Source organism: Candoia aspera, chromosome 1, assembly GCF_035149785.1.
Source record: "Candoia aspera isolate rCanAsp1 chromosome 1, rCanAsp1.hap2, whole genome shotgun sequence".
Classification (NCBI taxonomy): Eukaryota; Metazoa; Chordata; class Lepidosauria; order Squamata; family Boidae; genus Candoia; species Candoia aspera.
The window spans coordinates 340968148-341086874 of NC_086153.1; the positions used below are offsets into that span (position 1 = coordinate 340968148).

Here is a 118727-nt window from a genome sequence, read left to right on the forward strand (position 1 = left end):
AGGAAGTGAGCTTATCTCCTTCACTGGAAGTCTTCAAGGAGAAAGGCTGGATGCTTTAGCAGATCTTGCCCTGAGCGGGGAGCTGGACTAGATGACCTAAGAGACTGCTTCCAACTCTTAGGAGTCTAGGACCCCAGTGGTGGCTGGACAGCTCTTTGCTGCAGCTGCCAGATCTGGGCTGCAAAACCTGGGATGGCCCCTAGATGGCAGCACAGAGTTGATTTTATCTCTTTTCGTTGCCCCCTAGTGAACCTCTGCATTTTTGCAGCCCAAGTCCGCTTTGCCCAGTTATGGAGGGCTTCCTGCACCGAGGTCTTTCCACTCTCCATCGCTCCCTGCCAAACTGAAGCAAATGCAAGCGCTTCAGGGGATATCAGCACATTATAAACAAGCCCACCACAGCAATCCCTCCCTTCCCCGATTAGGATGGATGGCCCTTTAAGAGCTCGATGGGAGGGGGACAGAAGACAGGAGGCTTGTGGGCGCGGCCACAGAGGCCAACGAATCCGGAGAGAGGGAGAGAGCCGGATCCTGGCGGGTTGATGCCAGCCTCCACGCGCATGCGTCGCGCTCCCTCGGAGCGACCCGCCGCCGTGTCCGTGCGCATGCCTCTCCTTTCCTCAGGGGACGACCGCCGGCTGCGACTCCCCCGCCTTCCCTAGGCGCATGCGCGTTCCTTCCAGCTCCGGCGGGGGAGGGAAGCGGGCAAGGTCCGGACGGGTAAGGCGCCGCCACAGCCATGCGCATGCGCCTGCAGCCGTTGCTAGCAGGGCTAAGCGCCGGCCGCGCCGCCGTCGCTGTGCGCACGCGCTCAGGGCTGGCGCTCTTCGGGATTGGCTGGCGGCGGCCGCCCGCGTCACGTGATCGTGGCGGCTCTTCTCCTCTCTTCCCCCCTCCCTCCACCTGTCCCCGGCGCGTTGGACGCTGGAAGCCAAGATGGCGGCGGAGCTGGTGGAGGCGAAAGTGAGTGAGTGAAAGAGACGGAGGGGACGGAGCGGAGGGCGGGGAGGGGGCTGAGAGGGCGCCCTTCCTTCGCCCCCGGGGATGGGGGAGGCTCGCCGCGTCTTCCTCTGAGAGCCCCCCGAGGGGAGGGTCGGGGGCGTGGCCAAAGGGGAGGGGCCCTCCCCGGGTCCCTGGAGGCTCCGCCCCCTGACCCCGAGGGAGGGAAGGCCCCTCCGGAGCCGCCCGGACCCTCCGCCGCCCCCCTCTCCCTCCCGGCCCCCCGTGGCTCTCCCCGTGGCCTCCCTGCCGTCCCGGCGCCCGGCTGCTCCGGGCACGGACCCCCGGCAGGAGCCTTGCCGCGCCGGCGGGGCCTGGCGGCCTTGGCGACACGCGGCCCCCCAGAGGGTGCTCGGGCGCCCGGGAAGCCCGGGCGTCGAGCGGGGACTGCCCCCCGGGCCATGCTGGCGGGCCAGTCCAGGGGCTGTGGCCCCGGCACGCGCGTCAGGGGGCACAGCCTCCCGCCCGGGCCTCCTCAAGGGTGAAGCAGGTGTTTCCCCGGCCCGGGCTTTGGGATGACTCGGCCGGCTCTGATGTGCATCTGCGCCTGTGTGTTTGTGTGTTTGTGTGGAGTCCCAGCGGCGTTGCTCACAAAGGCAGAAGAGAGAAGTAGTGCCCGGCCAGCCTGTGGTCCTTCACTTACTTACCCCTAATGGTCGGGATGAGGATGAAGAGCGGACAGCTTTGGTATTAAAACGCGTACCCGGAGCCTCTCTGCAAAAGCACCTGCCGTGTCCAATCCCTGGTATTTAAAGGATGCTTTTTACTGCCGCTGGAGGCTTTGCTGATGAATTAACACCTGCAAAAGCTAGTGGAGTGGAGTGACTTTGCGGTGTCTCTGGGAAGCCGCTGTCATTCCCCAATTTTTCCTGTTCGGTGTGCCCCAAAGTGACCTATTTGAAAATGTTCCTGGGAAAAGTGGGTGGTAGAGATGCCTTTGCCCATATTAACTGAATAGTTAATTTAGCACACATCTGCTCTTGCTTATTAATTTAGCAGAATTCTGCTGTCATCAGGGTACATCTGGGTGGAGTAATTGTGTCTCTGTAATACATAAAATAAAATATAGAGGCTCAGCTTCCTGTCCATATACTGAGGGCTAAATCTTCTCAGGAGGACTGGAGGTGAGAACAGTGTTTCATTATTCATAGTGCTTCAGACAGTATTTCTGTGTATGCCTATTTTGTTTAATTGGTTTTATTTTATTCTTGCTTTTGTGTATATTCATTTCCATGGAATTGCTTGCGCCTATATTAAGTGAGATTAAATTATAATAAAAGATACGAATGATTTCAAACTTTATGATATGTTCCTTGTCTTATGAACCTAACTCATAAGCTGCTAGCTGCTGCAGCAGCATATTTGTTTGGCTCAAAGCAGCTCACAGTGAAAATGCATCTCTATCAGTCACACAATAGCTTGGGTGGTCTTCTCTCCCCACCCCCCCACCCCCAGTTAGAGGGCATAAAGGTTCAACTAGAGCTAGAGGAAAGTGAGAGGATCCAGACATCACAACTCTGATCAATGTCACTGGTAATATTGATGATAAACAAGGTTTTAAAAGCATGGGAGGTAGAATATTTAGAAACAAGCAGCTTAGTGGTTTTAAAGTCAGTTAAAGGTGGTTTGAAATTGTTGGAAAGGCTGCCTTTGAATCTGTTCAGAAAGAGGCCGAAAATACAGACTGAGAGGTACTTCATGAAATCCTGAGGGTTGTGTGTTACACATTTATTAAGCAGCCCTACAGTTCAATCCTGTGTGTATTTCCTGGAATGTGAGTCTAATCTTGTTGAGTGGGACTTGTTCTATAGTATGATTAGGATTGCGATCTGGATTTGCTTCTCCCCACGTGTGCAGGTTAATATAGGGAAAGTAAAACTGGCTTATATTTTACCATTATAAGGATTGCAGTGCAGTGCTTTGAATTCTTCGGGATGTCCTGAAAGCCTTTATGAACATTGGGCATCATAGCAAAATCAGCCTCTGAATGGAGAGTGATCTAAACATTAGCAAACCTAAGAAAATTAGAGCAGATTCTGTCTTCCACCCACGTTCACCCTCTTTTTTCCTTCTCTCTCTTCCCAGTAAGTCTCTTTCTTATGGGCTGAGTGACAATGAATCAAAGAAGAGGAGAGGTAGATTAACACAGGGTGGAGAATAACAGGGAAGGTTAACTGGGAGACTGACAGTACACCCTGACATATACTACTCAGAAGTAAGTAGCATTGCATTCCATAGGACTTATTCCTGGGGAAACAGAGAGAGGTGTGTGAGACTCTTGGTATGTGTACTTATGCGCTTCCCAAGAGAAAAGCAGCAGAATGCTTTTCACCTTGGTCAGTTTCCCTCTCCCTGTTTCTGTGAAAAGGTGCTGGTGTTGTTCACCAGCTGGTGAAACTATTTCTTTGGGATGCGGTTTTCTACCTATTTCTTAAATCGGTTACTTCATAGACACTGAAGTTACGGAACAACAAGCCTGTGAGTCTCTTATTCAAGCGAGGTTTTCAAGGAAGCTATTTGATAATATCGATGTCGGTTTCGAAAGAAAAATGCTTAGTGTTGATGTCTGCGCTTTCCTCTTTGCAGGCCATAAAAAGCTTCACGTAATATTATACAGCTGATCTTCCTTCTTCCATAAAGGAAGCCACTGTTTTTTGATTCTCCACGCTGAAAGGCTGAAGCTGCTTTCTGGCTCTTGCAATTTCAACGAAGGTGTTTCAGAAGGGAATGTTTAGAGCCATGGCTGCAACAGAGCAAGCCGATGCCTTCTGGGCAGGAACCCGGAAGCATTTCTGAGAGTCGGGAATCATAATCTGGACTCCCTTGGCTGGTCTCCCAGTGATTCCTTCCTTCGGACAGAGCTGGACGAGGGTATGGCAGCTGAATCTCCCCCTGATACTCTTCAGGTCCCGCAGAGGGTTGAAGTCGCCATCCAAAAACGGCATGCCAATTAAGCACCGTGTTTGGGTGCTGTAGAGCAGTGTTGCTCAGTCTTGGCAACTTCAAGATATGTGGACTGGCTGGCTGGGGAATTCTGGGAGTTGAAGCCCACACATCTTAAGGTTGCCAAGGTTGAGGAACACTGATGTAGAGATTCGTCTTCCTTCCCGTAATACCTCTGTGTTCTTCTAATCTTGTGAAGTTAAAAGAAAAAAGACTTGTTATAAATAACTTTCTTCAGTGGAAACCGAAGTTTTCCACCCCATCACAAAAGAAAGATTAGCTCAGCAAAGGTAGGAAGCGTCTCCAATCACCAGCAATTGTCTTGCTTATGGTTAAATTCTGTGCTGTGATGTCGCGGGTTATTCTGTTCTTATTTCTCAACAAATTTCTCCCTCTGTCTAATCACGCTTACGTATATTGACCAAGGATAAATAGTTATACATTTGCCGTTCTTAAGGTTTAGCCGGAGTGTTGTTTTCAATGGCTCTTGCACGCTAGACTGTATCCTGGGAGCACAGATTCGAGGGGATTTGTAAAAGAAAAACAGCCTCACATACTTTTATCTGTATATAGAAGGACTCATCACCTTCTTTCCCTTCCCTGTTCATGCTGAGAGAGTGATTGTTTGCAAGGGTAGTGACAAAAATGAAGTCTGAATTGGAAATCTCGTGCTGGGCTGTCCCAGGCTTAACTCTCTTTCTGGATGAAGGGTGAGTTGTGGCTTTCCACATTATGTTGTCTGTCTGAGTGTTCTCCGAGAATACAGAACATTTCTCTCACCTGTGCTTTGAGTTTCAAGGTAGCAACTCCACATTTTTAGAAGGTAGCACCAAGGGTTTAGCTTCTGTAGCCTGCCCTGAGGGAGACAGAAAGGGTTGACGGTCTTCTCGCGCACTATTTTAGGGGCTGCCGGTGGTGGTGAAGCTGGATTTTTTGGTTAGAGCCGGGGGCTCTGCCAGACACAGACTCCAAAATAAGGGGCTGCTGAGGACCGGGCACATAGTTGGTGGACTGCATCGGATTGGCTGGGCCACAAACAGTGTTGAATGGCCAAAGATAAAGGAAAATGGAGGACTGGGGGTAGATGGTAATTTCAGTTTTTGCCTTACTTGCTACTCTCCTACTTCAGAAATATGGCTGTAGAGCAGGGTTTCTCAGCCAGGGTTCCGTAAGAGGTCACTACGGGGTCCCTGGGAGATCACGATTTACTTAAAAAATTATTTCTAATGCGGGCAACTTCATATTAAAGAGATATGTTTCATTCTTAAACTAAAAATAGTTTAAGAACACTGTTAGTGCATATGTATAGGCTTACCCATGAAACGAATATAATAATTTTGTAACCTCTGGCCTATATTTGAGCCTGAATGGGCAAGGGTTCCCCAAGGCCTGAAAAATATTTCAAGGGTTCCTCCAGGGTCAGAAGGTTGAGAAAGGCTGCTCTGGAGGGTCAGTTGACAGAGATGGGGAAGGCTATCCCCTTTGCTGTTCTTGAGAAAGTCTTCAATAATAATAATAATAAAAAGATCTGAAGTAGCTGTGATGCAAAACCATTAGTGGCTTTCTGGGCACTCAGAATCTCCCATCTTTAATCCCAGGCATTTCTAGGTAGAGCTGGGAAAGAGCTTTGTCAGAAACTTCACAATTGCTGCAAGTCAGAACATGGACTGTTGAGTTAGGTAGCTCTACTCCTACCAAGGCCACTTTCTGTGTTCCTGATTAATTTTTCAGCCACAACCAGGCTTTGGCTCAACCCTGGCAAGACTGAGTGGCTGTGGGTTTTAAGCCCCTGCCCCCCACCGCAGCTCTGGAGTTTTCCATCTTTAACTCTGCCTGGGGGTGCACTTCCCCAGTCAGACTGGACTCTCAGATGCTGCTTGAACAGCAGGTGATGGCATTGGCAGGGGGGGCCTTTGCATAGGTTCGTCTTCTGCGCCGACTGTGCCCATTCCCGGATGGTGAGGCCTTGCTTACAATGACTCATGCCTGAGTCACCTCCGTTTGGATAGCTGTAACACCCTCTATGTCAGTGTTTCTCAACCTCGGCAACTTTAAGATGGGTGGACTTCAACTCCCAGAATTCCCCAGCCAGCAAGGCTGGCTGGGGAATTCTGGGAGTTGAAGTCCACTCATCTTAAAGTTGCCGAGGTTGAGAAACACTGCTCTAAATGGTGCTACTCGGGAACTGCAGCTGGTCCAGTTTTGGCGCTCTTGTTACGGTCATGTAACACCATTGCTCCATGGGCTGCATGGGCTCACAGTGGATTTCCGTGTGCAATTTAAGGTGCTGGTCATCACCCATAAAGCTCTTCATGGCATAGGGCCAGGCTGTTTGCTTGTCTCTCACAGTTTCTGCCCACCCCACCCCACCCAGTCGAGCAGGGAGGGCATGCTTTGGGTCCCTTCCATCAAACAAAGCCACGTGTTGGGCCCCGGAGTCGTGCCTTCTCTGTGACTGCACCCGCCCTGTGGAACAGCATCTCCCAGAGATCTGGACGGCCCTGATCCTGTTAGCCTTTTGCAAGACGTTGGACACCTGTCTGTTCTCCCAGGCATTTGGGCCAGGAGATGGAGCAAGCTCTGTTGATGATGCAAATTTTGTTTTGGTGCTTCTTGTTTCAACTGGTGGGGTCATGGGTTATATACTGTTATGGGGGTTTTAATCTTTGTACGCTGTCCAGAGGCAGTTCTGTGAGATGGGCAGCTCTATGAATCATTTAAACAAATTACATAAATAAGGAGTAGGACCATAGTTTTTGAATATAGCACTGCTGTGTGTCTAAAAAGTTCTAGATTTAATCTCTGCCATTTCTAGGTGTAAGAATCTTTGGGATAAATATAAATAAATTCCCTTCTCACCCCTATGGGTAGTATGTGTCTTCCTCGGGTCCTCCACCAGAAGCCTGGGAGTTTGAGCGTTCTGCGCAGGATCTCAGCCATTCCTGGCACTGCACTCTTCTGGACAGAGAGCTCTGATGTTGTTCCTGGGATCTGTTGGAGCCCCTCTCCCCGCTTGGGGGTCACAGCCCCAAGTGCCCCTCCCACCACCGGGACCCCTTTGGCCTTCCCTTTCCACATCCGCTCCAGTTCCTCCTCCAGGCCCTGGGACCTCTCCAGCTTCTCAACTCCTCCTTCCTGAAGCTGCTGTCTCTTGGCTCCGCCACATCAATCACCACCACCGTCTTCTGGTCCTTGTCTACCACCACAATGTCCAGTTGATTGGCCAGGACCTGCCTGTCTGTCTGGATCTGGAAGTCCCACAGGATCTCAGCCCTGTGATTCTCCACGACCTTCTGTGGAGTCTCCCATCTGGACTTGGGAGGGTGCAGCCCATACACTGTGCAGATGTTCCTGTACACAATGCCAGCCACTTGGTTGTGCCGTTCAGCGTCTGCTGTTCCTGGCTGCATCTTACGCCCTGCCACTGTGTGTTGCATTGTCTCTGAGGCCTCTCTGCACAGCCTGCACCTCTGGTCCTGTCTAGTGTGGTAGACCCCCATTTCTGTGGACCTGGTGCTTAGTGCCCGTTCTTGTGCTGCTATGATCAGTGCCTCAGTGCTGTTGTTTAGTCCAGCCCTTTCCAGCCACTGGTAGGATTTCCCAGTGTCAGCCACCTCAGCTATCTGTCGATGGTACATCCCATGCAGGGTCCTGTCTTGCCATGGCACTTCCTCCGCTTGATCTTCCTTCCAAGTCTGCTGCTGCCTCAGGCATTCTCTCAGCAGTCATCTTTAGGGGCCATCTTACTGATGCGCTCCTGGATGCTCTGGGTCTCATCCAGGACAGCGGCTTGGACACTCACCAGACCCCGCCCGCCCTCTTTCTGGCTGGTGTAGTCTCTGGGTGCTGGACTTGGGGTGGAAGCCTCCGTACATTGTGAGGAGCTTCCAGGTCTTCACATCAGCAGCCTCCGTGTCCTCCTTTGGCCAACTCAGTATACCGGCAGGGTATCTGACGACTGGCAGGGCTTACATGTTGATGATATATCTATACATCTATATCTGTATCTCGGGGTTTCCGCTAAAAATAGGTAAATCATCTGACCTGCAGTAAAGCAGTTTTTACATTCCTCCAAACTGGATGCTCTAGTAGTTGCTTTGGACTAGGAAGGCAGTGCAGAGCAGAATGATGGTTGGAAAGATGCTTCGCGTTTTGAGAGTGGAAAGGAAAGGTTTTATCAGTTTTGAAGCTGCCTCCAAATATTTCCCTCTTGGGATCTCTACTGGTAAGGAAAGCCTGTCACAAGATGCTCTAAAAGAGAGGGTGGAGGGAGAGGCAGTGGGTTAGTGGAACCTCCATGTTCAGAGGCAGAGTTCTGCTGAATCCCAGATGGTGATGAGCAATCCAGAACGAGGCTTTTGGCATTGTGCCCTATTCAGAATTGGTTACTGCAGAACAGAGTCGATTCTGGAGCAGAATCCTTTGCTGTGGTCCAGCAATACCTTATTTATTTATTTAGCTAAGGCTTCAGCTGCTCTTGGAGATTTTTTGAATAGCGGGAGGGGGAAATGAGCCACAGCAATGTTGGCTTCCAGGGCTGTTTTTAAAAGCTGTAGTTGCCCAGGAAACTGGTACGGTACAGCCAAGTTTTGACTTTGGCCAGCAACGATCAGCACTCCTCCCACTCGGCAATTCTGTCTTTTCTTCTCTCATCCCTTCTCCATTCCCATCCAGTTCCATGCTCTCACCTCTCTAGATTCAGGTGACCGCCAAATTCATGTCTGGAGCTAAGCTTGGGCAATTACAGTGTCCTGTCCCAGCTGCCTGTAAGGAAGGCTAAATCTTCTGATCGAAAATCATCGCGTCGGGGGGACACGAGAGCTGCTGAATGCTACAGCACAGATTTTCATGGCTGGTGAACGCGGGGGCAAAATTAGACGCTTGTGGCCCTTCTGGAGACGAAGGTCTCTCATCCTTCTTGAATCCTCTCTCATCCCTGAGCAGGATTGCTCTGCTTTTCTTTAGGCCTTTCTGAGGAGCCCTCTGATGAGGAATCCAGTGGATTACCTAGTTTTTTAAGGAAGACAGTGCTAGGGTCAATGTTTCCAGGTTATTCTGGTCCATTGGAGCCCCTCTTACATTTCCAAAGTCACGTTAAGATGTGGAGGAAGCAAAGAGAATATTCTCTGCGAGCCAGAAACTTGTGAAAATGAGGACAGTAGATTTGAGATGGAAGAATGGCAGTTGCCTTGCTCATGAATTAAATATTAGAGCTGTGTCGTGGTTTGGATTCAGTGGCGGAAAGATGTTTCAGAGTGTTCAGGGGCATGAGTGTGACACTTGGCTGCAACCTAAACCAAATGTGTCCTCTACGGTAGCTGGAAGGCAACTGTGCCATCTCAGAAAAAAACATCATTTCTTTAAGGAGCTGCAGGCGGGTGGCGTGTGAGCATCAAAACATTACCTGTGTGAGTGCCAGGTGACCATTGTTTTATAAAGATGACATTTACTGGGTATTCATTTCTAGAATACTTGCCAGTCCCAGTGTTAGCTGGAAGCCATAACACATGAAGATGGATTTATGACCTAGAGTGCTTGACCTCAGAAATGGAACACATACAGAATAATAATAGTAATAGTAATAATAAGTTTATATGCCTCCTGACTCCCAGCGATCTTCCATTCCATTGGATGATTATATCATGATCATTTATTAAATTGGGTGTTTCATTTGAATGAGAAATCTGACTTAATTTTTTTATTGGTGGCTTTCCACTGGGGTTTCCTGATAGGGTATCATGGGGAACTGTAGATGGACAGTGATTCTACCAAGCAGCCTTTACGAACGTATTGTTATCTCAGCATAACTGTATAACCCAATTTCTTTCAGAGGTGACTCTAGCGAGGCGGTTGTATTAGTCAACTAAATTTGGCTGTCATGAAATGCCAGCAAATTTTAATTGTAGAATGTAATAGTTGGGGAGCACCTTAAAAATTGTCCAGTCCAAACCCCTGCCCAGTGTAAGAATCCACTCCTAGAGCATTTCTAGCCTCTGTTTAGATCTCTCCAGCGAAAAAAGTCCACCATCTCCGAAGGCTGTCTCTTCCCTTGGGGAACGGCTCTTCCAGTTGGGACATTTTTCTGACGTCTGTCCAGGATGTTTTTTCTTGGGATTTAAACCCCATGTCTTCTGGCACAACCCTGAGCAATTCTGACCCCATCTTATTCCTCATCACCCTTCAGATACTTGAAGACATTGTACTGTGTCCTCCCTGCAGTCTTCTCTTCCCCAGGCATGCTCAGTCCCTTAAATTGCTTTTCCTGGTGTTTTCCTTTCCATCCCCTGAACATCTTGGTCGCTCTTCTTTGGACACTTTCCAGATTGTCAGTGTCCTTCCTAAAATAGTTGTTTTATGTCTTTCTGTATGTTTATTGCTAAGGAGAGGGATTGAAGGGATTCTCTCGCTGAAGCACCAAACTAAAAAATAGCTTGATCAGTCCTGAATTCTAGGCTCCATGGCTTTTCCAACAGACATCTTCTGGTGGTATGTATTCCTGATACACAGAATAAATTTCATAATTATTAAGAAGACACCCCGAAGGTGAGGTGGGTGCCAAAGGCTACTTCAGTGAGTCGATAACGTGTAGCCCAAATTTTGTGGTGGGGGGAATTTGCTGGTGGTCGTAGATACTTGGGCTAGATCAATCCACCTCCGATTGACTTTTGACATCAGGGTTTGTCTGTCTGTCTGTCTGTCTGTCCTCCCATCTCATTTGCAGAATATGGTGATGAGCTTCCGCGTCTCAGACCTGCAGATGTTGCTAGGATTTGTTGGCCGGAGCAAGAGTGGTCTAAAACACGAACTGGTAACTCGGGCCTTGCAGCTGGTCCAGTTTGACTGTAGCCCAGAACTGTTCAAGAAGATAAAGGAGATCTATGAGACTCGTTACTCCAAAATCTCTGACCCAGGACAGCCGCCCCAGCAGCCGCCACCACCGCAGCACCGGCCTCCTTCCGAAGCGCTTTCCATCCATTCTTCCTTTGACCGCAACAGCACAGTAGCCAGGACTGCCCTCTCTACTTCCAACATAGACTATCCCTCTCTCTATGGAAAGTATTTAAACGGACTTGGGCGGTTGCCTGTGAAACCGGTGAAGCCTGAGGTCCGGTTGGTGAAGCTTCCCTTCTACACGATCTTGGACGAACTGTTGAAGCCCACAGAGCTTGGTGAGTGGGGCCAGGGCAGTCGCTGGTCCTGGAGGCCACGCGCTCCAGGCTCGCGGATGGTGGTGGGAGCAGACCGCTGAGGCGGTGCCCCCTTGTCACACGTGCGGATGGGGCCTTGAGGACTAGTCCATCTGCCGGGCTTCCCTGCCTGAGCCTCAGAGCTCTTTTTCTTTCTTCGAAGCTGTGGGTAACACCTTGTGTGATCGGTTGACGTGTGGCTCGATCCAAGAACGGCTTGGGACAGCCGTGGGCCTTGGGGCCGGGAAATATCAAAGCCTCAAAGCTTTTGGTACTGCGTAGAATTTGCCAGTTCCGTGGCAGCTGCACTCCGTTTCAGTAGAAGTTGAGGTGGCCCCCACCCCTTTTTTCCCCAAATGGGGGGTCCCAAAAGTCCTCGTAGCTGGAATGGGGATGTCGGGTTTCTGCATTCGGGGATCAGTTTGGTCTCTGAGGAAGAGGTGAGGTCAGGCCTCTGGCAGGTCATCTCGGCATGATTTCCCTTCCGCAGAATCTTTCTTGCCGTCATCTTTTTCGCTTCCAACACTAGCAGTGCTTGCAAGTACAGATTCCTCATTAAACAGAAGTATAAAGGAAAATAGCACTTGTACTTTTTAAGTATCGTTTTTATACTTTTTTGCTGTCTGCTGCCCAGAGTCACTTCTTGTGAGATGGGTGGCCGTATATAAATCTGATAAATACGTGCATGCGTAGTGTGAACAAAGCTGGTGTCAGCTGCAGATGATGCACTAGTTACGAGAATCCCCCCCCCCCGCCCCAAATTCTTGGTGCTTGGAAGACATGTCTCTTATCCATGGCCACCACCACAAATGGGAAGCCGTCCTTTTCCCACTGTGATTGGTGCGCCCTGATTCCTTTTGCAGGCTGGATGGGCCAGGTTGCAGCAGATCGGACGTTTCAGAGGTTCTCGGGTCCAGCGCTAGCATCTTTCCGTCTCTGAAATGGTTTTGCTTCTTATTCCCCCTTTCCAAATCAAATCTGCCGCCCAGAGGCCATCTTGGCAATTGCTGTGTTGCATCTTTTATCTGCCAGCTGGAGGTGATGTCCGTGGGGCTGCCCCCTCTTTTATTTCCACAGTAACTTCTCTCTGAGGTGGGTTGGGCTGCAAAGAGGGACTGGCCAGAAATCACCCAGGGTGTTCTGTGGTCGAGTTGGACTTGGGCCCGTCTTCCTAGTTCGCTCTTTTGGCCCCTGCATTGCCGCCCTAGCCCTGGGTAATTGTACTTCTGTTCCCGAGGCTGCTAGCCTTACCGAAAGGGATGCTTTGGGTGAGCAGATTGGGACTAGGTGCCCGGCGGGTTTGGAACTGGGACTCCTGACTTCTGGATGGCTTCTCCTTGCATCCCAAGGGGTGGCAGGGAGGCGATCTGCGGTGTGCACACGGCTTGGTGGAATCTTTATAAAGATCCTTTGGCAAACTGGCTGAGGCAATCTCAGTGTTTTGATTGCAAGATAATTTAGAAGGCCTCGGTGTCCTCTGAGAGGTTCCTCGCTGCTCCGACTCCCAAAGTGTTTCTGTGCTGTGAGTTGTTTTAGGCCAAGGTGGGGGTGGGGATGAGGGCTTTTTATGAGCTGGTGCTGCTGCTTTGTATATGATCCAGTGAGCATGTTGGGTGTGCGTTTTCACAAATTCCTGCCACAGCTAAATGTTCCCCTTTTTTAAAGGGTGTATTAATAGAACTGTGATACATATTTCAAGTCATGGGGCCTGACCGTTAAGATGCACTTTTATTCTGCATTAGACAAACCTCACCTCCAGTGCCAGGTCCAGTTCTGGGTATCAGAGCTTCAGAATGAGGTAAACAAGGTGGGAAGGATAGCAAGCCTTATGCAGAGAAATTGAAAGAGGAAGCTGAGGTGGGACAGGATATGATGGTGTTCTCAAAAGCCGGAAGGGCCATCACAGATGGCAGGGGAAAGTCTCCTTCCATGCTGCAACAAGGGCTGGACTAAGTTGACAAAGCCCGAGAATATAACTTAGAGTCTTCTTCCATCAGACCAAAGGAAGACCCCATCTGCTACAGCTTTCTATTTCCACATTGATCAACATCTTTCTACTAATAATTTTTCCTAGCAACTGATATTCTGGTGCCTAGGATACTAGTGGTAGGATGTACAGGTAGTCCTTGTTTAGTGACCACAGTTGGGATCGGCAACTCAGTCGCTAAGCGAAGCAGCGACTGTGAAACCGCGACCATGCTTATGATCTTACTTCAGTTTTCCTTTCCTTTACAGACTTGCAAAGGTCTTAAATGTGAGGATTGGTCATATAGTTACTTTAGTCATCACTGTTATAACTGTGAACGGTCACTAAATGAGGCAATCGCTAAACAAGGACTGCCTGTAGTAGTTCTTGGGCGTAGTAGCTGTTGAAGGGCTTGCTTATTTATTCGATTTGTATAGCCGCCCATCTCATGTGTGTGACTCTGGGCAGTTCACAACAGTTAAAAACAACAACAATAAAAAATATAAATGAACTTGAGCATATAACCATAATAAAAAAGCACCATTAAAAGCTAAGTTAAATACAAAATATAATCACAGTCAGCAGGTGAATACAACCATCTATCCCATTCAGTTCAACCACTGAAAAGGTTCACCCCTACCACCAGACTCCCAGGCTTGGTGACACAGCCATGTTTTCAGCCCTTCCTAAGGCCGGAAGGCTAGGGCCAATCTAAGTTCTGGAGGGATGATGCTCCAAAGCGTGGCTACCACAGTCCCTCGGTATGTGTGAAAGGTGGAAGGTCCCCTGTGCCAGCACCAAGTCACGTCTGAGCCTCTGGGGGGACGCCGCTTCCGCGACGCTTTCTCGGCAGACTATAGAGCGAGGTGGTTGGCCACTGCCTTCCCCGGTTGTCACCTTCCCCAGCGAGCCTCGGAAGGGTGGAAGGCTGAGTCAACCCGAGCCGGCTGCCCGAGAGAGAATCCGGCTCCCGCTGGGGTCGAACCCGGGTCGCGGGGAAAGTTTCAGTTGCAATACTGCCGCCTACCACTCCGGGTGGCAGTGAAACCTCAGCTTGTTCTTGGGTTGTATGAAAAAGTGATCCACCCGTAATTGTCCAGCATGTCCTTGTGTTATGAGAGCTGGAGAGAATCTCCCATTTGTGCCCCAGGGTTTAAGTTACAGAGAGCAACTTTGAGCATTGAGAGAGAAGGACTGCTCCTGGCTAGAACTGGACAGTCACCTCTTCAGGATGTTCTAGCCCTCGTTTTCTAGCCTCAAACAAAGCTCTGTGGCCTGGTTTACCCATCACATTCAGCAGCGCATGGTTTGTTTTGGCTTCATGCCCTGTGCAAACTGAACTCTTGCAGCATTCAAACTGTGGTTTACAGCTTAGTAGCTGGGCAGCAGTTGGGTGTCAGCTGTGGCTTACTCAGGAAAAAGGAGTAAGGTTTGAACTCAGCCTGTGTCTGCTAGTAAGATCAGGTTGTCTTTACTGCACCATCAGGCCAGGCAGATCCCTGTTAGCCCATCACCCATCATCTTCCCTGCAGCACCGATCTCTAGGTAGCTCATCACTTGCTCCACCATGACTCCTGAGCGTTTTCCCTGCTCTGCTGTCCTCCAGAAAAGCTTGTGATTTGGGCTGGCAAATGTTTCCACTGTCCTGGGCAGACAATCTCTTAGTCAGCTCCGAGATACCCCTCTTTCTAGAGCTGCTCAGGTTAACATCTCCAGTCCAACAGTGGAAGTCTTGGCAAGCTCTGCTGTGAATTGACACCTCATAATTAACATAATTAAATATAGCAAATGCCAGGACAGCAGTAGTGATGTGGGGGAAGCAAGCAGGGTGCTTGTGTTCCTGCAATCTTCCCTAGCAAAAAAGGCGTTGACTTTTTCCTTGCCATCTGAAGTCTCTGGATTTAAACTCTTTTTGGGTTGGGTGGGGGAGTTGTGTTGAACTTCCTCCCCTCAAGGTCGTTGGTCCGACCGATCACGGAGGTGGGTCCATTTGTTCTGGCCACGTTCACACACTGCACTTCCAATATCTGATGGATTTATTTTGGGGAGAGAATCCAGTGCTTGTAAAGCAGGATTTGTGGCTGGGCGTGTGGTGGAAACCCAGGAGACTGTGGTTTCATCAATGTGCCATTCTAATTATTCTAATCTCACTGTTCCTTAAAACACGAAAAGCTTTTGAAAACAACAAGTAAAATAACAGTAAAAGACAGGAAGTTAACAGCGTGGTAAGAATGTCGAATATGTAAATCCACTATTCAGCGTAGGACAGATGATAAAACTTCTAAACTGAAGGAGCCAGCCACAGCTTAATGCTGTGTGTGAACCTGACCTTGAGCATCCCACACCTCCATTTCTCTCCTTATTTAAGCCACGTTGTATTTCTCCTGAAAGCTGTACGTGTCCAATCATGGATCTTCATAGTGTTCAAAATTCTGTGGCCTCCCGTCTTCACTTACCTCTTCTTTCTTTTCTACCCCAGCATGTGCTTTTCTGCTGCCCTCTCCTTACCCCTCTGATGACTGCTGATTCCTGAAGGGATTCTGCCCCACTCCTTGTGTACATTCATAATATTACTCCATGTGTAGAGGAGTGCAGAGATGGCCTCAAAGGAAATACGCATCAGCCATTAGTAAACCATGAGCTTAGGCTGGGAAAGCCAGAAAGCCCGAGAAAGAAACGCAAGGTCGCCACGCCTCGACTCCCTTTGGTGTAGGAGGGAGGGAGGGAGGGAGGGGGAAATGCCATCGGGCTTTCAAAAATCTGTTGTTGCAGCCTATATCAATAAAGAAGAGTTCTGGGATTTCTTGTGGAGTCTGGCCTACCTTGAAGGGCTGGCAGTGCAATGAATCATGCACTGAGGGACAACAGGTAATGACGAATCCCTCTGAGGGGTGGCAAGATTAGTTTCTGGTGCTGTTCACTTCCCTTCTTGTCCAGCTTTTAATCAGTGCCTCAAGACATTTGAAGAAGCGTTGGGCCCGGACTTAATCTGGAAATGGCCCCGACTGAACTGAACGGAAGGGCTGGACCTGCTCACAACTCTTGAACTCTTACCTGTTTTATGAAAGAATTTGGATGATTTGCTGAAATGTTTTTTTCTAAGAAGGAGGAGGAGGAGGAGGAGGAGAAGAAGATGACGGAGAGTGCCTGCTTAGCCACAGTTTCACTGTGATGGGTAGTGAGAGACTAGGAACCATCTCTGCTTTTACCACCATTTGAGAAGTATTTTTAATCCCTTCTGTGCCTCCCTCGCACCTTACCTGCCACCGCACACCCCTTTAGAAAGTGTGGCAGTGTTGTTGTGTGACTTCACTTTGGCAAGCTAACCTGGCACGCTTCAAAAGCACACAGTGTGACCATTTTGCAAAAAAGGAGGCGGATCGCTTTGCGGGGACTGTTGCCCGGAGACCCCTGTCTGTGCTGGTTTGAAAGCTGAGGACGAACCTAAGAAACACTAATTCCTTCCTCCATGTCTTAGCTTTAAGATTAGGAGTCACAGCAAGGCTCCTTGAAGGGCAAAATGGCCTTTGAAGTCTCCCAAAGTAGGAAACAAAGAATCAGTGCTGGAGGTTTTGAGGGTGGGGGGGCAAGAGGGGCAGCCACATAAATGAAAATAATAATAATTTTTAAAAAGGTTAGCGTGTCCGTGGCCACCTTTAGCATTAGCACCTAGCCGGGCTGGGCACTGCGAAAGGGGATTTCCGCCCATCACCTTTGTTTTCTGCTAGGCTCAGAGGAAAAGGGGGAGTCCTCCATTTCACAGTCTTGCTCACCCACCTCCATGCCAGGTGCCTGAAAAAAAAACAAAACGGCTGGGATAAGCATCTTCGTTTCTCTCTCAGTTTCCCTTCTCATTTTTCATTCTCGGCTGCACCAGCCCACAGTGGACTTCTCCGCAGAGGGAGCCGGTGAGAGAAAGCCTCTTGCGGCTTCTTAGCTCAGACAGGTCTGCTACCGAGACCATAAGTATCTCCTCCCCTGTTAAATCGGTTAACCTTGTAAGGAACTGCAAGATTTTGTGGTGGTTTTTCTGGGTCGCAAGTGGTAGACTTGTCTGGCAACGTAACTTACGATGGGACGACGAAGGGAAGCATGCAGGACAGGTAATCCGTCGACTGTCTTAGTCAGTGGCAGCGTGTGGCCAGTTTTGCCTGGACTTGGAAGCGAAGCAGGTTTCAGCCTGGTTAGTCCAGGGGACACAGGGCTATAGGCTAGACTGGAAGTTGAGAACCCATTCCAGAAGAAAGCAACGGCAATCCTCCGTAGTGCTATGTTGCTGCCGAAGGAACTGCCCGGGGCGGTCTCTGATCGTGAGCTGAGCTTGACGCAAAGGAAACATTACTTTTTTATTGGTTCAGGCATGGGAGGCCTGACCGCTGCTTCGTGGTAAAGGATGCAATATATATATGAATGAATGAAGAGTGGCTTGAGGCTTACAGCAGGCCACTTGTTAGTCTTCTGCGCTATTTGCAGTGCTTCTACCGCCTAATCGAATTAGCTGGTCAAGGAGCTGTGCCTTTGAACCTCTCCGCCTTCTAGGTCGGGTCTGGGTCAAGAGGAAGGCTCACAGGTGGCCAGGAATGTCCCAAGCCGTCACATCTTAGGGCGACTCGGAGCCGAAAGAAAGAGTGTGCCGGCTTTGGAGTGCGCAGAGCAAGATGGGACGTAAAGCAGGAAAAAGGGGGGTGCGTGGGATGGCTGTGGATTGAGGCAGGAGTCTGCATTTAGTCAGAGCCTAGGGAATTGCAGGACTAAATAGACATTTAAGTCTCTTTCTTACCAGACACTGTGATGGTCACAGGTTGCACCAGTATTCTCCAAAGGACTTACGAAACAAAGGACATTTTGGAAAATATAAAACCTAATGGCAGTTGAATGCACAGATTTGTAGATGAGAAACCGGTCACCTTCTTGGCACTCTGGGTGCCGTAAGTTCTCTTCCCTTTTACTGCAGATAGTTCTCACTTAACAACCATTCAGTGAGTCATGGTTCAGACTTAAAAAGGTGCCGGAAAAAATGACTTGTGACTGGTCCTCACAACTGTTGCAGCATTTCCCCCCCAAGTCACGCGATCATGGTTTGGGTGCATGGCTACCGGTTCGGATTTACGACCGTTGCAGCATCTTGTGGTCATGTGATCGCCCTTTTCAACCTTCCTACCCAGTTTCTGGCAAGCAAAATCAATGGGGAACCATGTGATTTGCTTAATGACTACATGGTTCACTTAATGCACGTGGTGATTTGCTTAACAACCACTGCAAATAAAGGTGGTAAAATCAGGTTGGATTCGCTTAATGGCTGCTTCGCTTAGCAACAAAAATTCCGGTCTCAATTATGGTTGTTAAACGAGGACTACCTGTAGTCTACCCGAAGGAGGGGAATTAGGCCGCTGTGGTGGAAAGGAAGACCTATTAAAAAATAAAAAGGTGTTGGCCTCCTTTAAATGGCTGATTCATCCGGCTGCTTCTCTTCTATTGCAGTTTTCTGGTAGCATTTGTACTCAGCGTTATTGATTCTCTTCTTGCTTCCCAAACCTCTCCAGCCACTTAGGGAGGCTGTGTGCTTGGAAACAGCCAGAGAAAGGCTGGCGGGAAATAACGCGCAGCACCTTCTGTGCCCCAACTAGGAAAAAAAGCCGCCTTGCGTGCTGAAAATAGCAGAACGGGGTAGTAGTTTTTACCTAGAGTTCTGTTTTCTATTTGCTTTACGGATACCCTTTTCACTTAACTGGGTTTCAGATTTTGATGCTTGTATCTTGCGCCTTTGCTTAGCTGTCTAGAAAATCAGGATGTAGGTTGGACAAGGTCAGCAGTTCCCTCACCTCCAGTTTGAACGGTCTCAGTTGCCGTTTGAGGATAATTTCCTCTGTTTGCGAAGTCCCTCTGAGGGGCACATGGTTGTATGGAAGCCAGCAGAGGCACGTGTAGCCCGTTTGCCAGCCTCCAGTTGCCAGTGGGACTTCCACCCAGATGCCCTTTGTGGCCTTGGGCCTGGTTTTGTCAACGGAGGCGGCTTTTTGACGGCGGTAGATTTCTCAGCTGTGTTCCTCCTTGAGATTGGTCCCCTGACAATCTTTTTGCCCCCCCCCCAATGTCCAGTCCCACAGAACAACGAGAAGCTTCAAGAAAGTCCGTGCGTGTTTGCCCTGACGCCACGACAAGTCGAGCTGATCAGAAATTCCAGGTACTCTCCTTGTTTCCTTGCAGCTCCTGGGCCAAATAGGAGACTTCTTGGGTTGATGAATGCTTAAAAAAAAAATCTGAACAGGGTCTTTGAGTGTCTTGTGGGAGGCTGGCAAGCCAAACCACAGAAAGTCAACCTTGTTTTAAAACTGTTGTCCCTGCTACAGGCTAAATGCATCTCTCTCAACCTCAGTACTGCTCGGCGGGGAAACGGGAGCATTAATGGTTCCCCGTTGACTGGTGTTTGGGCATCTCTGCTGGGCCAGTTCCTAAGGGCTGGGTCAGGGTCCCTCAGCAATAATAAGCGAAATGTACATTTCTCACTGAGTCTGCAGCTTGTGAGTTGCAGGACAATATCTCCTCTCCTACCCTCCCGCTGTTTTGCATTTGGCTGTGGCTGATGGGCCTTGGAGTCCAGTAAGAACAACAACCACAACAGCAGAAATATTCTGTAGATACCACAGTGCAGTCCCTCCTGATCGAGGGGTTTGGGGTCCCCTTTGGCTCTCCCTGTTGGTCAGCCTACATTTTGACTTGTGAAACTGCTTTGGGGCAAGTGCAGTTCTTTGTCCAAACAGCCTCCAAATCACACAGCATCGGCCGGTGGGTCATCTCTCCTTGGGAGGGGAAGTCCTGTGATTTGGGAATGAGGGAGCAGTCTTGAAGAGTTGTCAGCCTGAGAGAACCCAAGCCAAAGCTGCTTGGGTTACTTTTTTTCCCCTCCTGCTGCCTAAATTGTGTGTGGGGTTTCCCCCCCCCCCCTGATTTGTCTGTGTTTGTACTTTGGCAGGGAATTGCAGCCGGGCGTGAGATCAGTCCAGGTTGTCCTCAGGTAAGCCTGGATGCTGTGGTGCTAATTCTTTCTTCCCCAGAGACAGCGATGGGGTGGAGGGAAGGGAAGGGAAGGAATGAGAACAAGGCAGTGATGTGGGTTGAGATCCTTTGCAAACAGCCTCAAAAGCTTTGCAGAAGAGGGTGTGAGGTGTGTGTGTGTGTGTTTTTTTTTCAAACAGTTTGCCCTTGGGATCAAATGGATTTGGAGGGATTCCTGATAGCTTTTGGGGGACAGGGAGAGTTGCTGGGCATCTCGACTTGCAATTTGGCCAAAGTTCTGAGGTTTTGGGGGCATGCAGGAACGAGCTGGAGTGTAGATTTTATGGTTCTGCCTGTGTGATATGCAGCAAAAATCAGTTTTTATCACACTGCCTCCAGTCACTCGCCAACACGCCCAAGAAAGGGAATGCAAGTGCTGATTCCCATTAAATCTGCTCTGTTCCACCTTATCTGAACTGGTGAAGAGGAAGAGGAAGAGTCAGGCACTCCTTGCTTTCTTCCAGAAGTAAAGTTTGGTTTGGAGGAACTGAAAGCGAAACCGCGGCTCACAGCAGCAGGCTAGGCCTGGTGTTTTGCTCAAGGCTGTGGCTACCACGATCGGTGACAGAGTAGAGGGTGGGGTGACTCGTACTGCTCCTCCCCCGTATGCATCTCCAAGTTAACGATCCTTAACTCTACCCCAATCTGGCTCTAGGGATAATCTTACACGGCCCTCCGGCTAATTTTGAAACCAGTTCAGTCCATAGAGGTTTGGGCAAATAGGAGAAGCCGTTTTTCTCTGGCATCTTTGCCCAGGGATTCCGGCTTGCAGGCTCTGAAGATCCTGCCAGGTGCTGCAGTGAATACTGTGGGTGCAGGAGGGCTGGTTGATGGAAATGGGCCCAATGGCGGGTCAGCAAAACGGAAGTATTGGCAGCCTGGTACACCTGGAGGACCGGACCTCCAGGAGATCAGGTGAGCTGATGCTTGCCGCCCTCTCCGTCTGGATTCTTGACCTGTGCTTCCTTTCTCAGGATCTGCTACACAGATACCAGCTGCCCTCAGGAAGATCAATATCCCCCAAATATCGCTGTCAAAGTGAACCACAGTTACTGTTCTGTTCCGGTAAGTCATTCCAATTGCCCGGGCATGGGTGGTCCTTCCCCTGCCCCCAGCAGAATCAGCAGGGAGCCTCCTTTTCAGCCACGCGTAGCTCCTCCAGGCCGTCTTCGCTTGCACGCCCTGCTCCTTCGGCCCACAGAGCCTGTCCTCAGCACTGCAGGGTGTGTCGGAGGGAGGGTCCCCTGGCACCAGAAGGTGTCCATTCCAGTGGCATCTAACGTCAGTCATCCTAGGCGGTCTGGGTTGTGGCTGCTGCCCTGTTCTCAGGAAGCGCCTCGTTCTCCTCCTGCCAGTTGAAGGCAGATTTGTTGATGCTCTTCCGGGTCGCCTGCAGACAGCCCCTTTCTCTTTCCAGGGCTATTACCCTTCCAACAAGCCTGGGGTGGAGCCAAAGAGGCCTTGTCGTCCCATCAACCTTACTCATCTCATGTACCTGTCTTCCGCCACCAACCGCATCACCGTCGTCTGGGGCAATTACGGGAAGGTGAGGATCCTGCAGAAGGGAGGGAGAAGGATCGCGTGGGATTTCTCTTGATTTTTGCCTGCTTCCTGCACCAGCGGGCCTTGCCTGCATTTCAGGGTCAGAGCAGCCGGCCCGGGGCAGGGGGGACACTCTCTTTTCCAGATGCGTGGCTCTGCCTCGGACCGGGAGAGATGAACTTGGCTGGCTTTCTGCCATCTGTGATGATCAGCGGGGCTTTGCGGCTGTTACAAGGGGCTTCGGAGTGGCTTTAGAGTTATAAAAGAAATATTTCTAATAAAATGGGGAAAGGCACCCCATTAATTTTCATCATGCTGCGGGGGTTTAAAAAATAGACCCAAACATGCGTGAGCCGTTTTGCTATACAGTTAAGAGAGGGTTCACGCTAGGCTGGAACTCGGTGGTTTTTCTCAAAGCATCGTTTCTGCAGCAGGAGGCTGAGCCGTTTCGGCAAAGTGTCTATTTGCAAATTGACAGGTGAAATATTCAGTGTCATAGCTGAAATATTCAGTTCTTGTAAAAAAGTGCTTCATCTGTTTGTTATTCCACCTAATGCGCCAATAACTCTAGGGGTTAATTTTTTTCAAGGTCCTTTCTATAATCGACCTATTTTGATCATTAGGTCTGTAGCATTTTTTCCCCCCCCGAGGGATTGCCACATCTACAGAAATTACTCTTTCCAGTGATTGTTCTATCTGGTGTGTTGTATTCTAAATGGCAATCAGTTTGCATGTTAAAATCCCATACATTTTTAACATCTTAATTTTTGTGAGCATATTACATTCAGGAAACTTAGAAATTATAGTTTTGCACAGATGCCAGTGGATCATAGTGGCTGCTCTGTCATCACATTGCTTACGGCTAGTCTGAGCAGTTTTTGTTGCATTCACTAATTCCTTGAGCCATCTTTTTTCTTCCCCACAAAGCCTGCATTTGCTGCTGTTTGTTACATGCTGAAGCCTTGATTTCATTGCATTTCTTTGTAATGATTGTTCTTGAGCTGCAGATATTAATCCTTCCATTTCCTTCGTGATGGTGCCAGCTTGTATCTATTGCCAATTCCTGGTTTTGTCCGCTTTTTTTCCCAGTTTCTTTTATCTACTGGCTATTATTATTATTCATTAGATTTATAAGGCCGCCACATCAAAAGACTCCGGGTGGCAGACAGAGGTAAAAACATTCTCAGAACTTCCAACCAAATACAGAAATACTGGCGCATGGGGGAAATATACAGGCAAGAGTATCTGTCCCAATCAAGTAAGATCACAAATTGTCTTAGCCCCGGGCCTGTCTGAGAACCCTGTGGAGTCCTTGGTGTTCTCTGAGCTTGGTTGTTTTCTTGCAGAGATTTCATTACCTGGCTAGGTACAGTAGCTTGCCCTGTCAAGTGTTGGTGGGTGTGTGGTTTCCTCCTGGGTAGTTCCTTGATTGGGGTGTTGTTTGTCTGCTTGATTGTTTGTCTGGTGTTAATCCCTGCTTATCTGGGTGTTGATTGCTGGCGAAGAGGTGTTCTGGTCTTTTTGCTTCCCTCCTAGCTTTTTTATTGACTCTTTTGAATGGGGTGTAAATGTGGTTTACCTCTGTGTGCCTGTTGATAGATGACTTGTCTGAGTGCCAAGCTTCCAGGAATTCCCTCACATTTTTGGATTTGGCTTGGTCTAGGATGCTGACGGTTCCCCAGTTGAAACTATGGTTGAGTCTGTCCTTGTGTTGCAAGATTAAGGAGTTTTCACTGTGTCTTCTGACTGCTGGTTGGGTGTTCGTGGATGCGCTCGGCTGGTCTTCTGCTTGCCTGTCCTACATAGTGGCTGTTAACAGTCCTTATACTGCATGTTGTAGGTGACTCCTGTATTTCTTCTTGGGCTGCAGGATCTTCTGGTTTGCTTAAGATGTTCTGGAGAGCATTAGTTGGTTTTTGTGCTATGGTGATGCTTATTACACCCTGCCAGCACCTTCTTAACTCAAATGCATATTTCCCGAGACTGTACATCTAGCATGAGAACCCAGAGAAAGGCAAGGCTTCTTTAAGGAGGGGCTGAGCGCATTTTTTCCATGCTTTCCCCAAAGCACCTTTTCCACTTCAGATCTGAAGAGCTGCATGCTGCAAATGAGGAGCCACTTAACTGCGAGCAATGGGATGGATAAGCCAGGGGAGGGAGAGAGGTCCAGGAGAAGCACTTCAGTAGCCTGTGGAGTTGGGTGTCAGGCCGAAAGTAAAAGGGTAGGGGTGGAAAGATGCTCCCTGGCCATCTTTCTGGGTCCTGGTTTTCGTGAAGATGTAGGCATCTTTGAGCCATCTAGATCGGTGTTTCTCAACCTCAGCAACTTGAAAACGTGTGGACTTCAACTCCCCGAATTCCCCAGCTAGCAAGTTGCCAGCCTTTAGCTAAAAAAAAAAAAAATCCTACATCACATTTTGTAATAATAAGAAAAAGTTTGTATTCAGCTCCAGACAACCATAAAAAAAAATGCTTTTAACCATGGTGTGGAAATGGAAGATGCATGTGGTATCCGTAAAGCCACTCAAGATAATCAGGGGCTGGAAACTCCTCTTTCAAGGAGAAACTGAAGGAACGGGGTTTAATTTTGAGAAAGGACAACTGAAGGGGTGCATGATAATATTTGTCAAGTACTCGAAGATGTCATGCGGAAAAAGACCAGGATCTTTTCTCTCATGCTCCAGAGTCCAGGGTGTGGAATAATGCATTTAAATTAGAAGGAGGACGTTTGAGACTGAATGTTAGGAAAAAACTTCACACCAGAAAGAGCCGTCTGATGCTGGCACACGTCGTCCTGTCTCCCCTTTGTTGGACGGGTTCAAATAAACTCTGGACAGCCTCATATTGAGGTTCTAATTTGGAATCCTGCACTGAGCAGGGAGATGGACTGGATGGCTTCAAGGATCCCAAGTCCATTATTCTACCCTTCGGTGAATACTTCAATACATGTGGGAACTTCAAGCTAACAAGATCCTTCAGGAATGCCTAGTTGGGCTGCTTAAATAATTAATTTTTTTTTTTTTTTTAAATTATGTTTAGAATGCCTCCTGACACTGCACGCTTTTTGTTCTCCCAATACTTTACAGAGTTACTCGGTGGGCCTCTTTCTCGTGCGACAGACAACATCGGCAGAGTTGCTGCAGCGGTTAAAAACCATCGGCATTAAACACCCAGAGCTGTGCAAGGCCCTTGGTGAGTTTGTGCAACTCTCATCCTCCTACAGGGGCCCCTTTCCTCCGGAACTGGATCTTCAGTTTAGCTGGTGGGGTATCTAGGAGTTGAGATCAGCAGAATTGGGGGTCAAGGAAGTGGAAGAAAGCATGAATACCAGTATCCTCTTAAGGAAGTTGGGGCGGGGGGCTCCTGGCTGCTGCAGAGATCACGTGGTGTCTCCCCAGCCGCATAAAACCTCTGTTCTAGTTTTGCTTTGTAGAATCACTGCTGTGAAGAAATGTACAGGTAGTCCTCGCTTAAAGACCATTCGTCTAGTGACAGTTTGGACTGATGATGGTGCTAAACCTGACTTACGACCAGTCCTCACACTTACGACCCACAGTGACATGATCGTTATTTGGGCGCTTGGCAACCGGTTCACACTGTTGCAGCGTCCCGTGGTCGTGTGGTCACCATTTTCAACCTTCCTAACTGGCTTCTGGCAAGCAAAATCAATAGGAAACTGTGTGATTTGCTTAACGACCATCACAGAAATGGTGGTCAGATCGGGTTGATTCATTTAACAACCGCATTGCTTAGCAGCCGAAATTCCGGTCCCAGTTGTCGTCGTTAAGCGAGGACTACCTATAATCTCTAGGCTGTTTTAAGACAGTGGTCTCAAGGGGTAATTGAAAAAAGAAGCACCCTTGCTCCTTCAGATGAAAATGTTGGTTCAGTGTATAGGGCTTCCCATCTCTTAGCCCCAAAATCTGTGGCTCTTGACTTTGGTGTGTGCAAGGCCAGCCCATTAAGGCTCCGGGTTGTGGAAAGCTGGCGTGGAGAGTCCTTCTGATGTGATAGTGGAGCCTGCTAGATGGTTATACCGACTGATCCATGACTTGTGCTTGCCTGCTTTTTATGGTTTTTGGTTTTAATTTCGGTTTCAGTTAGGTTTTTCATTTGTTTTGAAGAGTTACTGTGGTTTTACCATTTTCCTTAATTTTGGTTATTGGGTGCTTTTTAACCAAACCTGTGAGCCGCTGGGAGTCACAAATGTGAGACAGAGCTACACAAGTGGAATAATTTCATATTGCATTGAATTGTATTGAATAACAAGGAGAGTCACTTCTTGTGAGATGGGCGGCCATATTAATTTGATAAACAAACAAATAAGATAACAGAAGTTGGCTGAAGGGACGGGCTCTGGGTTTTCTGCCTCAGATACCAACCTGTCAGGTTAACCTTGCAAGGGGCATAAACCCGGGGCTGTCCGGATGTGACACCTGGGAAGGAAACTCATCTTTTCTCTGATCTTCTGAAGGGAGTTGGGGTAACCCAAGCGCAGCACTCCCCACTTCCAGGTTCTAATTCTGCCTTCTCTCCCACCCCCCCAACCCCCTTCCCAACCAAGTCAAAGAGAAGTTGCGACTGGATCCCGAAAGTGAGATTGCCACCACTGGCGTCAGAGTATCTTTAATATGCCCGGTAAGCATTTTGCTGCAAAGAAGGGTTCTAACATAAGGGCGGCTCTGGGCAGAGGAGCCAGAGGGCAGATCTGGTAGCCAACAGGCATCGGTGGCTGGTCAGCGGGAACCAATTTTGGTGGGTGTCAAATGTACCCGAGAAATGTTGAGCCTCTGAATCCAGCCTCCAAGTTTCTTAGCCGCTTTTTAAACTTCTGCCCCAGCCTACCAGTTGGAGGGCCGAGTACCCCCTTCACCCCCTCGCGGAAACAGTTTTATTTGATCAGGAGCTATTCTAGATCTTCTTTCTTTTTCTTTTTTTGCCTGTGGCTCTCATGCGGTTTTTCTCTTCCGAAGCTGGTAAAGATGCGCTTGTCGGTGCCGTGTCGGGCTGAAACCTGTGCCCACCTGCAGTGCTTCGATGCGGTTTTCTATCTGCAGATGAACGAGAAGAAACCCACATGGATGTGTCCGGTCTGTGACAAACCAGCCACGTACGACCAGCTGATGATTGATGGGTCAGTTGAGTCGGTTACTTGCCAACCCAAAGCAGGTCATTTCGTCACAGGAACCCCAGGAGTGCCAAGACAGCAGGGGATGAAAAAATGGGCTCTGGGAGCCTCACATCATTTACAATTCGGCCCATAGCAGATGAATTGATTTAAATAATATGATGGATGAATTGATGGTGAATTGGTTTAAGTAATACACTGATTGCTGTTGTAGGTATTTTTGCAGGAGCCGGTCTGAAGTAGTGGTTAAAGGCAGCAGGCTAGAGACCGGGAGTTTGAGTCCTGTCTTTGGCGCAAAGCGCCTGGGTGACTTTGGGCCGGTCCCCCTCTCTCAGCCCTGGGAAGAAGAAGGCCAGGCCCAACTGCTTCCAAAAATTTTGCCTAGAAAACTGCAGGGACTGGTCCTGACAATTGTCAGGAATCGAAGACACGCACGTACCCATGCACAAAAGAGCCTCCTCTTCCTTTTTTCCCTGCCACTCTTGTACCCAAAAAGTTTTTGCTTTGTTCACTCCCCCCCGCAAAAAAAACTCTACAGAATTGCCACATCTCACAAAACGTTGGTGGTCTGTGCCTGACATTTTGCAAGGTCTTTAGTGTTCTGCAGGATTTTAAAAATCACGATTGTTATTAAAATGAATTTGGCTCCGGGTTTCGGTTGGCGCGGGAGTCAGAGGCTCTGGTATCTGTGAGCATTGGGTCGGTGATCTCTGCCTTCAGGTAGGGTCCTGACCATTTCCTGAAACCCCTCTGAGAGGGAAGCCATTCCTGCGAAGGCAGAACATGGACCTGTGGCTTCTGGAGTCTGGAACCACCAGCTGTGCTCTCTCTCCCCCTGTAGGCTTCTGTCAAAGATCTTAAAGGAATGTGAGGATGCAGATGAGATTGAGTACTTGGTGGATGGCTCCTGGCGCCCGATCAAAGCAGAGAAGGAGCGGAGTTACAGCCCTCAGTGTCCGATACTAGTCGTGGGTGGATCCACAGGTGGGTCTAGAAATCATGGTGGCAGCTGACTCTTTAAAAAAAACAAATAAAAACCCCGATAGTGCCAAAGGGCCATCAAAGTCACCTCCCCCAGCTGGTTCCAAACCCGCTTCCTCCTGGGTAGTTTGGACGTTTGCTCCCACCTTCTACCTGCAGAGGAAGGAGTGGGGAGGATTCATGGGGAGCCTGCTTTGAGCTTCATGCTGAGATGGGGAAGGGGACTAAGGAGTTCCTGGTTGTGATTCCGGTTGGGAGAACCTGGCAGAGATGGTTTGCCTGAGACCGTGGTGGGCCGAGGACTTCAGCTCCAGGGATACCTGCCGTTCTCAAGCCACTAACAGTGCTGATCTGAGGCTGTTTCTCCAAGCAGGTAGATCTGGGAGCTGCTCCCCATTTTAAACTTCACCCACGACACCTCTAATGAAGTCCCTGTTTTACTTCAGAAAACTTTGGAGTTCTTGGTGCTTTCTCCCGTTTTCCACTGGATCTCTGGAGGTCACTAAAAGAGGGGCTTCGCCAGGGGCACCGTAGGAGGCTAAACTAACAACAAGTGATTGAGTTGTGGTGTGCTTGTGTGAACGAATGGAAGGGTCCCTATCCTTAACCAGCGATCTTAGGAATCCAGGAGTGGGGGCTAATGGACCTTGAGATCCCGGGGGTTGTAGGGCGGGGCAGGTGATTGAGGTGGTGACAGGCAGGGGACGATATGACGGGAGCCAGAGGGCGGGTCATCATAGAGGAAGACGCCCCCGGTGCTTGTTACCTGTGGCGTGTTCCGGCCCTCTGTGCTCGAACCCGGGCCCTGGACAGCAGACTCGTGGTTGTCCTGACTTTCGGCCGCTGCTCTGTAACGCCAGGTCAATAAACAACAAGGCCCCCCTCATATGTGACTTGATCACAGAAGAGGGGGCAGACCTGGCGTGTGTTACTGAAACCTGGCTGGGCGTTGAAGGAGGCGTTGCTCTTTCGGAGATATGCCCGGCTGGGTTTCGAGTCTGGCATCAGCCAGAACCTCAGGGCAGGGGAGGAGGGGTGGCTGTTGTCATCCGAGAATCCCTAGTGGCCGCCAGGGCCCTGCTCCACAAGTGGCCGGGTGTGAGACCCTGTTCTTCAAGCTGGGTTCTCGAGAACAGTTGGGAGTTCTGCTACTGCGCCAGCCTCCCTGCTGCGTAGCGACCTCCCTGCCTGAGCTGCTGGAGGCCATCTCAGGTTTGGCAGTGGAGTTCCCCAGGCTTATGGTGTTGGGGGACTTCAATCTGCCGTCCCTGGGGCGGGCCTCGGAAGCAGCCCGGGAGTTCATGGCTACCATGGCAGCCATGGGCCTGGCTCAGATCATTCGCGACCCAACTCGAGACGGTGGCCTCACCCCGGACTTGGTTTTCTTGTCGGAGCAGTGGCAATGTGATCTGAGGGGAGAGCTGCATCTATCCCCATTGTCATGGTCAGATCACGCCCTGGTGGCCCTGAGATTCTCTTGTGCCGCCCCCCTCCGCAGGGAGGCAGGACCCATTCGATTGGTCTGCCCCCGGCGACTGATGGACCCGGCTGGGTTTCAGAGGGAGCTGGGGGTTATACCCGGGGATCTGCTGCACGGTCCAGCAGAGGCCTTGGCTGCTGCCTGGAAGAGGGAGGCAGCCGGAACCTTGGACAGGATTGCCCCTGTGCGGCCTCTCTTGCCCACTCAAACCCGGCACTCCCCGTGGTTTACGGAGGAGCCGAGGGTTTTGAAGAGGGTTAAGAGACGCCTAGAGCGCCGCTGGAGGAAGACAAAAGCCGAACCCGACCAAACACAAGCTAGAGCCGCGATTAAGGCCTACCTTGTGGCGGTAAGAGCGGCGAAGCGCCAGTACTTCTCCGCTCTTATTGCATCCGCAGATTGCCACCCGGTGGCCCTGTTCAAGATTACCCGATCCCTTTTAGGGAAAGGGGAGTCAGACTTCCATCTACAGGGCCGTGTGGAGGAATTTTCATGGCACCTGCAGGATAAAATCGCTCGGATCCGGACCGAGTTGGACTCCAAGCATGAGGCAGGGTCTGTGGAGATACCCAGGGAATGTACTTACCAGGTTATCTGGGATCAGTTTGATCCTGTTGAACCTGAGGAAGTGGACAGGATCCTTTGGACTATAAATGCCACCACGTGCCAATTAGATCCATGTCCCTCCTGGCTGGTGAAAGCAGCTTGGGAGGTGACACATGGATGGGTCCAGGCGATGGTTAATACATCCTTGAGGGAGGGGGTGTTTCCAGCTGCCTTTAAGGAGGTGCTGGTACAACCCCTCCTCAAGAAACCATCGCTGGACCCTACTGTATTGGACAATTTTTGTCCAGTCTCCCACCTCCCCTTTTTGGGGAAAGTGGTTGAGAAAGTGGTGGCATTACAGCTCCAGAGGATTCTGGAGGAAAAGGATTATCTAGACCCATTTCAGTCAGGTTTCAGGCCCGGTTATGGGACAGAAATGGCACTGGTCACACTTATGGATGATCTCTGGCAGGAGCGGGATGGGGGCAGTGCATCCATCCTCGCTCTCCTTGACCCCTCAGCGGCTTTCGATACCATCGACCGTGGTATCCTTTTGGGTCGGCTCAGGGAGTTGGGGGTGGGCGGCGCAGTTCTGAGCTGGTTCACCTCCTTCCTCCAGGGCCGGTCCCAGTCGGTGGTGATAGGAGAGGAGAGATCCAGCCCTCGACCCCTCCATTGTGGGGTGCCGCAGGGGTCGGTTCTCTCTCCTCTCTTCTTTAACATCTACATGAAACCGCTGGGCGAGATCATCTGTCACCACGGGTTGAGGTATCATCAATATTCAGATGATACCCAGTTATACATCTCCATTCCGGGTGAAGTAAGTGATGCTGTGGCCACCCTTTCCGAGTGCCTGGGGGCTGTGGGGGCCTGGATGGGGGACCACAGGTTGCGGCTGAACCCAGGGAAGACGGAGTGGCTGTGGATTAATGGCCCCTCGATTTCTGGGAAATTGTCATCTTTGGATCTGGATGGGGTTGCACTGCCCCAGACAGACCTGGTGCGTAACTTGGGGGTCCTCCTGGACGCACGGCTCCTGGTCAAAGAGCAGGTGGCAGCCGTGGCTGGGAGGGCCTTTGTGCAACTTGGTGTTGTGCGCCAGTTACGCCCCTTCCTGGAGCGAGAGTCCCTCCAAATGGTCACTCATGCCCTGGTTATCTCCCATATAGACTACTGCAATGCGCTCTACATGGGGCTACCCTTGAAGAGTATCCGGAAGCTACAGCTGGTGCAAAACGCAGCCACGCGGGCGATCTTGGGTCTCCCAAGATCAACACATGTCACTCCTTTGCTCCGCGAGCTGCATTGGTTGCCAGTATGCTTCCGGGTCCAATTCAAGGTGTTGGTTATCACCTTTAAAGCCCTGCATGGCACGGGTCCAGGCTACCTAAGGGACCGTCTCCTCCCCATCACATCAGCCCGTCCCACCCGGTCATGTAGAGAGGGCATGCTACGGACCCCGTCTGCAAGAGGATCCCATCTGGCGGGGTCCAGGAGGCGGGCCTTCTCTGCAATAGCACCCGCCCTTTGGAATATCCTTCCCCTGGAAGTGAGATTAGCTCCCTCCCTCCTGGACTTTAGGAAACAGCTAAAGCCCTGGTTTTGTAATTATGCCTGGGGTGGGAGGGAGAGTAGCCATTTCTGGGGATGGTTAGTTCCTTAGAAGGACCCAGTTCTGCCTGCAAATCATAAAGAACTTTTAACCATCGAGGTTTTTATTATATTTGTTGTATCTGTATTATAGGGTTTTATAGTTTTATATTTTTATCTATCTTTTATTGTAAACCGCCCAGAGTCCCTTTTGGGAGTTGGGCGGTGATAAATTTGATTAATAAATAAATAAAAATAAATAAATAAGTTCAAATTGTGATGCTGCGGTGGGCAAGTGGAGGCCAGTGAATCAGGAAGGGTCACTTTCCAGGATCCAGTCCGTAAGTTAGGCCCCCGGTCCTCTCTCTCACCGATCGTCTGAAAGGCCTTCGTGTGAGAAATGGAGATGGAGACTTCACAGAACTTTTGAAGCAATAGAAAAACAGCAACAGTGTTTTCCCATTTTTTAAAATTATTATTATTATTATTAGGAAGAAGCCTGAACAATTGGGGGAAGATTTAAATAATTCAGCACTTAGTTCTTTTTCTTTTTGCATCTCTTACAATAGGAGATCTGAAACTGGGTCAGGAGCTTTGGGGTGGGGGGTGCCAGGTCACAAATTTGGTTAAAGCTGAGATGGGTTGCGGGGGCATCTGGCGGAGGGGGACCTTAGCAGCAGGGTGGGCTGCCGTTGTGCATTTCCAGTCCTTCCTAAAAGGAGCCTTTGCACCAGGGGCCCCGAGAGAGCTTGAGATCCTGCAAGTCAGGAGTTCAGAACCCAGAGGAGTTCTGCTGGTCCACCACCGTCAACTCTCGTGAACAGTCCTGGAGCTTTCCTTCGTCACGTGAAATCCAGCATGGCATGCTTTGCCTCATGGAGGGGACCAGGGCTATGTGAGGACGACGCTGGGGGTGGGAAGAGGCTTTGGCTGGCGCCAGACAGCGTATTGTGTGAACTCATCCTCTGGGGTTGGTCCAGAAGCTAGTGTGTTTGCTCTAATCCTGCCTCGCTGAATCGTGTGTGAAGGGGACCGGTCTCTTACTTTTACACTGGCACGTGAGCGTTTGCTTTCTCCCCGCGTGTTTCCAGGGGGCACATCTGATGTCAACGGGGCGCCACCTCCTGCCCCCAGCGTGGAGAACGGCAAGGTCCCGGCCGACGTGGTGGATTTGACACTAGACAGCTCGTCCTCGGAAGACGAGGAGGAGGAGGAGGAGGAAGACAACGGCGGGGGGCCCAAAAGGAAAGTGCCCCGTCTGTTCAAGAACGGCCTGGCCTCTGCCTGCTGACCGCGGGCGGCAGCGCGTAAACTCCAAGTGGGAAAGCTTGAATTCCTTGGTGCTTATTCGGATACGGGATGGGGGGTGTCTTCCCCCCCAACCCCCTCATCTTGTCCTCCTCCAAAGCTTCCTCTGACTTCCCAATTCCAAGTTAAAGACTTTTTTTTTTTTTTAAACAAACAGACCCATCTGGATGGGGTGGCGCTGCTGCATGGCTGGAAGACCCCCCCTCGCAACCCACGTCTTTGTCTCTCTGCCTTCAGCTCAGCTTGAACTGCCTTTGGAAGGGGGGGGGGCGCCTCTCCTGCACGCAGCCCTTTGGGAATTGCCACTGACTCTGCGTTCCTCCCCCCCTGCGCCCGTCCACCCCCTCTCGCTTCGTGGTCAACCTGACACGGGCTGGTGAGAACGGATCCAAATGCCAGCCAGTCGCCAGAACGTTCCACGGGCCTCCAGAGTTGCTTTTGTCTTTCCGTTGGCCTTGTTCGACAACCATGCCCGGCTCTCTTGCTCTCGCAGAACACCTTGCTGAACATTGTTGAGGGGTGTTCTTTTTTCATCCTTAGCCAGGCGGAGAGGTTTTTGAAACCCAGCGAGAGGCCCAGGTTTCCTTGTTCCCATCAGGATGGAAGGTAAAGGGGGGGTGGGAACCGAAACGGGACGGAACGGCCGGGGCGGGGGGGCCTGTCCCCCTCCTGGAGAGAACCTCATGTAAAGAAAAGGTTGGGACTCTTTTTAGACACTTCTGAAAATAATGTAGAATTCTAGCATAGCGATGAGCCCCCTCTTTTTTTTTTTTTTTTTTAAGTTGAACAGAAGCCATTGGGGGGACACGGAGGGAGAGTGGAAACCGGGGGGTGGGCGGGTGTTGCAGAGTGAGGGAAGGGCTTGAACCACAAATCTGTTGTTGTTTTTTTTGAAGTGCAATAACTTGGTGTGTTTTGGAAGATGGAGAGGGTGGCCCATTCCTCTCCGTCAGCCGAGCCCTCTTGAGCTGAGCATGGGGAGAGGGGGACGCCGCCACTTTGGGGTGGGGTGGGGACGGACGAGCAAAGGGAGGTGGGCCTTCCAGAACAAAAATACCAGGTGGAGGAACTCTTTTGGTTTCTAGCCAACTACCTCGGTGTAAAAAAAAAAATAAAAAAAATTCAGGTGTAGGTCAGTCACGAAACAGTGCGGAGCCAAGCTGGGGTGGGGCGGCATGCGAGTGACTGTCTTGTTTTTAAAATTGCCTCTGGACTTCCAGCTGCTTTGATACTTCTTGTCTCATTGTGTGTTTACCCTCGTGTATTGGTGGACCCTGGAAAATATTTCCCCTCTTCCTTCTCCTGCTCCGCCTGGCCTCGTCGCCTGCCCGGGTCTCCTCCAGACTCTTCTCGCTGGCGAGGGAGGGAAGCCTCACCCGTTGATCCCCCTCCTCAAGCAAGTGGTGCCCCGACGGTAGATGGCCAGGCAGAGGGGCGTGGAAGATGGCTGAGATGGGGCCAGTGGGGCTGAGCTGCACCCTCTGCAAAATGGAACTGGGCAAAGGTCTCTCCTCTGTCCTCCTCTTTCATTTTGGATTTCCTTTTGTGCAGTTTTTTGTTTTACAGCAGTACTTCTTAACCTTGGCAACCTTAAGATGGGTGGACTTCGACTCCCAGAATTCCCCAGCCAGCAAAGCTGGCTGGGGAATTCTGGGAGTCGAAGTCCACCCATCTTAAAGTTGCCAAGGTTGAAAAACACTGTTTTTACAGGATATCATACCTTCTCCCTCTCCTGTCCAGCTGCAGCGGGCTTGGAACCTGGGTCTGGATCAGGGCTTAGTTTTTATCCGGTGTTGGTATTCTCCTGCTCCTTTGTTTGGGGGTGCCGCCGCCTCTTCCTCCTGAAACCGGGGAAAGTGCATTTTTTGAATTTCTTTTAATCCACTCTAGAGATGCATTTTCATGGGAGAAATGCACTGTTGTTTTTTAAAGCAGGCTCTAATGAGGTGGAGCTGAGAAAAGAAAGGCGCCTCTCGCAACGCCCACAGGTTTGTGGCAAGTGCCCCTGTTGCTTGCTTGGCCCTGCCTTCTGTTACCCTCCTTCTCCCCACCTCAGTAAACTTTAGTTGAGCCTCCCGAGGAGCCCCCCAGGATACGCAGCACCAAGCAGAAAGACGCAGGGCCAGCCCTTCCTTTCTCCTGAAGTCATGACAAGGAAGATTGATGAAGGAAGAAAACGGTCATTCCTTGGACCTTCCTGCTTCTTTCCATTGTGCCACTGTTCTCCCCACACACAGCCCCTCCCCGGCTCCCACCAACTAATATTTTTACAGTCAAACATCTCAAAAGTTAAGCAATATGTTTGCTATGTTTTAAACACATTTCACACACTGTCTTTTGGACCCAGCAAAGCCACGTTTTTCAACCTTGGGGACTTTAAGATGCGTGGACTTCAACTCCCAGAATTCTCCAGCCAGTGTGAATTCTGGGAGTTGGAGTCCACGCATCTTAAAGTCGCCAAGGCTGAGGAACACTGCTGTAAAGGGTCTGGATTGAATTTTTCTTGTATAGATTGCAATCTGCTTCTACAGCCAGTAGAGTTATAGCTCTTCTCTCAGTATTTGTATTCTAATTTAATTGTGTGTTAAACTTCTTTGGCTTTTATCCCCACCAAGCCTGTCCCCACTGAGATTTTCCCTTCCTCTTTTATTTTTCTCTCTCCCTCCTTAGCTGGGCAAGTTTTCCAGTCTGTACATATGTTGTTGGTTTCTTTTCTTTTTCTTTTTTTTTAACTTACTCCCTCCTCTTCCATCAGCTTCTTGTTCTTTTCCCGTTTTTGTTTTGTAAAGCAGAGAACTTATTTTTTTCTTCCTTTCTTCCTTTCTTTCAATACACATTCTTCAGAACTCAAGATGATAGTGTTTGTTAAATAAATAAAAAGGAAATATTTCAATTTAGCTTCTCCGCTTGTTTTCCCTGGTGTGCAGATGCAAGAGTTGGTTTGGGGCTCACTCGGATCCGAGCACTGTTAGAGATCCCCGTTTCTGGAGGTGACAGCCAGATGCTTTGGGGGAATCGCAAGTGGGGCCAGGAGGGGGACCCCTCCTTGTTGCTTGACTCCACCACCTGGTGCTCAGGGATACACTGCTTCAGAACGTGCAGGTTCTGCTTGGCTATCCATTATCCGCAGCAATATAAAGATTTGTCTTGCCGCATTACAAGGGCTGTAATTGCTCATTAAGAGTCCAGTGAGTTTTGTCTCCCAGCATCTGAAAGGTCGAGGTGCCCTGCCCCATGGTATCTTGTGCTCAGCATGGCCCATTCTACTGCCTCTGAGAATACAGGATACGGATGTCCTGATTTTCTATTTGGCTGTTCCTCCTATGCAGTGATCTAAGCCAGTGTTTCTCCACCTCAACAACTTGAAGGTGTGTGGACTTCAACTCCCAGAACTCCCCAGTGGCTCCCCATGGCTGGCTAGGGAGTTCTGGAAGTTGAAGTCCTTCAGGTTGTTGAGGTGGAGAAACGCTGACCTTAGCCACAAAGAAGCCTTATACCCTTTTGGAAGCGACCTCTTTGCATCCTGGCTCTGCCTTTCTTACCTACACAATATTTCCACCCTTGTGGCAAACTCGCCATTCCAGTCTGGCAGAGAGAGCAGCGTCAGGCAGTTGCCAGAACGGCCCTTCCTGCCCTTGGGTGGCGGAGTTGGCACCGGGAGCTGTTCCAGAGCAGCTGGGCCGCCTCTTCCTCATGCCCTCGGCTCCCTGTGCCTCAGATCAGAGGCCCAGAACCTCCTTGATCCGAGGGCGCAGATGCCACGCGAGCAGCGTGTTGTGACTGCTCCGACTAATTCTCTGTGTTAGCAGAGGGGGATGCAGGATCCTGCAGGACCCACCCCGTTCCGTGGATGGAGGCCAGAGGCTGCCTTCTTCACAGGCATTTGGCTGGAGCCGGGGGAGATGAGTGATTATGTGCAGGGAAATGAAAGAGCTCTCAGTCCACAGTAGCAGCCCCTTCCCCAAATAAAAGCATAGTCTGGAAAAAAAATGGCCGCTCCTCTCCCCGCGTAGAAGCACAACCAGCTTTTGCCAACGAGGCTGCACCAGCTGATAAAAACTTGCAAGCTTACCAAGGATTAAGCAAGAAGAAAATGGTGGGTTGGAAAAGGACTCCTGATTTCTTTTCACCACCACAGACTACCACGGCTCTCCTACAGTGATCTAGTTGTGCAATTCTGAACAGACACCATTTTGCTGGGGTTTTCCGTCAGAAGCTGCTTTTTAATCTTTTTTTAAGCGCTTGATTGTGTCCCCAGAGCATCTTTCTGTTATTCCCCACATTGCCAGTGGGGGCTCAGCAGGAATAGGGAGGGCAAGATAATACCTACAATACTTTGTGGATTCATGCCAAGGATAAACTCCAAAAAAGAGGCTAAGATGCAATCCCATGCAAAGGCTGTTCAGAAGAAAAGAAGGTAGCTCGCTAGCCAGTATTCTCTGCTCTCATTAGTTGTGACTTTGTGGCTGAGCAAAAACCTTCCTCCCTAAAGATGGGACTAAATCTTGGATTTTCTCTATGCATAGCAACATATGTTCTTTGACGGAAACCTACATCCCCTTTCCAAACACACGAAGCTACTTTATGGGTCTCTTCCAGGATTTAGTTTACATTTTGAAGCGCTACAGAATTGTAAGAGACTTGATAAGAGGTTAAATCCTCCTGTAATATGACAAAGTTACTTGTCGAAATCAGTATGTTGACTTACAAAGTCACACGGAGTCAGCATGGAGTTGGGTGACCTGATACGTTTAATAAATAAAATATTCTGCAGTTCTTTGTTTCATAGGATCCAGCAAGAAACAACTTCTACATAAGGAGCAGCAGAATGTGCCCAGGCCTTATCTCTGGATAACTGAGTACATAAAACTCTACATAGTGAAAAAACTCAGTAAAATCCTTACACGTTTCTTAGAGTACACACAAGCCCAATTCCCACACCCTAATTTTTTTAAAAAAATAACCCAATTAACTATCTGTGGTAAGCTGTTAGGACCTCAGGAGGAGCTGGCGTACAAACTTAATTCATAATAATAAAGCATGTTGGCACGTCTGTTTCATCCTGAGTCACAGAGGTCCTTAAAATGCAGCTGCGGGAGGGCTTCTTCTCTTGCACCTGCAGATGGCAGCACCCCAGTCTCATTATAACTGGGGCTACCGTCTTGTGAGAATCTGACCTGATGAAGTTACCTAGGTGGGAAATGAAGCATCTGCAAGCAAACCACCACGCTCAGGGAGCATCAAGAAAGCCACAGTGCAATCCTGTTCTGTTAGAATCTAACTTGCCTGACGCTGAACTTTGGGCTACCTGAGTCCTTGGTCTGATCCAGCTTCAGGACTTTTACACTGTAATCTTACAGTCCTGATGGAGCCCATGGTTCAAAAGATGTTTACATCTACAGCAATGATTGCTGAAAGGTGGGGAGCCTCCTAGGTGGGGTGGGCATTGAAGGAGACGTGGCTTCTATCCTGGGATTTATTTGAGACAGTTTTTTTCAAACTTGGCCACTTTGAGGTGGGTGGGCTTCAACTCCCAGGATTCCCCAGCCAGCAAGTTGAAGCCCACCCACCTCAAAGTGGCCAAGTTTGAAAAAAACTGATTTAAGTTTAATAAACTGCACTTGTTTCCTGGGGGGCTCCTATAGATGGGACAGGACATATTAAAAATATCCATGTGTAATAATATATTTGGAATGATGCAAAATAATATCAAAGGCATGTTGTACGATGACACCACTTTTTCTCTCCACGGCTGCCCATTCGGGCGTCAGCCACGTGGTTGAAAAACCCACAGATGCTTCCGGGTTAATTGCATTTAAAAAAGGGGAAGAAACTGCGCAGGCGTAAGAACCCAAAGCCCGCCCCCACCGTCCTTCCGTCCTTCCGTCCTTCCTTCCCCGCGTTCTGACCATAGAAAGAGCCTTTGGCATGCGGTGCATGCGCCCCGGGTTCCTCGTTTGGCCCCGCCTCCTCCCTCTCGCTCCCCCGCCCACTCCGGCGTCCGCCAGATAAAAGGCGGCTCGTTGACGTCAGCGTCCTCTTCCGCCCGCTCGGCCCCTGCCAACGAGACAGGGCAGCCCGAGCCGCCGCCATTGTTGCCGGTCTTTTTTTCCCTTCTTCCCCCGCGCCCCTGCGGAGAATCCGACGCCATCCGCCAACATGGTGAGCCGGCTGAGGCCGGGGGCGGCTGGGGGAGAAGCCGGGGGCCGCGGGCCGAAGGGGGCACTCGATATGGCCGGGTTTGGGGCGAAGGGGTAGGCCCGGGTTGGAGGCCTGCGGGGCGGGAGGAGGAAGGGCCGGGTCTGGAAGAGCCCCGGAGGGGGGAGCCGCCGGACCCTCCGACGCAGGAAGACGCCCGAGGCGGCGGGCTGTGCGAACGTGCGCGCGGCCAACCCGGCGGCTCCCGAGTCAGCGTGGACCAGAGCTCCCATCATCCCCAGCAGAGGCTGTGGATCCTATGGCGAGTCGTCCGGATGGGCCGCCTTCCCCAGCTCGGAAGCTTCGCCGGCTGGGCTGTGGTTCCCCACGGCTGGGGATGACGGGTGCTGTAGTCCAGCGCCGGTCAAAAACGCCTGCGGAGGCCGGTGGAGCACCTGGAGAGCGGATGGGTCCCGAAAAGGTCCTTTCGCGTATAGGGGGCTGTTTGGGGGGGGGGCAGCGAGTAGTAGACGGCCCTGGTTCTTATTTTCCTGTATTTTGAAGCAGGAAGGCGGCTTTCTGCCGCCACCCCCCCCCTTTTTTCCCCCTTCCTGACGTTACTGACTTTTTGAAGGCGCCTCCTGCAGACGCTTTGCCTCTGCCAACTTCTGTCCTTTTATTTCTGCGCAGGGGGCGGTGGTAATAAAGACGCCTGACCTCATTCTGGGATGACTCACTTGAATTTTCCCCCCTCCTCCCCCAGTCCGAGGCAGAAAGAGGGGTGATGTAACTCTCCTCCTTGGGAGCGTGGGGGTCCCCGATCCCATTTTTTAGTGGGGGGGGGATGAAAAGCTTTGGGGTGGCCAGCGTCCTTGGGGACCGGCAGATTCCATTCCTGTGGTTTTTGTTCCACTTCAAGTGGTTTTCGGTCCAGACGCGAGCCTTGTTCACGTGGATCTCTGGGGTGGTTAAGAGTTGCTGGTTTAAAGGGCTAAAATAAGCCTCGGGAGGTTAACTTAAGATGTCTGCTGGGGGAGCGGGAAGGGATGTGATGTGGCAAAACAAACGGGTGGCAAGGAGGAATTTGGGTGAACTCCAGGGTGCTCTGTCTGCCAAAGGGAGGGGCTGCATTGGTGGAACAGAGTTGTCTTCCCCCATCTCTTGTAACCTTGCCATATTTGGTGAGAAGTGACTGGGTGAGGTGGTAGGGAGACACAGGGAGCAGGTGGCACCTGTACCGCTGGCCCTGCACTGGCAACCTCCTGCTTTCGGGTGCCATTTAAAGTGCCAGGGTTAGCCTAGAAGACGCTCTATGGCTTGGCTCCAGTTTCTTACAAGGCTGCTGCATCTCCCCACTGGGATCGGTCCTGCTGTTGGGGTCACATCAGGATAGCCAGCTGTTTCTTGGGGGGGCACAGCATCAGCCCTCTGGAATGGCTTCCTACTTGAGATACATTAACTCCTTCCATGCCACCTTTGGAAGAGGCTGAAGACTGCTCTTCTGGAGGGCATTTAGGTTGTGATGCCAGCTTGTTTTACCCTACGTGTTTGGGGATTTATTTGGCTGTTCTTTTTGATGTGTTTTATCTTACTTACGAAGTGCCAAGACTCGGATTAGGTTAGGTCGTGGCGGGGTAAAAATCTATTAAATCCTTCGTTCTGATAACTTGCGATTCAGTGTAATACGCTACCAATTCAAAAAAACTAAAAGCATAATGAGAGATGCTGTTGGCACGTTGCCTTCCAGATTATTATTATTTATTTATTTTGAAAATCATTGCGTGCTTTCTGTGATTGTGTCATCATGTTTCCATGCCACTGCTTTAAAGCATCTCTGGCCAGCCCAGACTGCTTGCCTCTCCAGCTCAGGATTTTCTGCTCTGCTGCTGACTGTGCTCCTCCATGCTTGATAGCCTTCTGAATTCTGTTCATAGGGTAGCCTTTTAGGCTGTGTGAACAGTCAGTGGAGCTGGTCTTAGTCACAGGGACTAAGACCATGTTAGGCAGACAGTGTAAATCAGCCTTCCTTAACCTTTGACCCTGGAGGAACCCTTGAAATGCTTTTCAGGCCTTGGGGACCCCCTGCACATTGAGGCTCAGATAAAGGCCAGAAGACAAAATCATCATATTCGTTTCACGGGTAGGCCTGTCCTAACAACCAGGAAACACACTGAGACAATGAACTGGTCTCTAATATTTATTGCGAGTACTTAACAGGAATTCCTCAGTGCTACGCATGCGCTTGACAGTCTGGATGGGAGCCCCCTGCTCGCCATCCTTACTCATGACAAGGCCTTTCTGTATGCATTAACAGTGTTCTTAACCTAAAAGAATGAAACTTACCTCTTTAGTGTGAAGTTGCCTGAATTTGAAACAATTTTTTAAATAAATTGTGATTTCCAAGGGAACCCCTTGTGACCTCTCGTGGAACCCTTGGTTGAGAAACCCTGGCGTAAATAATAACCACTGCCTCTCCAGATGGGAATAGGACTGTTTCAGAAGGAAGCAGTTGGCCTGGCGACTTGCTTGTCCAAAACAGTCACCTTTCCCCTCCCGTTTCCAGGTGAACTTCACAGTAGACCAGATCCGGGCCATCATGGACAAGAAGGCCAATATCCGGAACATGTCAGTGATTGCCCACGTGGACCATGGGAAATCCACCCTGACTGACTCGCTGGTATGCAAAGCTGGAATTATCGCCTCGGCCCGGGCCGGTGAGACTCGCTTCACTGACACCAGGAAAGACGAACAGGAGAGGTGCATCACCATCAAGTCGACGTAAGTCGTTCCTTGGTGCTTGTGCCGTGGTGGGTGGGAGGGGGCAGGGAGCTCACTGGGTTGCCTTTGTCCCAAGAAGCAGCCCAGTGTGTCGATGGGGGGGGGGGGATGAACGATTTGAGTATTTCGCCTTCATGCGTCTCCCCCCAGGGCCATTTCCCTCTTCTACGAGCTTTCAGAGAACGACTTGGCCTTCATCAAACAAAGCAAAGATGGCTGTGGGTTCCTGATCAACTTGATTGATTCCCCTGGCCACGTGGATTTTTCTTCAGAAGTTACAGCTGCCCTGCGTGTCACCGATGGTGCCTTGGTTGTTGTGGATTGTGTTTCTGGTGAGAGGCTGGCTCCCCCCCCCCCCATAGATCCTGAGCTTTGCGGGCAGTGTGTCCAGCGGGCAGTGCTATGGCTGTAGAGGCGCTCCTGTTCTCTGAAGGACGGCCAGAGCTGTTGGAAGAGGCAGCAGCACCGATGGACGACCGGCTGAGCTTCCTCCTCTTCTCCCTCTCCAGGGGTGTGCGTCCAGACAGAGACCGTTCTGCGCCAGGCCATCGCCGAGAGGATCAAGCCGGTCCTGATGATGAACAAGATGGACCGGGCTCTGCTGGAGCTGCAGCTGAAGCCTGAGGAGCTGTACCAGACTTTCCAGCGCATCGTGGAGAACGTCAACGTGATCATCTCCACGTACGGGGAGGGTGAGAGTGGCCCTATGGGCAATATCATGGTAAGGGGGACAAAGGGGCAGCGATCTTTTGCTGGCTTAGGGAGATGTGAATAACGTGATGGTCTTGGAAGGCAGCATAGGCGTTTTATTTACCAGGCGGGTGCTGTTAAATTAGAGCACTTCCGAGGGACACGATCTGTGCTGAGCCCGCCGAGTTATGGCTTGCTTTGCAAGTGCTGGCCAAAGGGACGTTTGGCTCTGTGCGTCTTTATGCAGACCTGCGGGGAGTCCTGACCCCAGAGGTCTGAGGGGTGTCAGGGTGGAAATGGGAGAAGATACCCCTGCCCTGTTTTGCTGAACTTAAGCTGCCTCACGTTTCGCATGGCCTGTTCTGTCTGTTCACGGATGGAGCCTTTTGCCAGTGAAGAGGGACAGAGGGCAGCGTAATGGCTCCGTGCAATTGGAAAAGGAGAACGAAAACCCAGAGGCTTTGCTGGTTCAGAAAGCTCCCTGTGGAACACGGGTGCATAGTCTGCAGATGCCGTTCCTCTTTGAGGATAGCAAGGAAACTGTGGCCTTGTAGGGGACACACCGCAGAGTCTCGGGGGGACCAAATTCGGTTGCGTGTGCTTGCCCTCCTAGATCGATCCAGTCCTTGGCACTGTTGGGTTTGGTTCCGGCTTGCATGGCTGGGCTTTCACACTGAAGCAGTTTGCTGAGATGTACGTGGCCAAGTTTGCAGCCAAAGGTGAAGGGCAGCTGAACTCCACTGAACGTGCCAAAAAGGTGGAGGACATGATGAAGAAGCTCTGGGGTGACAGGTGCGTAACTTGGGTTCTGAGGATCGGGGTCTCCGCGTAATCTGGCCAGAAGACTGCTAATGGCTTTGCTGGCCGGCCACCTCCAGCTGCGCTCGTGCAGGAGGATGGAGCGCACATTTGACCTCAGGGCTTTCTTGGCGTTTTGAGGAACTGGAGGAGGGAAGGTATCTTCCCACTGTAAAGATGCCTGTATTGAAAATGCACCATTGAAAAACAGTGGGTTATCCCTCTAGCGCAATGTTTCTCGACTGTGGCAACTTTGAGATGCGTGGACTTCAACTCCCAGAATTCCCCAGCCGGGGAGTTGAAGTCCACCCATCTCAAAGTTGCCAAGGTCGAGAAACACTGCTCTGGTGTGACACGTAATTCATTGTTACTGAGAAATTACAAGTTTAACCCAAAAGTGGCAACAGTAATCTTTGGGGAGAGTCTGTCCCCTTCACGAAACTGAAGCTTGTGTGTCCTTCTCCCCTTTCCCACAGATACTTTGACCCAGCGACCGGCAAGTTCAGCAAATCTTCCACCAGCCCAGATGGAAAGAAACTGCCCAGGACGTTCTGCCAGCTGATTCTAGACCCCATCTTCAAGGTAGAGCCCCCCACTTAGTTTTCTTGCCCAGCCCCCCCCCCCCCCAATATATCCACCGAGGTGCTCCAGGTGCAACAGCCTGTGCATGATGATGAAAAAATTTCTTCACTTTGACCTGACGGCTTACGCTTGAAGAAATTTTGAAAGCTCTGACGCAAAGTGGACCGGATCCACAGACTCGCCTGGGGAATCTCCCTGGGCTGAAGTAGCCCTGTGGGCTCCAAGGTGTGCGTGAGGTGCTTGCAGTTACTCCTTTAAAATTTTGTTTATTTACTCCCAAGATTGGCACCTCCTGGCTCCAAACAGTCGCACGGTGCTCCAGTCCCTTCGATCCAAGATCTCTTGTCTTTCATATGTGCGGCTAGCTGGGCCTTCTCCAGTTTGCTGCCATCTGAGTATGGCGGACTACAACTCCCATTATTTCTGCCAGAGGAGCCTCCACTTGGGTTGGCTGACAGGGTTGGGTTTGGTGGCACCTCTGAGGGGAGCATCTGATTTGAGACCTCGATGAAGTTGGAGCAGTGTTCCTCAACCTCGGCAACTTTTAAGCGGGGTGGACGTCAACTCCCAGAGTTCCCCAGCCAGCCATGCTGTCTGGGGAATTCTGGGAGTTGAAGTCCACCATCGTGAAGTTGTTCAAGTTGAGAAACGCTTGAGTTAGAGGAAGGTGGACTGCCAGCTGGTTTGCTCAGTGTCCCTGCCTGAGGACCGACCTTTCTGTGGCTCGGCCTTGTTTTCAAAGGTATTTGACGCAATCATGAACTTCAAGAAGGAGGAAACGGCCAAACTGATCGAGAAACTGGACATTAAGCTGGACAGCGAGGACAAGGGCAAAGAAGGCAAGCCTCTGCTGAAGGTGAGGCTAACGGGCAGCTTGTGCCGGGATGTAAGGTGGTTTCGGGTGAGGGGAGATTCTCGCCTGCTGTCGCTGGACAGCAGCGAGGTGGGCATGAACAGAAGGAAGCTTTTCCTTCGAGTCCGAAACAAACCGGTCTCGATCTGCCACTTCTGCCACGTGGTTCAGGACTGGCCGCGCTTTGGAAGAAAATGTGCAGGGATCCCAGAGTGATTTTGAGATGAATAGGTCAAGGTGGAGGCGTGCCACCCTGTCTCCCTTTCAGAAAGAAGGATATGTAGTTCCTCCCCTGCCCTGCCAGTGTGTTCCTCTACGGCCTCTGCCACTCCCAGTGCTGCGCATCAATCCAGACCAAAAATATGTGCCTGGACTCGGCTGCAAGCTGCCCCAAACCAGTTGTGTGTGCAAGCGGGTCGGCACACCCCTAGTCGGAAGCTTCCAAAGGCTGCCTGGTTCGCTTTGAGGATGCCCCGGAGACCGGGCCGTGGGCCACCTGGATGTAGGCAGCTGAGGCGGCTGGGCCTTGTGGCTTTTCCTCCGGCGGACTCACCGCTTCTGCTCCAATCGTTTCTCCTGGCAGGCTGTGATGAGGCGCTGGCTCCCTGCTGGGGAAGCCTTGCTGCAGATGATCACCATCCACCTGCCTTCTCCCGTCACTGCTCAGAAGTACCGCTGTGAACTGCTCTATGAAGGGCCCCCTGATGATGAGGCTGCCATGGGTAGGTGCTCCTCCTCCAGTCCTCTCCCCCCACTCCCTCCCCCCGGAGGAGCAGTCCGCAGGAGCACGAGCGTCTTCTCTCCCCCCTTCTCCAGGCATTAAGAATTGTGACCCGAAGGGTCCCCTGATGATGTACATCTCCAAGATGGTACCGACCTCTGACAAAGGCCGCTTCTACGCCTTTGGCCGGGTGTTCTCCGGGGTTGTGTCCACCGGCCTCAAATGCAGAATCATGGGACCAAACTACACACCAGGCAAGAAGGAAGACCTCTACCTGAAGCCAATCCAGAGGTCAGCCCTGTGGTGGGGAGAAATCTTTATTCCTACTTGCCATGCTTCTTTGTGAAATCTGCATACTTGGGGGTCAGGAGAAATTGCCAATGCCTGGGAGCACACAGGGGTCCCAACTTCAGATGGCTCAGAAAGTATTTGGGATGATCTTGGATGAGCCACCTCGGCAAGGTAATGGCTCCTCCACTGATACAGGTCTGTCTTCCTCCAGAGCATCAGGAAACTAATTTAACATGGTAAATACGGAACTGGCCAGTATTTAGAAGCAAGGGGGAAACTATCATTTTAGTAAACCCCAACTTCCAGCGCCTGCTACCAGAAACTGCTGGTCGCTCGCTCTCCCCAGCAGTGGCAAGTGGCGCCAGGATACCAGTGTCCCAATAGGCTCCTTTCCCCAGCTCCTGGGGTGTGTACGTGGCTCACGCTGGGCTCGCCTGCAATTCTCTCCACTCAGAACCATTCTCATGATGGGCCGCTACGTGGAACCCATTGAAGATGTGCCTTGTGGGAATATTGTGGGGCTGGTTGGTGTGGACCAGTTCCTGGTCAAGACAGGAACCATCACCACCTTTGAACATGCCCACAACATGCGTATCATGAAGTTCAGCGTCAGCCCTGTCGTGCGTGTCGCCGTGGAAGCCAAGAACCCAGCGGATCTGCCCAAACTCGTTGAGGGCCTGAAGAGGCTGGCCAAGTCTGACCCCATGGTGCAGGTGAGTCGGGTCGATCAGCTGGAGCAGAGGCTGCAAAGCCTTGTTAGTGTTCGCTCGTTTGAAACAAGGGAGTTTGTTAAATCATCTCCAAGGGCCATGCTTTTTAAGTCTGAAGGGAATGAGAAAAATTTTTTCGTAACTGGAGAGCGAGGCAGCCTTAGGATGCAGAAAGGAACACCAACCCAGCAGGATGGATCCCTCTTCCTGGCCTGGGGTGGGGGGGGTGAGTGTCTTAGGAAGGGTGCTGCCGGATCTCAATTTTCTGCCTGCTTTCTCTGGTCGAAGTGCATCATTGAGGAATCTGGAGAGCACATCATAGCTGGAGCTGGAGAACTGCACTTGGAGATCTGCCTGAAGGATCTGGAGGAGGACCATGCCTGCATTCCCATTAAGGTAGCCCTTTGCACCAGGCCTCTTCGTTTATTTGCTTATTAAATTGGTTTATACAGCTGACCGTCCTGTGAATAAAAAAAAGTATTAGTGAAGAATAAAAAACGAATCCCTCGGTGGGCCAACCCATATCCAGGTCTGTAGCACTTTACGAAAGGCCATCAGGGTTGGCGTCAATCTGATCGTGGGGGCAGGGTGTTAATGGAGGGCAGGTGCTGGGACAGAAGGCACCCTCCCAAGGTCCCGTAAGATGACATTCTTTAGTTGAAGGGACCCAGAGCGTGTGTCTCCTCTTGGACCTAGTGGGACAGGTAGAAACAACTGGGAAAAGATGGTTCTGCAAATTGCACGGCCCCTTGCGTCTTTGGCATAAGTTGGCGTTGGTTGCCTGCTGGGTGTTGGGAATGAGGTACCCTTTTTCAAAATGTCTGTTCCCTAATGCTTGATTGCTCTCGGCAGAAATCCGACCCAGTCGTGTCTTACCGGGAGACTGTTAGCGAGGAGTCAGGGGTGTTGTGCCTTTCTAAGTCGCCCAACAAACACAACCGCCTGTACATGAAAGCCCGCCCCTTCCCAGACGGCCTGGCTGAAGACATTGACAAGGGTGAGGTCTCAGCCCGCCAGGAGCTGAAGCAGCGGGCCCGTTACCTGGCAGAGAAGTACGAGTGGGACGTGGCTGAAGCCCGCAAGATCTGGTGCTTCGGCCCGGATGGAACCGGCCCCAACATCCTGACAGATATCACCAAGGGGGTACAGTACCTCAACGAGATCAAGGACAGCGTTGTGGCTGGCTTCCAGTGGGCCACAAAGGAGGTGAGCCTGGCCCTCCTGGCTGAGCCATAAGATGAGACAGGTGGTTTCGGTTTACGGTGCTCCATGAACCCCGCCTCCCACAGCTTCCTCACAGAGCGTGGCAGAGTTCAGTGTGTGAACTCGAGTCTTCAAAGCCCCGAGCGTTTAGGCTTTTGGAACGACAGACAGATCCCATGTCTCATGTTTTCGCAGCCCTTTGACTCTGCCTGTGAAATTGTTGGCAGTTTTCTGCCATGTTGAGATGAGCATAAAAGCTAGCTTAAGCCCTAAAAGGGCTGTGTTAGTCAGTTGGAAAGATTGATCCTGACGCAGCGGGCTGGGAAACGCCGTCCTGCTTGCGTTTCCTGGCAAGCTGCTGCTAGGCAGGGCCGAGACAGTTTGAGGCAACATCTGCCTCAGTGTCCACTGTTAGTTGAGGCTGCCCTTGTGGGGGTCTCCTCCCAGTAACTTGGCCTCCACGCAGCTCCAGTACAAGGGATTCCTCTCTGAGTCAAGCGCTCGTTCAGAAAAGATGAAAGGTGAGAGGGAGGCTCTGTCTAAATGGGCTCGTTGAGAACCCTAAACTCTTTTTTCTTTGCTGCAAATACGTAAGAACCTTGCTGTCTTGCCTGTGAGCCTCGACACCCCTCTTCTGCTCTCTTCAGGGGGCCCTCTGCGAGGAGAACCTGCGGGGAGTCCGCTTTGATGTGCACGACGTCACCCTGCATGCTGACGCCATCCACCGTGGGGGCGGCCAAATCATTCCCACGGCCCGGCGGTGCCTCTATGCCTGCGTGCTGACGGCTCAGCCCCGCCTCATGGAGCCAATCTATCTGGTGGAGATCCAGGTGGGTGTGGAGGGAGGAGGCCATCTGCTGCGTTAGGAACTGCCCAAAGGTTTCTCCCCAGCCTCACCAGGTGCCTGTTTGCTTTCTCCCAGTGCCCTGAGCAAGTAGTGGGTGGCATTTACAGCGTGCTGAACAGGAAACGGGGTCACGTCTTCGAAGAGTCCCAGGTTGCTGGAACCCCCATGTTCGTGGTCAAGGCCTACCTGCCTGTGAATGAATCTTTTGGTAAGATGAGCATTTTTCCCTGGGTTCAGGAACAGCTCCTGCTCTTTAGCTAGGGTGCTTCAGGTAGAGGCAAATGTACTTAAAATAACTGGACTGATTCTTGAAAGAGATGCGCTTGGTGATGCAACAACGGGCAAAAAGAAAAGATGCTTTCCCAGTTAAGTTGTGGCAGACAAGGACTTGCTTCTGCAAATATGGCTGGAGGAAGAAATTCCTCGTCCGGTTTAAAAACAAAAGGAGATTGGTTGTAGTAGCTGAGAGGAATCCACTGGAAGCAAGGACTTCCTTCAGATTTTCAGATTAGCTCGAGTTTCCCAGGAAGAGTTAGCTCCAGTCTTGGCATCCCCAACAAGAATTGGTTGAAACGAGTTGAACTCTTTAACACGACCGCCTGCTTTCTTTGAATGAGATGTCGAAGTGATTTGTGTTGACGGAGCAGGTGCAAAATTAAGGTTTCATGGGGCAGTAGCGTAAGATCAGCTCTCCTGGACTGACTACTCTGAATATGCAAGGCAGTTCCTGATTGCCCTGGTTAAACAATTGATCACAGACTGTAGATTCCCCATTTAGCATATTAAGTGAATGGGGGAGGATTTAAATCAGTGTATTTCAAACTTGGCAACTTTTAAGATGAGTGGACTTCAACTCCCAGAATTCCCCAGCCAGCCATCATGCTGGCTGGGGAATTCTGGGAGTTGAAGTCCATCTTAAAGTTGCCAAGGTTGAGAAACACTGATTTAAATAATCAGACAGCGGTTTTGTCCCATTCTGTGAGTTGGAAACCACCAAACAGGGTTCTTGGGCTGAAGCCCCACCCCCCACCTTCCTAACATTTGAATTCTGGCTTGCTTTCATGCCATACCTGATGTCTTTCTGCCCTTAGGTTTCACAGCTGACTTGAGATCCAACACAGGGGGCCAAGCCTTCCCACAGTGCGTGTTCGACCACTGGCAGATTCTCCCCGGGGACCCCTTTGACAGCGCCACCCGGCCTTCTCAAGTCGTCAGCGAGACGCGCAAACGCAAAGGGCTGAAAGAGGGCATCCCCGCACTAGATAACTTCCTGGATAAATTGTAAACAAAACAAATGAAATATATAACACCAGATCTAAAAGAATAAATTTTAAAAATTGCTGTTGTGGGACTCGGAATGAAGTTTAACTAGTCTAACACTGCTGGTGGCTGAGGACAGTGGCTGTTTTCTGGTCCTCTTAGATCGCGAGAAAAGGGTCCTGCGCCCACTTGCAGCCTGAAGGGGTTTCTTTTTACATACGCGCCAGAGGGCTGTCTTGGCCATTGTAACTTGAGAAATACGCTTCCATTTAACGCACCGGAAACATGGCCCATCTCCATATTTATTTGACATACAGAGGCAAGTGAGAAAAATGATCAAGTTTTCCTTCCTTGGTGGGATTGTAAGCAATTTTTGGAAGGGAAGAGGGGTTGCGGGGGGTGGGGAGGAGTGTGTGAAATCCTGTTCTCTCAAAAGGTTGGGCGAGATGCGGAAGGATGGTCCGAGTGATTATCTGGGAATTGGGAGGGGAGGCTTTCTAGCTGGATAGCCTCTTTGCTAACAGGTGTCATTGTGCAAATCAATGTATTAGAACCACTGGAATAATAAATATAAGATGTTTGATCGGGCTTCCTGTTTATGTTGAGTGTCTCTAGAGCTGCGTTAGGAGGAAAAGTCAGTCGGGAAACACAACCGGAGTATTTCAGCTAGACAAGGTAGTACAAAACTAAGCACTGTATGCGTGCGTTATTGGGGGTTTTAACACCGCAGGATTGCAGCCTGTTTCAACTGCCGCTTGGTTCCCTCGGAGCTCAGAGTCCGAGTTCAATATTTTTGTAAGTAGCCGGTCCTAAAAGGCTTAAATGCTGGAGGAATGTTCAGATTTAGGATGCGCCCACTAAAAAGGGGCGTAGGGGAGGGCAGCTTTAGTTGGGTGTATCTATCTCTCTCCTGCTAATCCCAGTTGTTGTGTTCACCTCCTCAAGAGATTCCCCATTAAGGGTTGCAATCTGGGCTGTGTGAAGAAGAGACGCAGTAAAAGTAATGGAGTTACGCATCATGGGAAGCCATAATGTGATTTGGTTGGTCTTGACCTCACTTGGTAACGTTAAAGCACAGTTTATGGCTTCCCATGGTATGTGAACGCAGTCAGTCGTGGCTAATTCAGTGCAATGCAATGAATAGTTGAGAGATTTTGATCCTACCGTTATTAGGCTGATTGATGATTATGTGCCATCACGGTGTTGATTCTTAGGACCTTTAAGCTTTCCAAGGGTGCACCCATTGCCACTAATCAAGCCCCTGCTCCTTGATGCTGATCTTCTCCCTTTCCCAGCATTATAGATAATGGACTGGGGAGACTCTTCACCCCACCCTCCGACATGGAAGCCCTTCTGGTAACGTGGGGCCAACCAGTCTCCCTAGATCTGACTCCAGGGTGGTGGTGCAGAGAAAATAACTGAGTGGAGAGTCCCAGGTTGAAGTTCCTGTTCAAGCGTGAATATTGCTGGGTGCGTCTACCTCAACCCAGCCTACTTCAGCAGGTTTTTGGAGTATAAGTATCCCCCTAGGCCCTAACCCTAAGGCCTCTGGAGTGCCTGAAGGACAGGGCCATCAGTGGAGCAAAGAAAAAATCACCAATCCTGAGTAAAGGGTAGGGAAATAGCTCTAGATGTATGTTGTCTGCTCTGTTCAACCTTTTGGGCACAAACATTGCAAAGGGTGTTGGCAGAAGGACCTACGTATGTTTGTATGACCCTTGTTAGGCTAATGTCATCCAACCGTAGCAGACCGGATTGAGGTTGGGATAAATGTACCAGGCCACAGTAGCAAAGTTAAAACTGGAATAAAGAGTGCAAAACAGTGCATTAACCAATGTATGCGCAGAACATTTTGGGGGTGGTTTCTCTTGAATTAAGGCCACATGTGGAATAAAACCATTTCGTTTTTGAACCATTTCACATTAGTAGCTTAGGGGGAAGCGGGGGCGGGGAGGCAAAAAAAGCTAAGGACATCAGCCTGGGTGGGGGAGGGAAATTTTGGGGAGGGGTGGGCAGCCCTGAGAAATAGATCCGAGTATTGTGTTCTCCAAAGCGCAGAACAACCAAGAGATGCTGGCGTTTGCTTCTGCCAAATGGCGAACTTCATGAATGATGCTCAAGGTCTACAAAACAGTGTGTTCCGGAGATCAGATGGGTTAATCAGGTGGTGAAGATGAGAATATCTCTTGTATGTTAAGGAGCTAGTCCTCTTGTTCCAACAAGCTCTTCAAAGCTTGTGCCCGCTGGATGGGTTGGAGGTCCAGCGGAAGAGTGCCTGGAACAATGGCACATCCCCCTTCGTTGGGTAGTTTCAAACAGTGATTGGATGGCCACCTATTGGAGAAGGTTTCCTGGAATACCACACTGATCGTAGGTTGGACTAGAGCAAGGTTCCTCAACCTTGGCAGCTCTAAGCTGTGCGGACTTCAACTCCCAGAATTCCCCAGCCAGTGCTGGCTGGGGAATTCTGGGAGTTGAAGTCCGCACAGCTTAGAGCTGCCAAGGTTGAGGAACCCTGGACTAGAGGTACTTCTGACTCATACATTCTGTAATTTTATGACACTATCTTTTCTGGTTTGTGCACACAGCTAAAAGGTGATCAAATCAGTCCAGAATTTTCAATTAGCTGTATGATATCTGCTTGAATTGCTAATACCAGGTTTTCTGTTCCCTAATGAGGTCAAAATTAACTTTTGAGGTTCCTTCTTGTTCCACAATTTTTTATTTGGTTGGCCACTGCGAGAAGCAAAACAACGGGCCTTGATTAATCCAGCAAGGCTCCAATGAAGTAGCTTCAGAGACATAATGATAGCTAAACAAATTAAATAGAACTGTGATCAAAGGCAGTTCTACCTCTCATTACCCAACACAGACCCATCATGCTTTGCCCCACAGCTTGGAAAATTTAGGTTGTCAAAATGTGGCTTAAAATGAGTTGCAGGGTGTTGTCACAAGGTGAGAATTGAGAAGGGAGTGAAATTCATCCGTCATCAGCCATGAAAGCAGAATTGATTCCATTTCTGCCCGAAAAGGCCTTACCCCAGTGGTTAAGAACGAATCCTCCATAGCCCGAAGCACTGCTGGTGCTGGTGAAATAATGGGCAAACCACTCCTGATGAATTGTTCCTGGCTCAGAGCTGAACCGAGGTCAGTGTTGTCTGTCCCTGGTTGGAAAGAGAAAGCTGGTTATCCTGCACTGGGACCCAGAAGAATTTTCTTCCAAGTGGGATTTATCAAACACTGGGAAATCTCCAAAGGCAAGTCTAAGGAAATCTTTGATCCAAGTTGGTGTTGACTTAGCAATCACATAGGTAGGTTTTCCCCAGGAGGACCTGTCCCCAAGCTGGTCCTTCAGGTCTCCAAAGGGTGCCCCCATCGCCCCGTAACTGAGTCCCTCCACCTTGCTGATGGTCCTCCTCCTCTTTCCTTCCACCTTTCCCAGCATCAGAGCCTTTGCCAGGAACCAGGTCTTCATGTTGAGTATTTTTGATGAAGTTGGCGCCAACTCTTAGTGACCACATAGACAGACCTTCTCTGGGTCAACCTGTCTCCAACCTGGTCCTTAGGTCTTCCAACAGTGCACTCATAGTCACTGTAACTGAGCCCATCCCCCTTGTTGCTGGTCATCCTCTACTCCTTCCTTCCACCTTGCCCAGCATTATGGACTACTGTACTCAAAGTAGCTGAGTTTTTGCATTGATCGACTGATTATGTGCCATGATGTCAGCGCCGACTCTTAGCAACCACATAGAGAGAGCTTCCTGAGGATGATCTGTCCCCAGCCTGGTCCTTCAGGTCTTCCAAGGGTGCCCCATCGCCTCTGTAGCCGAGTCCATCCCCCTGGCTGCTGGTCATCCCCTTCTCTTTCCTCCCAACTTCAGGAAGCCTTTAGATCATGAAAAACTCTGCCCTTAATGGGACTCCACGATCGGAGAATCCTACGGAGACAATTTCTAGGCTGCTCGATTTCAGGAGACTCTGCGTGGCTTACAGTATTAATAACAGAAGATTAAAATACCAATTAATACAACATGGTCCATTGTTGGAAGGAAGGATCCCCGAAAAGGGCTTTCCCTCAATGGTGGGGCCCTCAGCCAGCCCTCTTTCTCAATTTTACTCCGGGCGGGTCGCTTCCTGCATCTGAGGGTCCGATTCCGCCGCAAGCAGAGCGCTGGACCCCCGCCGGAGCCTCCGCCAGGCTCTCATTGATAAAAAGTGGGCCCTGTGACGTCACGCGTTTGGCAGAGGAGGGGGGAAAGGTGGGACGCTGCGGCAGAGCCCGCCGGTGACGTCACCGCCGCGCTTCAGCCAATGGGAAGCGCGCTGCGCCGCCCTCGCAGGACGGGGCGGAAGATTGTCTGCTGGAATGCGAGGAGCGGCGGCGGCGGCGGCGGGCTGCGCTCTCGGGGACGCGCGTCGTTCCCCCCAGGCGCGCTCCCGCCTGCGAGGTGGGCGAGGGGCGCCGGTTCGTAAAGCGGCGGCGGGCGTAAAGGAGGGGGGCCGGGGAAAGGGGGGTCCTGCGCGGGGGGGCGTGAGCTGGGGAGGGGGTCGGGGAAGGGCGGCCGGGGGCCTCTGCCGGGCAGCAGCGGGGCTGGATTCGGGCGGGGGGCGAGGCACCGGCAGCTTCGGGGCTGGGGGCTGCGAGGGGGGAGGGGCGGGGCGGGGCGGGGAGGGCGAACGGAGGGCGCTCGGGCGGGGCCGGGGAAGGGGCGCCGGGCTGGCGTGTGGGGTCGCGAGCGGGACTGAGCTGGGGGGGCTCGGGGGAAAGGGCTCGGGCAGCTGCAGGCGGGTAGCGGGCCAGGGCCAGGGCCAGGGCGAGGCCAGGGTGGGGAAGGGGCCGGCCGGCCTCCGGGGCGGGTGGGGCTCTGGGGGAAGCGCGGCGCGGGGGAGGGAAGGAGGCCGGCCGGCCGGTGGGGGCCTCGGCAGCGCCCGGGGAGCGGGAGGGGCCGGGCGCAGGTTTGTCCCTTCCGAGGCTCGCGGCCGGCCTGCTGGGGGTGAAATGGGGGGGGCGTGGAGGGGCTCGGTAGTCCCAAAGTGGACGGCTGGGAGGGGAAGTGCTGCAACGTGGAAGGCGGGGATGGGGAATGTGGAGGGGCTTTGGAGCCGAAGGAAGGAGGGAGGGAGGGAGGGAAGGAAGGAAGGAAGGACAGCATTTGGGAATGATGAAGGAAAAGCGTTTGGGGGGGCGTCTTGGAGGAGGCGGTTGCTATTTGAGGAGGGGGAAATTTGCCAAAATCTGGAGAAACAGGCCGGATTCGGGGTTGCCATTGCAGATTGAACAGAAGGGGCGCAGGAGTGGTGGAGCCGATAAAAGATGACAGGAAATTGGGGGAGCGGGGGATCGCTTTGAGTGAAAAGGATCTTTGTCCTACGAAATGCAGTGGGGGCTCATCGAAAGAAGCTCTCAAGGACGAAAGAGAGAAGCTGCCAGGGTTGGCGCAGAAGAAGCTACGGGGCCAAGCATTTGGGATGTCACGAAGACGTTCGGGGTACCCCAGGAGGCCCAGGACAGTCTCAGCAGCCGAGGAGTGTCTGCCGAGTACGGGCAACAGAGTCAAGATGGCTGCCACAATGGTGTGATTGAAGCTCCTTCTGGACATAAAAAGCAGGCAGAGCTTTTGATCACACCGCTGAGGTCCCCATCTTGACTGGGTGGACCGTACCTTGTCTGGACAGCTACTGAGAACAGGTTGTGAAATGACAGCAGGGGACCTGAGTTGTCTACCCCACCCCTTTCCCAGGTCTGGCTGCTCTCGGCAGCAGGAACACCAGAAATTGAGGTGGGGGAGGCAGCTGTTCCCTTCTCGCAAGAATGTCCACCTTCCGCCAGGAGAGGGTTGAAGACCACTATGACATGGAGGAAGAGCTGGGCAGGTGAGCGGTGTGTTTATTGCGTGGGGTTCTCAGCTCTAGGCTAGATCAGAAGTTCAGTTTTTTTTAAAGCCACCACGGAAAGTGAAGCCAACCCCACTTCTCTGCTGGTGCCACAAGAACTACCCAGGCCTGTACGTGAGATCACCAGGAGTCAAGCTGGTGTCAGGAAGATTTGATCTTTGCCCATTAAGTGGCAGAACCTGGTTGACCTTGGCTAATTTCTGGAAACTAAGCAGGGTTACCTCTGGATATTCCTGGAGGGAGTATTACCTGGGACTCTGAGGATTGCAGGCCGAACTGGACATACCAGTCGGTGGCGGTGACAAAATCACACGTTGTTAAGCCAAGAACCCGCATATCTACGTAGTCATCAGAAATAATGCTCAACTCAAGAGGTGTGGGTATACAGTACATAGGTAGGTATGCATATAATCTCCTTTTCTCTGCGTTCAAACACAAGCTAAGCTTTGCATGCAATTAAGTTTGACTGCTGGGCCATAGAAATAGAGGGCAAATCTTTTTCAAAAAGTTGGGTGCTCCAGCCAACTTTTAAAAAAGAAGACCCAAGAAATTTCCTGGACCTCTTAATTCATCAGATGTTAAGAATAAGCTCTTGGTGGTGAGTTCCTTCCAGGTTGGGATGTGTTACAATTTTTTAAAACTGTTTTTCCCATCAGCAAAAGAATGTTTACAAACACTTTAACTTAAGTACGAGTAGCTCTCAACTTACGACCATTCGTTGAGCGGCTGTTCAAAGTTACAACAGTGCTGAAAAAAATGACTTGCGACCAGTCCTCACACTTATGACCGCTGCAGTTTCCCCACAGTCACGTGATCAAAATTCAGGTGCTTGGCAACTGGTATGTATTTATAACGGTTACAGCGTCTCAGGGTCACTGATCACCATTTGTGACCTTCCCAGCCAGCTTCCGACAAGCAAAGTCAATGGGGGCAGATGGATTCACTTAACAGCCATGTGATTCACTTAATGACTGGCGAAAAAGTGAAATTGGGTGTGGGTCACTTAACGACCGCCTCGCTTAGCAACGGAACTTCCAGTCCCAATTGTGGTTGTAAGTAGAGGACTACCTGTAACAGAAGCCAAAGTTTAACCTTCTTTGAAAGAGTTCTTGATACCAAGCTGAGGAACAGGCTGAATTATCCATGCGGGGGGTATGTGTGTCTCGCAAATCACAAAAGCTGCATGGTGCCGTTGCGAGAGTAGCTCCGACTGCTTTAGAGATGCGCTGTGACGTTGCGCACGCATAAAAAAAAGCCGGCTTTCCGATGGTGTGATGTTGATGGAAGTTTCCAATTCTGCCGACTCCTTTGGGAACTGGAGGCAGACTGGAAATCTGGGTGGTTTGTTCGATCTCTGGCTGTGACTTCATTTGTGCAGTTCAGCGCAACCTCAGCAAAGAAGTCTTCGCCGGCTACGATTTCCTAATGCGATTTCTTAAGTCAAGGTTACTTCACTGCGCTGACGGGAGTGTTTTAGCGCGTCGTTCTGGGTAGGCAGGACGGTTTGATGGACACATCCTGTCTGAGTAATTCTGTTTCGCCCGATGGGCGTGAGACAGTCTTTCCTGAGAATGTGGAAAGAGGGTTCGATGGGGCTGCAAATCAGATTTCGACCTTTTTCCTGCGCTTCGCACCCATGTGTGTTGTAACTTCAGTTTCAAGAGGATGTGAAATCTTTCTCCAGGTCAGGGGAAGTAAATGCTGTACTACTGAGGCATCCAAGCCTTGTATTAAAGCAGTGTTTCTCAACCTCAGCAACTTTAAGCTGCCTGGACTTCAACGCCCAGAATTCCCCAGCCAGCTGGCTGGGGAATTCTGGGCGTTGAAGTCCAGGCAGCTTAAAGTTGCTGAGGTTGAGAAACACTGCTTTACGGTGTTCCTGTTCACCTTTTTGATAGTTTGATCATCAGTTTTACTTGAAAATTGGTGCTAGGTTGCTCAGTGATGCTCGAAGCCTGAGATTCCAACCGCTTTTTTCAAAAACGAGTGGGAAAACTTCTATTCACAATATTGTGGACTTGGATTTTCAAGCGACAGTCAAACTCTTGGGAATCTGCAGCTTGCAGCTGAGAGTCCGTATTCAGGCTTGTTCACGGTGTCGTTCCTGGGTGTAAGCTGTCCAGAGTCATTTGGGAGTTAGGCGGCCTACCAATTAATGAAAGAAATACAGAAAGAAATGTTGGCTCTTGCCAAACTAACATTTCTTTATTTGTTTGCCTGTATTCTAAATTCTGAATGAAATAAAACATTCCTAACTTAGCAAATCGCTCTGCCCCTCCTCTTGTTTCTGTTCCAGCTTCAGTCATGATCTGATTCCTATTTTGAACCAGGGTCTTAAACCACTGCTTGATTCTGGCTTGGAAATCCTGCTTAGTAAGCCAGCATTCAGCTGCCCTTCCTAGTTTGGACTGTAAACTATGCAAGGCTAGATTTCTCCCTGACTTCCTAAATAGTGGCTGATTAAGCCAGATCCATCTGATAGAAACTAGGTTGCTGTATGTCTGTATGTTTAATGTTTCCTCCCAAAACTTCCAACCAAGGTTCTTTTCCTTAAGAATTAGGGAATTAAGAATTAGTGGCGTTGAGCTTCTTCTGTTTTCTGCTAGTTGCAGAGCTGAAAGGATCCAGGTGCTTCTGTTCAGAGGCTTTCTGTAGCTACAGCCTTACATGGAAAGCCTGCAGCCTGCCGGGATGATCTCACCTTTGAAAAATGTAAATAACTATCCCTACGGAGGCCGGGGGGGGGGGGGCTTTATGAAAGGCATGAAAAAGACTTGCCCATTTTACGCCTGTGTCCAGGGAGGGGCATGTCCCAGTTTTCCCCGCGTTGTCACAAAACCAGGAAGGGCTTTGGCAAGAGCGTCAGGAATGCGATGAGCCTGCGCAGTGAGAGGATGGGGCTGAAAAGGGAATTAACTGAAAGGTTAATCAGGCCCTTGGAATCCCTGATGGGAAAATATATCAAACAGCTTGCAAATGTCCCAGATATTCTTTAGCTGCCCTGTTCCTGGCCACAAATGGTTGGCATTCAAGGTTGCTTCTTCAATTGCTGTTCCAAAACCCCTGGATCTGTGGTTGATCCGTTCCAGTTGTCCTCTGGGCTCATTTGCTCTCCAAGCTCTTCCTTCCTGTGTTTTTGATTCCAGACTGCAGCACTCTTCTCTCCTTCCTTCTTGCTACAGGTAGTCCTCACTTAACAACCACAATTGGGACTGGAATTTCAGTTCCTAAGTGAAACAGTCATTAAGTAAATCTGACCCAATTTCACGACCTTTTTTGCAGCAGTCATTAAGTGAATCACTGCGGTTGTTAAGGGAATCATGCGGTTCCCCATTGATTTGGGTTGCCAGAAGCTGGCCGGGAAAGTCGAAAATGATGATCACATGACTGTGGGATGCTGTGACGGTCATAAATGTGAACTGGTTGCCAAGTGCCCAAATTGCGATCATGGGACCGGGGGACGCTGCAACGGTCATGAGGACCAGTCGCAAGTTGGTTTTTCCAGCACTGTTGTAAGTCTGAACCATCACTAAACAAATGGTTGTTATCCGACGACTACCTGGACATCATGGCAGCAAAGACCAGCATGCTCTCTACCTGAACAAATTGGGGTAGTCTGAGCTATGATCCCTGAGCGACTCCCAGCTGCATGAGATTGATGCAGTTTGTTTCTTTAATCTGTTCAGTTCAGTCATGTCTGATTCTCGGAGACTGCCTGGACATGACTCTGCAGTTTTCTTGGCAAGGTTTTTCAGAAGTGGTTTGCCATTGCCTCCTTCCCAGGGCTGAGAGAAAGTGGCTGGCCCAAGGTCGCTGGCTTTGTGCCCAAGGCAGGACTAGAACTCACGGTCTCCCGGTTTCTAGCCCGGTGCCTTCACCACCACACCAAACTGGCTTTCAATGTAGTTTAGCCTTCAACTAAATCTCATTTTCCTGTTTGTGGACCAGACAGAGGCAGAAGGCAAAATGAATGAAAATCCTGCTGCTCTTAGTTGACTGTTCATGTCCCGAGCGAGGTTGCTTGGTTTAGGATCAGGTTTAGAGCCTGCAGTGACATTCAAGTTCACGATAGGTAATCTGTTGGGCAATTCTTTCCCTTCAGAGTGAGCTGGAGAGTTTTTACTGAAGATTCACTTGGTCCTCAGATTTACTAATCTGAACCAGCCACAATGAACCAGATGTTTGGTTCATGCCGTATGGGAGAGGTGGGCTTGGTGTTCTGGGCATCATGTGCTGGCATATTACACTAGGCACCCTGTTCTTCAAGGCTGCTGTCACTTTTACTTAGATAATGTATGTTCGACGCCGTGAATGTTTAGACTCCATTGTATAAATGTCGTCACCACAATCCTGTAGGGTGAGTCTTGGATGCATCCTGAAGATGAAAGGACCAGGGCGGGCAGGAAGTGAATTGACAGAGGTCCTCTACTTATCTCAGAGCTGAGATCTTAATTACCATAGGTAGTACCCCTAGGCAGCTGTAAATATTTGTATTTTATTAACATACCTACTGTAGATGGGCTAACAGCTGCAGCTTCCTGAGAATGTCTGTTGCCATTATTTTGAGGAACAAGGTCCAGATGTGTCGGAGGGTGAGAAAAAGGGACAGGGACTTTCCAGACACACAGACACACACCACCCTGTTTTTCTCTCTTTACAGTGATATTTAATGCACACAGTGACCTTACATTAACAAACTGTACATCAGTGTTCCTCAATCTTGGCCGCTTTAAGACGTGTGGACTTCAACTCCCAGAATTCCCCAGCCAGCTCAATTCTCTACTGAACTCAATTCAAAACTCAATTCTCTACTGAACAATTTTAATTTCAAACAGGGCTTTTTACAGTGTCTTACCTGTGTCCCTCCCTCACGTGTCTTATTCCTGTATTTTTAACCCCTAGTTTGGGATTGAGACCATTGCATCACCCCAACCCCATCAGGGTAACTCAGCCTGCCGCCATGCGTGATTGCAAAAACTTGCTTTCTGCCAGAAATGTAAGGGAAATGAATATGGTTGGGGGTGGGCGCATGGATTTTGTAGTTTGGGGTCTTTTATCTCTTTCTGAGTAGATGAAAGGTCTGTGGAGGATTATGAGGAGTGAAGTCAGACATGCCTCTGCACCCCAGTTGGGGAGCTCCAGTATAAATGTCAGCCCTTTGAGGTAGGCCTGGTCAGGAAATAGACACCACAAGGATTCACGGAATGCTGGTTTATTGTAAAAGGATGTAATAGCAGAATTTTGAAAGCTGGCCAGCATTTCCCTCTGCTCTCTCAAATACCAAGCAGAATCAAATTGGGGTTGTTTGGAGTTTCTTTCTCATGCTTACCCCTTCCCCAGGACTAAGTTCCCGTTTCTCCTTCCTTAAGGGCTGGCTCCTGCATTCCTTGGTCAAGGTTATCTCCCCACTCCTCTGTAGGAAGGCAGGAAGTAGCATAAACGTCCCACGCCAGCCCCTCGAGGCTCAACATTTGTTTCTCCCTGGAGCAGCACCCTTTGGCCTTTTCAAGGCAGGAAATGGTGCCTTTTTTTCAGATGTCCTAACGGCTTTCAGGCGCTTTCACTCACGTGGGTTATAAGCCAGTCCTTGTTTCTCTTTCTTTGGCCTCCAGCGGCCAGTTCGCGATTGTGCGGAAGTGCCGGGAGAAGAAAACCGGTTTGGAGTACGCCGCCAAGTTCATCAAGAAGCGGCGTCTGTCCTCAAGCCGCCGCGGGGTGAGCCGCGAGGAGATCCAGCGGGAAGTGAACATCCTGCGGGAGATCCAGCACCCCAACATCATCACCCTTCACGACATTTTTGAGAACAAGACGGACGTGGTGCTGATTCTGGAATTGGTCTCGGGTGGCGAGCTGTTCGATTTCCTGGCTGAGAAGGAATCCTTGACGGAGGAAGAGGCTACCCAGTTCCTCAAGCAGATCCTGGATGGGGTCCATTATCTCCATTCCAAACACATTGCCCATTTCGATCTTAAGGTGAGATCGCTGGATTAGGATGTCCACCAAAATAATAATCATTAATTAAACTTCTAAAAAACAGGGGCTTTGTAGCAAAATCAACACGGTCGTCTGATCCGGAGACGTCTGTAGGACCTCAGTCTTTTTCTGGAAAGAGGTCAACAAAGGCACAAATCTAAATTCTGGGGAAGAGCTCTTCCATAGAACCGGGGCCATGCTGAGAATTGGCACTGGGAAATGGGGGAGAATGCGATTCCCATTTGTTTGCAACATGCTGGTCTACGCAGAGCCCACAAGTGTGTGCTGGAACAAGGTCAGAGCAAGCCTGGTGTTGCTTTTAGCTACTTATTTGGAAATTCCGTTGTTATTATTTTATTCTTGGAGGTAGGTCCTATCTGCCAAGAAAGTTGATGGTCGTAAAACATAGAAGGAATGGATGCAGAATACAGTAGAAGACAATCCGTTGTATAACTGTTTCAAATGTAAGATTTAAACAATAATGATATAATGAAAGCACAGGACAAGTCCTGGCTTCCTTTCCCAGATTTCCCTGTTAACATCTCCATTAAGTCCTTTCCGAGGTAAGATATACAGTCTGAAAAAACTAGGCTGTGTACCCTGGAAAATAGTTTAGCTGTTGCCCAAGATTGATGATTCGCTGAGAGTCACTCGCTGAGATGGGTGGCTATAGAGATCGATCAATCAATCAATCAATCAATCAATCAATCAAATTCATTCATTCATTCATTCATTCATTCATTCATTCATTCATTCATTCATTCATTCATTCATTCATTCATTCATTTTCATTCATTCATTCATGTTGCTCTAGTCTGGTTTGGTCCTCTTTTTATTTTGGGGCCTTTCACAGCTGTTGCTGGAACGTTTTCAGTTTTTATCTCCTAAGAAGAACTTCCAGAAATTTCTTAGGTTGTTTGAAGAAGGTTCGCAGTAGAGAATTGGTGCTTCAGCTAGCTCAGCTGCTCTGACACGTTGGGGACACTTTGGAACTTCTGAGAATTTATTTTAGAAAGGGCGAGAGAGGCCCAGTGTGGCTTGGAGCGGTTGGCATGGCTGGTTTTTGCAAAGCTGGCTGGAAAAGTTGTTGGCAAAAAGGGGTGGGTGTGCTGCCAATTTTGCCCAAGAATTCTCAAGTGGAATTTAACTTCAGATCTTCAGTTGCTGGATAGACTCATGCATTTCCTTCTTTTTTTTTTCCCCCCCTCCTTTTAGCCTGAAAATATCATGCTCCTTGACAAAAATGTCCCTAGTCCCCGAATCAAGCTGATTGATTTTGGCATCGCTCACAAGATTGAGACAGGAAATGAATTTAAAAACATCTTTGGCACTCCAGAATTTGTAGGTATGTGCAGGGAAGCGGGGGGGTGGGGTGGGGAGTTGCCAAAGGACAAGGGTTGGGGTGGAAAGCTCTGAATTCTCCACAGGAGAAAGATGTTCTTGCATATGGAGGATTGATAGAGCAACTTTTCCAGGTGAAAGAAAATTATTAATAAAAGACCTTCCTTCTTTCCTTCCTTCCTAGCTCCGGAAATAGTGAATTATGAACCTTTGGGCCTCGAGGCTGACATGTGGTGAGTGAAATAAATTTCTATTTCTTACTGGGCTTGTAAGTTGGAGAGCAAAGAAAGCAATACAGGTAGTCCTCACTTAACGACCACAACTGGGACTGAAATTTCAGTTGCTAAGTGAAGCGGTCATTAAATGAATCCGACCCGATTTTACTACCTTTTTTGTGGCAGTTGTTAAGCAAATCACTGCAGTTGTTAAGTGAACCATGTGATCATTAAGTGAATCACACGTTTCCCCATTGATTTTGCTTGCCAGAAACCGGCTGGGAAGGTCGAAAATGGGGATCATGTGACCATAGGATGCTGTGATGATCATAAATGTGAACTGGTTGCCAAGCACCCAAATTGTGGTCATGTGACTAGGGGGGGAAATGCGATAGTTGTAAGTGTGAGGACTGGTGGTAACTCGATTTTTTCCAGCACCGTCGTAAGTCTGAACCGTCACTAAATGAATGGTTGTTAAGTGAGGACTACCTGTATATAGGCCCCCAAAGCTTAAAGGCAGATGTTCTAACACTCTTCCTGGACATAATTTGTAGTTTTTGAAAACCACAGTGCAGTTTCAATTTAGTACTCTTAGCCAAAGTTGTGGCTCCTGAAGTCCAGATAGTGTTGGGTGCATGTTGGGAGTTGCTTGGATCAGTTCCAGTCCGGATTCGAATCTGATTTTGGAAGCCAACCTTGGTTGCCTTCTTGAGTGACATCTCTTGAGGAACAGATTGGGGACAAAGGGAGACTTACGGGGTTTGGTGGTCTTTTGAGTTGCATCTGAATCTGTTCAGAAGGATGTCCTTTCGTGGGGTTCACCTGTGTTCAGTTCATTTTGCATGGACAGTCACGAAAAACAGTCCTTGGGGACTTCTGCCCCATCCCTGGCCACGGTCCTGAGAGAGCCTGCCAACCTGCCCCTTACCCCTGGGGACCCACTGGGGGAACCTCTAACAACAGAGCAGCAAAGTGCCATATCATCCACTTGCTTCTTCTGAGAGGTTTAGATGCCGGAGAATCTCCATCGCTGTGAACAAGCAGCAGGAAATAAAACTTACCAGAAAGTCAGGCGTGGAAATGTATCACCTCTTTTGATGATCCTCCCCCACCTCATCAGGCTTTCACTTCTTGACAAAACTGGCAGGTGTGTGTGTGTGTGTCAAGAAGTGGCACTGGAGCAGAACAGGTTCAGAGGCAGAGCGGTGGGGGGGGTTGCCCCACTTGTAAAGAAGCAGTCAACGCAGCGTGCAGCCTTGAGGCTCGGAACTAAAACGGTATTGATGACTGTTGGCTTGAGAAGGGATGTATTCAGGGCCGATGAGGTCTGTCAAGAGCTCTTTACCTTGAAGACTCCATAATATGTCTGGACTGGTGGCAGCAGCCCTCCCAGTGCAAATCAACGAGGGGAGAACATTTTATGACCTCTGGCTGGGTGAAGTTGGCCCTTGGCTAAGTTCTCAGCAGAGAAGCTGCTGCTTCATCACTTTTGGCTAAGTTCAGCAAGGGGTCCTTCAGTCGCTTTGGTTTCCTCATCTGTATAAAGCAGTTATTTCTGGATTTCTGAAGTTTTATTTATTTGTTTGTTCGTTTGTTTATTGGCCATAACGTAAACGTTGCTCCAGTCCAAGCAGAGCTCGGAGCAGTTTCCATCCTTCAGTGTAATGCAAGTTTGCTTCTCTCTTCTGTTCTCCTGTAGGAGCATCGGAGTCATCACTTACATCCTGTGAGTATTTTCAAATCAATGGCTCGTTTGCCCTTTCTCAGGCCATGGGTTCCTTTACGTGCTCCAGGTTCTTCCCCGTTGCAGCAAACACAGGAGAAAAGCATGTGCTGGTCGGGGTGGTCCTAAGGCCTGGCGGTAGAGACGGAAGTTCTCACTTCAGCTCTTCAGACTGAAGGGCACTTCAGATATGGGGTGAGGCAGGCCTAGGGGGCAAAGGGGCCAGTCCAGAAGAGAAGGCTGTCTGTTGCCTAGATCTTTGCAAATCTTGGGTTGTAGAGAAAGCAGCAGGACTGCAGTGACCTTGTCTGATTACAGTTGAAATTTGAAACATTGCCCAACATACATGGCTTGGAGGAGAGATGGAGGAGAACCTTCTGTGCCTGAAGCCTTTTCTTTTCACCCCCTGCCCCCCACCCCCCGTGGACCACCATAGCTGAAAATTGGCAGTGTGGTTCCCCTCTTATTTTAAGACTGAAAACTCATGAAAACAGCAGCACAAGCTATGAAATAAACTTAATAAATAAGGTGGCAAGTGGCGGTCGTGACTAGGAGGGCCTTTGCTCAAGTATTTTTTTGTTGTACTTTTATAATGGTTTTTATGACTTTTATTTGTAAGCCGCCCAGAGTCACTTCCTTAGTGAGATGGGCAGTGTATAAATTGAAATGTGAACCGGTTGCCAAGTGCCCAAATCATGATCACATGACAGCAGGGATGCTATGATGGTTGTAAATGTGAGGACCGGTTTTGTAAGTCATTTTTTTCAGCACCGTCTTAAGTTCGAACCATCGCTAAATGAATGGTTGTTAAGGGAGGACTACCTGTACTGGGTTCTTGATGCTAAGTTTGCAGATGTTTTGTTACCGGTCTAGGGAGCATCGTCAGTGCGTGGGGGAGTTCACTGAGGGTGCTCCCTCGCCCAGTAGGAAACGTCTGCAGGAAAGCCAAGCTCGGAGAACCCCAACCATTCGACAGTTCAACCCTGAGCTGCAGATATTCTCCAGAATTGCAGTCGGGCAATTTTATTTGCCTTGATGGTTAAGGCTTCCAAACAGTACCGCTTGCGTTTAGCCCATCCACTTAATCATAGGAATGAAACCGGTGGACGTTGGCCAACGGTTCTGCCCTTCTTGGCTGCTCTGTGGCTTGCTCAAAGCGGCCTGGGGAGGTGGCTTCTTCGTCCTGAGACGCAAGAGGCCCTGGGTTGAAGAATGATGCGGGCACCTTCCTCCTTCAGCTTGAGCGGTGCCTCTCCATTCTTGGGGGAGACGAAGCAGGAGACCTTGACCAACATTTCTGCTGTGAATTATGACTTTGACGAGGAATACTTCAGCAACACCAGTGAACTGGCCAAGGACTTTATTCGGCGACTGCTCGTGAAGGACCCCAAGTAGGAAGCTGGGCGCGTTGTGGCGAGGGAGGGTGGGAGAGTTTTCCTTTTAGAAGGTTGAAGGGGATCTTCTCAGGATCAAGCAGAAGAACCCATGTCAAAATATAAATATGAATGAGGTTAGCAAAGCAGGACCAGAGATAGACCAGCAGTTTGGAACCCTCCTGGGGAAAATGTTTCAAGTTGAGAAAATGGTGGTGGAGGATTCACAGCCTGTTTATTCGTTGCTGTAACGCTTTGGGGATTGCGCCCCCTCTTTGCCAACCTGGTAGTTCAGGAAGAGCAAAAACAGGAGACCCAGAAGAACTGCTTCTTTCTGGTGGCCTACATTGGTTTGCGGCTTTGTCTGAACCTCCCTGGTCCTCCCAGTGGTTAGCAGAAAGCTGAATAAATCAGCAGTAGACACTCCCATGCGCCAAACCTGTTTAACCTGGAGCATTTTTGCACACCGCCCTAGTATGCTTTTATGCTGCAAAATTTATTCAATTTTTTTTAATGCGCATTATCTACCTCAGTGTTTCTCAACCTTGGCAGCTTGAAGATGTGTGGACTTCAACTCCCAGAATTTGTTACCGGTCTAGGGAGTTGAATTCTGGGAGTTGAAGTCCACACATCTCCAAGCTGCCAAGGTTGAGAAACATTGACTTACCCAGTCTTGGAAAAACTGCAAAGCAAAGGTCTTATTTTCTTCTCTAAAGCTGGGTGTATAATTTTGGAGCAGGACAGGGAAGCCGCACTGAAGTTGGGACTGAAGTTTTCTTCACTCCTCCTCCTGGGAAGGTGACTGCGCAGTCAGTGTTCTCCTCAAAGGGGTCCCGAGGGATGGTGGTCACCAGCCGGTGGTCCCCAAGGATGCTGAATTTTGGAAAGGTTCTCTACAACCAGTGGGAGTGGAATTTCAGTCTCCTTTCTTTCCATACATTTTGCATAGATCCTAGAATTGACTGTTGCTCCTTTTGATGATTGCAGGAAACGGATGACGATTGACCAAAGCCTGGAGCATCCATGGATCAAGGTAAAAACAAAGTCTTTCAGTAAGACTTTTTGCCCTGCTTTTTAGCGGAAAGGGCCAGCAACTCGGGCACCAGCCGTTAACGTTACACGGTGGGGATTCTCTTGAAATCAATATTCTCTGGTGTTTTCAGTGGTTTTTCCCTCTGTGATGGTAAACTGTCTGCCAGAGAGAGCTGGGTTGGCGGACAGAGGTGGAAGAAAGGTTCGGTGGCCTCTCCGGCCTAAATGTGAGGCAGTTGACAGATTTACTGAGCCATCCCCTTCCTCAGTAACCAGGCTTTGAGAAATTTCAAGCCAAAAGTTGGATAGTTGTTTGTCTGAGACGGGTGGAAGATTCCTGCCCTGGGCAGGGGCTTGGACCAGAAGACCTCCAAGGTCCCTTCTAACCTTACGAGTCTATGGTTATATGAACTCCATGGTCCTTTCTAACCTCATGAATCTATGATTCTCTAACCTCCAAGATCCCTTCTTACATTATGAGTCTATGATTCTGTGACCTCCAAGGTCTGTCCCAACCTTTCTCTTCCTTTGTTTTTGACCAGTGGTATCACAGAGGCTCTAGGGTAGAGGATGGATGGAGAAAAGTCTTTCAGAAGGGAGAATGAGGACTTAAATGTTTTCCCTCCATCCTGGCTCTGTCGGCACAATGTGTATAACACAGCTATTTAAAGTTCCAACAATTGTGGTCACGCCACATGCTAAGATAGGTTTAGCTTCTTTGGCAACTTAGCATGTTGTGCCAGCCTTCCCTGCTTATAGATCAATGCACTGTGTGAGCCCAGAAAATGGGTTAATTCAGCAACTAGGCTCAGCCTGTTGTCTGGATGGATTCAAGGTGTTGTCTGGCCTGTGTATGGGATGGCCATGTTTCCCCTGCTTCCCCACCTCTTTGCTGGGTGTGTGGTGCACTTAGCAAGCTAAGAGACAGCCTACGGGCATCTACCAAGCTTTCTCTGGGGAAAGAAGGAGCTGTGTCCTGCATCTGCAGCAAATTAAAATAATGGAGCTTCTCAGAAAACAGCTGAAAAGGCGCTGCTCTGGGAAAAAAGTGGGGGACTGGGAGGGAGAGATAAAGAGGTCCACCATTTCCTGAGGTTTGCCCCCTTTTTCATGTCCCCAAGGTGATCAAGAGGCGGAACGTCCGCAATGAGGACAACGGGAAGAAGCCAGAGCGACGGCGCCTGAAGACCACGCGGCTGAAGGAATATACCATCAAGTCGCACTCCAGCATGCCGCCCAACAACACCTACGTCAACTTTGAGCGCTTCTCCAAAGTCATGGAGGAGGTGGCGGTGGCCGAGGAGAGCCTGCGTGAGCTGCAGCAGAATAAGAGGTCCTTCCGGGAGGACATTGAGGCCCTGAGGTCCATCTATGAGGAGAAGGAGTTGTGGTACAAAGAAGAGAACGAGGCTATCAGCCAGGACCTCCGGCAAATCCAGCAGGAGATGCAAAAGACGGAGGCCCTGAAGCGGCAGGCTCAGGAGGAGGCCAAGAGTACCTCGTTGGCAGCCAACAGGCTGAAACGGCACCTTCGGAAGCTGGAGAACCGCTACGAGGCCCTCGCCAAGCAGATGGCCTCCGAGATGAAGTTTGTCCAGGAGCTGGTCCGTTCGGTGGAGCTGGAGAAGCTGCAGGGTGGAGAAGAAGACTGTGGAATTCGCTAATGGGTCCCTTCTGGGGAGGTGGGGGAAGGCCATGTCCTCGTCAGGGTCAGGTCTCCCCACTGTGTCTCCACTCACCCACCCTTCGGGAGGGCCAGAAAACCCACCGGCCTCTTCTCCCCACTGAATTGCTTGGCCTGCTTCCAGAGTCCCACGTTCCATCATGCAGCGCTTCTGCCTGGACCCCACAGGGAGGACGAGTTCGTGCACGTCGGGAACTTTTCGCGTTCCTGAAGATGGGACAGGACACTTAGGAAATGCACGCCCGGCATCTTCCCCTTTTCCCACTAGCTGACGCTTTGCATTTCTTGAGAATCCCAAACTTTTGAGGTGGCTCGGAAACCGTTACCCCAGAAAGAGATTTCCTGCTGCAGAGGGCGAGGTAGAAGATCGATCCCTGTGGATTTTGATTTTGGGCGAACGCGATCCACAGCCCACAGGGCGTGATCTCCTCTCTGAACTCAGCTGCTCTGGGACAGCCCATTCTCGGGAATTGGCCTGGGTTCCTGGGATCTAGGGGGCATTCCGGGCAGGTGGGCCTTCCAGAAGAATCTTGGTTTCCCAATTTTGCATGGGAGGGGGCGGCTCTCTGGAATTGTAGCTGCCCAAAGGGACGCCAGAGGGGCGAGGAATGGCAGACTTTCCCCCATTAAGCCGGGGTGGAATTGCAAAGAACCTTCAGAACAAATCCAGACAAATTTTGTCTTTCGCCGAGGGGTGTGTGGCAGACTTTTTCTGCCCTGTCGCTTTGGACTGCTGACTGCAGGAGTCAGTTTCCTTATATTTTGTATATTTTCATATATATATATTCTCCATTCATTCATTCATTCATTCATTCATTCATTCATTCATTCATTCATTCATTCATTCACGTATGTTCTCTGTGTCAGGGGAACAAGAGGCTTCTCTGTGATCCAGGAGTAAACTTTCTGTAAAAAAGAAACCCATCTCGCGGTCCTTCCTTGAATGAACTTGGCTTCATCTCCATCACCTTCCGGTTGGGGCTGAATCTAACTTGAGGTTCTCTTCTCCTGGCCTTGCTGGCAATGGCACTTGAGACGATCCTGGGGGGAGATATCTTCCCCACCCAGGTTTTAAGAGCGTGTTTGCAATTTGGCTGGCGGCGTCCCTTCCTTTTAACTATCCTGCTTTGGGAGGGCTTTGCTATAGATTCGAAATGGAGTGGGGTGTTAAGAAATCCTCACCGTTCCTTTGAACAAGGAAAAGTCCTTGTGTAGGATAGGATGTCGCTCCCTCGAGCAATAAATAAATCCCTACATCGGATTTCTTATTGGGAACTTTGCTTATCTTTTGGAAGTCAACTCCAGGCTTCTGTCAGCCAGGCTGAAGTTCCTTCTAACGCCACGTCTCATCCGGAGACCCATCTTTCCTCTCTCCTCTACAAATTTATTCTATTTCGATGCTCGTGCCCTGTGTTGACTGAGCACCTGCTTCATAGTCCTCTTTTAAGCAGGTAAAGATTTCCCACAGGGCGTGCCTCTGAATTGTTCAGCCGGGTTGCAATTTGGGTAGACTGTGCCAAACGTCATATAAAGACTCCCTTCAGTCGATAAACTTCCGGTGATCGCCAGAAATTGTCCATGTTCTTTTCTTGGCAACAATATACAACAGAGAGCTTTTTCTTCCTTTTCCCATTGTCGCTTCCACCGCTGGGTAAATTTCCTGGTGGCCTCCCATCCAACTATTAATCAAGTCTGACCCCACTTAGCTTTTACATCAGCCAAACCTTAGCTCGGTGCCGCCACCTGTTGCGGCTATGAATGTAATATGGGACACTCTGCATCCTTCTTTTCATGTTTATTTTTAAAGAACAGATGCACACTCTTCTTTTGAATGCTGAACAGCAGCTTCACAGTTACGTGGTAGCAACGTTCAAAGTTTTATGACGGATCAGCCGTTTTGGATGACTTCTAAACTCTTAAGAAAAAGTAGGGCCTGTCTATCGGAAATCCCAAATCTGAAAGAAGCCAGCTGTCCTATAAACCTTTTGGGGTGCCAGAGAGGAACTACTTCATTCCCAGATGACATAATAGTTGCAGAGTTTTTAGGACAGCCTGCAAACCGTTAATGCTCCCTGGGTGTCAGACTTGGGGTTCACCATCTTGACTTAAACATGCTAATTAAATTTCAGCAAAGAACAAGGGCCTCAGCTGTGTCCTGGAGAGGCATTTTCTCATTTGAAATGTGTTGCTTAAATTATTCTAGACTTTTTTACCTGTGCGTTAAAATGAAGGCCCCCATAGATTGCCAAAAAGATCCGCACATAATCATCTTCTCTGTGCAGAAGGGGGCATGAAAGAGTTGAATTAATTTAGCGATTTGAAATGGACCTCCTGTGCCCATCTTCTGGACTTTTGCCCTCCCCTCGGGGTATAGTTGAAGCCGCGGGTGTGGCCCTTGGCCTCAGAAGTGCTGTGCAACCGGTCTTGCACATCATTTCCTGTCCTTACTGAAAAACATCCTTTCTGATTAGGATTGCGCATTTCTCCTCTTGCGTAGCTTGGTCATCACAAGATCTCTTCTAGCATCCTTTCTTTGGGCAGCATCACAGTTAACTTGCTTATTTATTTTTTTACAGCAGTCACTGAATTCATGAAGAACCCACACCTTCATCCGTTTTCCATTCAATAGTGTGTTGTTTTCAGTTTGTTCCCAGCTCCAGAACCTAGTTTGTTTGTGTTACACATTTTCAGTTCCCTGAATTCACATTCATTCCAAGACTTTGTGTGTTACCTCGGAAAAAAACAAGCCAGCTTCTTCTCAGTAGCCATCAAAGCTACTTCCACCATTCTTTTTATGTTTGTGGCATTCTTCCCTTCCTTGCGGTCTCCAATTTTATTTTCTTTCAGCCTCTTTAGATTTCTCTGCAGCCTAATTTTCTAGCAAAAACCTGTGGCTACTTCTGATTTTTCTTCTTTTGTATTGCGATTCATTTCAGGATAAGTTGAAAACCTTCTATTTGTATTTATTTATTTATTTTTTATGCCACCTTTATTATTTTTATAAATAACTCAAGGCAGTGAACATACCTAATTCCTCCTCCTCTTTTCCCCACAACAACCATCCTGTGAGGTGGGCTGGGCTGAGAGAGAAGGACTGGCCCAAGGTCACCCAGCCGGCTTTCATGCCTAAGGCGGGACTAGAACTCTCCTACTGCGCCTGATTGGCTCTTGGGCTGAGAGAGAGGGACTGGCCCACGGTCACCCAGCCGGCTTTCATGCCTAAGGCGGGACTAGAACTCTCCTACTGCGCCTGATTGGCTCTTGGGCTGAGAGAGGGGGGCTGGCCCAAGGTCACCCAGCCGGCTTTCATGCCTAAGGCAGGACTAGAACTCTCCTACCGCGCCTGATTGGCTCTTGGCTGAGAGAGGGGCTGGCCCAAGGGCACCCAGCCAGCTTTCATGCCTAAGGTGGGACTAGAACTCTGTCGCCTGGTTTCTAGCCTGGTACCTTAACCACATCTTAAAGTTGTCAAGGCTGAGAAACACTGCCCTACAAAGAGCAGATTGACTTGTGGGCTTCATTCCTGTCTGCAGTAGATCTTCCAAATCCAGCCCAATTGGATCTGAAGGTTTTCTGCCAAGACTGACCTTGTGCCAAACAAGGGGGAAACATCTGGCTCCCAAGACTTACCACCAGCTCCAGATGTGAAGCCTGACCACACTGAATATGCTGAGTGTTCCTGTTGGCTTGCCTTCTTCCAACTGGTTCCCTCCAGATGGGTCAGACTCCCATAATCCCCAGCCAGGGCAGGCAGGTGATCTTTTGCAACCTTTTAGGGGTTGGCACCAGATGATGCTGATGAGCAGGACACCTTGTGGGTCTGGGTTTCAGAGGTGGGGCGTCTGTGGGACCAAATGTGGAACTGGGCTGGTTGTCCTAATCTGTCCCAAAATTGAGGTTTTCACGCTTAGGGAAAGCATCAGTAGAAGCAGCAAGGCTTGAATTGCATCCTATGTGGCCCCCCGTTGCCTCTCCACCCCCCCTCCCCAAACTGGGAAACCGCCAGACTTTCTTTTCAGGACTGGCCACCCTAAAGGGCACATCTACTGCTTCCAGGCTGTTGATAATTTGTTTTGCGATACTGTCTCTTGAGATGGGATGCTCACCAGCTATGCAGTGATCTCTGTAAAATAATAAAGACGTTTTGATGCTGTGTGCTTTGCCTCCTTTTCCCACTCTGCAGCGTATTTCATATCCCCAAATACATTTAGTAACCGGGTGAGCCTCTTGGCAAGCATCACATCCATTGTGAGCGTGTTTGTGCAAACACACACAGACGGGAATTCTAATGCATCTTCTGCACAGTGGTTTTTTGGTCCCAGCCAATTTCAAACTGCCGCTGTTCCTAAAACGTATTTTAGAGGTACGTTATATTTTATACTTTAGAAGTAGACCTAAAACTTATTTCAGAAATAAACCGCAAAGGATGGCTGAAAAAGTTATTTCTGTTGCCACCCCAACGCTCTTGAGGGACACGTTTCTGCAGGAAACAGGCGGCCAATAGGTAGATTGTGATGACTGCTGGCATGTGGAGAAGCTGTGGCCAACTTCTGCCCTCAGTGAAGTTAAAAATATCCCTAGTGGTTGCAATCATCTGTAGATGGTCTGACGTGAAAATTCCAGCTCAGCCATGAATATGGTTGGATCATCAGTGGAAACTGATGGATCATCGAACAAATCAGCCCAGAATTCTCGCTTGAGGCACCAATGACCAGGCTCAAATCATCACATTTTGGTCACATGATGCGCAGACCCAGCTCCCTGGAGGAGGCGCTGATGCTGGGAAAGGTGGAAGGAAAGAGGAGGAGGAGGACCAGCAGCCAAGGGGGTGGGCGCAGTTACAGGGGCGATGGTTGTGCTTTTGGAAGACCTGAAGGACCAGGTTAGGGGGAAGGTCATCATGGAGGACATCTATGTGGTCGCCTGGAGTCGAAAACAACTCGATCAGCACAGCTGGCTGGGGAATTCTGGGGGTTGAAGTCCCCACAGCTTAGAGCCGCCAAGGTTGAGGAAGCCTGCACCAGATGACCTCTGAGGCCCCGTTCAAATCTATGATTCTGTGATAGGCGGGAATTTCTCTTGCCCTGAACGCAGTTGTGACCCAGGCTCCTGGAGATGACGAGACAGGATGTCCTGTGGCTTTTGCATAGCTCTCCCACCTCCACCCACCGGGCAGCTTAGCTTTATTGCCAGAAGCTTGGAAAAAAAATGGAGATGCAGATTTATTTGATTAAGGTTAAAATATATATGTTGTTATTTCTGGTAGCTCTTAATGGACTTTTGCTGATTAGGGTGGAATGACGAGGCTTTATAATTCGTTTATTGGTAAGAGATAACTTATGGGGAGAAGAGATCTTTAGTTGAAATATCAGAGGTGGTGATAAGTTACTGAGGTTATTCGTCCTTGTCTTGATGGAGCAGGAAATTATTTCTTTATACAACAGGTCCTCGGTTTAGGAATGTCCCAGTTTACGGACGACTCCGAGTTAAGAACAGGCTGCCATAAAGACTATTATACTAAAAATTCGAGTTCAGTACAAGGTTTCGGGACAAATACACAATACCACTTTCTGTATTACGATGTTTACGATGTTTTAGTGTATTTGGTTAAGTGTTTTATATGCGTAGAAAGGTAAATATATATATATATATATTATATACTAAGACAAACATTTGACTAACATGCTAAGAAACTGTTCCAGCTTACATACAAATCTGGCTTAAGGACAGACTTAGGAACGTTCTTAAACTGGGGCCTACCTGTATATCTTTTTCCTTTATTATTATTTTTTCCTTTTTCTGTGCACTTCTCTTTATTTTTTATTTTTTCAATATTCTTCTTAGTTTGTATTCGTTTTTCATCTTGGCATTTGTAAACTTCAATAAAGATTGTTGTTTAAAAGGGGGAAAAAAACGGAGGTGCCACTCAGCTACAGATATACGAGGTACACATTTTAAAAAAGCAGGTGAATGCAGCCTTCCAAGTTTGTTCCCCACCCTTCAGCTTTCTAACAGAGCTTCAGCAAGGACATCTGCGCAATTTAGGAGTTGCTTTAATCGCACATAACCCTACTGCAGGACGGAAGGACTGGGACTACGAAAGAGAACACTTGCTTTTCTAGCAGGGCAGTTAAGCACTATGAGCATCGCACACCCACACACACACCCACACCCACACACCCCGCTATCTGGTTACACCACTATCAGCAACGTCCGTGCATGACTTTGTCCCTGTGAATCCTTCACCCGGGCTGTCTCACACCTATGCTAGAATTGGCCCAACATCCCTGAATTCCTGCTCTGCTCTCGGGGGGCCTTGGCTCAGTTGCGTGGGGGGCACCAGGTGCTGCTGGACAGGAGGGCCTCATTTGGGGCTAAAGAAGGCAAGTCTTGTGGAGGGAGGGGTTTAGGAAACGTCCCTCTAAAAGCCCAAGGAATTCAGTGGGCACGTAGACCTGTTCAGGATCTCACATAGCTGTTGAAAAACAGGCAAGGCTCCAAGCAGACACTTTTCAATTATCCATACCTTCCCCTTTGCCCATAAGCAACTTCTTGTGCAAATGGATCTCTTTGCCTGCAGTGTTTCGAAACCCACAACTGCTGTCTTGAACAGCTGGCTCACTAAGAGGCAAACTGCACGGAACTGGGCACTCCGAGGGTGCTGAGTGAGGAAGATGTCCTTGATGGGGGCCCGCAGGAACCACTTGGCTAGGCAAAAGGGGCTGAAATATTTTTTAAGTCTAGAGAAAGGAGATAACATTAGGAAGCGTCTCAGATGTCCCTGACCCAAGTCAAGATGGTGGCTGCGACCACATAATTGAAGCCCCACCCCTTTTTATATGCAGACCTTTTTGACATACCTGCCCCCCTCCATCGATGCCCCTGCAAGTGATCGTTCTTTGCTAGAACCAGCAACATTTATGGGGTCATTTCTGCAGCCTATTAACAGTAATACTGGGGGAGGGGTCCTCCAAAAGCAAAAAGGTGAGGGGGGTGTTCGTTTTCTCTTCAACAGGCTTTGAAGGCATTTGCTTCCTAAGGATGGGCAGAGAAGCAAGAATTCAGTTCTGCACCCCAGAAAGTGGGCACAGAGTCAGGCCAGGCAACTCCTCGGTCTCCATTCCCTCCTCCTCTCCTCCAGGAGAGACTTGGGGTCGAGGGGGATGTCTCGGGACCGAGGCACTGGGCCAAGAAAGAGGGTCCATTGAGGATTCTTGTTTCCTGGGTGGGGGATCTTCTTTCAGAAGCTGCAGGATGGAAAGGAAGAAGAAGGAAGGGAGGAAGAGAGAGAGAGACAGATGTGGGATGGATGGATGGATGGATGGATGGAAGGAAGAAGATAGAAAGAAGGGAGGGAGGAAGGAAGGAGAGAGAGGAAAAGGAAGGGAGGAAGGAGGGAAATTGCAAGTCACATTTCTGTGAGGTCATGGAAAAATGCACAATTCTGACATGGGCTTTTCCCCATGTAAAACCTTCTGTGTTTCCCTTTCCACCTTCTTGGGCAACTCCTTTCATAGGGATCCGAGTCCCACCCGTTTTGTAAACACATGTACGAAAAGGCGGGGCTTGGATCATAATGACACACCCACAATCTTGCCTGGTTTGACACCCCCCCCGGCAGACCACAATGGTACAACTGACCCATGCAGGTTGTGTTCCCCTTTATCCCCCCATGGATGCATTGTGCCCTGTTGTGGTACCTTGTAATTCTGCAGTTCTGCGTGTTGACATACATCCCCGTGTACACAATGTCACACTGGACGGCATTGTTTGTGAAGTCCGACTCGGCCACCAGGAAATCTGGGTTGACGGTCACCTCAAAAGCAGAACCACAGAATCCTCATGCATTCTGACCCCCCAGTGTTTCTCAACCTTGGCAACTTTAAAGTTGCCAAGGTTGAGAAACACTGTGTCCCCCAACTGATGATTGCTCAAACTTCGAACAAAATTGTGCTACCCTTTTATCAGAGGTGGGGGGAATGGCTGATTTACTTTCCCCTAGTCCTTAAAAAATAAAAATAAAACCAAGGAATTCCAAAATATGCACCCTAGCATTTGCTGATTTTTTAAGGCAGTTTGGAGAAAACCACCCTTGACTGGTGTTGTGCAAAAGGATCCTGTTTTCAAATGCTCAACTTGCTGGGAAAGAGAATCTGGGGAATCAGAACCAGACTGTTTCGTGTAATAGTTTCAATGAAAATGAATGAATGAACCCCACATTTTGCAACTCAGGGACAGGTACAACCACACCCTCCAAGCAACCCTCCCTTTTAGAATTCTGCTAGTCCAAATACTGGTGTACAGGTAATCCTCACTTAGTGACCACAATTGGGACCGGAATTTTGGTTGCTAAGTGAACTGGTCATTAAGCAAATCTGACTTGATTTTATGACCTTTTTTGTGGCAGTCGTTAAGCAAATCATGTGGTTTCCCCATTGATTCTGCTTGTCAGAAGCTGGCCAAGAAGGTCGAAAATTGCAGTCATGTGACCATGGGATGCTACAACGGCCATAAATGCGAATTGGTGGCCAAGTGCCAAAATCGTGATCACGTGACTGTGGAGACGCTGCAACGGTTGTAAGTGTGAGTACTGGTCGTAAGTCAGTTTTTCCAGCATCATTGTAAGTCCGAACCATCACTAAATGAATGGTTGTTAAGTGAGGACTACTTGTATAAATGCCAATTTGTAAACCTCCCAGAATCACTGGGAGATGGGCAGCATATAAATTTAATAAATTATTATTATTATTATTATTATTATTACCTTGAGGATATATTCTCCGGGAGGGACGTCTGTAATGTCAATCCACTGGCAGTCAATATTGGCATGGTACGTGTCGTAGCAGCCAGGGCTCAGACCCTGGAGGAAGGGAGGGGGAATGACATTTATTTATTTATTTAGGAAAGGTATGTGGCTGCCAATCTTACCCACAAACTCTAGGCGGCTCACAACTATCAACGGAAAGCAGAATTAAAATAATCCTAAGTTTGCACTAAGAGTGATGTTTCAGCAGCTGTACGATGCATGGACTTCACTTCCCAGAATCTCCCAGCCAGAAGGGCAGGGCTTCAGTCACAGGGTTGTGGCCACCATCTTGACTTTTTTGCCTTCCCCAATGCAGAGGGGCGTCGCTTAGGACTAGGATTCATTTACCCTATAACTTGAGAAGCCTTCCGAAGCACGGTCTTTAGTTTTTACTGCAGAAACATACTTAAAAACCAAGTGGGGGATTGGGGGCATCTGCTGGGGAGAGGGAGTCAAAAACGTCAAGATGGCAGATGACCACATGATTCAGTCTTGCCCCTGGTCTTGCTGAGGTAGGCAGATCAAGCTGAGAAAAAGCCGGCAATTGCGCACCTGAAGATGAGCCGTGCAGGCATAGCGGCGGCGGACACCCGCATCGCAGGTGGTGTCCTCCAGGCAGAAACTGGCTTTGTGTCCCTCGGCCACCTTCTTGTGGGAGACAGCATCCAGAAGGTCATAGTTGCTGAACGCCTCCATGCTATGAAAGTGCCTGAAAGAAAGAAGGCTTAGAAGATATCTCAGTTAGGCTCCAACACAGTGTTTCTCCACCTTGGCAGCTTTAAGACGGGTGGACTTCAACTCCCAGAATTCCCCAGCCAGCCATGCATGGCTGGCTGGGGAATTCTGGGAGTTGAAGTCCACCCGTCTTAAAGCTGCCAAGGTTGGGGAACACTGCTCCAACAGGTGGCAACAGTAATTTGCGGTGTCAGCCAGAAGTCCCTGCCCAGAGCAGAGATTTTGGGCTTTTCATGCACCTGGGCTTTTGGGACAACCTGTTTGTCCAGGCAGAACAGGGAAAATGTGAGCTTTTGAGTCAGCTGCTGTAATTGCATTAAGCTTCCTGGGCGTTAAACCTCTAATGAAGAACTTCTGTCAAACTTGATTTGCAGAGTGATATTTTACGGCTATTTCTCCCCCACCCCCCATTTTTGGGTATCTCTACCTATTTGCCTCGGATAAGAAGTCTGCACAGAGGTGGTGAGGGCAGCAGAGGGGATAACTGGGATTTCACCTCCTCCTGTTCAGGACACAGCGCAGACACGCTGCCCGGCCAGAGCCCGAACGATTGTCCGTGGCCCCTCCCGTCCTCACCGTGGCTTGTTCTCCTTGTCAGCCCCTGGGAAAAGGCTCCGCTGCATTCGATGCAGAACAGCGAGATCAGGCAACAGCTTTGTCCCCTGGGCTGTCAGGCTCCGGGACTCGTAACAACCCCCCCTTGCTTCATGGTGGCACATGTTGTGTGTCGGACCGTGATATTTACCAGGGATAAGGATTAGGGGAGTGGAATGGTTAAGAATATATAATATATATTATAGTAATTATTTTCTGAGAGCCAATTGCAGTGAAATTTCATTTTAATGTGCACTTTGGTGTATAGTGGAATGACAATAAAAGTTCCTGTTCCGATTCTATTCTATTCTATTCTATTCTATTCTATTCTATTCTATTCTATTCTATTCTATTCTATTCTATTCTATCCTATCCTATCCCATCCCATCCCATCCCATCCCATCCCATCCCATCCCATCCCATCCCATCCTATTCTTCTATCCTATTCTTCTCTTCTCTTCTCCTATTCTATTATTAGTCTAGTCTAGTCTAGTCTATTATAATTCTAGTCTATTCTATTATTATTAGTCTTCTATCCTATCCTATCCTATCCTATCCTTCTCTTCTCTTCTCTTCTCTTCTCTTCTTCTATTCTATTATTAGTCTAGTCTAGTCTAGTCTAGTCTATTATTATTAGTCTTGTCTTCTCTTCTCTTCTCTTCTCCTATTCTATTATTAGTCTAGTCTAGTCTAGTCTATTATAATTCTAGTCTATTCTATTATTATTAGTCTTCTATCCTATCCTATCCTATCCTATCCTATCCTTCTCTTCTCTTCTCTTCTCTTCTCTTCTTCTATTCTATTATTAGTCTAGTCTAGTCTAGTCTAGTCTATTATTATTAGTCTTCTCTTCTCTTCTCTTCTCTTCTCTTGTTCAGTAGGTCTCTGGGCACAAGGCTGTATTACACCAGCCCAATTCTAAGCAGAATTGTACAAGAGAGTTTAAGGTAGCGTCTGATGCCTCTTAACTAACAAAACCTTTGACATCATTTTAGTTAGATGATGATGAGCCCTGACTTGGTCTGTGCATGCACGTGAGTTAAGTAAGGAAGTAAGGAAGTGAGGAATTCTCTCTGTCCTTTTTCCACCCACATTCAGTAGGAATATCAGGCTATTTCTCCTTTTGGATTGCCTGAGTCTGGGGTGCAGGGGTGCCAAAAAAATTAAGAAGGCAGCCACAAGTGTGCGACTGTGGTTCTGCCTCTTGTTGACATGTGTCGCACACACACGGCTTGGATTGTCCTTGATGTGCCCCCGACTGTCCACTAAACTGGGTTAACTAACCCTCATTAGTTTTGTTTTTATGATGGCCTAGTTTATCGGATGCACCCAAGCCCTTTCATTAGCTTTCGCTTACGGTTGGATCTAACACACATCTAGAAAACAGGTCAGCCGATGTCCGCCTTCCCAGGCAGACCAGACAGGAATCACGACCAGAGGAGCTAATTCTACTTTATTGTAAAGTTACATTAAGAGAATCTTGCAAGTCTGAAAGGACAGTTCTCCCCCCACCCACCCCGTCTACTTTACAGCCTGAGAAACTAGGGAGGGTCCCTTCTGAGCCTCTTGCTCCACCCATTTTGCGGCTGCAGGCTCAGCTGCCTCTTATCTGACCGTTCCCTTGGCAGCGTCTCTTCGCCTGTCTCCCAAGGTCTTTCCCACATACCATCACATCCAAAGTAGAAATGAGCCTTGCACAATCATCCCTGTCCCGCTTGGCTCACTTACTGGTGACAGCTGTGCCACTCCCATTCGTGCCGTGGCTTCACGGGCAGAAAGTCTGCCATCCCTTGGTTCTTCACTCTTTGGGGGAAACGAAGCAGGACCCGGGAGCTGATTTTACTCACCCCCGGCTGGTAGGCAGATCTGCGGGAAAGAGTGACGCCAAAGGGATGGAACCAAGTTGCTGCCTCCTGTATGAATGACCAATTACCAATATTCCTGGCTTGTTTCAGCATTTGCTGAAAAGATAAGGCTAACCTGCACACGTATGGTTTGCTTCTGTTCTATTCTGCAATTAACATTTGGGTACTTCGAAGGAAAACATTTTCATTGGCCTCCCCCAGTTGCTGGTGCAAATGTAAGAAACCACACCCTCATATTCAACTTCAGCCCTGGGGGTTATGTGGACCCATTTATACAGTTTTCTGGTCAAAAAGTCCTATACAGAGATGATTTGCCTCATCTTTTTGCAAGATTCTTTTCAACTTCTCAATCTAACAGCCTGGGGTTTTGTGGTGGCCTCCTATCCAAGAGCTTATTGCTGCCTGAACCTCCTTTAGTGACCACAACTGGGATGGGCAACTCAGTCGTTAAGCAAAGCAGTTGCTAAGTGAAACCGCAACTGTGCTCACCATCTGACTTCAGCTTTGCTTTACGAAGGTTGTCAATGCAAGGACTGGTTGCAAAGTTACTTTTTCATCACCATCATAACTGCAGTCACTAAATGAGGCAGTTGCTAAATGAGGACAATCTGCATGGTAATTGGTTCACACTTGATAGAAATAGGTAATGAAGATTTTTTAAACATAAATTTTTATGTGCATATTAATGAAATATTACAGTAAAAGGTAAAAGAGAATATAATTTAAATTTATGGTTAACGAAGTCACAGAGTAGTGATAGAAAGCAAAATAAATGCAAAAAACTTCAAAATGTCATTCCTAAAGGCAAACTTACCCTGACAAAAAGACCTTTTTTAAAACCTGGACCGTTTTCCTCTGGTGGAATCTTCCTTTTCTCCATTTTGCACCCATGCAGATGAGCAGTGTCAAAAACTCCAGCCAGACTGGGGCCTGTGCTAGACTCAACTGCACACACACCAGCAGTCACTGGCTTTGGGGTTGCATTAAATGGTACCTGGTATTCACACTAAATCAAGTATCGCATTATTTGAACACGTACTAATTGTGACCTTCCTGTATCTACCCAAGGGTCTTTTTTGAGGCTGGATGCTGCTAGGGAACAAGGCCCTGGAATTTTTCCCAATGAAACTTTACAAGTTTGCACACACCCTGATGCCACCATGCAAAGATACCTTAAATGAGTCCAACAGCTTTCCTTCCAACATTTTGGAGGACAGACAGGTATACGTGTTCTAGCAAGATTATTATTTGGACAAAGACAGAAGAGTACTGAAATTCCCACAATGGAGGAATGGATCATAAAAACGTCAGAGTTAGTGGACCTGTTTGGCTGGGGAGAAAACAACAAGTGCTTTTTTCAAAGACTGGAAACCTTTTATGGACTTTTTGCTAAAAGAAGAAAGAAGTGAAATGATAATGATTGAAACAGAAGAGAAATCAGGGGTTGAAGGGATTTCTGGAAGAGTTAAGAGGGAGGGGAGACGATGCGTTAATATCTGTTGAAGAGAAGATTGGAAGTCATTATATTTCATAACTTCAGTCCTTTCCTTTCCTTTCTTCTTTTCTTGCCTCTCTCTCTTTTCTATCTTTTTCTTTAGATTTGTCTTTCACTTTGCATAAAATCCTCAATAAATATAAATTTAAGAAAGGTATACATGTTCTCTTTTAAGACCACTTTTTGCTTAACTGGACAGATCTCACTTTTACCCCAATGCCACATTTCTGCTTTGAGGGTGTTGCCGAACAGAGCTCAACAAAATGTGCCTCCAGAGAGAACACAGAGGGAATTTTTCCAGCCCTTGTGAATTCTGCACAGGTGGCTGAAGGCTCTCTTTCCAAGCTCCGAAAGAATTATGTGGGGAATGCTGGGGGTGGGGGCGGGAGAGAAAGAGCAGTGGGCAATTCACCGTCTGAGCAAACAAGCAAATGGTGGCGGGCAATGAGCGACCCTTCTATGCCACCCTGCCTGGCATCACTGCCTACTTGGTTGGAGTGTTTACAGGAAATGGCCCTTTCATTTCCACCCGAATTTTGGCATTTTCTAAGCTGGAATCAATAAAGTGACAGCAACACTTGCCTGCTTTAGACTGTCTTGAGACACAGCCAAAGTAAGCATGACACATTCCTTTCCCCTCCACCCCCAAATTTTGCAGGAAAATATTCCAGATTGTTCTTTCGAACCGTGATCTTCCTTGGTTGCAGCAAGAACAGACCTGGCTGGGAACTCTGAGTTTTGCAAACATCCCTTCACAAACTGGCGCTCCCGGATTGCTATTAAATATGCAAAAATCAATACCAGCAGCAGTGCTGGGGAGGTGGAAGGGAGGAATAAAAATGTGAAACTTCTGGGGAGGTAGTGGGGGCGGAGGGGGAGGGACAGAGATTGCTCAGAAGTAGAGCTGACTTTTCCTTGCTTGCTCCAATGGAAGGTCAAGAATAAATGGATGGAAACAACTCATCCTTAGCTAAAGATTAGGAGATATTTCCTAATGGCAATTGCTGCACAACAGTGGATGAATAAATGACATCCTGACGAGTCAGGGGCATTGTGGGTAGAGGGATCGCAGGATGAAGAAATGGCTGTTTGGGCTTTGAGGATGGACTGCCTGCCCCTGTAGTGCATTGCTCTGCTGGAGTTTGGTCCAGAGTTGCCCCCAGAAATCCAAGTCCCTTGGTCTCATAGAGCACTTCCTACCAGTTTTAGCTGGTTTACCTAGGGTTGTCCGTGGCAAAGAGGAACACGGTATGGAGAGCCCTGCCCCACTGTGACATCCCCCTGCAAGACGGTCCTTTAAGAGTCATGATACTGATGATGGGTGGGGCTTGGCACCAAAGGACATCTTTCTTGCTTGCTGGCAAAAAACAGGCCAGATAGCATAACTGGCCTGTTGTTTGCTGGCAAGGATTAAAAAAAAAATTCTGGGAATCAAGGATCTCTATCTGTCTACATCTTTCTCTCTCGCTTAGCATCTATCTTATCTGATTAAAAAAAAATTCCTGGAATCAAGGATCTCTGGAATATCCTCCCTCCAGAGGTACGGCAGGCTCCATCTCTTGCGGCCTTTCGGAAACAACCGAAGACCTCATTTTGCCAGGTTGCTTGAGACAGGAGGGGAAGTAGTCACTCCTGGGGATGGCTGGCACCCTAAGATGGCCTTAGATATACATGAGTGGCATTAAAACTGTCATCGCTATCTGGATTTGATTTGATTTTATCTTTTTCACTCTATATTTATATTTATATCTGATATTTATTTATGTATTACTATATTTTAATGTTTTATTTTTATTGTAAACCGCCCAGAGTCCCCCCTTGGGGGAGATGGGTGGTGGCAAAATTTGACAAGTAAATAAAACAATCTCTATCTACATCCCTCTTTCCCAATCTCTCTCTCTCTCTCTCTCAGCATCTATCTATCTAATTGAAAAAAAAATTCTGGGAATCAAGGATCTCTATCTGCATCTCCTCTCTCCCTCTCTCTCTCTGGGCACCAAGGGACATCATGTCAGGCACAGCCTGCCCCAGGGATCCAGAGCCTAGTCACCTCCTGGTGGATTGCGACCCTAGGCGAGGCACAGGGCTCCCCCTGAAAAGATGCAGGAGCTTCAAGCAGAACGTCCCAGCTAGATAAGGGAGAGGGGAACACACTTTAGCCCAAAGGCACCACTGAAAGAAGGATGAGAAAGGCGACATTCAGAAGAGGGGAAGAGAAAAAAGTTATTTTCGGAGGAAATGGTTCTTTTGGGGGCAGTGTTTTTCAATTTTGGCAAGTTTAGGAAGGGTGGCCTTCAACCCCCAGAATTCCCCAGCCAGGATGTGTGGACTTCAACTCCCAGAATTCCCCAGCCAGGATGTGTGGACTTCAACTCCCAGAATTCCCCAGCCAGGATGTGTGGACTTCAATTCCCAGAATTCCCCAGCCAGTGTGGGTCTTCTCTTCCCAAACTCAGACAGGTTAATTTAAGATGGGCTGTTTTGTTCAGAGTTCTTCAAGGTTTCATGCTTGATGGGCGAATTGAGCCTGTGTCTCCCCAGCTCTGGATTCAAAAGAGGGAGCATTTCTGATCCCTCCCATGGTTACTGAAAAGCACCCGCACCCGCCACCATGACCTACCACAGGACTTGGGGCTGCGGGAGTTTAATCCTTATCTGTCCTATTTCTCTCCCAAATATTGCATCTTGAAAGGCTGGTTTCTCAGGCTGCTTTTCCAAAGATGCAGAGCAATAAAACCAGCCAGGCGTGGCCACCTACCTCGCAAGGCAGTTTTCTTCAGCGGCACATTCCAAGGCATACATTTGGACTTTCTGGATGTAGGTGGATGCTTGTAGGAAATACGGATCAGGGATCAGGTCAGGCAGGCCTGAAAGGAGGGAGCGAAAGAGCAGGAGAGAGACAGACAGAGATCAGCTGCTGGACTTTAGTCACCTCCCTCCCCACCTGCCATCCAGTCAAACAGACTTTGTAGGCTGAAAATGAGCTTGTCTGCACATCAGGGAGGGCTGCATACCCGCCCAGCTGAGCACCATGGATATTGGGACCCCAGCAGACCATGAGTCAGTTTGGCTCTCCAGTTCCAATTGATGCATCAATGTGTTCGGTATGAAATATGAATTGCCACGCAATGGAATGAAAGAAACAATGTAATATCAACAGTAATGCCATGGAGGTGGGAAGGGACCCCAGAATTATACTATAAACAGAGAAAAACAAGGCTGTCCTGGGTAACAGCATGCAGGGAAAAAAAACCACAGAAATAAATAATGCTGATAGAACGGCAAGAAAATCAGAAGACTGAAAAAACAAAAAAAATAAGGGGAGAGGTGGCTGATGAATGGGGTGGGGGGGGGAAGTTGCTTGTCTGAATCAGCTAAGATGGGTTGTTGTGTTGGGGCTGTGAGAGGATGAGATGTCTTTCTTCTACTAAGATTAATAGGGGGTGGGGAATTTAGACACCACTAGATGATAAACAGCGAGGGGACGCGGTGGCGCTGCGGGTTAAAAACCACTGAACTGCTGAGCTTGCCGATCGGAAGGTCGGCGGTTCGAATCCCGTTGCTAGTCCCAGCTCCTGCCAACCTAGCAGTTCGAAAACATGTAAATGTGAGTAGATTAATAGGGACCGCTTCGGCAGGCAGGTAACGGCGTTCCGTGTAGTCATGACGGCCACATGACCACAGAGGAAGTGTCTTCGGACAAACGCCAGCTCTTCGGCTTTGAAACGGAGATGAGCACCGCCCCCTAGAGTCTGATGCGACTGGACTTAATGTCAAGGGAAACCTTTACCTTTACCTTAGAAGATAAACTACCTGAGTGATAAATCTGTGTGTGTTTGAGTGTGTGTGTGTGTGTGTGTAAATATCCCTGCAGAAACCCCCTCATTGCATGCACAACCTCTTTGCACAAGTCACACAGAAGCCTTGTCATCTGTTCCACACCAAAGCATTTTTTACATCACGATTGTATTGTTCCCAAAGGGGCCCATTTGAAGCGTAAATAGCATCCCCATTTTTACCCCCCCCTCAAAATTTGTGATATAGTTTAAAAAAAACTATTTAAGAAAACGCCCCTGAGTTTTACAGAAGGTCATCTTTCAGCACCAAGGACTCCCCCCCCCCCCGCAAAAAAAGGAATAAAGTTCTTGTAATGGTGGAATTTTTGCCTGATGAGGCTTTTCAGGTTTGAAAAAAAGGTGAGTGAAGGGGGATTTGCAGAAATCACGCATAATATGGGAGCAATCTTCCTGGTTGCTCTCTGTGCATTTCTGAATGACAGTCCTCCACAGAATGAAGAGAGAGCCCCAGAAGGTAGGGGTGGTGGTGGTCTTCTGATTGATAAAAGAAGGGCACCTTCTTCACAGGACACAGACTGAGATAATGGAAGTTGATTCCCCAGAGAAGCTCCAGTGGGCACTTACACAGATTACTTTAAAGGGAGATTTGGAGAGAAGAAATAATCTGTTGCTTGCCAGTGGAAGGTGTTCAGTATCCTTCCTTCCTTCCTTCCTTCCTTCCTTCCTTCCTTCCTTCCTTCCTTCCTTCCTTCCTTCCTTCCTTCCTTCCCTCCCTCCCTCCCTCCCTCCCTCCCTCCCTCCCTTTTGTCAACTATTCCTTCTTTCTTCTCTTTCTTTCCTTTCTCCCTCCCTCTTTTCCATCAGTTCCTTCTTCCCTTCTATTTTTCAGTCCCATTTTCCTTCCATCCTTCCTTTCTTTTGTCAACCTCCTGATTCTTTCTTCTCTCTGCCTTTCTCCCTCCCTCCCTCCCTCCCTCCCATCCCCTTCCTCCCTTCCCTCTGTTCATCTACTTGGCAACCCTTCCCTTCCCTTCCCTTCTCTCTTCCAATCTCCCTTCTTCCTCCCATTCATATCCCTGTTTTCTCAAGAATTCATGGGAGCTTACATGGGAATCTCCCCTCACTTCACCCCACCATCCTGTGCTGTAGGTCAGACAAAAGAAAGAGATCTAACCTGATAGCAGGAATAGGGCACAGCATCACCCACGTTTGTTTTTGGGTTTAGGTACCAAGTCTTTATTCCGGTCTTACCTTAACCACCCTGGCCAGGTAGAGTTATCCAAATCGCACTCTCCCCCTCCATCCCCACTATAGGTAGATAGTCCTGGCCTACCTAACAGGGTTGTTGTACATAAGTCCTCCCAGAAACAATCTTGAGCTACTGAAGAGGAAGTGGGAACACCGGTGGAATATAGGTCGGAGAGTCTTTCCCATACTTTAGGAAGAATCTGACTTTGTTATTTTTACTTCTTTGCGCAATTATTATCCCCCGTGGGGATCTGTAGCAACAACCCTGCGAGGTAGGCTGTTCTGAGATAGGCGAGGCTCTCCCTCCTCCCGGGAGCGCGACACCTACTTGCCCGCCGCCCGCCATCCCCGCGGCTCTCCGGCGTCGCGCTCACCGTGGGGGAAGCGGCGGGTCCCGTAGCCCGGCCTCTCCTGCGTTGCGCCGGGCCGGGCGGCGGGGCGGTCGAAGATGCTGTTGGGGGAGAGCAAGGGCGCCCGGGGATCCCCCCGCGCCGGGCCGCCGGGCCGCCGGGCCGCCACTCCTGCAGGGCGCGGGCGAGGCGAGGCGGCCGCCCCGTCGAGCAGCGGACCGCCGGACTCAGCCCCGCCGGCTGCCCAGATGCCCGGCCCGCTCCGCGGTGCAGCCGTCCCCGCACCCGCACCCGACCCCTCCCCCGCGCTCCCCGCGCCCCTTCCCGCGGCCGCCCCGTCGGCGCTCAGGTAGAGCGTCTGGGCGGCGGCGGCGGCGGCGCGCCGGGGCGGCAAGAACTGGGCGGCGCTGTTGAAGAGGCTGTAGTGGCGGCCCCGGTTCTCCCAGCGGATCTGCTGCCTCCAAGCCGGCGCCCGCTGCGCCCCGCGACCGTCGGGGCGCGTCGCCAGCAGCAGCAGCAGCGCCAGCAGCCAAGCCCGCGGCGGCGGGGGACTCCGCGCGCTCATGGCAGCCGCCGGCGAGCGGGCCAAGCCGGTGGAATGCGCAGCGGGGACGGGGCCGCGGGGTGGCCGGTCGGCAGGGGAAGGAGGAGCCCCGGACCGCCCCCTCCCCGCTCCCCCCTCCCCCCGTCTCCAGACCCCGCCGTGCTGGGCGCTTCCCCTGGCCTCAATTTCCCACTGTGCTCGTTGGAGACACCCAACCGGGAATGGCCCAATTGCCTTGTTTAATTAGAGAAAAGACACTGTCTACATTTATCGCTGACTGGAAACCCTTATGGACCCCCGTTTTGTGTTAAAAAGAAAAAAAATGTAGTTGTGATTTACGGTTTTGATGATGAGACAGGATAGATCATAGAAAGAAGAGTAATATGATGCAACCTTAGGGAGAGAGAGGTTAAAACATAAATGTACTTCTAACTGCTGCGAAAAGATCAGAAGCCCTATCTTTTTAATATCTTTTTTTCCCACTTTTCTTCTCCTTCTCCTTTTCCTTTGGCACTTTTGGCATTTTCTTTCATTTCTCCCGTTCTCTTTTTTCTTTCTCATTCTACTTTAATTCGTATTAGTTCCTACTACCATTGTTAAAACTTTTAATAAAGGAAGTTATATAGAGACATCTAACTGGGGAAGCTTCCCCTGGCCTGAAGCAGGCTCGGGCGGTGCGGGTGGGGTGGGGGGGCACTTTGGCTATAGTGCTTAAGCTGCCACAACTTTCGCCTGGACTGCTGCAAGCTGGACAACTGGAGAGGTAGATCGGTGTCAACGCAGCCCTGATTTTGTTCGGGAAACTTTTTCAGAAGTGCAGGGAAGAGCAGAGATTTGAACCCAGGACTTCACTGGTGGCGGCTATTCTCCTGGGCTGCTGGATGGGGAGAGTTTAAAGCCAAGCAGCTTTCCTTCCTTAGAAGCCAGCGTTCTTTCCTTCTTTAAAACAAGTGTGCATGTTAAAAACAAAAAGAAGGATTGCCCCCTTTCCGACTTTTATGACCCAGGAAAAACATCAGGGAAAGCTAACCAGCTAACCATTATAATGTGTTTAAAACAACAACAACCCACCATTGTATTTGTTGAGATCTTTTGGGATTGTCTGAGACATTTTGATGTATGAGTTCAGCGGTGTCTGAATTGATGATATTTGAAATCTGTCTCACGTCTAACTTGCACCTGCATAACACCCCCCTCTCCCCGCCCCCCAATTTAAATCCCCCATTACTCTAGCTCAGTGTTTCTCAGCCGTGGCCACTTTAAGACGTGTGGACTTCAACTCCCAGAATTCCCCAGCCAGCCATGGCTGGCTGGGGAATTCTGGGAGTTGAAGTCCACACGTCTTAAAGTGGCCACGGCTGAGAAACACTGATATGGAGGAATAACCACCATCTGAGCCTGTTCCTAGAGATCACCTGCTCCTGTAATTTCTTTGATTCTTTCTAGCCCCCTTAGTGATTGTTTTCCCCATCCATTTCCCCCAGCATTGGCTTCTTCCCAATACCCCTGGGGATGTCCTTTCTTCCCGTTCTTGAAAACAGGGTCCCTCACCCAAGGGTGGGGGGTGAAGGATCCTGTAGTTTTGCTGGGGGGAGGATGAGGACAGGAAAGGGGATCATCAGAGGGTTCCCGATCCTTACCTCCCCCTGGCCTGACTTTCACTCTTTCTTGACCACATGCTGAATGGGTGAAGCCCTCTAGTTTACATTAAATTTGGGGTTTTTAAATATATTTCACTTCCCAGTTATACTTGCATCAACAGTTCTTCTAAGTCTTCTTCCTTTATGATAATATGAAAGGAAAAAAAATTAAAAGCCTTCTTACTCTCCTCTATTCATTCCCTTAAGTGTAATATTTTAGTTAGACCTCTTATAAAGGAAAATGATTGGCCAACTCAAAGATCCTTTTAAGAAAAAACACACCCTTGCAAACTTTGAAGCTAACACTCTCGTTTATTTATTTTTGGAAAACGTGTCTCTCTGAACACAGGTAGAAGGTTTAAAGCCTCAGAATATGAAGGGGATCATACATACAATCATAAAATTGAAAGCTAAGAGGTACCCTGGAAATCATCTAGCCCAACCCCTGCTCAGGGTAGCAATCATAATTTTAAAATGTTGTAAGATTTGGATGGAATTGATATTTTTCCCAGTGCACAACTGTTAAAGTAAATTTTGCATACTCAGGTAATGTATCTAGAATGCCCCAAATATTTGTGCAATGCACAAGGGTAGGATCTGCAGCAAAACGTTGTAGCATCACCTCGCATCTTAGTTTTGGGATATCACTTCACTTCCTCCGGTTTATTTTTTCCTCTGTCATCCCACAATCCAGGAATATTGGATTCTTGGTGCCCCCAGGCTTTCTTTTCTTCTTGCAGACGTTTCATTACCAGGCTGGACAACATCATCAGCGCACAAAGGAGTAAAGTTTGCTGGCTGTTTATACGAATGACCACGAATGAGGTCACTTACCCTGATAATGAAACATCTGCAGGAAAACAACCAAGCACAGGGTACACCAAGAAGCCAACAGTCCAAATCTGAGCTACATTATTTCTCCCCAATTGCAGTCAAGAAATATTGCGTGGCTTTGGATGGGTTTGGGGTTAGCGATGTGGGGAACTTTTGAGGGTTTGTTTCAAAAGACCTTTCACCCTTCTCCAAAATGTGGGGTTCTGAGCAAGTCAGTATCTCTTTCCTGTCTTTCCAATAATTCTGTCCTGAAGCTCATTGCTTCGGCCTGCTGTTAAAAGGACTTCTTCTGGAGCGCTGCACTCTCTCAGGTGGGGGAGAAGAGATGGATGGTGTCTGTGCCCATCAGCCTGGCCTCCCACACCACCATCCCAAAGGGGGTGAACTGGCACATGCAGCCTTTCCCCATCCCCATGCAGTGACTCTAAGCTTTGTGAATCAGGCTTAGTTTAATGCTAGGAGTCCTGGGGAGCCTTTGACTTGAAACAGCCATAAACTCAGTACTGTAGGTGGCCACGGGGCAGCACTAAATCCATGGAGCCACGAAACTGATACACCTTACAAGACTGTCGTTACTAAAACCCACGTTGATAAGCGTTACAGGCGCACTAGACCAAGCGGAGCGCAAAGCACAGTGATGCTACTCAGCTCTGGCTGAAAGCAAGTCCTGCTTGGCGACCAGAAACTTCAAACAGGCTCACGGCTTTCTGAATCAGCTGCTAGTAAATTTCCTTTCTGCTCCTGGGTGCACTGGAATAATATTTGCAAATGCCACAAAGGAAGCCGAGTGGATGGCTGGTCTTCCAGCCTGCTAAATAAAGGTCCCAGTCAATATTTGGCTTTTCCTATCGGAATCCCTCAAGGGAAAAATGGGTCACTTGTTTGCAAGTCTGTGCTCAACCTGCCCCATCCACTTCCCCCAAACGGAGGAGATGGATGGTGTCATGTGCTGGAGCTGCGGGGGGTGGGGGGGAGTGGAGGAGGGACCCCCACTCTGCCCCTTGTGCTAATATTTGGTGTCATTGGGGGAATTGCATCTGAGGCCAGAAGTGGGGGAGAGGAAGACTTTTGTGGCTTGATATTATATCTAGAGGAAGATCAGTGCTTTGGAGCTGTGGTGCTGGAGGAAAATTCTGAGAGTGCCTTGGACTGCAAGGAGATCAAACCAGTCCCTACTCCAGGAAATAAAGCCAGACTGCTCACTTGAGGGAATGATATGAAAGGCCAAACTGAAATACTTTGGCCACATAATGAGAAGACAGGACACCCTGGAGGAGATGCTGATGCTGGGGAGAGTGGAGGGCGAAACGAAGAGGGGCCGACCGAGGGCAAGGTGGACGGATGACATTCCAGAGGTGATGGACTCATCCCTGGGGGAGCTGGGGGTGTTGACGACCGGCAGGAAGCTCTGGCGTGGGCTGGTCCATGGAGTCACGGAGGGTCGGAAGCGACTGAACGAGTAAACAACCTTATGTCTAGAAGCAACCTGCAACAGAAAGAAGGGGAATTCTGTTAATTACAGAAGGGGCCTCTTTGCTGCACGGTTGACTTCTTTGGTCTGAAAGACCGAGGAGGAGCATGCCTGACCTCATTCATCCCTCCACTCCAGCGATCTCCTCAGCCTTCCAGATCTCAGGTCCTACCTACCACCTGGACTCCAGAATTAGATTTGGAGAGGTGGTAGCTCAGAGGCAAAGCCTCTGCTTTGCACGAGAAAGTCCCTGGATCAAGCGATGCCTGGAATTTCCAGATAGTGTAGGAAACATTCTTCCCTGGTCCTGGAGAAATCAGCATCTGATGGCAAGATGGACCAAGGTTCTGATGGTGGCCCTTTCTCCATCGCAGGTTGAAATGTTCTCTACCTCTCCTTGCGTTGACTGAAAAATGATACAGCGTAAAGTGGGTTGTCCCCATTGCTTGTTCCCATCCTGCCTCTGAAGTTCAGATCCTGTGAATGGAGGCCTGTCCCCCTCAAAGAAAGCGGCTGTTTGGGTGTGGAGTCAGAAGGAAAAAGTATCACAGAGACCTTTGCCCTGTTGAGTGATGGTAGGGATGCCACAAATCCCACAGCGCTGAATTCCCCGATTAACCAAAAAGGAACAGAGATCCATGAGTGATAACATCAAGAACCTTCTCATCTTCATTCAGCTTATTTATGGCTAGAACTATAGGCTGGGTTTACACAGCATGCTAAACCCAGGTTAAAAAAGTACAACGGCTGTGAGATGGTGGCAGCAACTATGCAATTGAAACCGCCACCCCTTTTTTTATGGGTGTTACAAATGACAGCACCCATATGGCAATGTTCATTTTGGCTTGGCATGGCTCTGGGCTCTGGGCACCAGCCAGCATGGCTGGGTTTGCATGGAGCCCTGAAGCACAGCCTAGCTAAGAGCATTTTGGCCTAGTGCGCGGGGAGAACCCGGCTCATGTTCTTCTCTCAGCCCATGGATGTGCAAGAGTCACCTGTCCCCACGTTCATGTAAAGCCCACCATGGCTGCCCCCTCGCTCCCTTCTGAGGTGACCCAGTTCTGGCCCCACTGCTCTGGAGGGTGTGGGAAGATGCCAGATCAGCTGCCAACCCTGAGCCTTTCCAAGTTCAGGAAAATTCAGGCTGGGAAAGAATGACCAGTGTCATCTCTTCACTGGACACACACACACACACACACACACACACACACAAGGAGGGCTCGGGAGCTCCACCTTGTTTTCCTAGCTGGACTTTCTCACTTCAAGAGGTGCCCAGTCGGGTCACCTTCCAAAGAGTGAAGCCTCTGACATTGGAGGTTTCCTGGTGTCCCTGTAAGAGCCTGGTCAGACAGTGGGGAGTTTGGGGGACTCACCTGCCCTTCCTGTGGATTGCTGAAATAACAATAATTTAAAAACCCACTGAGCTGTCTGTCCTGGCTAGACATGTTGCACCTGCCAGCAGGTCTCCACATTTCCATCCTCCAGCCGAGCACAGTAGCGTTGTCTTCAGAAGCTTCCCATGGGCCACAATTCCCATGTCAAAAACTTTAAACTTTTCTGGGATCAGGGAGGTCCACCTGAAACCCCATTGGCTGGTTCTGTTCCAGCCCTGGGTCATCCCAGTCTAAGATCAACACATTCCCCATTATTTCCACTGGCTGTGGAGCAACACTTTACATGAACGTGGGGACAGGTGACTCTTGCACATCCATGGGCTGAGAGAAGAACGTGAGCCGGGTTCTCCCCGCGCACTAGGCCCAAATGCTCTTAGCTAGGCTGTGCTTCAGGGCGCCATGCAAACCCAGCCATGCTGGCTGGTGCACAGAGCCCAGAGCCATGCCAAGCCAAAATGAACATTGCCACATGGGTGCTGTCATTTGTAACACCCATAAAAAAAGGGGTGGCGGTTTCAACTGTTGCAAGGAGAAACAGAGAGAATCAGAGAGAGAATGGGGGGGGGGCGTTTAGCCACACGTGTGGCGAATGGAGGCTCCCACCCCTATGGAAGCTGAGTGGCTTCATGGATGATTTTCCCAGGGGATGAAGGGGCAGGTCGTATTAAAACCCCCTCACCTCCTCCTAGACGAACTCATGCTTGGTGCATTTGATTGGCCTTGATTCCTGGCAACTGCCTGGATAAATCCCTGCAGTTTTCTTGAAACATTTCTGGAAGTGGTTGGCCCTGGCCTTCTTCCTGGGGCTGAGAAGGAGGGACTGGCCCAAAGTCACCCAGCTGGCTTTGTGGCTAAGGCAGGATTAGAACTCAGATCTCCCAGTTTCTAGCCCAGTGCCTTTAACCACTACACCACGCAATCTCTCTCTGGTGTGGCTGCTGTGCTTCCTTTAAAAAAAACTCCAACCATGTGCTTCCATTAAAGGCATTGGTGCTGTTAACATCTGGTTTGGTTTGGTGGGGAGAATTGGGGTTTTGGAGGAACCCTCTCCCCCACTTTCCTTGCATCTCCACCGCCCCAGCTTGTCCCCCTGACCTCCGGCGAGGCTGCTTGGAGAATTGGGGGGCCGCATCTGAGCATTGTCCCGTCTTTCTTCAGGGCCTGTTTTGCTTTTTCTCTCTTGTGCGGGGAGACGGATGGCTTGCCAGGGGTCAGTGGAAGGCCAGCTGGCTGGGTTGTCACTGGCCCCATTTGGCCACTTTGGAAGGAAAAGTCATTTTGGGGTTCTCAGTGAGGTGGAATTGGAATTAGGGTCAAGGAAACAACAAAGAACTAAAGCCCTTTCATCAGGCAATTGTCTATTGCAAGTAAGCTATCTGTTGCAAGTGTGGTATGTGGGAAAGAGCCGAACGGGCAGATAAGAAACAAGAATGTATGTGTATTCTGTAGCAACTAGGTGAGAAAAGATAAGGAACGGGGAGGAAGCTCACCAGCTCCTCCAGGCTTGTTTCACACGGCTTGCTTTTGTAGTTATATCATATATCTCTAAGTTGACACTTAGTCTATGCTGTATAATCAATGGGGGGGTATAAAAGAAGTAGGACCCCGAATCTTCGGGGTTCAGAATTTGAAGCATGAGCTTGTCTGAACCTATGCGCATATTAAACTCTTTTCCTGAATGAAGACCCGAGCGTCCTAGTCTTCATTTCTACAACAATTTTGGCGACCCAGATGGGACTGCTCGAGGGCGATTTTTCGCTGGAACGGGAGGAACCCCAAGGCATGGAGCCGCCGCCTGGAGTCGATGCCTAGGCGCCGCAGGAGAGTTCTCCTGAAGGTCTCAACCGAGTCGACGGTTCGGTCCTGGGGATACCTCCTCCCGATTCCAAGAACCCTTCATGACAAGGAAAAGAGAGGTCTGAATGGAGAGCCGGCCGGCGTGGTGCAAATGACAGGCTGAATGAACGTGGAACCAAGATAACTGAGGCAAGTATATACTTAAACTAAGGGGTACCTATCCTGCTTGAGGATAGAAGAGGTGCCTATCCCGCTTGAGGATAGAAGAGGGGGCCCGTACACCCCCCTGGACTCGGGCCGGCGTGCCTAATGAAGTCCATGTAGGTTGTGTGGGAGGTTAAACAGTCGCAGTTCCTGGTGGTAGCCGTTGAGAGTCCGGTGCCACAGGTCGGCTGTAGTGTGTGCAGAACCCAGGGAGGGCACACTAATAGAAACAGATAGGGCCGGCGTGCCCAAGTCTGTGTAAGTTGTGTGGGTGGTTAAACAGTCGCAGTTCCTGGTGGTAGCCGTTGAGAGTCCGGTGCCACAGGTCGGCTGTAGTGTGTGCAGAACCCAGGGAGGGCACACTAATAGAAACAGATAGAGCCGGCGTGCCCAAGTCTGTGTAGGTTGTGTGGGTGGTTAAACAGTCGCAGTTTCTGGTGGTAGCCGTTGAGAGTCCGGTGCCACAGGTCGGCTGTAGTGTGTAAGGAACCCAGGGAGGGAACCCTAGGAGAAAAACATAGGTCCGAGAAACCCTTTTTCACGCAAATACCGTCATCCCTAGTCTTTAAAGACAGCCAGCGATTGCTGGGAGACTGGACGGGAAGTTAGTGGTCTTTAAAGAGAGCCAGCGTCTGCTGGGAGACCAGTTCCAAAGGGCGGTGAAGTTTGCGGAGAAGAAGGGGGGTGACTGGATTGCCCCGAACCTAAGGTTGTAGAAGAAAATAGAAGAAAATGGGGGAAGGAAGTGGCACCTCCGACACCCCACTGAAGTGTATGGTGAGAAACTTTTCTGATGCTTTTGGTGGAGATTATGGAGATTCCCTGGCTGACCCAGACACTGAAGATAGTTTTGTAGAAATGAGTGGCCCACCTTCGGGGTCGGCTGGCCAGAAGAGGGGACATTCAATTCTAATGTTATTAGTAAAGTCCATCAGAAGGTGACCAAAGATGGACATTGGGATCAGTTTCAGTGCATAGATCAGTGGCGATTCGCTGTAAAGCGGAGACCCGCGTGGCTGGTTCAATGTGTTAGGTTGAGGTCGGACTTTAAAATTAGCCAGCGCCTGCTGGGAGGCCAGCCCGGTTTTACCCCCTCGACAGTCAGAGGCTTAAAATTGCTGAAAAGCAAATCCAGCGAGGCTGGAGTGCTCTACCTTGGGGGGGGTAAAAACAATAAGAAGGTCAAGAGAGGGCTGTACTGATCAGGGTGAGGGAAGGCAGTAATCAATATGGGCAACAATAAAAGTTCCAAAAGGAAGGTTTCCCTTCCAGAATTACCTAGAAACATACCTAAGGAGAGTCCGCTTGGACTCTTGTTGAGAAATTGGGAAAAGGAACCTTATAAGAAAATGGTAAACAATGGCAATTGGAAAAAAAAAAAAAAAAGGGGTGAGACCTGTGGGGAGACCTAGTAATTAGAATTGAAAAGTTAATAGTTTTTATTTTATTTTATTTGTTGAGGGAAATGGTGCAGAGAGTCTCTGTGTGTGCTCATGTATGTGTATGTGGCATGGGCACCTGTCCTGAGCTGAGGAGAGAAAAGCTGTGTGAGCTTGTCCCTTAAGGAGTTAAATGTGAGTCTGTCCCTTTATAGAACTGAATTCCTCCGCAGTAAAAGGGGAATGCGTCAAGTTTTTGGAAATCCATAGCCCTGGCCAGGCTGCGGGTCTTCCAGATTTTTGGCTATGCCATCCCGTCTGTTATTTGCTGTGAATGGAGGGACATGGGATTTGATTGTGCCCTGTGTTCAGTGCTGTGAGTAGGTGACCAATTTAATTTGTGTGGAAGGGAATTGGGTAAAAGTGAATTAAATAAAGTGAAGGAGAAATAAGAATGAACTTGTGATGTTGAGATGACTTGAGAGAAAGAATGCCTATGGGGTGGTACACAATTTTGGAAAAATATGGTTAGAGAGGGGACTAAAGGGAAAGAAGTTTCTCCCTGTAATAACACCACACTTACAGGAGCTTAAGTAAAGTTATCCTAACCCCAGAGGAAGAAGCAAGCTGGATTACCCATGGGGCAGTAACAATAAACTAATGTTGCCAGAAGGGATAGAAATAGTAACTAAACCAATTATGCAAAGGGTATACCAAAGGTCACACTGAGGAACACAAGCCTTGTGTTTTGTGTTGTTTGCTTAATTCGAAGTTGGAAACGAGAGCTGAGGATTGGCAACTGTATGTGGATGGAAGGTTGGATGGATGAAGTGTCGGTGATTTAGTTGAGAGTCTGTGGATTGGATTGATGCAAACCCACAATCCAAGGTGACAAGATATTCAGACTTTGTTATCAGTCTTCCCGACACTGGAGGAAAAGAGGATGGTTATTGAAATAGGACAGAAAAGGGAAAGGTTGGGAGGATATTCTGGCAGAGCCCATAAATGAACAGGGTGTTTGCAGGGCAACCCCAAGAGGAAGAGAGAACAAGAAAGATGAAATGCCTTGTTTTTAACTCAAGGTTTGCGGCCCCAAAGAGGGGGAGGCAGGGGAATTCTCGGAAGATTGGTCGAGGAGGTATTCCATGGGATGGAGAGCTCGGGAAACAGACAGGCGCGGAAAGGCCCTGGAGAGACGCAGGCTCTCTGGGAAGGGAGTTGAGTTGAATCACAATAGGGCAGTTGAGTGTGGATTGTCTCCAATAGGCATGGGAGCGGCTAGATTCATCTTGATGGGAGCCATCGCCCTTTTAATAAAGCATTCCTTTCTCCTGGCTGAGAGGCAGGGAGGAAGAGCTTCTGTGTTCCTGCAGGGCTGTGATGGATTGCATGTGGCAACAGCCTGTTGAGGCATTGGTGTGCGGTTTTCTTTTTGAGAGCATTTGTTTGTCTCAATGTGCGCGTACATGTAAGGTTGAGAAACTGTTTTGAGTTGTGAAAAGAGAGTTGAGAGATTATGTGAGTCTATTCCTTAGGAGGCTGCAGGTTCTGGCCATGCCTGCATCCACCATTAATTCTGGTTTTGTGTGTGTGTGTTGTGATTTGTGTAATTTGAATGCATATTATGGGAAAGTTGAAAGGTTTTTGTCGATCCTTTCCCACTTTTTTAATTGTTTGAGGAGTATGTGTGTTTCATTATTTGCCCAATCTCACCCAAACTCCCCCCTTCAGTCTGCCTCTTGCCTGCTTGTTACAGGCTTGAGGACCCAGATGAGGGGACAGAGGGGTGACAGAGGGGAGGGGCAATGCTTTTACAGAAGATCCTTTACTCCCCCATCTTTTTAGGATTCTTCCTTTTACAATACCTTTACACACACCGGGGACAATCTTTTAAGTTTCAGAGATTTCTCTTTCTGCTGTGGAAGGAAATGATTACTCTTCTTGTGAAAAGGGGGGGAATGTGGGCAGTTTCAGAGAGGCAATGACTCAGAGAAGGGGGGGCACCCCTTTGCTCTCACAGCTCCACTCTGCTCTGCCCCTGGCATTCCAGTTTTAGAAAAGTATGTGTGTTTTTATAAATTTTATATGGATTAAATTTTAATCCCTCCTCAACATGGCACATGATGATAAAAACAGGAGAGGGAGAGGAAAAATAAAAAAAAATAAAAAAATTTGGACAACATATGGTTTTAGTAGAGCTTCCATGGACTGGTATGATCTATCTGAGTTTTGTTTTTGTTTTTTGTTTTAACAATTTTGACTATGGAAACAGTCCAAACACTAGATAAACTCTTATGTCAATGCTTTCTTGTTTTTCTAGTTTTACAAGTTTTGATTTTAGGGAAGTTATTGGGGAATTAAATATTGGCAACTGAAATATAATATTGTTTTTATTAAAAAAAATGAATTGACTTTAAGTCATTATATATATATATATTAAAATTAGAGGTTTGGCTGTAAAAGTCTTGACCCAATTTTGGGGGTTTTGAAAGAGACTTGTTGTTTAAGCAATTGGGTCAGCCTACTTACTTAGGGTGGCATTTTGCTAGGGCAAGAAAATTAGTTTATCCAAAGTAGTGCTTAGATATATCCAAAACTACACCTACCAATCTAGTCACATGGGACAAACACTTTAGGGGATTGTGTGTCTAGAATATTTATTTGTCCTGGAATCTTTTTGAAAGCCAAACAGGTGTGTGTGAGAGATGTGTGGTATGCCAAAAGGACAACCCAAAGACCAACCAGGTTCAACTCCAGGGGAACCTCCAAAGGGGGGTGGCCCTCGGGTGAACTGCTTCTTAGCATGGGTGAAAGGCTTTCTTTATAGGCTAAAAAGACACTTGGAGGGGCTAGGACCAAAGGCAGGATTAACATGGACACAGGCCTTTTTAGTGACAATACTAAGTCTCTGGATTGCTCCTAAGAACAGACTAGCAGTCAGTCCATTTGAGATGGGTGATTCTATCTTGGAATTCTTAGTGGAGAAGTAGGAGACATGCATGCCATGGGGAAGAAATTTGTCTGCAAGCATTTGAAACAGTTATCTGCGCAAGTCTTGTCCTTGTCTCCCTATCTACAGGAACACAGAGTCCAACTGTTGGAACAGAAGACGCATCCTTTTAAGTCTGGAAATCGAGTTAAACCAGACGGAGGGGAGTCAGCAACTGAGTTGGGAGAAACCCTAAAGAAGACACTGGTGTTGCCAAATACTGCTGGACACTGGACTGTGCAGAAAAAGAAAAAAAAAAAAATGCGCCTGAACTTTTTTGTCTAATACCTTGTAGTTTTGATGACCATACGGGTCCCTGAACCTGGAAAAGAGAGTCACAGGGTTCAAGGGAAGCTTTGAAGATGCACTCAATTTAGAACAATAGGGAATTTATATTTTCATATGAAAAGGTATTAAGATACAATTCTGAAATCCAGCCTACCTGTAGTATGGAACTATGGTTAATCCACTGGTTTGGATTTGTTAGCCTTATAGGCTGGCGCCTGAGTCACAAGTGGACTGATGAACAACTATTGAAGGAGGGTGAAAAATTTAACACCTTAATAGCTTTAACTCAGAAAATAGCTTGTCAGGCTAAATATCTTAATTGCTGGTTGTGTGGGTTTACAACTCTTCATGGTGGACATGGATTTAGAAAAGGCTGATGGGCTCTTAAAGAGGGCAGTGGCAAAATTGGCTCAGGAGGCGAAATTGAGGTGGCCCCAGGCCTTGCCAATTGCTCTCCTGAGAATAAGTATTCAGACATCCGAAAGACTGGGGCTCTCCCCTTTTGAGATAATATAAAGTCTTACGGGGGAAGAGAAAGCTCCAGCTTTAGGTTTGCCAACCTCAAGAAGCCTTTTGTTTTGTTTTGTTTTGTTTTGTTTTGTTTGCTTCCGAAAACAAAGGGGTTGCAAATGGGGTACTAACTCAGAAATTGGGAAATTGAAAACGGCCTGTGGCAAACTTCTCTAAGCAGCTGAAGCACAAGGCTGGCCAGCTTGCTTGTGAGCAGCAGCTAAGTGGCCATTCCATTTACTCTTGCATTTAAAAGGGGTACTTTAAAACCCAGAAGGAATGAGAGATGCACCGGGAGGATCATTTGACAGTGAAGTATGTGTAGACGGGGTGGAAGTGCCTAGGGGAGTGCCGGATGAGGTCAGGGCTAGAGGCTAAATTTTGGTGGGATTTGAATCCTTTCTGTTTTGGTGGGTGATGGTCAACGGGGATGTGGATCCGATCAACTACATCTATTGTGGCCAACAGGGGTTCATGAACTGTACCGGAGATGTTGTGAAGGGTATTGCAGAATGGTTGGATGCCACTAGTGGGGTGGCCTGGGAGAGTGGAATGGCATTGGATGTGCTGTTGGTGGAGAAAGGGGGAGTCTGTATGGTGCTGGGGGGGAGCTGTTGTGCCTTTATTCCGGGCAGCACAGCCCCCGATGGAACTGTTGCTCGGGCCTTGCAGGGTCTGGCTGCACTGTCTGGGGAGTTGATACTCAAGGATATCTAGAGGCAAGAAACATTTTACAACAATTCGAGTTACAAATTGAACAAACTGATAAAGATTAAAAGGGGGGAATTGTAAGGTATAGAAAAATACAATTTGTAAATAAGGAAGATCTATATATATATATCCATATAAAGCAATATCATATAGATCTTGGTTGGGGGAGATTTTAAGGTGTAAATACTAATATTAGCTTATAGCAAAGGACCAGGGGAAGTGGCACGTATGCCCAACAGCTGATCCTCTTAGGATTGAAATCTTTAAGAACTCACCACCAGGAACCGGGGAAGTTTTACTGCATCCCACTGCTGGGTCACCCCCGGAAGCTGACCCTCTACGCACTGGAGAAGCTGTGGATAATCGTCACCCTGGTGACTCTGGTGAGGGGAATGAGGGGAATTAAGGGGAACACTTTTTGCATTTCAAATTTTGGTAGATGGGAGTGTGTGGAAAATTTAATCTGTCAAATTGTCGCATTGAAATAGATGAAAGTGGAAAAGTGGTACAAGAAAATCACAGATAGGATGGTGAAACTAGCCCACGTATCTGTACAGACCTGGAAGGGACTGCATTTGGGAGACGTTTTTGGGGAATGGTTCCCAAAGCTACCAGGACTCCAGGCTATCGTAGCCCTAATTGGATTGATCGCTGTGGGGTGTGTGATATTGCCCCGTGCGATCACCAACAGTATCTCACTATTGGCAAAAAGGAGGCTACCTCACAAGTCCTGGCCATGTGGGAATATCAGTCTATCCCCAATGATAACCTTAGTGAAAGTAATCTGCCCTGAAAAGGCTGAATACTTTCAAAGGGGGGAATGAGGTGGAATTGGAATTAGGGTCAAGGAAACAACAAAGAACTAAAGCCCTTTCATCAGGCAATTGTCTATTGCAAGTAAGCTATCTGTTGCAAGTGTGGTATGTGGGAAAGAGCCGAACGGGCAGATAAGAAACAAGAATGTATGTGTATTCTGTAGCAACTAGGTGAGAAAAGATAAGGAACGGGGAGGAAGCTCACCAGCTCCTCCAGGCTTGTTTCACACGGCTTGCTTTTGTAGTTATATCATATATCTCTAAGTTGACACTTAGTCTATGCTGTATAATCAATGGGGGGGTATAAAAGAAGTAGGACCCCGAATCTTCGGGGTTCAGAATTTGAAGCATGAGCTTGTCTGAACCTATGCGCATATTAAACTCTTTTCCTGAATGAAGACCCGAGCGTCCTAGTCTTCATTTCTACAACATCAGCACCTTTGAGTAAAGATGTCAGGAGAGGCGAAAAGTTATGAGGTTATGGGAGCAAGAAGCATCTGTCTGATGGACTTCAAACTTTCAAGATCTTGTTATTAGAGCCTATCTCAGTAAGATAGAGGGGCCTGGCCAGGTCTACCTAGTGGGGCTTTGATGGACCAGTAATGCTGCTGGTTCTCAGGAAGGGGGAGCACGTTCCAAGGAGGGGAGCGAGTTAAGAGGAAACGCAGCCCGGAGCTGGAACGTGGGAAGACGAAGAGGTTCAGAGGAGCCCCGCCCCGGAGCCTTCCCCAGTTATTCCCCTTTAGGTTGATTTGATTGAAGTTAGGTCCAGCCCAAGAACGACAAAGAATCAATCCAGCCAAACTTCAGTTCTTCATTTGCTCACACCGTATGGACAGAATCTTGCCAGACGAAAGCTACTCTACCTAAGCTATTTCCCCTTAGCTTAGGGTTATTTCCCCTAGCCCTAGGCTCTAGGGCGTACATACGTATATACACACCCACATAATGCAAGATGAAGGGGAAGCGTCTTGATAGAAGACCTGCCCCTTTTTTGTAGGCAAGTCAAATATATGCAAAAGAGGTGGGGCTTCCATCGTCCACCATCTTGTAGAATTTAACACCCATCCACACTCACATCAGACATTCCTGGCTCCTTGCATTCCTTTTGCTGGGGCAAGTAGCTTTCTGGATGACAATGTCTCTTGCTGTCGAGAGTGAGGGAAGTGACCTTGGTGGAGATATGGAGGATCTGTTGCCCAGGCAAAGGGGGCTGAAGCATTTTTAAAGTCCAGGGCAAGGAGATACCATATGGAAGAGGCTCAGGCAGACACCTCCCTAATTCACAGGAGTATAAGGAGGGAGACGAGGTCCAGCACAATCAGACTTTCAAGATTTTGTTATTAGAGCCAATCTCAGTAAGACAGAGAGGCCTGGCCAGGTCTACCTAGTGGGGCTAGGTATTGACTTCTATGGGCGATCAAGCTACGCTGGATCCTTAGGAAGAGGAAGACGCATTGGACAGCATGGTTAAGATATAGGCCTTCCAGAGCCTGGCACTTCTGGATAGGTTGGACTGTACTTCCCATCATTCCCAACCAGAATGTAGATATAACCAACCCTGGAGGATACAGCTGAACTGGACTGTTAGCCTGGGATCCAAACGGGCATTGGTCATTTCACAGATGACCTTTGGAGGGGCTTGGATGGAGGTGGTAGGACCATCCTTGTCTTCCTGGACCTCTCTGCGCCTTTTGATACTGTTCACCACAGTATCCTTCTTGACCATCTGCAAAGGTTGGGAGTTGGAGGCATGGTGTGGTGGTGATTTCAATCCTTCCTGAGCAGGGGGGTCCAGAGGGCCATTGTTCAGGGTGGGGGGAGAGGTTGGACCCCTGGGCACTTCATTATGGAGTTTGGTCCTCTCTGCTGTCCTGTTCAACATCTACATGAAGGCACTCAGAGATGTCACGAGGCAGTCTGGGCTGAGGTATCATCAATATGCTGACGATACCTATATATATATATATATATATATACACACACATACATACATACATACATACATAGCATATGATGAGTACATGACAAGAGAAAGGCAAATATGTACACACAGTCCATACAATTATATACAGAACTTCTGAAGGGATACAGTATTAGCCGCATAACTGGATGTCCAGTTCAGCTATCCAGGTGATCGCTTCTGGTGTTGCGTCATGCAGATCTTCTAAAGAGCCAGGGAACGCACCTCGTGGGCAGTCTGGCACAATGTGTTTAATAGTTGGGCTGACCATACGTACCGTTTTGAACGGGACAGTCCCATTTTTAAACATTTCCCGACCGTCCTGTCATTTTAATATAAATGTTAATTGTTGTCATGAGCACTGATGGTGAGCAGGAGGGGGCCTCTATCCAGGGGGGAAAACGCATGCGTAGTAGTGAGGAGTTGAGCAGCCATTCGAAGAGACACAGAACGGACCCACCTTGACTTTTGGGGTTTATCTGTCTGGGTTTTCTCACGCTTCTTCAGTTTGTTAGGATTTTCTGTCTAATGTAGCAGTAATAAAACACTAGAGACCTATTCCTCGTCTCAGCGTGGTTCCTGACTGTTAGGACAATTGTGTCCCGTTTTTTAAAAAACATTAGAGCCGTTATTGGGAAAAGCAGGAAAAAATGGAAATTGAAAAACTGCAACAGATCTCAATCCGGCGGGAAACCCAGAGCAGGAACCCCAGGAACAGCTGACTGGCGGTGAGCAAGAGGGAGAGTTGCTGCCGCCAATCAGTGCAGTGGAAGACGGTCGGAAAAGCAGCCCAGCAGAAAAGAAGCCGATTGGCTCTCAGGCCAAAACGGCAGGAAGAAAATAAAATAAAAGGGTGTGCCAGAGAGGAACAGGTTGTCGGGGACAACATCCACTAGACTCCTCCACCAAGCCTTATCTCTTGCCTCCAGCCGAACCTCCTGCAGAATTCAGACCTGAGAGCACTCTTGAACCTAATCCCCTCCTTTGGATCACCCAGCCTTCCCGCACCATCTCCGCCTGCTGCCGATTCCAACCCAGCCCCATCGAACCAGCCTGCTGCCACCCCTGTTCCTGTCCTCCCATCCCATCCCATCCCATCCTGCCGCTGCCCTCAGCCCTCTTGCAACCTCTCCGCCCAGCGCCACTCCTGCACCAGCCTCTCTGGACCCAACCACTGCCACACCTCCCCCTCCTGCACCTTCCCAGCTTACCATCTTACCATTGCCTCTGAAACTGCCTCGCCCTTCCAGCCGCTGTCCACCTTCATTCCTGCGCCCTCTCTCCTGCCGACTGCCATCCCATTTTGCCATCCCAATGTCCCATTTTTGTCTCAAGGAAATGTTGTTGTTGTTGTTTATTCGTTTAGTCGCTTCCGACTCTTCGTGACTTCATGGACCAGCCCACGCCAGAGCTTCCTGTCGGTCGTCAACACCCCCAGCTCCCCCAGGGACGAGTCCGTCACCTCTAGAATATCATCCATCCACCTTGCCCTTGGTCGGCCCCTCTTCCTTTTCCCCTCCACCCTCCCCAGCATCAGCATCTTCTCCAGGGTGTCCTGTCTTCTCATTATGTGGCCAAAGTACTTCAGTTTTGCCTTTAATATCATTCCCTCAAGTGAGCAGTCTGGCTTGATTTCCTGGAGGATGGACTGGTTTGATCTTCTTGCAGTCCGAGGCACTCTCAGGATTTTCCTCCAGCACCACAGTTCAAAAGCATCCATCTTCCTTCTCTCAGCCTTCCTTATGGTCCAGCTCTCGCAGCCATATGTTACTACGGGGAACACCATTGCTTTAACTATGCGGACCTTTGTTGTCAGTCTGATGTCTCTGCTCTTAACTATTTTATCGAGATTGGTCATTGCTCTTCTCCCAAGGATTAAGCGTCTCCTGATTTCCTGACTGCAGTCAGCATCTGCAGTAATCTTTGCACCTAGGAATACAAAGTCTTTCACTGCTTCTACATTTTCTCCCTCTATTTGCCAGTTATCAATCAAGCTGGTTGCCATAATCTTGGTTTTTTTGAGGTTTAGCTGCAAGCCAGCCTATTAATAGTTTGCATACCAGACTACTTTATTTATTTATTTATTTATATTTCAAATTTCTGTCACCACCCATCTCCCCCCAAAGGGGGACTCTGGGTGGTTTACAAGCAAAATAAACGAATTAAAACCATAAAACATAAATTATGACACAAAGCATCATTATCAATACATAAATATAAGATCCTTGTGGTGAAATGTTCTCATTCAATGGGGAGGGCACTATGGTGCCAGCCACCACCAGGAAGAGCTGTTGTCTTTTCTGTTCCAAGCAAGGTGGCAGAACCAGGTTTTCAAATTCTTCCAGAAGGCTGAGAGCAAAGGTGCCTGCCTCACCTCCAGGGGCAGAAGGTTCCAGAGGGTGGGCGCCACTGCAGAGAAGGCCCACCTCCTGGACCCCGCCAGGTGGAATTCCCTTGCAGACGGGTCTGTAGCATGCCCTCTCTGCATGACCAGGTGGGAAGGAATGATTTAATGGGGATGAGACAGTCCCTCAGGTAGCCTGGTCCCATGCCATGTAGGGCTTTAAAGATCATAACCTACACCTTGAATTGGACCCAGAAGCAAACCGGCACCCAGTGCAGCTTGCGCAGGAGTGGTGTCACCTGTGCCGATCTTGGGGCACCAATAACTACCCACGTGGCCACATTCTGGACCAGCTGAAGCTTCCAGATACTCTTCAAGGGTAGCCCCATGTAGAGCATGTTGCAGTAGTCTATATGGGAGATGACCAGGGCATGAGTGACTGTCCGAAGGGCATCTCGATCCAGGAAAGGGCATAACTGGCACACAACATGAAGTTGCGCAAAGGCCCACCTGGCCATGACTGCCACCTGCTCTTCGAGCAGGAGTCGTGAGTCCAGGAGGACCCCCAGGTTCCGCACTGGTTCCGAATAGGGCAGTGCCACCCCATCCAGAACTAAAGATGACAATTTCCTGCAAGCCAAGGTGCCATCAATCCATAGCCACTCGGTCTTACCAGGGTTCAGTTGAAGCCTGTTGTTCCCCATCCAGGCCCCCACAGCCCCCAGACACTCGGAGAGGGTGGTCACAGCATCACTTACTTCCCCCGGGATGGAGATACACAATTGAGTACCATCAGCATACTGATGATACCTCATCCCGTGGTGACGGATGATCTCACCCAGCGGTTTCATGTAGATGTTAAAAAGGAGAGGGGAGAGTACTGATCCCTGCAGCACCCCACAAAGAAGGGGCCGCGGGGCCGATCTCTCCCCCCCATCACCACCGACTGGGACTGGCCCCGGAGGAAGGAGGCGAACTAGCACAAAACTACGCCGCCCACCCCCAACTCCCTGAGCCGTCCCAAAAAGATACCATGGTCAATGGTATCGAAAGCTGCTGATAGGTTATAATAACGATATAAGATACAATAATGAGAGATATGATTATAAGTTATATTGAAATAACGATTAATTACAGTAACGATTAATAATGATTAATAATGATTATAATAACAATTATAAGGACAATTATAATAGTTTGCATACCAGTTATACATCTCCACCTTGGCAGATATGGTGAAAGTCTGCCCCAGCGTCTGGAGCATATCAGGGCCCGGATGGGGAAAACAGGCCCAGACTCGACTCACGCAAGACAGAGCGGCTGTGGGTTCAGGCGCTGGCTGAATCACCCTTGACGACCCTGGATGGGGAAGGACCAGGCCCGCCAAATGGGGTGCTCCTGGCCTTGCTCACAGAACAGGTGGAGTCTGTGGCCAGGAGGGCTGGTGCACCAGAATGCGCTGCGAGGTTGCACTGACGATGGTCCCTCATGCCCTTGTCATCTCTCGGTTAGGTTACTGAAACTCGCTCTACATGGGGAAGACCACCCAGGAACTTCAGCTGGTCCAGAACATGGTGGCACATGCGCTTAATGATCAGTCCAAGACTGTCGCTTCCCTGGGTGGAAGTAGGTTTCTGAGTGCAATTCAAGGTACCAATCGAGGTGAATATTGGTAGCTCAGGGTTGAATGGTGGAGTCCTCGGTGCTCTCTGAGCCTGGTTGTTTTCTTGCCGACGTTTCATTGCCAGGTTAGGCAACGTCTTCAGTGTGTCTTCAGTGCAATTCAAGGTTCTGGCTGCTGCCTATGAAGACCTAAATGGCGTTGGGACTGGAGAACTTATGGACCGTTTCTGCCAATCATATCTGGCCTTTAGTGCCTGCTAAAAGACCTTGTAGTGGTTCAGGCACCAGGCTAGAAACCAGGAGACTGTGAGTTCTAGTCCTGCCTTGGGCACAAAGCCAGATGGGTGACCCTGGGCCAGCCGCTCCCTCTCAGCCCTAGGAAGGAGGCCGTGGCAAACCCCTTCTGAAAAACCTTGCCAGGAAAACTGCAGGGACTTGTCCAGGCAGCCTCTGAGAATTGGACATGATTGAACGGATTTAAAAAAAAAAGAGGTATGGCAGGTACGGTGGCCTGATGGTGGGATTTTCTTCCGCAGCCCCCTCCTCTGGAATTGCTTGTCCCCCGAAGCACAGATGTCTCCTGGCCTCCTGGAAGCAGGTGAAAACATGGGGATTGACTGTATCGGAGGACTTCGGGGATTAACAGTACTAAGTGGCACCCTATTCCGCCATTTTAGCTTTTTTTTTGAATAGTATTAATTTGAGAACTGTTCATACTGGAATTGAACCGGAACTGTTATTTTAATGAATTATTGTTCTTATTTTGTACTGTGTTTTTATGGTGTAAGTTCTGTGGGCCGCCTAGAGTCCAGCTGGTTTCAGATGGTAGACCGATTTTGTAAATGAAATAAAATAATCAATGAAATATTGCGACCTTCCTCATCTCGGGGGTTTTAGCAAGAACCAATCTCAGCCGACAGTTTTAGGCTGCCACGTGGATTGCGCTGCGCATCTGAGTGCCGTACTCCCGGCTTAAAAGCAAGCACACAAAAATGGGCATAAAAATGTGCATTTGAGAATACGGGAAAGCGCACATTCCGAGAGGAAACGCAATCAATGCCCGGACGCTTGTTCAGAGCAGCGTCCGCAGGAGGCGACGGAGGTTCAGGACCTTCCGGAGAGCCGGCGGGGGGAGGGGGGGCCCTCCGAAAGGCTGTTCCAGCCCGTTCGTTTGAGACGGCAGCCTGCCCTCTAGTGGCAGGATCAGGGAGCGCCTTAAAACCTGCTGGGGCTCCCTCCGTAACCCCGCGCATCATCTCCCTCTGAGTTCCCCCCAGTCCCCTGGCATGGCATCGCTCCAGGGCGCTGTGGGCTATTTAAATCATGGCCCTGCTGGCATTCTTAGAGAGCGACCCCAATGGCATCTGCAGCCCAGGACTTCCTTTGCGCGTTGCTGACCTGCCACCCCAAAAGGAAAAAGAAGCAGGTTGGCGGGGGCCTCTCTGGGGGCTTGAGAGGGGCAGGGAGCAAAGAGGAGTTTTGAATCTGATCACCCGTCGCACCGGGCCTTTTGTGAAGGAGCCCGCAGCATGCTCTCAAAGATCCCCGTGTGACCATCCACTTCAGCCTTTCGGGCATGGTAACTTCCTGGCTCCTGGACAGGTTCTTTAGAAATGTGGCCGGCTTCTCGTCCTAAAACCCGAGTCTACTGCACAGCACATTCACACGAGCTGCAAGGGCAAAAAGACGGTCTGGAAAAAAAGAAGGGGAAGTGCGTCACCTTTTCCCCCTACTTGAGTCATTTTGCCCATCCTGCACTTTTGCAGAAATCAACTAAAACAATTGGAGTTTTTTAAAAAAAAAATTGGGAGACCCCCTTACAGGAAAGGCTGTTTTTGCATGGTCATACGGACTGAAAACCCTCTTGATTGCACCCTTCTGAACTTCTGCAGATTTTGTATCCTCAGAAGAGGCGTCTTCTACCGATCCTTTTAATGTACTAACAATTTTCCTTAAAACAAAACTAACATGCAACATTGCCTCCCATCACTTGCATGCAGTTGTCCAAAACTGGTCACGTATTCCCTTAAGTGTTGTCATCTAGTGCATCTTGGCCGCTTTAAGGTGCGTGGACTTCAACTCCCAGAACTCCCTAGCCAGCATAGCTAGGGAACCAACATAGCCGGGAGTTGGTCCGCACATCTTAAAGCTTCCTGGCTAGGGAATTCTGGGAGTTGAAGTCTGCCCATCTCAAAGCTGCCAAGGTTGAAAGACACTGATGTAGCGGGACCTAGGAAGCATGGCTTTTCTGTGGCATCCCCTGCCTTTCGGAACCCCTTTCCCCCAGAGATCCAGCATGCCCCCTACCTCCTGGCCTTCTGGAATCTTCTCCCAAGTGCTGCAGTACAGTGAGGCTGGAGCCCAGCAACATAGTGTGCGGAATACCGGAGAGGGCTTTAAGAGAGTTTGATCTTTCTTAGGTGCTCCCTTTATGGGACGCATTTCACCTACTTACAGCGTTTGTGGATTTACTGGGTCATGGGTGCCTTATCGGGGGGGGGGGCACCAGTCTTTATTTTCCCACCCACCTTCTGTATTGTGGAACGTGAAATTGGACTGAGAAATAACGGAAAGGAGTTGGAAGCCGAAGCAAGGGACGCAAGGGGTCTGGCGTATCTATGCACTTGCCAGGAGGTCGGAGAAGGGCTGGGGGCTCTGCCATCTGTTCCCAGTTGTGCCTGTGATCAGGGCCTGGCTCTGGGGTGGGGCAGGCTACGTGACTAACCAAGCTTCCCTAACCACAAGGCGCTGACCCCTAGCTAATTGCCATTCCCAAGTCCCCACCCCAAGAAACTGCGCAAGTGCTGAAATAGCGAACCAATAAGATGCTTTGATCTGCTGATGAACTGTTTTGATAACTGCTGTCAAACTGTATAAAATTGCCACTCGCGATGTGCTTGCGGTCGTTCCCTTTTCATGGGGAGACCCTATTTCTTCTAGACGTCTCGAATAAGTAGCTGCTGGGTTCCCCTGCTCTGCGTGATCAACTGGCTGCTAAACTGCGCCGGGCGAAGAACCAAGAAGCCTGCATTTTGCGTGCAACAATCCCAAGGCCGGTTGCTGTGCCTGCTGTCATTCGTATTTATATTTAATTTTAGCCCCATTTTTTCACTGTGCTCTTTGACTTTCAGAACTGGGGCTTGCAGATCCTTTGTGTTTTCGGCTATCAAAGCAGCATCACCAGCACAGTGGAGGTTGCTGAGGTTTCTTCCTCCGGTTTCACACCACGCTCACTCACCCCTTCCGATCCGGCTTCCCTCAGTGCAGATTCCGCCTATAGGTTGAAGGAAGGAGGGGTGGGTGTTGTTGAGGTTTTCCTACTAATAGATTAAGACTGCTATTGTGCCTAATCATTTTGGCCGGGTTAAAAGGTTGTATTAGATTGTCTCCTCTCACGTGCTTCATGCAAATCACCTGGGGGGGGGAGGAACCCTGCCCGGACTTGTTCTCACTTCTTTTTTTTCTCTCTGCCGGCAATGTAGGCAAGCAAGGCTTGCTCCAAAGGGAGCTAAGTCCTTTAAATGTTTTGCTTTTGTTTTTGCTTTCTGTAAATAAATTATTTTATAGAAATGCTTGGTGTGCGACTTTTTTGACCTCTCCTGGGCTAAAGGCTTTCCCAGCATCTGCCAACAGGTGTCAGATCCCCCAATCAAAGGTTTCACAGAAACCCTTATCAGGGCATCTCCCATCATGCCATTCTCAAAGGTTGCAGGATGGGGGGAAGATGGGAGGGGTGTGTGAAGTTGGAGCGTAAGGGGCTGTTTTGGCTATGAGCACATCAAGGACGCGAGGTGGAGTTGCGACAGGAATGCCATCTGGATGGGGGGGGAGTGACACGCTTCGTGGGAAAGGGGACTAGCTAAGGGAATATAGTTTAAAGCAGGTTTCGGCAGGAATTCTTTATTCGCAGCTTGCCTTCTGTACCGTTCATTACGCTTCAACAAAGCAGTTCAAAGGACTCCGGTTTCTTGACTGTGTGTGTGAATGCCTGAATGAGCAGGTGCTGACGGAGGGTCTGCGGCCTTGTTGCCCTCCCAGCCAGCCTGGAGCCAGCCGGTTCCGCTGGTTCCATCCAGGCTGTGGCTTCCTGTCCTGCAGACAAGTTGCTCATGCAGACACGGAGATGTTCCAGGGCTCCCATTGCGCATGGCACAATTTGGCACAATCAACACAATCGAAGGCCTTCGTGCTATCCTTGAAGCACAAACTGTTCTGACTTCTGTTTGGTCCTCTTTGCCTTCCTCGATTATCCAGCGGGCATTGACCACCGATTTGGGGCCCCTCGAAAGGCAGAAAGTTCTGCTGTGTACCTTCGGTGAACACACACATTTTCTGCCAAAGGGGGGGATGGCCTCAGGGCTCCTCCCACCTGCCTCGCAGTGGGGAGCGGGGGGGGGGGGGAGACCCTTTCCTGGTCCGCATCTGGTAGCAAAACCTCAGAGCCACTGCTGGACTGCGGGGTGGGGATGGGGAGGCCTCTGCACACGCTCAGGAGCACTGTCTCCTTCTGCCGCCAGGCATAAAGCTCCCTCCAATCAATCTCGATTCTTACTCTTTCATTTCGCCCTCTGCACACCCTCGGAGTCAGCGGTGCCCAGCCCAGTTTTGCAGAGGCGTTGAGCCGCAGAACGCACCCACTGCCCTGCGAGGCCCCTCGGCGCTCTGCCCACACTCAGAGGCAGGCCGGGCTCAGCCCCGCCCTCGCCCTCGCCCTCGCCGGCCCCCGCCGAGCGCCGCTTGCCGCGGTCGCCCATTTCCCTCCCGGAGCGGAGCCTGCAAGAGAGCGGGCCGAGGAGAGGCGGCGGCGGGGGCAGGTCTGGCGTTGGGACTGGGGGCAAGGCGGGAGGGCGGGTGTCCTTGGCGACCCCGGAGGGCATCAGTTGGGCGCCCGGGCCCGAATTCAGCTCCCCGCTTTCGCGCCGGCTGCCTTTTCCTCCTGGGGAAGTTGGGGGGCCTTCTGGGGACAGGAGGGTGGGGGGGCGAAGCGCCCGGGGACATCCTTAGGTAGCCGGCGCAGCGGCAATGCCAGCCAGAGGAATGGGGGGGGGGAGAAGAGCCCCCCCCCGCTCGGCTCCCTCCAGCCGTGTGGACCTCCAACTCCCATCGCCACCTTCCCGGAGGGTTGGCTGGGGATGACGGGGAAGGGGCTGGGGCCGCGTTGGAGTGAGCGTTCGGCGTCCTTCCCGGGAGGCATCAACGCCGGTTGCTTGGGCGGGAGACCCCGCGCCTGCGTTCGCCCGACCCGCGGAGCAGACGCGGCCAGGAGCGGAGGCGCCGCCGCCGTCGCGGGCTGCGCTGCGCTCCTCCCGGGCGGACTCGGCTCCTACAGGAGCGTGTGAGGGGTCGCCCGGTGGGGTCTCCTTCAGGGTCAGGGCGCCGCGAGAGCCCGGGAGGCGGTTAGTTCAGCCGGCGGGTTCTGTCGGGTGCCGAAATTCGGTTTCAGGGCCGGAAAGGGAGACAGCAGAGGGACCCCCGAGGTCGCCAAGACGGCTCTTGTGCTTGGGCGGCGCCTTGTCGGGAGAGACTGAGCTGGCCGGTTGCGGGTGTCCGTGTGAACGGGGAGGGAAGCTGGGGGGGAAGGGGCGAGTGGTTGGAGCTGGGGGGGCGCAGGGGCCCCTCCCTTCGCCCCCCCTCCTCCCTCCGGGCCGGCCAGAGGCGCTGGCAGCGGCTGGCGCAGGGGAGGTGGGCTTGGCGCCCGGCTCGTTCTCCGGGGTGGGCAGGAGCTCCCGAGGGGCAGCGCGCGGCATTGGGCCAGGAGGCCCCCAGGGAGGGCAGCCTTGCCCCCCCCCCCGCACCTCCCCCCCCCCCCGGCTCCTTCAGCCCTCCCGCCCCTCTTTTGGCAACAGCCCTTGCTCTCCGGCGGGGCGTTTAAGTGGTGGCCCGCAGTCCGGCCAGGGAAGGGGGGCAGCAGCTGAGCCAATATTACCCCCCCCCCCCAGCGAGGCTGGGCGGCCCGCAGCGGGGAAGGCGCAGAAGCAGAGACTGGGGCGACCCTTCCGAGGTTGCCAAATTGCCCCGTGGAGGGGGCGGAGGCGTTTTGCGACCTCCAAAAGGGTTCCGGTTGCCGTGGCTGTTGTGGTTTGTACTGCACTGTTGCGTGTATTGCATTGACCACGTTGCATCCCCGGGCGCTCCGGGAAAGCGCCGGATCCTCATCGCGGACAGAGCGGGAGGTTTAGCCAGGTAGCGTTCAGTGCGGCCTCTTGGTCTCCCGGGATTCAGCACTACCCGCCCCCCCCGCCCCCCGTGTTTTATGCTTCCAAGCCCCTGCAAGCTGGTGGGTGAAGCTGAGAGGGCATGAGGGTCTTCGTCTAACACTAACTGCTAATGAGTTTGCCTCTGAGCATTGACAGAGTGCCTCCCTTGTGGCAGGGTGGGAGCACAGTGGCTGTGGACACGCAGCCCCCTAAAGTAGATCTGGTTAAAGCAGTTTGATCTAGTTATTCCTGATCAGGGAAAGTTTTCTTGTTGCCTAGCACATGGTACAAATGCCATCGTTGGGTTTAATTTCTCAGGCACACAGAGGGACTGGGGCCAGCTGGGAATGGATATGATTCCTTGCCAGCCAGAAATCCAACAGGGCAGGGTTGGATGGGCAAGAGCTAAGTCAATAATACCCTCCCCCCCAAATGTTGTGTTTGAGCCCCAAGACGTTGCTGCCTCCATGCCAGCCATGAGCTGCCTGCATTGCCGTTTGATGATCTGTCCACACATCTTGTGGAAGGGAGTTCCGTAAGTTAAGTTTATGCAATCTTGTACAGTATATTGTCAGGACAATAAGGGCATTAATTTAGGCAGGCTTGGTTGACTGTCACCTGTGCTTCCTTCATGCCCCCTCCAGCTTGTCTCCTCTTTGTTATCTTCCCCCCACACTTTGGTGGCCTAAATCAGCCATGTTAACTTGTGGGTTGCTGACTTCTGTCTGTCATCACTCAGTGCCTTCTCTGCTGTAGCTCCCGCCCTTTGGAACATCCTCCCCCCAGAGGTGAGACAAGCTCCCTCGCTCCTGGACTTCCGCAAATGATTAAAGACCTGGTTCTGTCTGCAGGCTTGGAATGGGAGGGGGAATAATTACACCTGGGGATGGCTAGCGCCGTTAAGTGATTCTCAGGGGCTTATTACACCCAAGGACTGACTAAGGTCTTTTCACCATGTAGATTATTATATCTGTATTTTTACTGTATTTTGTACTGTAATGGTTTTGAATTTTAGTCCTGTTTTATTGCAAGCTGCCCAGAGTCACCCCATAGGGGAGAGATGGGCGGTGAATAAATTTATAAGATAAATCAATCAATAAACAAATGATGTGCAGAAGTCCACTCTTAGTAACTGTTGATGCAGAGCTGCCTTTCCGAGCAGGGGAGTCTTGGGGCCCTGCAGTGAGCAGCTCTCAACGTTTTGTGTGACGATGTTGCTGAAAGGGTCAGAAGCTCGACGGGGCTGAAGCGGTGTGGGTCAGTTCAGGAGCCACCTTCCCGGAAGAGCTGGCAGCTCTGCTCTCCGCCTTTCCCTTTATTTACTTTGTTGATTGGAGTTTGTTTTTATTTCTTTGCATTGTCCCCTCTGTCACGCTGTGGGAAAAATGCCCACTGACCTTAGGAACCAAAGCGATTGGAGGTAGGTGAAATGTAGCGAGCTTACAGGTTATATGCCCTCTGGAAACGATGCGCTGCAGGGCTTGAGAACAGCATGGGGTGACCTTGTTATGGGCTGAATGAGCGCCTCTACATTCCCCGCTTCTGAAGAGACAGCCCTTTCTGCTGATACTAACCCCTTCTAGGATAATCCGTGTCCCTTACTGTATTCATGTATTGGCTGTCTTCACCCCGTGGAAAAAAAACAACCACCTGTTTTTTGTGGGGAGAGGGAGTCTGGGGAGGGCGAATGAAATGGTCTTCCGCCACGCACCCTCTTTTGATTTCAGTTCCAGTATTTTGGCTTTGCTTCCATCGGTGGTGGCACCAGAAGACCTCTAGCATCTCTTTCTCACCCAGTATTTTGCTTCTCATAAAGTGGCATTCTTTTTTTGGGGGGGGGGGGAGATTCCATAGAAAGGATTTTTGGTATGCAACTGTCCAGTCCTGTGGACATAAGTTAACCGGGGGAGAGGGGATTATGAACATTGCTGTCTTCTCCCTGTAACCCAGTTTAGGCTTTCCCATCTTGGTACCTTCTCGATGCATGAAATTCCGGTCCCGGCATTCCCAGTTTGCATGGCCATGGTTGAGAATCCTGGGAGTTGGAATTCCCACACCTCAAGGGCACCCGGGGGTCCTAACATGACCTTAAATCTAGGGAGGTATGGAGGAGTCTGGAGATGAAGAAGGAGTGCAAGTTCCTTGAGGAACTCTCAACTTAGCCCAGGGAAGGAAGAGCGGGTGAGAAAGAAACTCAAGATGATTCCACCCTGATTCTCTTTAGTATAAGAGGGGGCCAAGGGAAACTCTGGCAGGCTTTCAAGATGACACTTGATCACAGAAGAGTCCCAGAAGTCTTTGCGCTGTCTTTTCCCTGACCTGGCCTTCCTCCAAGGGCTGGCGGGAGGTGAGGAAGATGGAGTAGCACTGCTCCCCTGAGCCTTGGCTGGAAGGGCTGAGAGGACGCTCCTTCTGGAAAGACTTGCAGCACCCCATCTCACCCCTGCCTTTCTTCTCTCCTCCCCAGGGAGATGGTGCAGCTCACGCAGTAGCTTTGGAGACAGGAATACTGGCTACCTCCAGGGATCACCTGGGCGGACATGCAGGAGACGGAGGACATCCGCTATCCCCAACCCCAACACCTCCTGCTCGGCCTCCCCATCACTCTCCTGCTGCTCGTCCTCCGGTTCTTCTTCGAAAGGCAAGCTCTTGGCCAGCCGACACCAAGCCAAAGGGGAAGAAGGGGACCCCAACCGTTTGGAGGCAGCTTTCCTTCCCTCCCCACCCCAAAGCCCGGTGTCTCTGGAAACAGTGGAATGCCCCTTTTTATACCTTGCTTTTAGCAATCATTTTTGACAGACTGAATTTGACAGGTTCACAAAAACAAGAAGCAAGGGAAATTGAAAATGACATTATTATTTATTACTATTACTATTACTATTACTATTATTTCTGACGTTCCTTATTGATCCTATTAGCCTCCTGGTCCAGGAAAGGGCATGACTGGGGCACAATGTGAAACTTGGTCAAGGCCCTCCTGGTCTTGGTTGCTACCTGTTCCTTGCACAGGAACCACAAGTCTAAGAGGACTCCCAAAGTGCGGACTGGTCTCTTTGGGGTAGTGCGACCCCATCCAGAACAGGAGATGGAGAACTGCCAGAAACAGGGGGACCCAGAACCCAAGGCTACTCAGTCTTGCTAGGGCTGAGTTGAAGCCTGTTCTCTCCCACCCAAACCCCACAACCTGCAGACACTGAGACAGGACTTCCATATTATCACTTCGACAGCCCAGATGGAGCTACAACCATGGGTATCATCAGCATCTTAATGATACTTCACCGCACACTGTCGGATAACCTCCCCCAGCAGAGGTGCAGCTCACACAACAGAGGTGCAGCATGCGCCAACCTAGAAGTGCCCAGCACTGTGTGCACCATTGCACTAGGACCAGTTGTACCTTCCAAGTGTTCTCCAAGGGCAGCCCATGTAGAGCACATTGCAATCGACAAGCTTCCCATGGACTTTATTTGATCGTCTTTCTGCTACATGCAACAGTGTGTGTGGACAATGCTTATCTGCATTTTAGTATTTAGTGTATATAAAATGACTGAACCACTTTGAGATGTGCAGTGATTGTGCTTCAATGAGAAGGAGAGAGCGACACCAACATCCTTTGCTAACTGTTCCTGTGTGCAGATCACACTAAGGTGGTTTGGTTTTTACACAAAGAACTATGCAACAACACACCAACATACCTGGCAAGGAGAACAGAATGACCCGTTTGAGGCAACATGCTGCACAGTTTTTTGGCTGTTGCTCAAAGGGGGGTGGAGGATGTGTCCTCTACGTGCCCTCTTAATGCAACAGAGCTAAAATTTGCCTCCCTAACCAAAAATGTGTTATTCAATAAGGGTGTCTACACTCCCTAAGCAGACATCTGCTGTCTACCCTTTGGAGGCCAATTCCTTTTGGAGCCACGGCAAACTGGTTTAATGGAATGGACGGGGGGAGGGGAGAAGCGATTAGTCATCCTCTGTATCATAACTAAGCATGATTTTGTTTCTTAGGTTTTATTTATTATTAGCATACTTTTTATCTCCAGCATATGCAGCAGGCAAGCAATTCCATGACAAAACCCCTCTTGCGAGGCTCAGGGTAAACTCACGGAAGACTGGGTGCATCTGTTCCAAGATCTGGCTTGTAGGAGTGTATTGTCCCGTGACTGACCCTCATTTTCCAATTAACCCCTGGAGAGAGGCTGCTTAGACAGGCCAGCTCTTCCTCTTTGCTCTTGCAAGCTGTGAGACAACAAACTTCCAGCTCCAACCCCAGTCAGATCATCATTTCCCTCTTTCGTTGTA

At 49.6% G+C, this 118727-nt stretch overlaps 4 protein-coding genes and 1 long non-coding RNA gene across 7 annotated transcripts; 4 read left to right on the top strand and 1 right to left on the bottom strand.

Moving 5' to 3' along the window:
* Window positions 1-897: 897 nt before the first annotated feature.
* On the top strand, window positions 898-34377 carry PIAS4 (protein inhibitor of activated STAT 4). 2 transcript variants are annotated; one of them, XM_063290956.1, is made up of 11 exons: window positions 898-963; window positions 10664-11111; window positions 19195-19279; window positions 20069-20110; window positions 21126-21216; window positions 21569-21697; window positions 24780-24885; window positions 26258-26331; window positions 26667-26827; window positions 27663-27805; window positions 32510-34377. In XM_063290956.1, exons 1-11 carry the CDS (start codon window positions 937-939, stop codon window positions 32707-32709), a joined length of 1506 nt encoding a protein of 501 aa, XP_063147026.1. In that variant the 5' UTR covers window positions 898-936; the 3' UTR covers window positions 32710-34377. The 2 variants fall into 2 exon arrangements, with proteins under 2 accessions (XP_063147026.1, XP_063147027.1); XM_063290957.1 differs by having other exon boundaries at window positions 916-967.
* A 4373-nt stretch (window positions 34378-38750) lies between these two features.
* Window positions 38751-96389, top strand: EEF2 (eukaryotic translation elongation factor 2). 2 transcript variants are annotated; one of them, XM_063290948.1, is made up of 15 exons: window positions 38752-38888; window positions 41428-41642; window positions 41793-41974; window positions 42152-42363; window positions 42946-43124; window positions 43607-43712; window positions 44455-44568; window positions 45149-45287; window positions 45382-45577; window positions 46032-46290; window positions 46576-46683; window positions 47140-47493; window positions 48138-48320; window positions 48413-48545; window positions 49429-49678. In XM_063290948.1, exons 1-15 carry the CDS (start codon window positions 38886-38888, stop codon window positions 49620-49622), a joined length of 2577 nt encoding a protein of 858 aa, XP_063147018.1. In that variant the 5' UTR covers window positions 38752-38885; the 3' UTR covers window positions 49623-49678. The 2 variants fall into 2 exon arrangements, with proteins under 2 accessions (XP_063147019.1, XP_063147018.1); XM_063290949.1 differs by lacking the exons at window positions 48413-48545; window positions 49429-49678 and adding an exon at window positions 96302-96389 and having other exon boundaries at window positions 38751-38888.
* DAPK3 (death associated protein kinase 3) lies at window positions 55330-69355 on the top strand. Its single transcript, XM_063290944.1, has 8 exons — window positions 55330-55471; window positions 61105-61465; window positions 62681-62810; window positions 62991-63039; window positions 64721-64747; window positions 65983-66135; window positions 67105-67150; window positions 68271-69355. Exons 1-8 carry the CDS (start codon window positions 55410-55412, stop codon window positions 68811-68813), a joined length of 1371 nt encoding a protein of 456 aa, XP_063147014.1. The 5' UTR covers window positions 55330-55409; the 3' UTR covers window positions 68814-69355.
* LOC134488487 (uncharacterized) lies at window positions 69702-72982 on the top strand. Its single transcript, XR_010066974.1, has 2 exons — window positions 69702-72666; window positions 72770-72982. It is a non-coding gene; the product is annotated as an uncharacterized LOC134488487 (long non-coding RNA).
* LOC134488611 (protein-lysine 6-oxidase-like) lies at window positions 75895-88288 on the bottom strand. The gene is made up of 7 exons (XM_063291073.1): window positions 87748-88288; window positions 85087-85195; window positions 80697-80834; window positions 78192-78348; window positions 77598-77693; window positions 76534-76649; window positions 75895-76015 (listed from the first exon to the last, which is right to left on the bottom strand). Exons 1-7 carry the CDS (start codon window positions 88286-88288, stop codon window positions 75895-75897), a joined length of 1278 nt encoding a protein of 425 aa, XP_063147143.1.
* Window positions 96390-118727: the final 22338 nt, after the last annotated feature.

What these genes read in the sequence shown, in the direction of transcription:
- PIAS4 (XM_063290956.1), top strand. Translation starts at nt 937, where the DNA reads ATGGCGGCGGAGCTGGTGGAGGCGAAA. An exon ending in TCAGTCCAGGTTGTCCTCAG is followed by an intron (nt 20,111 to 21,125) that starts GTAAGCCTGGAT and finishes TTCCTTTCTCAG; the next exon opens with GATCTGCTACACAGATACCA. An exon ending in AGAGCTGTGCAAGGCCCTTG is followed by an intron (nt 24,886 to 26,257) that starts GTGAGTTTGTGC and finishes TTCCCAACCAAG; the next exon opens with TCAAAGAGAAGTTGCGACTG.
- EEF2 (XM_063290948.1), top strand. An exon ending in TTCTAGACCCCATCTTCAAG is followed by an intron (nt 43,713 to 44,454) that starts GTAGAGCCCCCC and finishes TTGTTTTCAAAG; the next exon opens with GTATTTGACGCAATCATGAA. An exon ending in TACCTGAAGCCAATCCAGAG is followed by an intron (nt 45,578 to 46,031) that starts GTCAGCCCTGTG and finishes CTCTCCACTCAG; the next exon opens with AACCATTCTCATGATGGGCC.
- DAPK3 (XM_063290944.1), top strand. Translation starts at nt 55,410, where the DNA reads ATGTCCACCTTCCGCCAGGAGAGGGTTGAAGACCACTATGACATGGAG. An exon ending in GGCCTCGAGGCTGACATGTG is followed by an intron (nt 63,040 to 64,720) that starts GTGAGTGAAATA and finishes GTTCTCCTGTAG; the next exon opens with GAGCATCGGAGTCATCACTT. An exon ending in TGGAGCATCCATGGATCAAG is followed by an intron (nt 67,151 to 68,270) that starts GTAAAAACAAAG and finishes CATGTCCCCAAG; the next exon opens with GTGATCAAGAGGCGGAACGT.
- LOC134488611 (XM_063291073.1), bottom strand. Translation starts at nt 88,288, where the DNA reads ATGAGCGCGCGGAGTCCCCCGCCGCCGCGGGCTTGGCTGCTGGCGCTG. An exon ending in GACCCGCCGCTTCCCCCACG is followed by an intron (nt 85,196 to 87,747) that starts GTGAGCGCGACG and finishes CCCTCCTTTCAG; the next exon opens with GCCTGCCTGACCTGATCCCT. An exon ending in CCGGAGAATATATCCTCAAG is followed by an intron (nt 76,650 to 77,597) that starts GTAATAATAATA and finishes TCTGCTTTTGAG; the next exon opens with GTGACCGTCAACCCAGATTT.